This window comes from Heteronotia binoei, chromosome 1 (assembly GCF_032191835.1).
Source record: "Heteronotia binoei isolate CCM8104 ecotype False Entrance Well chromosome 1, APGP_CSIRO_Hbin_v1, whole genome shotgun sequence".
NCBI classification, from domain to species: Eukaryota; Metazoa; Chordata; class Lepidosauria; order Squamata; family Gekkonidae; genus Heteronotia; species Heteronotia binoei.
The window spans coordinates 225,500,987-225,620,556 of NC_083223.1; the positions used below are offsets into that span (position 1 = coordinate 225,500,987).

At 42.7% G+C, this 119,570-nt stretch overlaps 4 protein-coding genes and 2 non-coding genes across 9 annotated transcripts; 3 read left to right on the forward strand and 3 right to left on the reverse strand.

Annotated features, from left to right (window-relative positions):
* Nucleotides 1–10,282: 10,282 nt before the first annotated feature.
* MORN2 (MORN repeat containing 2) lies at nt 10,283–23,187 on the reverse strand. The gene is made up of 5 exons (XM_060248585.1): nt 23,042–23,187; nt 21,702–21,752; nt 15,048–15,154; nt 14,655–14,791; nt 10,283–10,828 (listed from the first exon to the last, which is right to left on the reverse strand). Exons 1-5 carry the CDS (start codon nt 23,052–23,054, stop codon nt 10,726–10,728), a joined length of 411 nt encoding a protein of 136 aa, XP_060104568.1. The 5' UTR covers nt 23,055–23,187; the 3' UTR covers nt 10,283–10,725.
* Nucleotides 23,188–23,252: 65 nt separating this feature from the next.
* DHX57 (DExH-box helicase 57) lies at nt 23,253–85,592 on the forward strand. Of its 3 annotated transcripts, none has more exons than XM_060248606.1 (24): nt 23,253–23,341; nt 24,541–24,743; nt 25,518–25,673; nt 29,084–29,257; nt 29,875–30,686; nt 42,935–43,110; nt 44,674–44,795; nt 45,577–45,772; nt 49,406–49,530; nt 50,011–50,144; nt 51,225–51,279; nt 55,056–55,264; nt 63,741–63,857; nt 65,921–66,017; nt 67,263–67,436; nt 69,182–69,382; nt 69,781–70,057; nt 71,052–71,147; nt 71,269–71,352; nt 73,381–73,518; nt 78,558–78,632; nt 82,963–83,097; nt 83,521–83,721; nt 84,970–85,592. In XM_060248606.1, exons 2-24 carry the CDS (start codon nt 24,550–24,552, stop codon nt 85,111–85,113), a joined length of 4,092 nt encoding a protein of 1,363 aa, XP_060104589.1. In that variant the 5' UTR covers nt 23,253–23,341; nt 24,541–24,549; the 3' UTR covers nt 85,114–85,592. The 3 variants fall into 3 exon arrangements, with proteins under 3 accessions (XP_060104589.1, XP_060104581.1, XP_060104599.1); XM_060248598.1 differs by lacking the exon at nt 23,253–23,341 and adding an exon at nt 23,396–23,688; XM_060248616.1 differs by lacking the exons at nt 23,253–23,341; nt 24,541–24,743 and having other exon boundaries at nt 25,527–25,666.
* On the reverse strand, nt 54,005–54,076 carry TRNAL-GAG (transfer RNA leucine (anticodon GAG)). Its single transcript has one exon. It is a non-coding gene; the product is annotated as a tRNA-Leu (tRNA).
* A 1,626-nt stretch (nt 85,593–87,218) lies between the features above and the next one.
* On the reverse strand, nt 87,219–95,895 carry GEMIN6 (gem nuclear organelle associated protein 6). Its single transcript, XM_060248630.1, has 3 exons — nt 95,478–95,895; nt 92,381–92,520; nt 87,219–89,432 (listed from the first exon to the last, which is right to left on the reverse strand). The coding sequence occupies exons 2-3, from the start codon at nt 92,506–92,508 to the stop codon at nt 89,048–89,050; spliced, it is 513 nt and encodes a 170-aa protein (XP_060104613.1). The 5' UTR covers nt 92,509–92,520; nt 95,478–95,895; the 3' UTR covers nt 87,219–89,047.
* A 9,405-nt stretch (nt 95,896–105,300) lies between these two features.
* TRNAS-GGA (transfer RNA serine (anticodon GGA)) lies at nt 105,301–105,367 on the forward strand. Its single transcript has one exon. It is a non-coding gene; the product is annotated as a tRNA-Ser (tRNA).
* A 3,252-nt stretch (nt 105,368–108,619) lies between these two features.
* Nucleotides 108,620–113,536, forward strand: SRSF7 (serine and arginine rich splicing factor 7). 2 transcript variants are annotated; one of them, XM_060248642.1, is made up of 9 exons: nt 108,620–108,757; nt 110,075–110,255; nt 110,370–110,546; nt 111,403–111,477; nt 111,556–111,657; nt 112,018–112,071; nt 112,264–112,299; nt 112,903–112,944; nt 113,236–113,536. In XM_060248642.1, the coding sequence occupies exons 1-9, from the start codon at nt 108,640–108,642 to the stop codon at nt 113,288–113,290; spliced, it is 840 nt and encodes a 279-aa protein (XP_060104625.1). In that variant the 5' UTR covers nt 108,620–108,639; the 3' UTR covers nt 113,291–113,536. The 2 variants fall into 2 exon arrangements, with proteins under 2 accessions (XP_060104625.1, XP_060104634.1); XM_060248651.1 differs by lacking the exon at nt 112,903–112,944.
* The last annotated feature ends 6,034 nt before the right edge of the window (nt 113,537–119,570 follow it).

The window sequence follows — 119,570 nt, forward strand, 5'->3', positions numbered from 1 at the left end:
TTATTTTGCTTTGTTTGGTTTTACTTACTTCGTCCATTTGTACACCTGTAGCTTCATTCCAACATCCACAGATGCACTTGAAGCAGGATCTCTATTGAGTTGGATTGTTGCCATCTGATTTTTATTTTTTAAGTGTACTACATGGTTTTTTATGCTTAATTTATACTTAGTTATGAATTTATATTTATTGTTTTAATGTTGTTATATTATTGATGTTATCTGCCCTGAGCCCTGCTATGCAGGGAAGGGCAGGCTAATAATAATAATAATATTTAATTTGTATCCAGTCCTCCCCGCCGAAGCAGGCTCAGGGAGGCTAACATAGCATAACATAATATAAGACACTTCAGCAATTAAAACAAACATCATAAATCATACATACATATTATAAATCATACATTTAAAAACCATATACATTAAAACCATTTTGGTGCTAAAATCTTGATGTTACACATCTTTCAGTTTTTTCCATGGCGGCGGTATTCCTTTTACAGTAGATTCCACATTAAGTAAAAGCCAGCTAGAAGAGAGTAGTCTTGCAGGCCCTGCGGAACTGGGCAAGGTTCCGCAAGGCCCGCACCTCTTCTTGTAATTGGTTCCACCAGTGGGCAGCTGTAATCAAGAAGGCCCTTTCTCTGGTGACTTTCAGTTTGGCCTCCTTCAGCCCAGGGATTACCAATAGGTTTTGAGAACCAGATCGTAGTACCCTCTGGGGAATATTTGGGGAGAGACAGTCCCTAAGGTAGGCAGGTCCTTGGCCATATAGGGTTTTAAAGGTAATAACCAGCATCTTATAATGAAACCGGTACACTATTGGCAGCCAGTGCAGTTTTCACAGCCCCGGCTGTATGTGCTCCCATCTAGGGAGCCCCAATAACAGCCTACCTGTTGCGTTCTGCACTAGCTGTAGTTTCTGGGTTCAGCACAGGGGCAGCCCCATGTAGAGGACATTACACTCTACATCTGGATCACTGTTGCCAGGTCGCCGCACTCCAGGAAGGGGATCAACAGCCTTGCCTGCCTAAGATGAAAAAAGGCAGATTTAGCAGTGGCTGCTATCTGGGTCTCCATTGGCAGGGCAGGCTCCAGCAGCACCCCCAAGCTCTTGACCTTGCGCGCCATTTTCAATGGTGCACCGTCAAATGCTGGTAGGGGGATTTCCCCTCCCAGACCGCCCCGACTCAGGCAAAGGACCTCTGTCTTCGCTGGATTCAACTTCAACCTACTCAGCCTGAGCCATCCTGACACAGCTTGCAACGCCAGGTCCAGATTTTCTGGGGCACAGTCAGACCGGCCGTCCATCAGTAGATAGAGTTGGGTGCCATCAGCATATTGGTGACAAGCCAACCCATACCTCCGGGCAATCTGGGCAAGGGGGCGCATGTAGATGTTAAATAACATCAGGGAGAGCACCACCCCCTGTGGCACCCCACAAATAAGCAGGTGCCTCTGGGACAGTTTACCCCCAATCGTCACCCTTTGTCCCCGACCATCAAGGAAAGAGGAAAACCACTGCAAGGCCAACCCTTGGATCCCTGAGTTGGCGAGGCAGCGGGTCAGTAGCTGATGGTCAACTATGTCGAACGCAGCCAATAGATCTAACAACATCAGCACCGCCGAGCTGCCTCGATCCAGTTGCTGCTGAAGGTCATCCACCAGGGCGACCAGCACTGTCTCCGTCCCATGTCCTGGGTGAAAGCCGGGCTGGTGAGGGGGGTCTAAAACGGAAGTGTTATCCAGAAAACTCTGTAGCTGTGATGCTACTGCCCTCTCAATAATTTTGACCAAAAAAGGTTAATTTGAGACCGGTCGATAATGTGCCAATTCAGCTGGATCTGATGTAGCTTTTTTCAAGAGAGGGCAGACCATGGCCTCATTGGAAAAAGCCCTTCCGAGGCATTGGAAAAAGCCCTTCCGAGAGGGATCCATTTACGATGTCCCATATAGGACATCTAAGCTCTCTCTGGCAAGCTTTAATTAGCCAGTAGGGACACGGGTCCAGATCACCAGTTGTTGGGCGTACAGTGGAGAGGATTCTGTCAACTTCCTCAAGGCTGAGCATGTTGAACCAATCCAAAACTGGTCCAGAAGACAGGCACGGGGCATCGAGTTCACATACTGTACCCAATGTGGCGGGAAGGTTGCGGCGGAGCGACGAAACCTTATCTGCAAAGAATTTCGCAAAAGCCTCACAGCTTGTCTCCAATTCCCTAGCATTTGGCCTGCCTTGCAGCAGTGTTGTAAGATTCCGAATTATCCTAAACCATTGTGCTGGGCGCAAATTTGCAGACGCAATCTTGGCCGCAAAGTAAGTCTTCTTTGTGGCTTTGAGTGCCATCTCATAGGACCTCATAAACTCTTTATAAGATGTTCTAGTCGCTTTGTCTCGAACACGCCACCATTGCTTCTCTAACCATCTGAGCTCTCGTTTCAGCTGCCGCAACTCTGGGGTATACCACGGAGCCAGCTTAACACGAAGGCGCAGAGGTGCGATCTCATCAATGGCTCTGGAAAGCTGGTCTTGCCAAAACTCCATCAGGTCATCTAGAGAATTGCCAGGGGGCCAGGGATCCTGTAGAGCTGTTTGGAACTGCTTAGGGTCCATCAGACTCTATGGGCGAGCCAAAATAAGCTCGCTGCCTAAACAGGCTTGGGGTGGGGCATCCACATGAGCCTTAAAGGCAAAGTGGTCTGACCATGGCACCGCCTCAGCAGTAATATCGTCCACCAAAACCCTGGCCACAAAGATGTTAACATGTGCCCCGCTTGGTGAGTGAGCAATGTAACAAATTGGGAGAGTCCCAGTGTCGCCATGGATGACACTAGGTCCATCACCTGACTGTAGGCCGCGTCATCAGCATGGACATTGAAGTCACCCAGGATCACAAGCCTTGGGTACTCCAATGCCCAGCCTGCTACGGCCTCCATCAGGGATGGTAAGGCGCTGGCTGGTGCGTTAGGCCAGCGGTCCCCAACCACCGGGCCCCAGGCTGGTACCGCCAGCCAAGCTGCCCCCCCCACAGCCTCTCGCCCCCCTGTGCTGCCTCCTCCCCCTCCCGCATCACCTCCTCCTCCCTCTGTATTTATTAGGTTAAGCCATGGAAAGCGCCTTCCCGGCTCTTTAAAAGCTCACCTCTCTCCCCCGCGGCTGCTGCCGTGGGAGGGGGAGGTGATGTGAACTTTTAAAGAGCTGGGAAGACGCTTCCCCTGGCTTAACATAATAAACACGGAGGGAGAAGGAGGCAACGCGGGAGAAGGAGGAGGGGGTGGGGGCGGCGAGGCTGCCCGGCGCGGGGGGGGAGGCCAAATTCAGTTCTCCCACCCTGCATTTCCTCCACCCTGCTGGTCCCTGGTGCCAAAAGGATTGGGGAATCACTGCGTTAGGCGGACGGTACACCAGCCATATCGCCAACCCCTCCCCAACATCCCACGCCAGACCGGCACACTCAATACCATTGATCTCCAGAGCCAGGGGAGCCCAAAAGGAGTAAGCCTCTCATATGAATATAGCCACCCCTCCCCGCCCTGCCCGCTAATCCATGATTGATGAAAGACCGAGTATCCTGGGAGAGCTGTTTGGGAGAGAGCTACGGTCTCTCCATCTCGCACCCAGGTCTCGGTCACGCAAGCAGGTCCACATCCTGCTCAAGCAAAAACTCTCGGAGGACTGTGGTCTTATTATTTATGGACCTGGCGTTGAATAACACCAATGACGGAGGCAAGTAATTCAATCTGACCCCACTACCTGTCACCGTCGGGATGGGACACAGACTGGAAGGAGGCTGAGCACCACCATGTCTCAGCCTCCTTCCCTTATATTGATGTCTGTTCCCACCTTCCCCTCCCCAGGAGTATTGGAATCCCCAGGCTGGTCATCTCTCACTGATCTCCGCTTCAACCTCAGTCCAAATGTAGAAAAGCACAGCACAGCACCCTGCAATTTAATTAACTCCCCAACCCTCTCTGTCCCTGCCAATCCAATTCCCTTAATTTATCAGTATCTGTCTAATTCCAATAGTTAACTAACCAATTAAGCCCAACCCACAGTCTTCCCTTTAAGTGAATTAGCTAAAAATACTTACGTTAATTCTAATGGCATTTCAAAACAAATATAATAAACAAACTTCTTGTGGGTAAAAATCTCTAACAACTGAGCAAAGGCTAAAATTAAACAGGTGCAATCCCTGTCTAAAACATTTCCAAACAATTTTAATTGAGGAAGGTCAGGAAGTCCTAAGGTAACCTTCCTTCTTGGATGGGGCCAGCTATTTATAAATGAGCATTTTGAGCTGACCCTAAAACCTCCTGGGGTCTTCTAAAGCACCTCCTGCTCCAGTAAGGTGAAGAAAGCCAGGATTAGAAGAATCATCCTATTCCAAATTGGTGAAATGATATAATGCTGTCATTGGTTTGGGCTTCCAACATGCAAGACTGAAATTTAGCTCTGAGGTAATGATACGTAATGATAATCCAAAGAGGGAGGGTGTGGCACATCAACATTCAGGTTACATTGCTTGTAACACATGGTTAAGCAATATGAAGGATTAGGAGAAGACATTTACAAGGTTCATAAGTTTCTACAGGGCTTTTTTTGTAGAAAAAACCCAACAGGAACTCATTTGCATATCAGGCCACACCCCCAACACCAAGTCAGCCAGATCTGTGTTCCTGTGCATTCCTGCTGTTAGAAAAACCCTGCGTTTCTAGAAGGCAAGTTGTTTGAGGAAAAACTGGAAGAAATTAAGATGTTTAGCTTAAAGAAACAAAGTTTAAAGAGGGACTATGGTCAGTTTTCAAGTGGGTCTGCACAACTATTCATTAAATCTTTATCTCATCCTTTCTACAAGAAGCTCATGGCAATATGCATGCTTCTCCCTTCCTACATTATATACACGTGAAGGACATGGCAGAATTAATAATGTGCTTACTTTTTTATGACTGAAATTTCTTATATTGACTTAGAGATTATCATTTAGTGGTACTCAATTTCCAGTCTTGATTGCTAATTTCTCTCAGGTAGACTTGAAAATAATCTTATCATAAATTTAGTAAATAACTTTCCTTCATTACTTCCTAAAAATTTTTTATATATATATATATAAAAACAAACTTATCATTCTGTTATATTCAAAGGGATTTTTTAGAGGAAACCCACAGGAGCCTTCTGTTTGATTTAATATGGAACAGGAAAAGCCCAGTTTAATATGAGGTGTGAGAAGGGAAACACTCATTTTGTAGCATTATTGCATACCTAAAGACCAGGTAATTCCCAGTTATTTAAATTATATAACATCCTCAGGTGAGTCTCTTTGTTTGCTGACAAGTATTCCCCATCTCTAGTGTCTACATTTAGGCTGCAGTATCAAGCAACTATTCTGGGAGTAAGCCCCATTGAACAAGATTTGATTTACATCTGGGTAGACCTGTTTAGTATTGCTCCCTTATTATACTTCATAATATACCATTCCAACAACTGTTGAAGAAGTCTCCCTCATCTAATGATCAGTAAAATGGATCCCTGGTACTCATGTAATGGATTGAATCCAGCTAGATTTTTCAGTCAATTTCCATCAATTTCCTTTCTTACCACAGTCTTTATCCAACATGGCTTTTGTCTGTGCTGATCCCACCATTCCCAACATAGCCAATTTGGTAGTCAAAGAGGAATCCTTCCTCTCTCTTTCATCAATGGTAAAACTGGCTAGATTCAACCTAATATCTTCCTGCTTAGCAGTAATTAATCACCTGGAAGATATACATCCTGAGCTTCATATGATTATAAAAGCTTAAATAAGGTATATGAAATGGAAGTACAGCTTAAACTTACCCCAGGCAGCTATATTAATCTTGCAGCTTCTGTACTAATCTATAGCAGTTTCAGGGACTCGTCTGAGCTGGAAACTCTAGTGCTTCCTGAAGTGGGTCTGTCACATGCTAATCACTGATTTCAAATCCAAGCATATCTAACCTAAAACTTTCTAATTATGCAATTCTCAGGTTACATTCTTGAGTCCCTGCTGGTTAACACAGCTGTGAGTTTAATATTATGATGAACTGATAAAGCAGCGGTGGTATTTATTAAACTGAATATTGTGCTTAGGGATTTTTGCTAGCTATGTAGAACTATAAGCTTAGCTGTAACTTTGAACCAATGTCCTTGGCTTTTTATTTCTATGAAGAGCAGGGGAGGCAGCAGGAGGCACAACTTACATTGCACCAGTCTCTGCTGCGGAAAAGGATGTGACCCCCCCCACACTCATTTCAACCTACTTTCTACTGCAGAAGAACAGCAAGCCTGGATAGTTGACAAGACTGGCCAAGGGCATAATGGCCCAATAACTACCACCACATTCTCACTTTGCAAAGGTTATGCAGGAAGGTCAGAGGCAGGGGTTCAGCCATCTCATTTTCTGCATCCCACCTCTTTTTTTTTTTTAGTTTAAGAGCCAGTCTGGTGTAGTGGTTAAGTGCACAGATGCTTATCTTGGAGAACTGGGTTTGATTCACTGCTCCTCCACTTGTAGCTATTGATGTGACCTTGAGTCAGTCACAAGTTCTCACCGTGTTGTTCTGCTCAACAGCAGTTCTGGGAGAGCTCTCTCAGCTCCACCCACCTCACAGAGTGTCTGTTGTGGGGAGGGGAAGGGAAAGGAGATTGTAAGGCACTCGGAGACATTGATGAACACGGGTTATTGAGGAAGACTCAGCATGGGTTCTGCAAGGGAAGATCTTGCCTCACTAACCTGTTACATTTCTTTGAGGGGGTGAACAAACATGTGGACAAAGGAGACCCAATAGATGTTGTTTACCTTGACTTCCAGAAAGCTTTTGATAAAGTTCCTCATCAAAGGCTCCTTAGAAAGCTTGAGAGTCATGGAGTAAAAGGACAGGTCCTCTTGTGGATGAAAAACTGGCTGAGTAATAGGAAGCAGAGAGCGAGTATAAATGGGCAGTCTTCGCAGTGGAGGACGGTAAGCAGTGGGGTGCCGCAGGGCTCGGTACTGGGTCCCATGCTCTTTAACTTGTTCATAAATGATTTAGAGTTGGGAGTGAGCAGTGAAGTGGCCAAGTTTGCGGATGACACTAAATTGTTCAGGGTGGTGAGAACCAGAGAGGATTGTGAGGAACTCCAAAGGGATCTGTTGAGGCTGGGTGCGTGGGCGTCAACGTGGCAGATGCGGTTCAATGTGGCCAAGTGCAAAGTAATGCACATTGGGGCCAAGAATCCCAGCTACAAATACAAGTTGATGGGGTGTGAACTGGCAGAGACTGACCAAGAGAGAGATCTTGGGGTCATTGTAGATAACTCACTGAAAATGTCAAGACAGTGTGCGTTTGCAATAAAAAAGGCCAACGCCATGCTGGGAATTATTAGGAAGGGAATTGAAAACAAATCAGCCAGTATCATAATGCCCCTGTATAAATCGATGGTGCGGTCTCATTTGGAGTACTGTGTGCAGTTCTGGTCACCGCACCTCAAAAAGGATATTATAGCATTGGAGAAAGTCCAGAGAAGGGCAACTAGAATGATTAAAGGGCTGGAGCACTTTCCCTATGAAGAAAGGTTGAAACGCTTGGGACTCTTTAGCTTGGAGAAACGTCGACTGCAGGGTGACATGATAGAGGTTTACAAGATAATGCATGGGATGGAGAAAGTAGAGAAAGGAGTACTTTTCTCCCTTTCTCACAATACAACAACTCGTGGGCATTCGATGAAATTGCTGAGCAGACAGGTTAAAACGGATAAAAGGAAGTACTTCTTCACCCAAAGGGTGATTAACATGTGGAATTCACTGCCACAGGAGGTGGTGGTGGCCACAAGTATAGCCACCTTCAAGAAGGGTTTAGATAAAAATATGGAGCACAGGTCCATCAGTGGCTATTAGCCACAGTGTATGTGTGTATATAAATTTTTTTGCCACTGCGTGACACAGAGTGTTGGACTTGATGGGCCGTTGGCCTGATCCAACATGGCTTCTCTTATGTTCTTATGAGACTCCTTTGGGTAGTGAAGGGCAGAGTTTAAATCCAATCTCCTCCTCCTTTGCCTCCAGCATCCCAGAGTTAGCATTGACTGGAATGTCTCTACTGGGTTTGAAAGCTAAATGCCCCTACAGCTGACATTTCTAAAATTAAATGTTGGGACTGAATCTTCTATTAGTACTTCAACATTAAAATACCTTCAATCATGGCATTTTACTTTTATTTACTTACTTACAGTCCACCTTTCTCAGTAAAACTCAAGGCAGGTTACAAAATTGGAAAAACAATGCAACAAAGAAAAATAGTACCTAAACATACCAAAAACAGTGCAACAACTGATCACAAAACTTAGAAAACAATGTGCTACAAACAAGATAAGGCATGCAATATAGTGCTACTCTATTTCTTTTGTGAATGTGCCCTTCTGGCCAACTCAATTTATTACAACCCTATTCCCTTCATAAAAATGTTCTCCTGAACAATTATGTTTTACACATGCTGAGGAATGAGAGTAGCACAGGAGCCTTCATGACTTCTTCAAAATAGGAGACACAAAAGAGCAGGGTTGCCAGCACTGGCTTGGGAAATTCTTAGGAGATTTGAGGGCAGATCCTGGAGAAGGCAGAATTTGGGGCGTCGAAGAAGCTCAGTGGGAATATGATTCCATAGAGTCCACCATCCAAAACTGCCATTTCCTCCAGGGGAACTGATCTCTTTTGTGTGTAGATCAATTGTAATTCTGGGAGATCTCCAGACTACAACCTGGAGGTTGGCAACCCTACAAGAGAGAATGCTTGAGTGCATGCAGCTGTTGGTTTTAGTGAGGATTACCAGATGTCCTCTTTTGGGGCTTCTTTTAAAAAACGGATGAAAATGTCCTCTTTTGAGGTTGGAAAGTCAGGAATATTCCTAGTTAGTAAGCAATTATCACAGCTTAAATAGTAGGGGTATTTAAAATAAAATTTGGCATCATGATCACTCCTTTGAAGTAGTCAGGAAATATGTTTTCTTTTTTGCTTTTCAAAATATGCTAACTCTATTTTACCCATTTGCACCTTTGGAAAACTGTGCTCAGAGGAATCAACATGGTGTAACAGGAGACAGTGAGTATATTTTAATTTTAAGAATGTAGCCAAACTGTGTGTGTGTTTATATCAGCTACTAACTTTCCAATAAGGAAAAAATGCAATCTGTACTGCATTTCACATGCTACTTATTTTCCTTCTTAGTATCTTTAAGATAATTGTTAACATTTACGTGACAGTACCTAATGTCTATACTTTCTGGAGCAGAGTCCCCAAAGGAAAAAGCTTGATAGGACTGCCTTCTCAGGCTGCATCCCCAAATCTCTAGGAGTTTCCCAACCTGGATATGACAACTCTACCCCGCCCCCCCCCCCCCCATTTCCTGCTGATGATCTGGAAGGACCTGGAAACTCTATTAAAAATCCTTATGCTGTTGCTCAATAATACACAGTCTTTGGAAGGTGAATATTGACTTTGAAGATTGCTAGTGCCAGCTTCTGCCCATTTAGTTGCCCAACTTCCCTTCTTCGAGACCCAGCATGGTGTAGTAGTTAAGAGTGGAGGACTCTAATCTGGAGAACCAGGTTTGATTCCCTCATCCTCCACATGAAGCCTGTTGGGTGACCTTGGGGCAATCACAGTTCTCTCAAACTCCCTCAACCCCACCTACCTCACAAGGTGCATGTTGTGGGGAGGGGAAGGAAAGGTGATTGTAAGCCATGTTGAGACTCTTTGAGGTAAATAAATGTGGGGTATGAAAACCAATTCTTCTTCTTTGGGTATCAGTGTTCCACTGTGTGACTTCACTTGGCTTCCTTGGGATGTCAAGCACCCCAAAAAGCCTCCTCAGTCCTGTGAGAATTGAATAAAACATTGGGGTCCATTCTCTTATCTCTCTGAAATCTATGATCTTTCAGGCAAGGAGTACAAGCCCTAAGAATTTAATCTAAACTGGATAAAAACCAAAGACTTACAGCTAGAAATATGTTTTGCTTCAGAGGCAGAATTGAAACTGTGATCTTTCCTCCTATTTCCCTGATGTTTGACAGGAAAGATCCTATAGGTGATCTTGGATGGAAAACAAAGACTTTACAGACTAAAAGTACATTTCCCATCAAAACAATGAAAGTGAAAAATAAACAAAAACAAATGAAGTATGAAATAATGGAAATGTTCAAACAAAAACAAAATGCATTTTTTTTGCAAGCCTCTAGAATCCAAGACATCAGAGACTGGTAGTACTGGAGATAATAAGAACAATCCAGAAGCATTAATGGAAGGTGAGTTCTCATTTATTAATTAAGTTGATGATGGTGCCACCCGCAGGCAGATAATCAAAATATCATTTATTGATCCAATTACCTCCTATCTTGATGTCCACCTTTTTTTCCTAGTACATGTCAAGAATTGATCATAATCTTTGTTTTCAAGTACAAATTACTATAACAGGAAATAAAAGCCTTTTTTTGCACATACTTTTTGAATTAGCATTACATTGCAGCTTTTGTGTGTTGTGCTGTGAATTTTAGAAGTAAAATTAAGATGAGGAAATCATGCTCTGTAACACGCTGAATGTAACACCAATTCAAAATGAGCCAGTGCTTAGTTTATATGGTAACTTGATTAAAGAACAAGAATATTTAAGAAATTATTTGTTTTAGAAAAACTTCACTAGGTAAAACAACAATTTCATGTCTTTTCTCTGGTATAAAATATCCTATATTTCCAGCTTGAGCTTCAGCCCCGGTGCTGCTGTGTAATGAAATCTACCATCCCATTCCAGGCCTTGTGTGTCAGTAAATTCTCCCAGCCCTTCCAACCTGAAACAGGGCAAAAACAGCATGTTTAGTCAATAACTACAACCATTGTCCTATTATTAATGAAGAGAGCTAGTGCAGTGCAGAGGCTAAAGTGTTGGACATTGACTGGAGAGTTCGATGTTCAAATCTCCCCACAAGCCTTGAAGCTTTACTAGTCAGCCACTACCAGCCACAAACTCTCACCTCAATCTTTATCTCACAGAGTTGATGTAGGGTGAAACCCTATGTATGCCAGCCAGAGCTCATTGGAGGGTGAGATAAAAGTGAAACAGATAGGTTAGATTCTAATTGCATGTCAGCTTCCCAATAAGGTAACAGTGATCAGGAAGTACCTTATAAAGGAGATTCCTGTTGCAGCTTTTATTATTTATTTAAAACATTTCTACACCTCCTTTCCACCCACTTCAGGGTCCCCAAGGTGGTAAGTATTAAAACATTTCAAACATTAAAAGAGGGTTTAAAATACAAATATAAGGTTTTAGACAATTAAATCATATAAACATACAAACAAGGAAGAGGGCTAATAAGAGTTAGTGAGGAAATGCCAAGGAAACAGAAAAGTTATTACCTGCTGGTAGAAGACAACAATAGAGGATGACAAACAAATCTCCATGGGAAAGGAGTTCTAAAGTTTCAGTGCCACCTATCTAGCTTCATATGGAGGAGGCACCTGAAGCAGGATCACCAAGGATGACCAGAGTGGCTGGGTAGGCTTACTTGAGACTAGGTAGTCCTTAAAATATGCTGTCCTCAAATTTTATAAGATTTTAAAAGGTCAATACCAGCACCTTGAATAGTGCTTAGAAGATGTGGTCCCTACAATCCTTTGCAGTCAACATTCTGGCCACTTCATTCTGTAACAATTGTAGCTTCCAGACAGTCTTGAAAGGCAGCCCTATATAGAGCACATTGTAGTAAACTAATCTAGGGCATGTACCACAGTGGCAAAATCTTTCCTGCCATGAAGGGGAAAGCTGATAAAAGTTGCCCCTGGACACAAATGCCACCCATTTATCCAACAGGAGGCCAAGGTCCAGCAACACCCCCAAGCTTACAAATCAGCACTCTTAGGGGAAGAGTGCTGGGGCAAACCTTCCTGGGTCAATTCCTGGGTCAAACCTTCCTCCTACCAGTAGCACCTGCATTTTGTTTTCAGTGACTATTGCTATGTTTGAGTAACTGAAACTTTTCTACTCTACTGTTCTACTCATTCTAATTTATTAATCTTAGCAATAACAAACACTGGCATCAGTACAGCTGGCATCTAGCTTGCATAGAAAAGCACCATAGTTCCTGGTGAATGTTAATGTTGTGAAGTCCCTTATTAGCAATAAGTGGATGAACAAAGACAGTTTTAGACTACAAGGGAAGTTAGAGCAGCTTAAGTGTGCACGAACACCTCCTCAGACAATTAAATGAAAGTAGAAATAGCAGTTGTTCATATGGAGGGTGGATAGTAAATTAGCATACAAAATAGTGTTTTTAACAGATTAAAATAATAATATTTGGTTTATGGTTATTATCTGTTTGAGTTCCAACTGGTGGGGAGAAATAACATAGGTAATCAATATGTCAGAATTGGAGGTTGATGTACCCTTAATGGTCAGAGTCTGTCATTAGGTTCCATCCATCTCCTCTCAAGGATGGAAACAAACTTTACAGAATCCTTTTTCTTTGGAGTGGGGCACTGGTTGTGTCGGGTATTTTTCTTGCTCCCAGAACAGAGAATTACATGTAAATAGAATCATCTACATACTCAATTATACTCTTAATTGTTAAGAGTAGTAAACTAAGATTCTGTTGTTACATAACATTCTGCTTATCTTAAGCATGAATTAACAGAATAGCATGGCTTTTTTGTAGAAAAAAACCGGCAGGAACTCATTTGCATATTAGTCCACACCCCTGATGCCAAGTCAGCCAGAACTGCACTCCTGTGTGTTCCTGCTCAAAAGAAGCCCTGGAGAACAGCAATATATTGCATTGTATTACATTAACTATTACAATATACTATTTCAAAAAAGATAAACATTAAAATACAGAGGATGTATAGCCCTTTTTGGTGAGAATACACATGTGGGGACTGAATTAGTTAGCATATGTAATGAGATAATAAACCAATATCCCCTTTTAAGTCCTGGGGGTGTGTTTGTTCTGAGTGTTCTAATAACTTGTAATTCAGCAATTTCCCATTCCATTCTGTTTCTGATTTTTTTTTTTTTGCAATAAAACAGCTACTTTGAGGTCACCTATTGAATGTCCTGGAAGGCTAAAGTGTTCCATTACAGATTTCTCAGCTGTGATTCTTGATATCAGATCTGTGTCCATTTATCCTATGTGCACATTATGGGCCTATGTTGGTTTGCCAAATTTTAGAAATGTGTTCCTGCCTGACTCTCCCTATTGTGGATCTGTTCTTTTTGACCTCTGATCTAGTAATATTATCTTAGTCAAGGGTTGGTGCCACACTATCTCTCAGGGAAGAGTTCCAGGGTTTGTTTTTCTTTTTGGAATATGGAATGTATTCTGAACAGAGGTTAGATGAAAAGAGAATTATGTTTGAGAACAGAACTGATGAATTCTTTTTGAAATTCTTGACCATGACCTTTACCCCAGAAAAGAAGGGTTCTTACATGATCTGCTCTTGCAGGCATCAGGATGACCATCCTTTAAAAATACTATATGCTCTATTAGTCAAAAACTTTGAGTGAATTTCTGTCCCCTCGAGATGTTCTCGGAAGGAGAGGGGGAGTGCCTGTCTATTCTAGGCTCACCTATGACACAGCTTCTGGCTGATGAGACTGGGCTAGCCTAGGCCTTCCAGGTCAGGCATTTGAGACATACTAGATGTCTTTTGCAAGTTAACCGAAGATCTGCACATGTATGAAACGAAGATATAAAGTTTAGCCTGTGATCAATTTAGTGGTCAGCTACTTTCTTCAACTGCAGTAAATTTAGACAACAGATTTTAAATTCATTTGTTTTTTGTGAGTTTTCTTCAATACTAGTACTAAGCATCCTGACCTGAATAGCCCAAGCAAGCCCAATCTTGTCAGATCTTGGAAGCTAAGCAGAATCGACTCTGACAAGTACTTGGATGGGAGACTTCCTTGAAACACCAGCAGTTGGGAGGACAGGGGCAGGCTTTATTCACCTCTCGGAATATCCTCCAAGCCCCCCATAGGTGTCAGTCACCAACAGGGACGGATCTACATATTTTTTGAGGGGGCAAAACCAAAAAATGGTGCCCTCACTCAAAAAACACCAGCAGGGTGTTTAAATGGGGAGGAAAGCCGTGGGCCTGCCTTTGCTGCCTCCCTGCCTTGCAGAGGGTGGCAAAGGCAGGCAATCTGCCTCCCCCCCCCATTTAAAAATCCAGGGGGTGTTTAAATGGGGAGGGAAGCTGCAGGCCTGCCTTTGCCGCCTCCCCACCTCGCAGGGAGATGGCAAAGACAGGCAATCTGCCTCCCCCTCATTTAAAGACCCTACTGGCCAGCAAGATCTTTAAATGGAGGGGAGCCATGGGGCTGCTTTTGCTGCTTCTCCGCAAGGTGGAGAGGCGGAAAAACGACTGATCATTCTCCTTCTGCCCGCCCCAGGGGAGAGGTGCCCAATTCGGCAGCCCTTCCAGCAGCGCCTGGGGCTACCGCCCGCTCTGCCCCCCTTAGATCTGGCCCTGATCACCAGAAGTTGCCATGGCTTTCAGAAGCAATCACATACACACAAAATACAAAAAATATCCCCCAAAATTACTGATATTAAGCCAAAAGTATTAGTTAATATTGTTTACATCAAGGGAACAAACTTACAGATACTTTCAACTTACTTGTTTTCATTGAACTGACCGGTGTACTTTGCTCCATTAGGAAATATGTAGATTCCTATTCCATGCAACATGTTGTCTTTGAATTCACCTTCATAAACTGCACCTGATGGATGTTCCAGCCTTCCTAAACCATTCATCTGATTTAATAAGAAGTGAAGATACCAGATTAATACCAAGGCCAAAAATATACCCATAATGACTCTGGTTTGTCATTTCTATACATTTAGCACATTTAAGGCTGCAGTCCTAGGTACTCCTATTGGAAATAAGGTCCACTGAACATTGTAGGGCTTGCTACCAAATAACAATGAATAGGATCAGACAGCAAAAACACCCCAGCCCATTCATGCATAGGATACCTGAAAATTCATCAAAAAGAATGAGTAGGAATACCTTATCATTCTTCCAGTTTCCTCTGTATGTAATTCCACTGGGAGTGGTATGTACGCCATATCCATTTCTTTCAAGACTTCCCTCAAGCGTTCTTGTACATTCACCATCTAATGAAGGAAGAGAAAAAGTAAAGGAGAAAACTCAATAAAACCAATATCCATTTAATACATTTAATCATTTGACCAGATAGCATATTACCAGTTAACTAATTTTCTGGTCTGTATTTAGTTGCCTTCTCCTAACAGCATATTGTTTCATATCAAATATGTATTTTGTTTATAAGTTTTGCTAGGTTTCTTCTGGCTATTGGACAGTTTCCCACACTAGAATCACAGATCTTTTGAGAACTTGCATTATTATTCCATAATTCACAATATGTATAGCCAGAAACTAACACTGTATTTTGCTACACAAGCAATTTCCTACAATAGGGAAGCACAGGGGATATGTGCTACCTCCCTAAACTGAGTGTTCCTTTCGTTGTCACCCCCCCTTCTTAAAGAGTCATGTTACAGCTGGGAGCACTTCAAGATGTCAGCTTCCCAATGGGCAACAATAATTTTAAAGGTTCTCCAGTGTTCAATAACACTTTTTCCTCAGTCTGGCAGCACAGAGTTGGATTGCTGAACTCCAGGTGAGCCTTAGAGATCTCCAGGAATTACAACTTTACACTATTTTGCCATCTGATCCTAACTTTGTATCGGTTTACAACCCACCAGCTATATGTATTTCAGCTCACTGTACCTCATTCCCTCGTCTGAAGAAGTGTGCATGCATACGAAAGCTTACATTCTGAATAAAACTGTTGGTCTTAAAGGTGCTACTTGCATGCTTATACTTAGTGGTCAGCAGGTGGCAGTACAGCTTGATTTTAAAAGCCACTCCAAGATTTATTTAGGGAAGAGTTGCCGTCTGGGTGGGTTGATTTTTAGTGGCCTGCCCAAGAATCACAGAATTCTAAAAAATCTGTTATTGAATTATATTTAACTACAGTGTAGATCTGCTGAAAGAGTCCCAGCTCATTCAATAAAACAATCTGATCTTTTAAAATGATGTTGTTGATTCAATTTTGCTGCTAGAATATTTGAATGTTTTCATGAAGATTAACAGATCCAGTTCCCCAAAACTGTAAAAGCTCTTTCCACATGCAGTAATTGTGATCCACACTGCTTAAGGGTCAGTTACTGTAAGACTCAGGAGCAAATGCAAGTGCACAGATGATGTTTTCGGTTCATACAGTCCTAGGGAAAATTGAGATCTGAGTGGACAAGCTAGCACTTCACTCCCTCCTCATAGATTCAAATATTTTGTTTTGTGCAGACCAGTCCTGAGTAGGCTGCTTCAAAAGGAAGTCCTATTGGGTGATTTAATCTCAAGTTAATGTGAGTGGGAATACAACCAGAATCACTTTATTTGCTAGCTTAATGTGCTGGAAAACAAATTTAGGTTGAATTACAGTGCAAGCTTTTTATTTATCAGATTTATATCACGCCCTCCCCTAATGGGCTCAGGGCAGAGTAATTGTACTTTAAGCCCACCTTTGAAGTCAATGGGTTTAGCAAAGTGTAACTCTGTTTAGGATTGCACTATTGGATTTATACAATACTTTTTTGACACAGCAGTCTATAATTTGTTTTTAAAAACTACCATAACTGTGATACACCTGCTTCTTCAAACATTAACAGCTATTACTTAACTAAAATGTCATATGGGTTTATTTATCTGAACCCTTGAGATTGATCTGGAAAATGCAACTGGGCCAGAATGCAGCTGTGAGTCCTCTCAGGGACACCTTTTAGAGCGCATACCCCACCAGTGCTCTATCAGCTGCACTGTTGTAAGTCAGTCTGCAATTAGGGACAGAGAGTATTCCTTGGACAAGGAGCTGGCTATAGCCAGTCCTGAGCCAGCAGATGAGCAACAGGAGACTGAGCTACCGACTGATCAGAACTGACAGCCCACAGCTGCAGCTGAGCTAACAACCTGCAGGCCTGAATCAATAAATAAGCCTTCAGAGGCAACTCCCACCTCACCTGGCTCCCCCAAACCCATGCAGCACAAGCATTGTCAGTGGCATGCAGACTTGCAGGCAATGAGAAAGAGTGTGTGTCTCCTGGCCCATCATCAGCTGTCAACTGATGAGATAGATGTTTCTGGATGACTGCCAAGTAACTGGCTTTAAGTATGGCTCATTAAGACTTAGCTATAACATCAGCCAAGAGAAGCAGCTGTTTGTGGATGCAACTAGTATGCTTTGCTAGTGAGCCATTGATCTTTGGAACCTTGGACTCTGAACTGGATGTAGACTAGACTTGAACTTTCTGCCCAGACCCTTTATTTATTTATTTAATTTATATTCTGCCCTTTCCCAGACGGGCTCAGGATGGATAACAACATTTTAAAACAGTAAAACAGCAATTAAAACCAATACAATTTGGTGGCTCAGTTGGGCACATCATAATATACTGAACATCAGATAATATAAAATCAGTATTTTAGTAGAGGTGGTATCACAGCATAGGGTCAGCCGATGGGACAGGATGCCCGCTGCCTCAACCAAATGCCTGGTGGAATAGCTCTGTCTTACAGACCCTACGAAAAGGTAGCAATTTAGTAAGAGCCTGGATATCTGAGGGGACCTGATTCCACCAGGCTGGGACCAAGGCCAAAAAGGCCCTGGCCCTGGTCGAGGCTAGTCAGACGTCCTTTGGGTCAGGGATGGTCAACAGATCGTAGTGTTCTCCGGGGCATATATGGGGAGAGGTGGTCCTGTAGATATGACGGTCCCAGGCCATGTAAGGCTTTGAAACTTAAAACTAAAATCTTGAAACAGATCCGGTACTCAGTTGGTAGCCAGAGCAGTGCTGGCTGGATGTGTGCCTGGCTAGGCACTGTTATCAACAGCCGAGTTGCTGCATTCTGCACCAGCTGGAGTTTCTGGATTAGTTACAAGGGTAAGCTGTGTAGAGTGAGTTACAGTAATCTAACCTGGAAGTGACCATCGCATGGATCACTGTAGCTAGGTCCTGGGGGCATAGGTAGGGCGCTAGCTGCCTGGCCTGCCGAAGATGGTAAAAGGCAGACCAAACAACAGCTGTGACCTGTGCCCCCATTGAAAGTGAGGCATCCAGAGTCACTCCCAAGTTCTTCACCATCTGAGCCAGCACTAAAGACGTACCATACAGGGTTGGGAGCTGGATTCTTCACTGTCTGAGCCAGCACTAAAGACGTACCATACAGGGTTGGGAGCTGGTACGGGACCTCTGTTTCAGCTGGATTAAGTTTCAATAGACTTTGCCTCAACCATCCAGCCACAGCTTCTAAGGCCAAGGTCAGATGGCCCGGGGCAGAGTCTGGGTGGACATCCATCAACAGATAGAGCTGGGTGTCATCCACATATTGATGATAACCCAGCCCAAACCTCGGGCAATCTGGGCAAGGGGGTGCATGTAGGTATTAAATATCATTGGTGAGAGTATAACTCCCTGAGGTACACCACATTCCAGCAGGCATCGCATGGAGGTCTCCTCATCCAGCACCACCCTTTGTTCCCGACCACAGATAAAGGTGAACCACTTTAAGGCAATCCCCTGAACTCCAATGTTGGCAAGGTGATGGGCCATTAGATCACAGTCGACAGTGTCAAACGCTGCTGATAGGCCTATAAGTAACAGCAACGTTGACCTGCCTTGATCCAGATGCTTTCTGAGGTCGTCTGTGAGGGCGACCAAGATGGTCTCTGTCCTGTGACCAGGGCGGAAGCCAGACTGGAAGGGATCAAGGACTGATGTCTCCTCCAGGAAAGCTTGGAATTGCTCCACCACCATTTTCTCAATTACCTTGCCCAGAAACGGAAGGTTTGAAACTGGGCAGTAATTGGTTAGGATCAATGGCTCCAAGGATGGTTTTTTAAAAAGCAGACATACCACTGCCTCTTTAAGCTTGGATGGAAATACCAGAGGCTAGGGATAGATTGACAACATCTGCCAAGGGACTCCAGATACCAAACCCACATGCTTTTGCAAGCCAGGATGGACAGGGGTCCAGAGGACAAGTGGTCAGCTTCACTGCAGCCAAGATCCTGTCAACATCTTCCTGAGAAAGTTGATTGAAGTGGTCCAAAATAGGGCCAGAAGGCAGATGACAGGCTTCCAGTTCTTGTACCATATCAATCGTAGCCAGCAGGCTTTGGTGGAGAGTCAAGACTTTATCTGAGAAATAGGATGCAAAAGCCTCATAGCTTATATCTAATTCCTTATCTTTTTGATTGCCTGTTGGCAATACAGTAAGTGTTCGAATTATTCTAAATAACTGAGCTGGGCATGATTTCACAGATGCAATGGAGGTAGCATAGAAATCCTTAGCGACCTTCACTGCCTTCTCAAAGATCTTCAGAAATGTTCTATAAGAAGCTCGTCACTCCTCGTCAAAGGAACGCCGCCACACTTGTTCTAGTCATCTAAGTTGCTGTTTCATCCCTTGCAGCTCCAGGGTATACCATGGAGCCGCTTTGGGACAACAATGAAGAGGACACCGGGGGACAATGTCATCAATGGCCATGGAGAGCCGAGAATACCAGTCCTCAACAAGCTCATCTAACGACTTGCCAGGGGGCATCAGATCCTGCAGAGCTTCCTGAAGCCACTCAAGGTCCAGTTGGCTTCACGGGTGAGCATAAATCCGCTCGCAGCCTAAACAGGAGAAGGGTCACAAGTCCAGCTGGACTTTCAGGGCATAATGATCTGGCCATGAAACCACATCAGTGGCTATCAGATGTGCTGTTATACCAGCACCCAAACCCAAATCTAGCGTGTGACTAGCCTGGTGAGTGGGAACCGATACAATCTGGCTAAGTCCTAGTGTCTCTATGGATGACACTAGGTCCTGAGCCTGAAAGGATGCTGCATCATCAACATGGACACTGAAATCCCCCAGGACTAAAAGCCTGGGGAAGTTCAGTGCACAGGTTGATACAGCATCCAGCAGGGCAGGCAGGCAGTCTGGGGGTGTGTTAGGTGGTCGGTACACTAACCATACAGACAAACTCTCCTTGGCTTCCCACACCATGCCAACACATGCCACACCAGCTATATTTGGCGCAGGGTGTGCCCTGAAAGAAAAAGAATCATGGAGGAACATTGCGACTCCCCCCTGCCCCACCGCCCAATTGTCCGAGATTGATGATGGACCGAAAACAGAGGTGGGGCGAGTTGGTTCAGGGTGATAGTTTCACCCTACCACACCCAGGTTTCAGTCACACATGCCAGATATATCTGTTGATCCATGAGATAATCTCATAGAGCGTAGGTCTTATTGTTGATAGATATGTCATTGATCAACATCAATGTCGGAATTGGGTGAGAATTCCCAGCCTCAAAACTGACATGTCTAGGGATGGGATGTAGGTGGTAAGAGGTCTGAGCATTTCCATATCTCCAACCTCTTCCAATGGCTAGGACAAGAGAAAATGAATGAGACAAAATGACAGATGGAAAATGGCGGTGGTGTTCCGAATAGGAAAATTATTTAAAGAAAGTCTGGAAAAACAGTGAATTGTAATGAATTAAGGTACCACCAGATTACTACATTAAACATAAAAAAGGACAGTCCCAGAAGAAGGAGCACTCAGATCCGAAACGAGAACAGACCGTTTTTGGTATAATTGTTGGACTGTATCAAATGAATGTTGCATCACCTTATCCTGCCCAAAATAAGGCCTGCTTTTTACTATCCCTTTTACTACACAAACAGCTTCTGAAAGGAATGCAAAATGAATAGAGGGACTGAGCTTTCTAGCTTCCTCTCTCTCACACACACACAGGCTCTTCCTGCTCATCCCCCTGCTGCACCTTCAGTCTTACTGAGATTTAAAGGCACACACATACCTTCCAAAACAGAAGCAGTTGCAAGCTTCTGAACCTGCCTGAGATCTAAAGGCAAATCATGGCTGTTGGGGCAGGGCTTTCCCCTGTTGGCCAGCGGGCCTGCAATACTGGGGGATCCCCCGCCTGGACCTGGGGACCGGCAAGCCTAATTAGTACATGTACTGGCTCCAGACTGAGGACTGGATCAATTTAAAGGTTCTGGTTTTGACCTTTAAAGCTCTTAATGGTCACTGACCAGCATACCTTTGGGACCACCTTTCCTGGTATGACTCCTGTAGAACACTTCACTCGAGTGACCAAAATCTACTGGTGGTCCCAGGCCCAAAGAGTGTCTGATTGTCCTCAACCATGGCCAGGGCCTTTTCAGCCCTGGCTCTGGCAGAATACTTTTCCAGGAGAAATCAGGCCCCTGTGGGATCATGTACAATTCTGCAGGGCCTGCAAAACAGAGTTGTTCCGCTGGGTCTATGGTTGAGGGCAGCATTGGGTGCCTAGCTGATAGGTACAGCAAGTTTTGGCCTCTCCTTTCTTCCTTTTGCCCCTGTTTCCCCCATTTCTTCCTTTCTCCAGATGTTTTATATTGTCCCCCCCGTCTATGTCATCTTAAATTGTAAATGCACTAACTGTTTTACTAATTTTAATTACTTGCATTAATTACCTTATGTTGTATTTTATGAGGTTTTATTGTATAGTTATAAATTGTCACCTGCTTTGAACTGGTTTTGGAAGAGTAGATTAAAAATTAAATGAAATAAAATAAATATTTTACCATACTTATCTTGATTTGGAAATATAAATGATATTTTATAAACTTCAGCACCTGTTGAAAGAGAATATTAATGTCACTGATCTTTGAGAATACCATTAGCAACTCAAAAGTCTTGATATATAAAACATGAAATAAACAGTAACCAAATACATAGCACCAATTATGCCCAGAATATATGAACCTTAACAAGGGCTCTTTTTCTAGCAGGAGCTCCTCTGCATATTAGGCCACACCCCCATGATGTAGCCAATCCTCCTGGAGCTTACAGGAGGCCCTATACTAAGAGCCCTCTAAGCTCTTGGAGGATGGGCTACATCAGGGGGTCGTGGCCTAATATGCAGAGGAGCTCCTGTTAGAAAAAGAACCCTGACCTTAACTATAATGACCTATTTAAAATGTCTGAAGCTCCTGGGATGCTTTGGGGGAATTTTGGTAGAGAAATGTATGTATATACCAGCGAAGAAAAAATGAAGCATAACACAGTTTTTATTCCATTTGTATATTAGTTATTTCCGACCAGCTCATATGGAGTATATGTTCCAGGTTGTTCCATTTGTATATTAGTTATTTCCGACCAGCTCATATGGAGTATATGATTCATATGGAATATATGATTTTTTAATGTGCCATTATGAATCTCACATTGCCAACTGGACATTTCCTGTTTCTGCATGCTGTGCTGGAACCACTCCTGTCACAGTAATTGAAATGGATTGAGAATGTTAAAAAGTTGAAAGAAGATAAAGTAGCTGCTGCACTGGGAAACCAACTTGCCCTATCCTCAGCTGCAAAAACTGAAGGACATAATGAAAGTCTGAAGGTAGTGTGCATTATTTTACAAGTGCTGCTGAATCCAGACATCTTGGAGGGGGTGCTTGGTTGTGGCCTTCTCTCCCGCTGATGGTCTCTGCAATGGTAGTAGGAAGCTGGTGGGAGGGGGTCCTCACAGCTGGTGTATGGAGATGATTCACAACATGGATCAAGGTGTGCAGATCTGAGGGTTGTGTGGTGTAAGGGACTTTGGTTAGCATGCTCTTACCCCAGTGTGGATCTGTGATGATCACTGGGAAGGGAGACCTGATCAGTAGATATTTTTGATATGAAATTGTCCTCCACAGGTAGAAGAATGTACCTTTCTGGAACAAAAATAGCTTCCAACAGTTTTTTGTTTCCCGGGGGGAGGGGGTGTTTTCTGTACTTAGAAGGCTAAACAGGTACACACCCCATCCCAAAAGATCAATGTAAGCCAGCGCCTAAATACACACCTGCTCATCCTGACAACAGAATCATCTCTCAAACTGAGAAACAGAAAAGGGCTGCATCCTGCATTGTACTTGTACCTTTATTATTCATGGTATGGGTTGCAGTCAGTTTGCAGATCTATGGAAGTCCAGCTATCTGCGTACTGCTTCCCTTCGTTTTGAAAGGAAATGCCTTCTGCCGCACCACCTTCTAACAAACTCCCTAACAAAACTTCTCTCAGGATACGCTTTCTGTTGCCATGGGGACCGACTTCCCAGTGTCCCCGGAAGCAGACGATAAATGCTTTTCACTTCCGGGTGCCTGGTCGTGTTGAGGGGAGGGCCAAGCTGAACGCCGGCTCTGACAGGTGGCCGGGATCGCACTAATTGGGAGCGGCGGTATGTGCATGAGGTATCTTTAAGATTTATAAGGTGGGAAGCGGGGCGTAGGTTGCCAAAGGTGATGTGCCATTAGCGGTTTGTAAGGGTTTGGAGAGTTTTGGAGGAGGTATCATGTGATTGGGTATAGAAGTTGTTCAGTGGCAGAGTCCGCGCTATTCAGGAACCAAATACTCCCAGGTTGATTAATCCCTGGCATCTTCAATTTGCTGCTTTCCTACCCTCTTTTGTATCCCAGGTAGTAGAGCTGGAGAAGCTCAAGATTCTGGAGAATACCGTGACGTGAACCCTTAAATTCATTTTAGTATAGAGCAGCTTCATATGTTTATTGGAGAAATTACACCTATGTGAGTGGGCTGCTGAGGATTATGGTGTCAAGTTTGGATACAAAGAAAAACTGGTATTAAATCAGAATGTGATGTTGTGGCAGCATGAGCCTTTTTTCTTTTTAAAAAGCAGGGGGGGTTGTTTGTTTTCACTAAGTAGTGTGTTTTCTTCCATTGTAATTCTCCCCAGTTGTTTGTTGTAACTGTTATAATTGATTTTTCCATAATTGTTCTGTGTACTATCTATATCATAGCACTTTTAGCAACAATCTTATATGCTTGGCCAGTATCAGTACCCCTGTGTTCCAGCTATGGGCTGAGCCTGAATGACAGTGGCTTGGCTAAGCATAATTAAGTTTATATATGTGGGGAGACTTGAAAAGGGATTCCATTTCTTGTATTATTAACTGCTGTGCATGTGTGTGCATGCTTTAAACCAGCTTCACCATGCAACTGCTGAAGTAGGCTATTGCTGATAAAAACACATGCCACAGTAATATATTAAATATCACAGATCTCTGTCATTTTAGCTGCAACAGCAGACATAGTTTCTCTTGTAGAATGTCTCCCTAAGGTTAGAATGGGATAGTTGAAGTTTTATCTTGGCTTTTTCTGTTCTTATAGAGGGTTTTGAGATTGATGATGATGAAATGATGTTACTGAGTATAAAACATAAGTAATAGAGCACAGAGAGGGTGTCACTGGGACTGGTTAGTCAGGGAGGCAGAAGGTTGGTTGATGTCTTGCACTAATGCTTAATAACAAGTGTTTATCTTTACTTTTACTGTATTTTGGTTACATATAGCAGGATATTAATCTAATGCTGTACTTCACTGTTTGTAATTTATTTCTCTTTATTTGTATTCTCTTTAGTGGTAGAAAATGAGTTCGTCAGGAAAGAGAAGAGGAAAACCCAACAGAGGAGGTGGAAGACAAGGGAGAGGAGGAGGAGGAAGAGGTGGTGGTAGAGCTTCAAGTAAGCATCAAGCCAGTGGAAGCAAAAAAGGCTCAGACAAACTTTGGGATGATTATGGTGATGACTTTAGTGTTTGCAGTACAGCAAAAAATGCATACAGGTCAGTAAAATGCTACAATCTAATGTTTCTGAAATTATTTTTAAGAGTCAGATTCAACAAGTGGAATGACCTGAGTAAATGTTCAACTGCAACACCTTGTTTGTTTAGTAGAGATCTCATAAAGACATATGCTGAAGGGCTTATTGACAGCAGACTGCTCACTTAACTTGTTTGTTCTTATCTACTGAGTCTGGGATGGTGTCTTTCTTGGAGGGATGTGTTTGTCAGTAGCTACTTGCCACAATAGCCAACAATGCATCTCCACTTTTGGAGACAGTATGCTGAATACTAGATACTTTGGACAAAGAGTGATTTCTGCTAGTGAGAATCATACCAAGTATCTCATCACAGGTCAGAGTATCATAATATGTGCTAGTAGAATTTATTAACCAGACAGAAAACCCAATACATTATTAGGGAAAGAAAGATTTCCATTAATGAAAACTGATTTGAAAGGGAAAAAATGATCTTATCTCAAATATCCAAAAAACCCACTGTGGCTCTCATCTGTACTGATCTTTGGACTGATTATGATTGTTATGGGACTCTGCACAGCCTCTGTACAGATTGAGTCCTATTGATTCAGTGTCTTTCTGAAAATTTGGTAGCGAAAGAATATGTTTTTTTCCATTATAACCTTCTCATGAACATTCCTGATGCTGTTAAAAAGATGTATTGGTACGGTCCAGTGCTGCACTTCTTTTATGAATACATTTATTTACTGTTGCATTAATGCATTTGAAAGTATCATGTTTTGCTTTGATTTTTTTTTAGTGTGCCAAACTTTGTTAACAAAGGAAATGAACAGACCAGACCTGGATCCAAAGCCAAAATGCCTCTTCAGACTCTGCATATGACTTCAGAGAATCAAAAGAGAGTGAAAGAACTTCTTCGTGAGCTCCAAGGACAAGACCTCCCTTCTGGTTCAGAGTTGGTTTTTGAAAAAAACAAAACAAAATGCTGTACTTCCATAGAACAGATCTCATTACGTGTTTCAGATCTAGGCTATTAAACACAAAAAGTCCTTAACTTTGGTCATGAGTAGTAGTATGGTCTAAAAATGAAAACGCATAGTAAATTTATCTATTAAGTTGACTTTTATATCTGCTGTCCCATGTGGCCTTGCAGTGTTTCTGGAGAAAAACACATTGGGTTCTAGAAAGAGGCTCTGGGTAAGTGCCCCCCCCCACTTTTGCTGTCTTCCCACTCACCCAAGTGAAAGCATTCACTCCCCCCCCCCTACACACATACACACCTCAAGGGGAGATGATCTCTGCCATTGGGAAAGCAGTTGTAATTCTGATTTATCTCCAGCTCTCACCTGGAGATTGGCAACAGTGGGTGCCCAGGAGGAACTGGTATTATACCTGTCTGAGGTCCCACCCCTTAAATATCCAGGAATTTCCTAACCTGGAGTTGGCAACCCTATCTCCTTCCCTTTATCTGCCCCTCTTGACTTCAGCTTTCCATCGCCTTCCCCCTTCCTGCAGCCTCTACATAGGAAAAGGACAGTATTTCTCCAGAATGGGGAGGACCAAAGCAGCTTACATCATTCTCCTCTCCCCCCTTTGATCTGCACAACAACCTAGGTAGATAAGGTCAAAGTCTATGACTCGTCCAAAATCACGCAGTCAGCTTCCACAGCAAGAACCTGTGTCTGGCAGACCCTGCTCTGAAGCCCTAACTCTTCTGTCCTCCTCAAACTCCACCACAGAATCTCCACGAATTTCCCACCAACCTGGAACTGGCAGCCGTAGTCAGGACTGGCCCCACTGAGTTCTGCCTTGGGGGCCTTTAGTGATACTTTTCAGACTAACAGTCTGTCTCTGATAATGTTGTTGGTGTTAAGCACAGGATTTCAGTCTCTCTCTGTGTGTCACTTTCCTTCTGTATCTCTCTGTCTGTATCTGGTCTGTTGCCACCGGATGCCATTTTTTCCCCTTTCCAGAGGATGATAGGGAGGAGTCCTCAGCTAATCAAAGTAAACCTTTCTCGGGCTGTTTCTCTGTTCCTCTGTTTCTTTGCCAATCAAGGGAAGGGTTTCTTTCTCTTCTTTGTGAATCAGTGCAACAGGTAACTCAGCCAATGGAAGAGTAGGGAGAGCCAGAACTAAGGTTGGTTGCCTTTTACTGACAGAATCAGCTTTGCTGGCTAGCAACAGCCATTTGGGTGGGAGAGAGGGGCAGACTCAACCAGTGGTACATAAGTACTCTTGATTAATGGTTTGATGGGCCAAAGGTTGATGCACCACAGTCCCAACCAATGAGGGAGCTTGGATCTGCCACGATTAAAGGGGTTTTATTATAAAGGATGACCCCATACTGAGTGTGGCAAACATGGTTTCTGCAAATACTGCTACTACACAAATGTGTAAGATGTGGACTTTATGTGCACAACCCTGCCCCAACCAGGCCTCCAAAGCATATATAAATTGACACTTTAAAATATGTTTGTTGCCCACATTGATATGTGTATTGTGCAAGTAAAATTGGTACTTAATGTGTTATAGCACTTCCTTTGCTATGGCATAAGAAGGATAAATAATAAGTTGTTAAATAATAAATAAGTTGTTAAATAATGAGTTCATAAGGAACAAAGAAGTTTTTTGGATACCATAGTATATAAACAGGATACTAGCCATTTAGCAGTCAAAGTATTTCATAACCCTCTGATAGAAACTCCACTCTATATTTTTCCTCACATCATCCATACATCTGAAAATAGGGTTGTCCCTAGAGCAATTTATTAGGGTTAAGAGGAATTCTACAACTGAACAGGAATGCATCAAGGAATCTAAGGCTTTGGAAATTAAACTCAGGAATAGGACCTATCCCAATAATATAGTGCAAAAAGCCAAAAGGGAAGTGGAACACAGGGACAGAAGGTAGTTGTTACAATACAAACAAAAACTGAAGTCAAACAAAATTACACGTGCCTTCCAGTTTTCAGGACTTTCTTATGATATCAACAAAATAATAAGGAAACACTGGCACATTATTTCACATCTGCCAAGTGTAAAAATGGACCTGAAATAGGACTGAGGCGTGGGAAGAATTTAAAAAACATGTTAGTGAAGGCAGACATCTTAAGTCAAACAAAAGAGCAGATTACCAGAATAAAAGGGAACATCAGATGCGGACATTGCAAAGCAGGCAAATTTATGCTTGAGGGTGTTAGCTTTGCAGATCCAGCTAAAGGCATAAATCTTAAATGTTCTTTGCTAGCTACATGTGCAACCAAACAAGTTGTTTATTTGTTGGTCTGCCTTTGTGGATTCCTGTACACAGGGATTTCCACGTGTGCAATATGAACATGGGTGTTAGAACACCAATCTAGGGTTCGTAATCAAATTAAAGATGCCCCCATTGTGGAACATTATATGAGAGCTGGCCACACTACAGATGACATTAAATTCTGTGTGATATACACATATAAGACTTGACAATACAGTTGGAAAAATGACTCTAAGGTTTTACTGCAGAAAGAAACAGAATTTATTTTTAAATTAAGAACATTTTCCCCTCTGGGCTTGAATTAATGTTTGGACTTTTCACCATTCTTGTAAAAACAAAACTAACATTAAATAGATCAGTAGTGAATAGGCTGAGATTCAGTTAGTGTCACTTTAAATTGCTACACCTGCATGCAAAGGAAGGCAACCTTCAAAGAGAGAGAGTGATACAATGGTCCTTTGAGAACCCACTCTGTCCTTACAAAGAATGAGCTAGAGCCTTGTGAGGAAGACAGGATTTTTGGGGTAAGGAGTAATAATATGCAACCTTCATTAAAGGTGTATAACTTTTATTGCATTTTTTGTACTGTTCAATGTATGGCATCAGAAGGAAGCATCTGGATGAGGCATTGTTATAGGAAGTGTATTCCTAGTTTCTCTTCATCCAAATGCTATTGCAGAAGTATCAAAAGGGGCATCTGGATGAGTGGGACCTCTAATCCTTTCTAAGCTAGTAGCCAGTGCTGCACCTTCTGACAGTGCATTTCATTGTTATATTTACACAATGTAAAGAAATGCTTTCTTTTGTCTGCATATGAACTTGATTGGCTGAACCCTGAATTATGAGAGAAGGTGAAAAAGAGATGTCTCCACTATCTCATACTGCACCTAATCTATCACACCCACCCCACATTCATTTTTCTTCCAAATTAATCAAAATCTCAAATCTTCGGGCTTTTTCAGTAAAGTGGATGGTCCAACCTTGTGATTGTTTTGGCTTCCGTTTTCTGACTCATTAATTTAATTATGTAGAGTAAATAAATAGCGCCGATCCCAGATTTTAGCCATAGAACCATTAGTTTTAAATGATATTCTTTTTTTCTTTTAGGGTACCTGTATCAGGGGGAGATGTTTATGATGAACCAGATTACTTGGATGATGAGCAGTGCTATCCAGAAAATCAAATAGTTCCTAAAACTACCACAAGTGCTTCTTTTCAGCCAGCTGTGAACTACATTTCAGAGACTGAAGTGTCTTCTTTTGCTGTGAACAAACTTTCCAGGTGATAATTCTTCCGTAAATACAGTAGAATACAGTAGAATACACCAGAAAGTGAGGCTAAGGTGAGAGCTCTCAGTGTTAATTGCAATTATGCAGAATTTGCAGAAGTGTAGAATGTGACATAAAATTAACATCCAAAGCATTTTAGACTCCATGTTTTTAAAAGGTAAGTTTCTAACCCTCATGATTGTTTTAAAAAATCCAGTGTTAGTAGTGTCTTGGAGTGAGGCAAGAGGATAGAATACGTCCTCCTTTAATCCACTTGTCAGTCATTTCATAGAGCCTTCAGTCCATCTTTCCCTGCTTTTGAAAGCCTTTTATCTTTTCCAGGTATGCCAGTCCGTTTCCTTTCTCCTCAGAACACTCATGAAATGTAAAATTCCATGTCCTGAAACCAGCCCTCGGAAAAACCAGAACAATTATACAAATAGTGTCATCTGTAGATGGAAAGCAAATTTGTACAAATATGTCCAAGTTATGTGCATTATTTGAACTGCAGAAATCATGGTGTACTTTCTTATTTCTTGCCTCAGCTTAACTGAAAGCATCCTTAAAAATATAAGGTAGGTACTTACTGTTTTGGAATGTATGTCAATCTGTTTTTTCCCCTCCTTTTAGGTATGGCTTTGATAGTGAGCGATGCCGAGCAGTGCTGAAGTCCTATAATGGTAACATTGGGGCATCACTGGAACACTTGCTATTTCAGTGCTTTTTGGAAAAATTTGGGCTGAGGATGCAGATCACAGAAAGTGCTGCCCAGGCGAGTATTGAAAACTGTTTGGAACAAAGACAGGAAGAGGCTTTTGCCCTCTGTTCTATCTGTGGAGACAAATTTGTGGAAAGAATTCGAAACAGAGTTTGGACAGTTGCGTTAGACCTGGCGTACCTCACAGACATTCTTAGTGAGTCAAAGCAAAAGAATAGCAACAACGGGCTAAAACCACCTTCCTTGGGAGTTTGTAAACATTACCTCCGAGGAGACTGCAGGTTTGGATCAAAATGCAGATTCAAGCATGAAAGTTCTCATCAGCAACAAGGGCTTCTGGGCCTTAAAGAAGATTCTCATCTCAGACTGAACACTCCTGTGTATGAACTTGAAATAAGATTTCCCGAGGGTAACAAATATCCTTACCAGCCACCTCTTACGGCATTCTATTGTACCAATGAGAACTTGCCTTTGGCTTGTCGGCTGCACATTGCTGAATTCCTGTATGAAAAGGCCTTGATGGCATCCGAGTCTAATGAACCTGTTGTTTATGCTTTAATAACGTGCTTAGAGGATGAAGCTGAAGTAACAAAATTGCTTACAATGACTTCCCACAGATACAGTGTCCCTCCTCTGTTGGTGACATCAGCAGCAAGAATGCCAGTAGATGGTGATAAGCGAGCACTTTCAAATAGCTCGTGTGTTACATATCAGAATCCTGAAGGTATGTGGAATGTTGTAAAATCCTTACTGAAAGAGCTATCCATATGCAATTGGAGTGCCTGGGATCTGTTCCCAGATTCAGGGTCCTGCTTGTGCTCCAGCACATTTAGAGTATGCTTGTGTGAGCAGACAGTCCTCTTACAATGCAACTTAGTTAGGCATTGGAGAGGAAATAAGGAAATACCTGAATGCTATTGTATGTAGCAGTGTTGACTGGGCATTTACATACCTGTTCTTGGAGACTTACCAAATCCATGGAAGTTAGTCAAGATGCAAGGGTATGTGGTTTATAGAGCTGCCAAGCTAAGATTTCTCCCCTAATACAATCATAGTTGATTGAGCTCACATATATTATAGCCAGAGAGATAGCAGGTTTTAAAAATAAGGGTCAAGATATGTATATTATTATGTATTATTATGTAAAAGGATACCTTTTAGATACAAAATATCATGATTCACTTAATTCGGTTTAGATTGATGACTTGTCCTCAAGTAGATGTTAATTGCTGGATCATATAGAATCCTACAGGTTGCTTTAAGGAGGGTAAATGGCAAAACCTTCTGTCTAGAATTGTCTAATATCTGCACAGTTCCATCAAAGGTTTTTAAAAGTCAGCCTGTTTGAGGATATATAGGAGAGCATACAGGAAACAGGTGAATAAAAGTTGGATCCTGCCAGTTTTTCTGCTAGCACAAGAGGTAAGAGGGCCTAACAGAAGGTTTGTTTTCCTTTGAGTATGAGTGAAGTAAGTGAGTGAATATGGGAACAATCCAGAATAAAAGCGATTAGAAGGATAGAGCCAGAAAGGAGGTGAAGAATACTTGCAAAATAATGAATTGTATTATAAGATATAAGCCTTGGTTATGAGATTAAAGTAACTTTTCCTGTTGGCTTCTCTGGAGGAGACAGCTTCATGTGAGCATCCTTCTGCACATGAGTATCCCCTCCTTTCAAATTAATGGAAAACTATTGTGGAGTGGGGAGGGTTCATATCTGCATCCTTCTCCATCACTTGCAAAAAAAGTACTAAATCAGGGTGCTTCATTTTTACTCACTTGGATGCATACATTCACATCTTCCAGTTTATGGAAAGTTGACAGAGACTTCCAGGGTTGGATCATGGAGAACTGAGCCGCTTCTCAAAAGGGGAGCGGACCGGAGCATTTGTTCTGGGCAGAGAAGAAGATGATGATATTGGATTTATATCCCACCCTCCACTCCGAAGAGTCTCAGCGGCTCACAACCTCCTTTCCCTTCCTCCCCCACAACAGACACCCTGTGAGGTAGGTGGAGCTGGAGAGGGCTCTCACAGCAGCTGCCCTTTCAAGGACAACCTCTGCCAGAGCTATTGCTGACCCATAATATTTTTAAATATTAATATTAATTTTTGAAAAGGACGGTGTTAAGAAGGTTAAATTTGGCTGCAAGGTAAGGAGATCTTTATCTTTCATTCTGGGACTAAAATCAACTTCATTTGAGATAAAGATTGAAATTTGGACTTGGCTACAATATTCTAAAGTTATAAACAAGAGAAGGGGGCAATTTTGAGACTTTTTGGAGATTTAGAAGCAAAGTTAAAGGCTGAAAAACAACTTATGTTTGGAATACTTGCGGTTTCTGTAAAAAAACCCATTGTCACTGAGTTGCTGAGCTGGAAGACTGCACAGGAAATGACGCAAAAATTGTATCGCTAGATCTTTCAACCATTGAGAACGGGACTTCGTGGCAAGAAAAGCAGGAAGAGGCCATTGGAAGAAGGGAATTTAAAGACCTCCTGGTCTTCTCTAGGACTTGCAAATCTTAGAAAATTGCGACGGCCATTAAAAGAAGGTCAAAATAATTTAAAATTCTAAAGAAAAAAAATGGGACTTTAAAAGTTATTGGAGCCGGCAGATTTCATCACTACAGAGTGAAACATATTGGAATATATGAGTGGTATTAATTTTGGTGGCCTTTTGGAGAAAAAGAAAATTTTAAAAGGGCTAGAAAAATCACGGGTGCCATTTTGTCTATTTTAAAAATTTAAAAATTAACATCTTGGGCTAGGAAGCCCTGAGAACGGCGATTTTGGGTGCATTGAAAAGGGCATCTCCCAATCTTTAAGATCCCGTGGTTTATTTTTAATTTGGAGAGAGCAACCCGAAAGCTTATTTTGGCAGTGAGGGGAGTGGAATGTTGGAGCAGAGGCTGCCAAAACAGACACACGCAAGGACTGCTTCACTTGAGGAGAGAAAAATGCCAAAAATACAAGAACAACTAGATGCCATGGAGGCAAGACTGATCAAAGTGATGGAGCTAATAACAGAAAATAAAAAGCAAGTAGTCAAAGAACTAGAGATGATGAAGTCAGAAATAAAGAAAGAAATTGAAGATCTCAGAAAGGACTCACAAACAACGTTAAACAAAGTACATGTGTTTGAAAATAAGTTGAAAGATCAAGATTCCATGATTAATAAATTGCAGGAGAAAGCAGCTCTGCAAGATTGCAAGTTAATGGAAAACCAGATTCGTTTGAGAGGAGTGCCTGAAGATGAAGGATGAAGGATCTGATTTAAGGACATATATAATAAGAATCATTGCTGAGTTTTTAGAAATAGACTCTGATGAATCTGGTTATCTGTATGATTATATATATAGGGTTAATTCCCTGTATGCCAAGAAAAATAAATTACCAAGAGATGTGGTAGTCAAATTCATTACAAGAGATATGGTGGGAAAGATCTTAAAAAAGCAATTGGAAAAAACACTGGAAATTGAGGGAAGCAGAGTAAGAATTATGAAAGAGTTGCCAAGAAAAGTCATAAATGACAGAAGATTATACAAAAAGTTAATAGATAAGTTGTGGGATATGGACGTGAGATACAGATGGATACTGCCAGAAGGTCTAAGTTTTGAACATGGAGGAAAAAGGATTACAATCACAAATGTACTGGGACTGCAGAAGGTTTTTTTGAAGAAAATAGGGGATTTGGGGATACAGAATAAAGAGAAGAATCATTATGGATTACAAATTAATATCTTGGAATGTAAATGGACAAAATTAGCCGCAAAAAAAAAAGGGCTACATTTCAATGGATCAAAAAACAAAAATGTAATATAATTTGTCTACAAAAAGTACATATTAAACAATTGGATTACAAATTTTTATGGAATAAACAACTGGGAAAAGAATTTTTCTCCTTGGCTAAGGAGAAAAAAGGTGTGATTTTTTATGTTAAACAAGAATTAGATCCAAAATTGATTTTTAAGGACAGTGATGGCAGATATCTAGCTGTGGAAGTGACGAATGATAAAAAGACGTTGTTGTTGGGACTGTATGCCCCAAATGGGGCAAAAGACTCTTTTTTTAAAGATATCATGCAAAAATTAGACCAAGTGATCTATGATCAAATAATGATAATGGGAGACTTCAATGGAACAATTATAAATGATTTGGACAGATCAGGAAAAAGAAGTAAGGAGTGGAAATTACCAAAGTCATTTTTTGATTTAGTGAAGCAAGAAAATTTGGAATATATATGGTGGAAATTCAATCCCAAGGTGCGTGACTACTTTTTTCTCAGCAAGGCATAACTTTCTCAAGAATTGATATGTTATGGACTACAAAAGATCTTGGACTTATGACAAAAAAAATAGAGATTCTTCCTAAAGTTGGGGCTGATCACAACCCACTGATGTGGTCGGCAAAAAGTCTGCAAAAGACTAGGAGATGGAGAATAAATGAAGATTTGCTACAGAAAACAGAGATAGTGCTGTCTCTAGAAAAAGAAACTAAAGCTTTCTTTCAAATAAATGAAAATGAGGACATTCACTTCCAAACTGTGTGGGATGCGTATAAAGCTGTAACTAGAGGTTTTTAAATTACAATGAATAATAAAGACAAAAAAGAGAAAGAGAAACAATTGCTGGATATTCAAAAAGAGATTGGAAAAAAAGAAAAGGAACTTAAAAAAAGACCAGGGAAAAAGAAAATAATAAGGGAAATTACAATATTGCAGAATCAATTGAGACATTTGTTAAATAAAGAGGTGAAATGGAACCTTAAGAGATTACAACAGAAATCCTTTGAAGGAGCAAATAAACCTGGAAAATACCTGGCTTGGCAAATGAAAAAAATAGGGAAAGTAAATTTGTTACTAAAATTGTAATGGAAGGTAAAGAAATAGTTGACCAAGCAGGAATTAAAAGGGAATTTTTTAAATACTTTGCTAAGTTATTTCAAGGTCAAAAGGTGGATAAAAATAAAATAGATGCATATTTACAGAAAATTCAAGTAAGCCCCTTAACAGAAAATATGGAAAAGGTCTTAAATGAACCAATTGAAAAAACTGAAGTTGAAGCAGCAATAAATTCAATGAAATTGGGAAAGGCACCAGGTCCAGACGGTTTTACAGCAAAATTTTATAAAGTGCTTGCAGAAGTGTTAGTACCAAAACTTCAAAAATTGATGAATACTATAAGGATTGATGGGAAAATACCAAATACATGGAAGGAAGCAATAATTTTGTTGATACCAAAAGAAGATAGAGATACCACAAATGTAAAAAACTATAGACCAATTTCATTACTTAACAGTGATTACAAGATATATGCTAGGATACTAGCAGAATGACTCAAACAGCATTTGAACAATTTTGTTAAAGAGGAGCAAGCAGGATTTCTCCCCAGGAGGCAAATTAGAGATAATATCAGAACTGTTATAGAAATTATTGAATATTATGAGAAGCATCCTGAAAAAGAAGTGACATTATTCTTTGCAGATGCAGAGAAGGCCTTTGACAATGTGAATTGGGACTTTATGTTTGCAGTGATGGAGAAATTAGGACTTGGAGAAGCTTTTATAAGAATGGTTAAGGCAATATATACTGAGCAACAAGCAAGACTCTGTATAAATGCAGATTTGACATAGAAAATGATAATCAGCAAAGGTACAAGGCAAGGTTGCCCTCTATCTCCATTGATATTCATAATGACACTAGAAATATTGCTCATGCAGATACAAGAAGATAAAGGAATAGAGGGGCTGAAACTGAAGGTTTTTTCTTATAAATACAGAGCGTTTGCTGATGATGTAATGTTTTTTAATGAAAATCCCTTATCTGTGACACCATTGCTGCTTCATAAAATTCAAGACTATGGAGAATTGGCAGGTTTCTATATAAACAAAGAAAAATCAAAAATTTTGCGTAAAAATATGACAGAGTCAACAGGAAGAACTGCAAAGAGTAACATAGTGTGAAGTTGCTTCAAAAGTAAGATATTTAGGTGTGGAAATTACTATGAAAAATATAGATTTGTATAAAAACAATTATGAAAAGCTTTGGTGGAAAATTGATAAAGATTTGATAAAATGGAATAAACTGAACTTGTCTATGCTGGGCAGAATTGCTGCAATCAAAATGAATGTTCTACCAAGAATTATGTTTCTATTTCAAACAATTCCAATTGTGATGGACAATAAACAATTTAGTAAATGGCAATGAAAAGTCTCAGAATTTGTATGGGTGGGCAAGAAACCAAGAGTTAAAATGAAAATTTTAACTGATGCAAAAGAAAGAGGAGGTTTCCAACTGCCAGATTTAAAATTGTATCATGATGCAGTATGTTTGGTATGGATTAAAGAATGGATGACGTTATTAAATAAGAATCTGCTGGCGTTAGAAGGTCATGGAAATATTTTTGGTTGGCATGCATATTTGTTTTATGGGAAAAATAAGATGGATGGCTTTTTCTCGCATCATTATATAAAAAGAAACTTGCTAAGTACTTGGGTAAAATATAAAAAATATGGTGATGAGAGAAAGCTGCTGTGGATTGTGCCAACGGAAGTATTAAAATTATTTTCAGAAACTGATGCAGGGATGTGGTTAACGTACAATCATCTATTAAAAATACATGGAGGAAAGGTGGAACTAAAATCAGCTGAAGAATTACAATATAAATATAACTGGTTTCAACTACAACAAATTAAGAGCTTGGTGGAACAGGACATTAAAAATGAAGGTATAAGACAGGAGCAAACAGAATTGGAAAAAATGCTGTTGGGTGATAATGAAAAGTTGATTTCAAGGATTTATAAATTACTATTGAAGTGGTCAACAGAAGATGAAGTAGTTAAATCTCAAATGAGAAAATGGGCAATTAATTTTAACAAAGAAATACAAATGGAATCTTGGGAGTATTTATGGAAGAACTCTATGAATATTTCGACATGTTATAACATTAAAGAAAACTGTTTTAAAATGCTGTATAGATGGTACATGACACCTAAGAAACTGGCAAAAATAAATAATCAGGTGTCAGACAGATGTTGGAAATGTAAAAACATGAAGGATCTTTCTACAATATGTGGTGGACTTGTGAAAAAGCAAAACAATTTTGGCAAATGATTCAGGAAGAAATGTCAAAAAAATTAGGTTATGACATCAAGAGGTCTCCAGACACTTTTTTGTTGAGATTACAAATGGAAAGTTTTCCAAAACAAAATAGAACGATGGTGTGGTATCTACTTTCAGCTGCAAGGACATTGTATGCGCAGCTATGGAAGCAAGATAAAATACCAGAAAAATGGGACTGGATTCTAAAAGTTATGTCATGGAGTGAAATGGACAAACTTACAAGAATCTTAAAAGACTATGATATGGAGAAGTTTAGGAAGGGATGGGAGAAATTTCAAAAATATGTTGAAAAATAATGGAAAGTAAAGGGACATTTAGTGATTTTTGATAATAGATGAATTGAGTGGAACAATTGACTTAAGTTTACAAAGGGAAAAATTTTCCTTTGGAAAATGAAGATGAACTTATAGAGTTAACTTTTCTTATTTTATGTTTTTATTTATTCTGTATTGATATAAGCATGATGATATTAGCATGATGCTTCAAAGAGCCGCAGTAGATCTAGATGATGACGATGGTGTCTACATCCGCTATCGCACCGATGGCAGCCTGTTCAACCTGAGGCGACTAAAGGCTCACTCCAAGACAATGGAAAAACTTATCCGAGAGCTACTGTTTGCTGATGATGCTGCACTCGTCTCCCACTCGGTATTAGCTCTGCAGCATATGACGTCCTGCTTTGCAGAGGCTGCCAAGCTATTCGGCCTAGAAGTTAGTCTGAAGAAGACAGAAGTTCACCACCAGCCTGCACCCCAGGAAGATTATCACCCTCCCTGCATCACTGTGGGTGAATCAGTACTGAAGACTGTCCAGCAGTTCAGCTACCTGGGGTGCATCATCTCCTCAGATGCCAAGATCGACAAGGAGATTGACAACAGGCTGGCAAAGACAAACCGTGCATTTGGCCGACTGCACAAAAGAGTGTGGAGCAACAAGCATCTGAAAAAAGGCACAAAGTTCAATGTTTACAAAGCGGTTGTGATGACAACCCTCATCTACGGCTCCGAATCGTGGGTTTTATACCGTCATCACCTGCGACTCCTTGAGCGCTTTCATCAGCGCTGCCTTCGCACCATCCTCAACATCCACTGGAGTGACTTTGTGACCAACACTGAAGTCCTCAAGAGGGCGGAGGTTACAAGCATCGAGGCACTGCTGTTGAAGACGCAGCTGCGCTGGGCAGGGCATATTTCTAGATGGAAAACCACCGCCTTCCCAAGATTGCTCTGTATGGCGAACTTTCCACCGGCCATCGAAATAGAGGGGCACCAAAGAAGAGGTACAGGGACTCCTTGAAGAAATCCCTTGGCACCTGTCGCATCAACCATCACCAGTGGTCTGACCTAGCCTCAGATCGCAAAGCACGGAGGCACACCATCCACCAGGCTGTCTCTTCCTTTGAGAACGCACGCATAGCTGGTCTTGAGGACAAAAGGAGATTAAGGAAGAATCGCACTGCTACAGCACCAACCCCAAATCAGACTTTTCCCTGCAGCCACTGTGGCCGGATCTGCCTGTCCCGCATTGGTCTTGTCAGCCAGCAGCGAGCCTGCAGCAGACGTGGACTACTGCACCCTTCTTAAATCTTTGTTCGCGAAGTCAAGCCGAGAGAGATTGATATAAGGTTCTAAAATGGAGATTCTTGATTTGTTAAGTTACCTTGTTTCTTTTTTTAATTTTAAGTAAACACCGGCGGGGGGCAAGAAAAAGGTAGGGAGGAGAAGGGGGGGAAAGCGATGTATTGTTTTTATTTTGTATTTTTAAAATTTCTTATGGATTTCTATAACAATATATTGCAAATTAATAAAATTGTTTTAAAACCGGTTTATGGAAAGCTGAAATAAGCAAAATTTTTTCAAGATGATGGAATTTGCAGCTGAAATGAGATCCTTCAGAATGAATAGCAGAATTTTACCTTCCTAGACTGGGGAGGGCAATGGCAAACCACCCCATAACAAAAAGTCTGCCAAGAAAACATTGTGATGTGACATCACCCTGTGGATTGGTAATGACTTGGTGCTTGCACAGGGGACTACCTTTACCTTTAGACTTATTGAAGGAAGTGGGCTTAAAAGGGTGTAGCTCTGTTTGGGCTATACTGTAAATCCATTGCTTCGTCCTTTGACTGCAAAGGCTCTTTGTTCTGTTCCTAATTCTAATTGTTCACTATAGACAGATATTTTCAGATAATCTTTGTCATGGAAACTGCAAAAAAAATGCAGTAACTGAAATGGCTTGTGTATCATTCAATTGATCATTTAAATAGCAATGTCAGATTGGTGCATGATAAAAAGGAGAAAAAATAGGTATAATGAGAGTGCTAAAATCATCATGGCTTATACCTGCTGCTGTAGAGGAGCTCCCTTTTCTATGGAGAAATACAGAACCAAAAGCCTTACAACCTTATTAAACATTTGCTTGTGATGATGAAAGCTTGACTTTTTCCCCACATCATAATACTGATAAATCTGAGTTTTGTACTTGTGTGGTAGCTTTCTCTATCATTCCTACATCTTGGAAGCCTTTAACTAATAATGTTTATTAATGACTTAATAAGGTATTTACACCTCGCCTTTCTTCCCAATGGGGTCCCAAAGCAGCTTTTTTTCCTTTCCTCCATTTTCGCAATGTAGAAAGGTTAGGAGCAACTTCTTTCATTGAGGGCATTTTTTTCCTAACCTGGCATTTAACTGTGTTCTTAATCACTTTGGTACTGTAAACAATGTGAACCATAGGTCTTGACTAACATTGGACTGGACCCATCCTTTGTAGCCATGTGGTGTATATGCCGGTTTGCTGTAGGGGTTTGAGTGTTGGACTAGGATCTGGGAGACCTGCGTCTCTACTTTGCCATGGAAGAGAATTAGATTCACTTTTAGAAATGCTTTGGGTTGAAATAGAGGGCCCAAAAGGAAATTTAACTATGGGAGTTTGTTATCGCCCACCAAATCAAAAGAGAGAGGACGATTATAATATGATGGAAGGCTTAAAGATAGCGGCTAAACGTAAAAACTGTGTCGTAATAGGTGATTGTAACTACCCGCAGATTGATTGGGTCAATATGTGTTCTGGTCGAGAGAAAGAGATTGAGTTTCTTGATGCTCTCAATGACTGTGCTATGGAGCAGATGGTCTCAGAACCTACCAGGGGTGGGGCGATCCTGGATTTGGTACTAAGTAATGCCCAAGACTTGGTGAGAGATGTAAAAGTGATTGCGCCGCTTGGGAGCAGTGACCATAATGTTATTGATTTCACCGTTTGTATAAATAGGGAGTTGTCCAAAAGGACCGCCACAACCACGTTTAACTTTAAAAGGGGTAAATACACTGAGATGAGGAGGCATGTGAGGAGGAAACTGAAAGGAAAGGTAAATACAGTCAAAACCCTTGGGGAAGCTTGGAGGCTATTTAAAACCACAATCCTAGAAGCTCAGATAAAATATATACCACAAGTTAGGAAAGGCACAAACAGGTATAAGAAAAGGCCTTCATGGTTAACAAACAAAGTAATGGAAGCTGTAAAAGGTAAGAAGGACTCCTTTAAGCGGTGGAAAACCAGTCCAAGTGAGATTAGTAAAACGGAACACAGGCTGTGGCAAATCAAATGCAAGACTGTGATCAGGCAGGCAAAAAGGGACTATGAGGAGCATATTGCAAAAAACATAAAGACCAACAATAAAACTTTCTTCAGATATATTAGAAGTAGGAAACCAGCCAGGGAGGCAGTGGGGCCCTTGGATGACCATGGGGTAAAAGGATTACTGAAGGAGGATAGGGAAATGGCTGAGAAGCTAAATGAATTTTTTGCCTCCGTCTTCACTGTAGAAGACGAGAACTTTTTGCCCACCCCAGAACCACTAATTTTGGAAGGGGTGTTGAAAGACCTGAGTCAGATTGAGGTGACAAATGAGGAGGTCCTACAACTGATAGACAAATTAAAAACTAATAAGTCACTGGGTCTGGATGGCATACATCCGAGAGTTCTGAAAGAACTCAAAGTTGAACTTGTGGATCTTCTAACAAAAATCTGTAATCTTTCATTGAAATCTGCCTCCGTTCCTGAGGACTGGAAGGTAGCAAATGTCACCCCCATCTTTAAAAAAGGTTCCAGAGGAGATCCGGGAAATTACAGGCCAGTCAGTCTGACTTCAATACCGGGAAAGTTGGTAGAAACCATTATCAAGGACAGAATGAGTAGGCACATTGATGAACACGGGTTATTGAGGAAGACTCAGCATGGGTTCTGCAAGGGAAGATCTTGCCTCACTAACCTGTTGCATTTCTTTGAGGGGGTGAACAAACATGTGGACAAAGGAGACCCGATAGATGTTGTTTACCTTGACTTCCAGAAAGCTTTTGATAAAGTTCCTCATCAAAGGCTCCTTAGAAAGCTTGAGAGTCATGGAGTAAAAGGACAGGTCCTCTTGTGGATCAAAAACTGGCTGAGTAATAGGAAGCAGAGAGTGAGTATAAATGGGCAGTCTTCGCAGTGGAGGACGGTAAGCAGTGGGGTGCCGCAGGGCTCGGTACTGGGTCCCATGCTCTTTAACTTGTTCATAAATGATTTAGAGTTGGGAGTGAGCAGTGAAGTGGCCAAGTTTGCGGATGACACTAAATTGTTCAGGGTGGTGAGAACCAGAGAGGATTGTGAGGAACTCCAAAGGGATCTGTTGAGGCTGGGTGAGTGGGCGTCAACGTGGCAGATGCGGTTCAATGTGGCCAAGTGCAAAGTAATGCACATTGGGGCTAAGAATCCCAGCTACAAATACAAGTTGATGGGGTGTGAACTGGCAGAGACTGACCAAGAGAGAGATCTTGGGTTCATGATAGATAACTCACTGAAAGTGTCAAGACAGTGTGCGTTTGCAATAAAAAAGGCCAATGCCATGCTGGGAATTATTAGGAAGGGAATTGAAAACAAATCAGCCAGTATCATAATGCCCCTGTATAAATCGATGGTGCGGTCTCATTTGGAGTACTGTGTGCAGTTCTGGTCGCCGCACCTCAAAAAGGATATTATAGCATTAGAGAAGGTGCAGAGAAGGGCAACTAGAATGATTAAAGGGCTGGAGCACTTTCCCTATGAAGAAAGGTTGAAACGCTTGGGACTCTTTAGCTTGGAGAAACGTCGACTGCGGGGTGACATGATAGAGGTTTACAAGATAATGCATGGGATGGAGAAAGTAGAGAAAGAAGTACTTTCCCCCCTTTCTCACAATACAAGAACTCGTGGGCATTCGATGAAATTGCTGAGCAGACAGGTTAAAACGGATAAAAGGAAGTACTTCTTCACCCAAAGGGTGATTAACATGTGGAATTCACTGCCACAGGAGGTGGTGGCGGCCACAAGTATAGCCACCTTCAAGAGGGGTTTAGATAAAAATATGGAGCACAGGTCCATCAGTGGCTATTAGCCACAGTGTATGTGTGTATATAACATTTTTGCCACTGTGTGACACAGAGTGTTGGACTTGATGGGCCGTTGGCCTGATCCAGCATGGCTTCTCTTATGTTCTTATGTTCTAAGTTTCTGGGTGACCTTTTTGCCTGTTGTACACTCTCAGCTACCTCACAGGACTGTTGTGAGGCTAAAGCGATGGAAAATAGAACAATACAAGGTGTCTTGGGTCCCTACTGGAGGGGTAAGATGGGGTATAAATGAAGTAAGTAAATTAAAATATTCACTCACAACATTGTGTCCAAGTGAAGTAAATTTCATAACAGTTGGTGCAATGCAAAAAAAGAAACAAAATAGTTGCTTTGTTCCATTGTAAACTTTTGCAAGAAAGAGACAAATGCTGGGACATTTGGCTTATGTAGTAGAAGAATGAATTTCTTCTTCTATTTTAAGCTACAAAAGAATTAGTGTTGGAAGAAGAGGAAGAAGATGGCGAGGAACTACAGACCATTCATGTAGAGAGTGAGAGTTATGTGAACTTCAAAAAGGATCTGAGAAAGTACAGTACTCAAGCAGAACCTGCTAGCAAAGAGAATGTTAAAATTTGCAAACAATTCAGCTTGAAGAAGGTATGATGAAGTGAAAATACTATTCATGAAATTATTTCCAAATAAGGTTATCTATCAATATGAGTTGCTTGTATGTATATTAGAATCATAGAGTTGGAAAGGACCTCCAGGGTCATATAGTCCAATCCCCTGCACAATGCAGGAACTTCACAAATACCCCCTCCACCATACATCCCCAGTGACCCCTGCTCTATGTCCAGAAGATGGGAAAAAAAAACCCCAGGATCCCTTGCCAAACTGGCCTGGAGAAAAATTGCTGCCTGACCCCTAAGTGTCAATCAGCGTTCCCCTGGACATGTAAGAAAGGGCCACAAGAATTAAGCACTGAATAAATGTCTACTAGTGGAAATGGAGAGCCAAAACTGAGGTTCTACTAATAGAGATGAATCTCTTATATCTAATATTTTGCCTTTTATAAATCCCCAGTTAATTGTAGAGCTACTTCTCATATTTCAATTTAAGGCATTCGGGTTCTCTGTAAAAGTAATGTGGAATCAATACCACATACATCTATTTTCCAGTTTCCTAGACAGTAATCTTAAAGCCAGCCAAAGTGTGGGTCCTGGAGCAAAAGGACATACGTATATAGCTCTTCTTGTTAATCTGCAGGTGATATTTTTAAAAGGCTTGAATAGTATCACAAGTCACTGATATTTTATTTATAAGGTAGTGTCCCATGTTTTTGAACTCATATTTTACAACTGGCATGGTCAGATGCTGGCTGCATGTCTAAAGGTCTTTGGAGAAGATGACTGAAGCTCAAAAAAATTCTTGTGGTACTCTGTGGCTGGGCCATAGCTGTGCAGTATCTCTTCCTTGTGAGCTTGAGAAACAATGCGTACAAAGTGCTTCATAAACTATCTTTTTACTCCTTAGTTGCTTTTTTTCAAGTTGCAGCTGACTTATGGCAACCCTATAGGGTTTTCAAGGCAAGAGGTGGTTTAGAATCATAAGAACTGGAAGAGGCCATACAGGTCATCTAGTCCAGCCTCCTGCTCAATGCAGGATCAGCTTAAAGCATCGCTGACAAGTATTCATCCAGCCACTGCTTGAAGACTGCCAATGAGGGGGAAGTAACCACCTCCCTAGGCAGCCAATTCCATTGCTGAACTACTCTTACTGTTAAAAAAAGTCTTAATATCCAGCCAGTACCTTTCCACCCATAACCATTATTGGTATTGCCTGCCTCTGTATGGTGACACCAGAGTTCCTTGGTGGTCTCCCATCCAAATACTAACCCTGGGCCGATCCTGCTTAGAGCTTCTGAGATCTGACAACATTGGGCTAGTCTGGGCTATCCAGGTCAGGACTTGCTGCTTGTAGGACTGTACATTTTTGTTTACACTAAAAAACAACAACAAAAAACGTTGCTGGTGGGTCAGCTAAAAGTGGACTGTTGTATCAGCATGAGGAATGCCTGTCAGCAGAAGAGCCTCTGGCATTTGCAAAGTGCAACTAAGCTGACAGAAAGTGCAGCCTGTAGCTTAGCAGAGGAGTAGGATGCAACCCAATGAATTAAGAGCTGTGAGTGGCTGCTCTTGACCTTTTGTTTGTATTTACCAGTCTTCTAGGCACTACCAGGCCATGTTGCAAGAAAGGCAAAAACTTCCTGCATGGGAGGAGAAGAAAACTATTCTTGGCTTGCTGAACAAAAATCAAGTCTTGGTTGTTAGCGGTATGACTGGGTAAGAATGTTAGCTATATTCTAAGATCTGGGGAACTCATAGCACCAACAGTGTGAAAAGGAACCTCATTCTATATCATCTTCCTGATAGGCAAGAAAACTGGGAGAATCTTGCTCATGCTTACAGGAGAGGTTGGACAGCATTTTCTTTCTCTGTTATCCCTGATTCTTTCTTCTTAGCAAATCTACCCTAGCAGTTGGAAAGGGCAAGAGGTTGAGTCACCCGGATAGCACATCTAACTGGAGGTACAGAACAGCCCAGCCAGCACAGTGTTCTTTTGTTTCTGTGTGACTTCATGCCCCTCCCACATCAGAGTTCTGAGCTGGGCTGCTTTTGACAAGGTGACCCTAGCTTTGTACTATGCCTGCTAGATGATGTATGCTGTGTATCCACTTTATGAAACCTAATTGTGTGTCTGCTGCCAGAAAGATTCCTGAGTAATACTTTATATAGTCATGTGTCAAATTGCCCGCTGAGCACGTGAAAAGTGTCCTTTCACTTTAATAGAAATGGGCAGTTGAAGCTTTTCATGGCAGCAGTCTGATTATTGCTGCAGACCAAACTGATTGCAAAGGGATAATGAGAGCAGTGGTCCCCAGTCTTTCTGGTATGGTGAGCCACTTAAAAAAACAGAGGATTTGCAAATCAGTAAACCTTTGCGGGTTTGGGGAAGCCGGCTAATCTATAGCCATCTTTAGTTATGTTGCTTAGCACAAATTATAACTTGCTTTTTCAAATGTAGATGTAGAATTTTTAAAATATTTTAATTTTTTTCATGTAGATGTGGAAAGACCACTCAGATTCCTCAGTTTATCCTGGATTCCTCATTAGAAGGACCTGCCAATAAGGTAGCCAACATCATCTGCACCCAACCTCGGAGGATCTCTGCCATTTCTGTGGCTGAACGAGTAGCCAAGGAGCGAATGGAGAGAGTTGGGGTCACGGTTGGTTACCAGATCCGGCTAGAAAGCGTCAAGGTTGGTTCTTATTTAATGCTGTGTTTATATGTCAGTGGCATCATGGATGACAGCTAACGTTATTATGTTAACCCAATATTGACTAGCTCTCCAGCTGGCAAAGTATGATATTTCCTGTGGGATCTTTCACATTTCAGCTGTTATTTTTTTCTCCAGCCCCTTACAGCAGTTTATTTCCAAACAGGTCTCTCTTTTGAGTTTTAACTATGCCTTTCACTGTTCTTAGTATTGTTTTTTGTTGCTACCAGTTGCTGGAAAGATGAAAGCAAAAGAACAATGGCAGCACAATATATAGAATACAAAAATGTCAACAATATTGTGCAAAAACACACACTCTTGACTAGTATATACAAAATTAAGTAAATTATATTCTATCATATAATGAACAGCCTACAAAAGTAGGCATACATTCATACAGTAGAAATTAAAGACAAACAAGAGTCAGTATTACAGGGAGGACCCCACACAGACTCTTAATTTTCCAAACAGAGTACTAAGACTCAATAATAAAGTTCCACAGGAGTCCCTCAGTTGCTTGTTGACTTCTGAAGGAAAAATTCTTGCCTTCACGCAAACTCCGGCGTTGATTGCTTTAATGGATGGTACATCACAACAGAACGGACAACGCAGGCCGGGACCCGCTTTATATACACACAGCCCGGAACGGCCCCCCAACTGGCCCAGGCCAATCCTGGCCAGTCAAACTTCCCGCCACAGATCTTGATTGGCGGAGTCCTTTCGCGCGCTTTGACGAGTGACCAGGGGATTCCCCCTGGTTGCCTCTGCTGCATGGCCGCGCGGTGCTTTATTAAAGCACAATACACTACATTCCTCCCCCCCCTAGTTCAAATCACATAATCCTGCAAGTAGGCGGGGGCCCGGTGTTCCCGGGTTGTTCGCCTAGGGGTCGCTTGGGGCGTTGGGGCGGCCCCCACAGAGGGGCTCTCCTCTTGGCTATTCTCTTCCGGCGGCTGGCGGGCCACCTCCGGTGGCGGTTCTGGGTCGGCCGGTCTCGGGGAATCGTATGTTGGCAGGGTTGGCGCCGGCGGGGCCGCTTCAGGTGGTTCCGTTGTTGGCTCGCTCCCACTCGCTGCTTCCCCAGTCCCTGTTGGCTCCTCCTGCATGGTGCGGCGGCGCAGCTGGTCAATGTGTCTCCGGAGGATCTGGCCCCCCTCCGTCGACACCTCGTACGATCGGGACCCCGTCACCCGCAGTACCCACCCTGCTACCCACTCTGGTCCGCTTGCGAAGTTCTTCACAAAGACCGGGTCGCCCGGGAAGAACCCCTGCGCCGCTTCCCTGACTTCGGGGGAATTGCGGACGTTGGTAGCCCGGTCTGGGTGCAGCCTGTCCAGCCTGGTTATCAGTTTCCTCCCCATGAGTAGTTCCGCGGGGCTCGACCCTGTTGTGGGGTTGGGGGTAATCCTATTGTGGAACAGGAAGGCTGCCAGGCGGTGGTCCCAGTCCCCCTGCACTATGCGACCCAAGGCCTCTTTGGTGGTCCACACCATGCGTTCTGCCTGGCCGTTGGTGGCCGGATGGAAGGGGGCGGATCTAATGTGCTGGATGAGGTACCAACTGGTAAACTCCCGGAATTCCCGTGTGTACAAAAGACCCTCCGGAAAGCCCTGACGGCTGCTGCAGTGGAGGTGGATGCAACTGGGATCACCTCCAACCATTTAGTGTAGGCATCGACCAGGACGAAGAATATTTGGCCCTGGTATGGCCTGGCAAAATCTAAATGTAGGCGGGACCATGGCCGCCGGTTGGACTCCCAGCGGTGGACGGGGGCGCTTGGCGGATCGAGCCGGGATTCTTGGCAGGGTTGGCACCTTCTCACCCACCCCTCAATCTCCTCATCCATGCCTGGCCACCATACGTAACTGCGGGCCAGGGCTTTCATTCTCACAATCCCGGGGTGGGTTTCGTGTAGGGCGTCTAAAACCTGCTTGCGCATGGGGTGGGGGGGGAACCACCACCCTGCTGCCCCACAGTAAGCAACCCTTGTGAGAGGATAGTTCGTCCCTGCGTGACGCGAATGGCCTGAACTCACTGTCCACCTTGCCCGTAGGCCACCCCCTCCCCACCCAGTCCAGAACCCGTGCGAGGATGCGGTCCCTGCCTGTAGCCCAAGCCACCTCAGCGGCGTGGGGTGGCTGCTCGGGCAGAGACTCTATGAGCATCACCTGGTGGGCCGGGGCAGGATCTGGGTCTGTTGAGGGAAGCAGCAGGCTGCTGAGGGCGTCCGCATGTCCCATGGCTTTGCCTGGGCGGTGCACCAAGGTGTAGGAGTAAGAGTTGAGGAATTGGTTCCACCTCAGGACTCGCTGGGACAAGATTTGTGGGGTCTGCCTGTCGGGGGCGAGGAGGCCCAGGAGCAGCTTATGGTCCATGGCAATGGTTAAGCGCCTACCATATAGGTAGTCATTGAACTTGTGCACCCCCGCCACGATTGCCAGAGCCTCCTTGTTGATCTGAGCGTAGTTGCGCTCCGCGGGGGTTAGGGTTCTTGAATAGTACGCTACCGGGACCTCCCTCCCGTCCGGGAGTTGGTGCCCCAGGACTGCGCCCACCCCGTACGGGGAAGTGTCGCAAGCCAGGATCAGCGGCAGGGCTTCGTCGTAGTGGTGGAGCACAGCATTGGAGACAAGGAGGTCCTTGACTGCCTGAAACGCTTGGCGCTTCCCCCAAACCCACGGGGATTGTTTATCAAGCAGCCGGTGGAGTGGTTCTGCTATGGCCGCCTTGTGGGGCAGGAACGAATGGTAAAAGTTCAACAACCCCAAGAAACTTTGGAGCTCCGCCTTACATGTGGGGGCTGGGGCTTGGACAATAGCCCTGGTTTTGTCCTCCGTCGGGTGGATCCCCGATGCGTCCACGGCGAACCCCAGGAACTCCACCCGCGCTACCCCTAGCAAGCATTTTTCCTTTTTGACCTTTAGCCCCGCTGCCTGGAAGCGGCGGAGGACCTCCCTCAGGCGGCTGCTGAATTCCACTGCGGCCGGGACCCGCTTTATATACACACAGCCCGGAACGGCCCCCCAACTGGCCCAGGCCAATCCTGGCCAGTCAAACTTCCCGCCACAGATCTTGATTGGCGGAGTCCTTTCGCGTGCTTTGCCGAGTGACCAGGGGATTCCCCCTGGTCGCCTCTGCTGCATGGCCGCGCGGTGCTTTACTAAAGCACAATACACTACAATAGGCTTTCATGTTTATTTCTGTATCCGTCACATCTTGAAAAATTCTTTTAAAAAATGAAACTGAACTTCTTGGAGTACCGAACCAGACCATGAATATGCCGTGTATGTAACTCCCTGGCATTTAGCTGAATGGCAGCAAATGTTGAGGAGTGGAGCTGCTGCTGGAAATTCATTCTCATGCTATTCCTTTGAAAAGCAGATTTTTACTATTTTGTTTCATTTTGTAGAAGACTTGTGGGAAAGTAAGACAGTCCACTGAGTTAAAAGTTGTTTTGGATCTTTCTTGCTGAGAAACCGAAGAAAACCGTGGAAAGTGAATGAACAAAATCTCAGTTTGGGTGGATGAATCTAATAGACACCAGGTAATAATGTAATTAAAACTATTTTGGAAACAAAAATATATCATCCTCTCCTTTTTCTTTATTTCTTCAAGTCTTCAGCTACCCGGTTGCTGTACTGTACTACTGGAGTGCTTCTGAGAAGACTGGAAGGAGACTTGACTTTACAAGGAATCACACATGTTATAGTTGATGAGGTGCATGAGAGGACAGAGGAAAGGTAACAGGTGCTTGTAATCCTAAAGAGGGTCCCATGGAAAGATGTACCTCTGCTTAGGCTTGTGCAGCAAACCCTTTATTTTTGCTGTCATCATATGCCAAACTTGTTCATATGACAGTAATGAAAGGGTGGAACAGTAAACTGCTTGAATTGCTAGAGAATATCTTGGGCACTGAGATAGAGTGCCAGAAATGTTCTGCTTCTCTGTCCTTCCTGCTGTGACAAGTTCCCCTCAGTGCAGCAGGCAGGGCAGGCAATTGCAAGAAATGAGATTTCCCAAAATTATAACTGAATTAAGTAACAGGAAACAGAGAAATAATCTAAAAGTGTGGGTTTTTTTTCCAGTGACCAAAGATTCTGTATGGTTCCTTCTTGACATTATCAGTGGTGATGATATGGAACAGAAATAAAGAGGGTGTGGGGAGGGGGAGAGAGATCATAAGTCAGCAAACTCTGAGGTGTTCTGCCTGTTTCTTTTAGTGACTTCTTGTTGCTGGTTTTAAAAGATATAATGGTTCAGAGACCAGATCTCTGTATCATCCTAATGAGCGCAACTCTGAATGCAGAACTCTTCTCTCAGTACTTCAACTCCTGTCCAGTTGTTAACATACCAGGTAAAAAACCAATCTCTTTATTTCACTACCCATCTCTTGGCAGATTGCATTTTCTGCCAAGCTTAAGAAATTTGCCTTCATTGTAATAACAATAACGAATATGTGATAACATTGCAATGTAATATTTGCTGACAGAAGCTCCTAAACATGTCTGAGTTAAGAAAATCCAAATGCTTGTCAGTTGTAAAAAAATATGTGTACTTTCTGAGACCCCTGATGGATTTAGGCCAAGTCTGTCTAGTCCATCATTTTTTTCCAGCACTAGCTAGCCAGATGCCATTGGAAGTTCTATAACAGGACATGGAGGAGGCAGTTTTCCTTTGTTATTTTTTCCTGTCCATCTGCTTTCAAATGAATTTGGTAGTACTGCATTGGTGTTTGTGCGTGTGTGTATATGTTTTTTTTTTGGGGGGGGGGGGGTTGCAAAAGAGCTGGTGAAATTTTTCTTCCTAATCTATGCAGTGACCAAAGTGCCATTTGCCAGGTCAATTTTAGGTGCCAGCAGCTACTATGTGCCAGGATTTCTGGCACCCTGCTTTTAGCTTTCATCATTAATAACTGATGATAATCATATTTCTGTGAATTTGTCTGATCTCTTTTACAAGTGGTCTCAGGGCTCAAACACATGAGATTAAGATTGTTCATTTTAGTCCATCTACAAAATGCAAATTGCAGACTTGCAGAAGAGGGTGGAAGTTTAATCCTTCAACCTCCACTTCATTTTCTGCTAGAAGTTAGGTCTCTTGTTCTGTTATTAGCATTTTAAAGGAAAAGATGTATGTTTTTAAAAGATGTGTATATTGTCCTTCGAATGCTAGTAACAGAAAAGGAACTGGTTTTGAGTAGTAAATGGAGACTGAACTCTCTTCTCTACGCAGCTCTGAAGCAAATAGAAACTGCACAACCCTGTAATTTTCATTGATCCCTTTTGAGTGTTTGTGAGAATGCATTGCTAACCTTTGTCATTTAGTTAATAGAGGCAGAAATAGTATATAGATAGAGATATCAGTAATTTGAATACTGAAATAAAGACACCATCCTCTTGCTTCATTTTTGTTCACCTCTTCCTTTCACTTTTAGGTAGGACATTCCCTGTTGATCAGTATTTTTTGGAAGATGCAATTGCAGTGACTCGGTAAGAGATCTCAGAAGTAACTATGAACACAGTTTTTGTATGTTCATCTATTATCTCTTTGGATTCCTTGTTTATTTTAGGTCTCGAACGGTTACAGAATAATGCCCAAAATGGTAGCCTTGACCAATGTTAAGATGCGATAATAAACTATATGCACTATTATACCATTCTCAGTAGGGTTTACAATTAAGATTGCACCTGGAATAAATTTTGTGGTGGTCCCTGGCCAGAGAGAGATCCAGCTGTTCCCTTCAGCCCTACCCTCTGCCTGGTAGAACTCTCTGCCAGAGAACATTCATGCCCTTCAGGATCTCTTACCTTTCCACAGGGCTTCAAGGCAGAGATGTTCCACCAGCCCTTTGGCTGAGGACAGCAATGGGATAGTAAGCACTCTCATGTTTCCCACCCACCTCTTTACCTGCCCCTTAGAGGCCTTGGGGAGTTGCAATTTAAATTCAGTTATTCACCATCTGGAACTGCATTGTGTTTTAATGTTAATTTAATTCAATTGGATTTAGATTATTGTGCTTTTTTCTGTTGTGAGCTGCCCTGAACCCTGCTTGCAGGGAAGGATGGCCTAAAAGTCCAAACAATAAATCAGTAAACAAACAAACAGTGGCTTATATACAAATTTAACACAATTATCTATACGTGCTATGCCAAAGGGCAAATCCTGTCTATCTTTGTTCTCTAGAATTTTGCTTTGGGTATCAATGGACCCCCACCAATGTTCTCTCTAAGTTGCAGAGTCTTGTGAGCAAATATTCTACTTTGTGAGTACTGCATAAATTAGATTGCTCTGGGGTCATTTTTCCTGAGCTAGACAAAAATGTGGGAGCCGAAGGCTAAAAAATTGTGAGCTAGCTCACACTAACTCAGAGAGAACACTGACCCCCACCCTCCGCCCCTTATCAGCATAGGAGTGAACTGGGAGGGCCACAGCAGGAAAGGGGTGTCAGTTAAAGTCATACATTTTCTTTCTCCATGTGCAGATATCTCGGGTCATAGGAGTATCTAAGACGGGGTGTTGAACATGCGTCCCAGGGGCCAAATCAGGCCCCTAGAGGGCTCCTATCAGGCCCCCGAGCAACCTGCTGTCATCTGCTTTGTTCTCCCTCTCTCTTGCTTCCTTCTGCATAACAGCTTGCTTTGTCAGGCTTTTTCAGTTACACAGAAACTACAAACCGAAGCCTCTGTTTTCTCCATTGGCTGAGGCTCCTCCCTTGGGGAAGAAGGGGGGAAAGGCAGAGCTTGTTTTTCCAGGCTCTCTCAATTGCACAGCAGAGCTACTGAGCCAAGCCTCTCTTCCTTCCCCCTCCTGATCCCCTGGGGAAGGAAGGAAGGTAGAAGCCAGAGCTTCCTTTGCCCAGTTCCCTGGATCCCATAGGAGAGATACAAAGAAAACACCTTTAATGCCAACAAGTGCTAACATATTAAGCGTGTTTTAAGGGTTTTTTTTAAAAAAATAGTGTTTGTGTGTATCCTTTATAAAGTTTATATATCTGCTACCTAGTCTTAAATAGGTGTTCACATCGCCTGGCCCTATATGGCCTGGCCTAACCTGACATGGCCCAGCAAGGTCTCATTTATATCAGATCCGGCCCGCATAACAAATGAGTTCGACACCCCTGATCTAAGGCATAAGTTACATGTTTGATGGAACTTACCGCCATGGTTTTTGTGGGAGTGTGTGTGTAAAACACTCCCCCTCACTGGCAATCTTTAAACAGCAGCAGGACAAACACTTTCCAGGGATGCTCTCTAGGCTGATCCTGCATTGAGCAGGGGGTTGGGCTAATGGCCTGTATGACCCCTTCCAACTCTGTGATTCTAAATTCTATGGGTATTTTAACAGAAACTTTCCAGGCAACTTTCTCATTTTTGTGAGTGTTAAACATCTGGGGTTCAGTGAAGCGATACTGCAGTGCTAAAAGGGGAAACTTCTTACCCTGCAAACAGGCTTGTTCTGGCAAAAGAGACATTACTACTGCTAGAGGGCTCCTTGTGCAGAAGGTTGAACTTTGGATCCAACCTTTGATTTTTAAAAACAGATGTCTATGACTCTTCATCAGAAAACTATGTGTCTGGTAAAATACCCAGTACACTTGAGTTCTACTAGACAATATAGTTTATAAAGATCATTCATTATGTTTCTTATGGGAAGCCAGGAGTAGATTGGTCATTAAGGCTTCTGGGAACATCTTGAACTTTGGGCAGCACCACATAAGATGGACAGGTGCCAGAACCATCATGAGCTGGCATCTTTTCCTCACCTGAGTAGAACTGGCAACTCCCACCCTGCACTAGGTGTATGTGAGAGACACAGCAAGCTGCTCCTTCCATCCTCCCCTCCCCTCCACAACAGTGTTTCCTCTAAGATGAGTTAGTGTGAGCCGGTTTGGTGTAGTGGTTAAGTGCACTGACTCTTATCTGGAAGAACTGGGTTTGATTCCCCATTCCTCCACTTGCAGCTGCTGGAATGTCCTTGAGTCAGACATAGCTCTTGTAGGAGTTGTTCTTGAAAGGGCAGCTGCTGTAAGAGCTCTCTCAGTCCCACCTGCCTCACAAGGTATGAACATATATGAACATATATGAACATATGAAGCTGCCTTATACTGAATCAGACCCTTGGTCCATTAAAGTCAGTATTGTCTTCTCAGACTGGCAGCAGCTCTCCAGGGTCTCAAACTGAGGTTTTTCACACCTATTTGCCTGGACCCTTTTTTGGAGATGCCAGGGATTGAACCTGGGACCTTCTGCTTCTCAAGCAGATGCTCTACCACTGAGCCACTGTTCCTCCCCACTATCTGTTGGGGGGTGGGGAAGGTAAAGGAGATTGTGACTGCTCTGAGATTCAGAGTATAGGGTGGGATATAAATCCAATATCATCATCTTCTCACAGATTTTTAACCTCCAGCTCACACATTTTTGTCTTAGCTCAGGAAGGATGACCCCAGAGTGTAGTGGTTAAGTGTGGGGACTCTTATCTGGGAGAACTGGGTTTGATTCCCCACTCCTCCACTTGCACCTGCTAGCATGGCCTTGGGTCAGCCATAGCTCTAGCAGAGGTTGTTCTTGAAAGGGCAGCTGCTGTGAGAGCCCTCTCAGCCCCACCCACCTCACAGGGTGTTTGTTGTGGGGGAGGAAGGATAAGGAGATTGTAAGCCGCTCTGAGACTCTTCGGAGTGGAGGGTGGGATATAAATCCAATATCATCTTCTTCAGAGTGCATTAATTTATGCAGTAGTTCACAACTTTAATGCCAATAGCTCACAACTCTAATACCAGTAACTCATAACTCTAAAGCCAGTAACTCACAAAGTTTTGCTCACAAGACTTTGAAGCTTAGAGGGAACATTGCTCCCCAAGACCCTTTCCCAGGCCATTTTTGCCTCCCTGTCTGCTCCCATATGGAACTCAAAACAGTCTACATGGGGTTCTGTTCCTGGGTGTTTTGCAGAAAGAGGCTGGATAACCTATCTTGCAATTTTTTTCTATTTTGGATAACTTAATTTTTTTCCTAGGGAGGGTGAAGAACCTGTGCAGGGCATTAAATCTTGCCTCTGACTACTGGAAGTATATCCCAGCCACCTTTCTTGGTTCTGAGCGTTCAGCAGTCCTTACCACATATGCTTCTATGGCCAAAAGCTTTGCTCAAGTTTCCCAAGTTATGTGTGCATATAGTGCATGCATGATGGGACAGAGCAGTTCATTATTTCCGAAGACAGTGATTACACACAGCTTTCACCAGTGCTTTAATTTCCTGCTTTCCTTCAGGTATGTCTTGGAACATGGCAGTCCATACATGCGTAATGCAAAAAAAACTGGCAAGAAGCCCACAGCAAGGCATTTCAGGACTGCTGCAGAAGAGGTCGAGGAAGACCTGAGGCGTGCGGGCCTTCTGCAGGACACACACTCCTGCAAGGCCAAAGATTCAGTCCCAGATCAGCAATTAACGTTCCATCAGCTAATGATACGCTACAAAGGTAATCTCTCCAATGTGTGGTGTTGTCATTCATTTTTGTAAAGCTTCTTAAACTAAAAATACTGTGTGCAGAGAAAACAGCTTTCTTAAATTGTATGTGCATGATACAAGTTTGTGCATGTGGAGATGTTGAAAGGCCGTTATTTATAGCAGTGACCACCCCATAGTTTTCTTTATGACATGTGCATATTATACACAGATCTCAATGAGACTTTTATGCCTGATGGCCATTGCTCAACACCTTGATGTCAGGGTTGGCTCCTCTTTGCTGAGTGCCACTCTTTTAAGAGTCTAGGGAGAAATCTGGTATTTTATCCTTAGAGCAGGGTGAGCAGCATAAAACAACTGTCCTTCACTTGCTATCAGAAGTCACTGCAAATGGGAAGAAAATGCTTAAAATCCTGAATTCCCCACCCCCACCCCAGTTAGAAACATTTTCCAAGGATTTGTAGATTGCCCCTAAATGGGGATCATATAGCACATTTTAAGAATCACTATACTAGAGCCATTGTTATGGGATTGGATGTTACTGATTTAGTCCACCAGGGAAAGACAAGAGACTCTGCCATTAGAAGAAAACATCACTAGCAGATCTACCAAATCACAAAATAATTGTGCAGTCTACCTTCTTAACAATTGATCCAAATCAACTATTTATTTATATAACATTTTTGTAAGACTTTTCCATCTTTAAAATCTCACCCTTTTAAAACCGCGTATCAATTCTTAGTAAAAAAAAAATTCCGTATCTAATTGCCCACAGTGGAAACAACAATTCAAAAATCTTTCTTCCTCAAAGATTTCCACATCTTAGTTTTACTACTTAATTCAACCATATTCAAAATACGGATTAGCTTGTTAGTTTAACAATATCATCATTATAATAAGCATAAAAAACCAATATATTATCTATTAAAAGCAAATTTACCAGATTACAAAATAAGTATGTTGTTTGCCCTCTTAAAAGTTAATCTTAAATTAACTATTTTTACATATCATTTTTTTCAAAACTTTTCAGTCCTTTAGCTTTTAAGAACATAAGAGCAGCCATGTTGGATCAGGCCAGTGGCCCATCCAGTCCAACACTCTGTGTCACACAGTGGCAAATATGTGTGTGTATACACATACATATACACACATACATATACACACATACATATACACACACACGTGTATATATATATATATGTGTGTGTGTGTGTATATATATACACACACACACACACACTGTGGCTAAGTCACTGATGGACCTCTGCTCCATATTTTTATCTAACCCCCTCTTGAAGCTGGCTATGCTTGTAGCTGCCACCACTTCCTGTGGCAGTGAATTCCGCATGTTAATCACCCTTTGGGTGAAGAAGTACTTCCTTGTATCCGTTTTAACCTGACTGCTCAGCAATTTCATTGAACGCCCACGAGTTCTTCTATTGGGGGAAAGGGAGAAAAATACTTCTTTCTCTACTTTCTCCATTCCATGCATAATCTTGTAAACCTCTATCATGTCACCCCGCAGTCGACGTTTCTCCAAGCTAAAGAGCCCCAAGCGTTTTAACCTTTCTTCATAGGGAAAGTGTTCCAACCCTTGAATCATTCTAGTTGCCCTTTTCTGCACTTTTTCCAATGCTATAATATCCTTTTTGAGGTGCGGTGACCAGAATTGTACACAATATTCCAAATGAGACGGCACCATCGATTTATACAGGGGCATTATGATACTGGCTGATTTGTTTTCAATTCCCTTCCTAATAATTCCCAGCATGGCGTTGGCCTTTTTTATTGCAATCGCACACTGTCTTGACATTTTCAGTGAGTTATCTACAATGACCCCAAGATCTCTCTCTTGGTCAGTCTCTGTCAGTTCACACCCCATCAACTTGTATTTGTAGCTGGGATTCTTGGCCCCAATGTGCATTACTTTGCACTTGGCCACATTGAATCTCATTTGCCACGTTGACGCCCACTCACCCAGCCTCAACAGATTTCTTTGCAGTGCCTCACAATCCTCTCTGGTTCTCACCACCCTGAACAATTTAGTGTCATCTGCAAACTTGGCCACTTTACTGCTTACTCCCAACTCCAGATCATTAATGAACAAGTTAAAGAGCATGGAACCCAGTACTGAGCCCTGCGGCACCCCACTGCTTACTGTCCTCCACTGCAAAGACTGCCCATTTATACTCACTCTCTACTTCCTATTAATTAGCCAGTTTTTGATCCACAAGAGGATCTGTCCTTTTACTCCATGACTCTCGAGCTTACTAAGGAGCCTTTGATGAGGAACTTTATCAAAAGCTTTCTGGAAGTCAAGGTAGACAACATCTATTGGGTCCCCTTTGTCCACATGTTTGTTCACCCCCTCAAAGAACTGTAACAGGTTAGTGAGGCAAGATCTTCCCTTACAGAACCCATGCTGAGTATTCCTCAATAACTTGTGTTAATCAATGCGCCTACTCATTCTGTCCTTGATAATGGTTTCTACCAACTTTCCCGGTATTGAAGTCAGACTGACTGGTCTGTAATTTCCCGGATCTCCTCTGGAACCCTTTTTAAAGATGGGGGTGACATTTGCTACCTTCCAGTCCTCAGGAACGGAGACAGATTTCAATGAAAGATTACATATTTTTGTTAGGAGATCCACAAGTTCAACTTTGAGTTCTTTCAGAATTCTTGGATGTATGCCATCCGGACCTGGTGACTTATTAGTTTTTAATTCATCAATCAGTTGTAGGACCTCCTTTCTTATCACTCAATATGACTCAGGTCTTTCAACACCCCTTCCAAAATTAGTAGTTCTGGAGCGGGCAAACACTTCTCATCTTCCACAGTGAAGACGGAGGCAAAAAATAAATTCAGCTTCTCAGCCATTTCCCTATCCTCCTTCAGTAATCCTTTTACCCCTTGGTTATCCAAGGGCCCCACTGCCTCCCTGGCTGGTTTCCTGCTTCTAATATATTTGAAGAAATTTTTATTGTTGGTCTTTATGTTTTTTGCAATATGCTCCTCATAGTCCCTTTTTGCCTGCCTGATCACAATCTTGCATTTGATTTGCCACAGCCTGTGTTCCCTTTTATTAATCTCACTTGGACTAGCTTTCCACTGCTTAAAGGAGTCTTTCTTACCTTTTACAGCTTCCATTACTTTGTTTGTTAACCATGCAGGCCTTTTCTTATACCTGTTTGTGCCTTTCCTAACTTGTGGTATATACTTTATCTGAGTTTCTAGGATTGTAGTTTTAAATAGCCTCCAAGCTTCCCCAAGGGTTTTGACTGTATTTACCTTTCCTTTAAGTTTCTGCTTCACATGCCTCTTCATCTCAGAGAATTTACCCCTTTTAAAGTTAAACGTGGTTGTGCTGGTCTTTTTGGGCAACTTCCTATTTATACAAATGGTGAAATCAATAACGTTATGGTCACTGCTCCCAAGCAGTGTGATCACTTTTACATCTCTCACCAAGTCTTGGGCATTACTTAGGACCAAATCCAGGATCGCCCCACCCCTGGTAGGTTCTGTGACCATCTTGCTCCATAGCACAGTCATTGAGAGCATCTAGAAACTCAATCTCTTTCTCTCGACCTGAACACATATTGACCCAATCAATCTGCGGGTAGTTAAAATCACCTATTACGACACAGTTTTTATGTTTAGACGCTATCTTTAATCCTTCCATCATTATTATAATCATCCTGTATATTTTGATTTGGTGGGCGATAACAAACTCCCATAGCTAAATTTCCTTTTGGGCCAAAGCATTTCTAGAAGGGAATCTAATTCTTTGACCTCGGTCTTATTGGACTGTATACCCTCTCTGACATACAGAGCCACCCCACCTCCAACCCTTACCTCCCTATCCTTTCGATATATCTAGGAATCACCGTGTCCCACTGATTCTCCTCATTCCACCAAGTTTCTGAAATTCCCACAATGTCTTTGTTTTCCCCAAAAACTAAGCATTCCAACTCACCAGTTTTACTTCGAACACTTCTAGTATTTGTATACAAATATCTATAATTTCCCAGGCAAGTTAGGCCCGCAACTTTCCTCCTGCCACCTCGAGACTTTGGCAGACACTCCATACTGTTTGTCACCATCTCAGTGGACAACTCTGATCCATTACCCGGTAGAAAAGTAACAGCTAACCCTTCCTCTTTGAGATGAGTCCTCCTGAACCAGAGACATTTCATCTCCTGTCAGCTTTCCCCCAAGATTTAGTTTTAAAACTGCTGTGCCACCTTTTTGATTTTAAGCGCCAGCAGCTTGGTTCCATCTGGGAACAAGTGGAGACCGTCCCTTTTGTACAGCTTCCGCTTGTTCCAGAAAGCATCCCAGTGCCTAACAAACTTAAACCCGAGGGCGGAGCGTCGCGATAGTATGGCGGACGCAAAATAAGTGAGCTCCAGATGCCTCCTTCCCCGATCCACTCTAAAATCAACAACTTCGACTCCGATGTCAACAAAAACCAAACGCAAAGCCGTCCGACCTAAGAAAAAACAGGATCCTCAAAAGAAAAGCTCGGTAGCGGCGTTCTTTACGCCAGAAAGTGCAACGAAGGTTGGTGGCTCGTTTTCGCGCGCTCTAAACGACTCTAATATGGCGCCCAGCCCGACCTCCCCTCAATCTGCCGACGCTACCCAGATAAATAATGAAGAAGTGAGACCAATTACTACAAAAGACTTAGAGCTTCTAAAGCTAGATATTCATAAGTACTTCAATGAGGCGATTGTAGACCACATCAGACCTCTAAAAGAAAAGATCAACGAACTTGCAGAAGACTTTAACACAACAGCGAGCATGGCTGAGCGCTCAGCCGAGCTGAGCCTCTCGCTTAAAGGAGAAGTAGCCATTTTAAAAAATAATGAGAGCAAGTTGCAGAACAGATTGGCAATACTGGAAAATAAATGGCGTGCCCAGAACATTAAGCTCCGCGGAATGGAGGAGGGAGCTGAAGAGAAGAAAGACTTATTGATCTTTATTGCAGACTGGCTGAGAGAGACTTTTTCACTACCTGATAACATAGCAACCAACATAGTGAAAGTGCAGAGACTGGGCGCCATTTCTTCGCAGCGCCGTAACTACACCAGGGATATCCTGGTACAGTTCACCAATACCAGAATAAAAGACAGTATATTGCAAAAAGCAAGACAAAAAGATGGAGTCATGCACAATGGAAAAAAAATCCTGATTTTGTTAGATCTCGCTCCAGAAGCACTTGAAAAAAGAAAAAAGCTAAAAATCGTCTCCAGCAAACTCCATGCAAGTAATATAAGATTTCGTTGGAGCCCGACGTCAGACCTTTTGCTATATAAGAACGGTGCCTTCTTCAAAATCTGTGATGCGCAGTCGGGAATTGCGGCTATGAACTCTCTTGCAATAAAATATACAGAGGAAGAGGAGGAAGAACTGCAACGGAATTTTAAAGGCGTGGATGACGACTTGCCAACAGAAGAAACGTCTTAGGCAGGCATAATGATGCCCAAAAGTTACTGTAGATAGCAAAGGGGTGCCCATCGAAAGCAGCCCTATTGAGCTTGTGCCCTTTTTGAACTGTTGAAGACCTGTTAACTTATAGATAACTGTTTTTTGAAGAGTCTTAAAAATTGAGTTCATAGTTAAAAAACTAAGTTTACAAAATTAAGCCATTTCTATGGCTCTAATTTCATTACTTGATGTTATTCTGGATAACTAAAAAAATATTTCTGTTTAGAACAAACTTAAACCCTTCCTGCTTACACCATCATCTCATCCACACATAGAAAAATAACTTATTATAGCCTGAAAGTCTCACTTAGCCTTTTAAAATCACATCATTTCTTATTACAAGTTCCATATCAGACTATTCACAGAGAGAGAGCTAGATCAAAAACCCTTCTTCCTGAAAAATTTCCACATTTCCACATTTGGTTAAGATGCACCTTCTTTTTCCTTAATGCAGTCATCCCTCTCAATAAAAGTAGTAAGAATTACACAGCCTTCGTTCCTCTCGAGATAACTTCAATCAGTCTCCATTTCAGGTTTTTCTTTTTAAGTGCATCATAGGGTTCCATTTTGGTTTTCTTTTGTTCGTTTCCCAGCGGATCACTCTTTCTTTTCACTTTCGCAAACATCACCAGGTTCTCTTTAACACTCTGCTCGTGTAGATTTGAGATATCGCTAGCTTTCAGCACAAAAGCTCCCATTTGTTTCTTAATCAAGTCAGTCAATTAACCAAAATCCTGCTTCAGAGAATTTATACTGCTCAAAATGTCTTTTTTATAAAAGATTTCGCTTGGCAAAGCCATTTTTCTCTGTAAACAAACTCAGTCTATTAATCCAAGTTGAAAAGTAGCTCAGAGACCCAGATAGTCCGTCTTTCCAAATCTCCTCCGGCTGAGATTTTAAGTGTTAGCATTTCAATTTCAATCAAACGACAAAGAGAAATCTCTCTAAAATATATCTAATTTTTGTTCAGATCATATTGCAACCAAATAATAGCCTCTTTAACAGATATCCAATTATAGTGCGGGTGGATTTAAGTATCTATCTTCAGATTAATTCAGATTATTTCCAATGTTTAAAAATGTTCTTTAACTTTTCGAAGCCTCATTCACAGGGAAAGTGGAGCTGCAATCAACCTCTTTTCCTTCCTTTAAACTGCCATTTGTTGTTATGCTGTCCTTGAAAGGGCAGCTGCTGTGAGAGCCCTCTCCAGCCCCACCCACCTCACAGGGTGTCTGTTGTGGGGGAGGAAGGTAAAGGAGATTGTGAGCCGCTCTGAGACTCTTCGGAGTGGAGGGCGGGATATAAATCCAATATCATCATCTTCATCATCTTATGTAAAATGACCCATTAGCCAGTGGTATCAAAGGTAGTAAAGGCACACTTACTTGCCACGTAGAATTGTCATGCTTGAGGTAGAGAAATGATAGATCAGAAGCTTATTGAAAGAAAGAAAAAAAAGCAAGCGTTCAAGCGTTCACCTCTTTCTGCTGTATTGGCTGTCATGACAGGGGGAGCTTCAGGGCATACAGGAAGAACAGGAACAGTTGCCACTGCACCCCTGACTTGCTGTAAAAGTCCCATGCCGAAAGAAGACCCCTTCAGGGTCAGGGTCTGTGGCACCCCTCCACCCGCCTGACTCAGAGGGGCCACAGGCAAGACAACCCGCGGACCCTGCTGAGCTCAAGGAAGCCTCAGGTCTTGAGGGACATTGTCCTTTCCACTTTTGATGGGATTCAGCTGACTCTTGCTTATTTGGTTAAGAGCCTAGGAGTTTTATGCTAACTAGAACTCATTATGCCTGGAGAAGCAAGTTATTGCAAAGCAAAAAATGTTTTGTTCCAACTATGTCTAACCCAGAAGATGCCCCCCCCTCCCCTGCCTAGGCTCATTTGATCTAGCCCCCTGGATCAACACCATGGTAACTTTGAGATTAGACTACTGTAATGCACTCTACATAGATGTACCCTTGCAGTCAACTAGGAGGTTCCATTTGGTACAAAATACCTGTTAGCATCTAGGTGGAGCATGCGTATTACTCACAGTCTGCAGTTACCCTATTGGCTGCCCATCAGTTACAGGACTGAATTCAAGGAATTGTCTATTGATTAAAAGCCCTTCATATCTGCAGGACCACCCTCATATCTGCAGGACCACCTCTTTCCCTATTCCCTGCCATAACAGCTTTGTTCATTGGTAAAGAAATTATATCAACAACATACATATGCATTCTTTCTTGTGGCTTCCACATTGTGGAATGGCCTGCCTGAGACTGTCAAGAAGGCCCCGACACTTCTGGCGTACTACAGACTACATAAAACAGAATTGTTCAGAGGGCGTTTTATAAAGGCAATAGGATTATATTATCATACAGCGGTTCAAGAAAGGTAGTTTAATAAAGGGAGGAGGATTGTGGGTGACACAATAGTATAGTGTGTTTGCCATATGTTCAACCTTGTTCTCACTGCATTGTTATTTACCTATGTGATTCCACCTTTTGGCATTGTTATTGCATCATATCTAATGCATGTTTTGTTTTCAGATTTCTGTAATCTTGATCCTAGTAATTCACTTATCAGATGCCTTCTTCTATTGATTGTACTGACTTATATTGCAATAATCCACTTTGTGGCTCACTGGCAGAGCATCTGCCTGGCATGCAGAAGGTCCCAGGTTCAATCCCTTGCGTCTCCAGTTAAAAAGGTCAGGTAGAAGATGATGTGAAAGACTTCAGCCTGAGACACTGGAGAGCCACTGCCAGTTTGAATATGTAGTAGTGACTTTTATGGACCAAGGGTCTGCTTTTGTATAAAGCATCTTCAAGTGAGCCCCAATGAGAAAGACAAACTGGAAATAGCATAAATAAATAAAAATTATAAATTTCTGTTGAAAAAAATTCACTATTGTTGGAAGTTTGTTGGTGGTGGTAGTAGTTGGTCCTTTCCTGAAAGAACACTCTTTCCAGTTTTTCCCCCTCCTGATTTCAAGCTTATTTTATCTTTCAGGTCTCAGTACATCAGTGTTAAAAACAATGGCATCCATGGATTTGGACAAAGTGAATCTTGAATTAATTGAGGCCTTATTGGAGTGGATAGTCAGTGGCAAACATTCATACCCACCAGGTAGGCAAGGCAATTGTGGCCAGTTTTACTGGTTTATTTAACTGAGTAGATTGTGTCAGTGCACTCATTTCAAACCAACTAACCTTTTGAATCCTCCTCTGCTCTTTAAAAAAAAAGAACCCAACTTTTGATGTAAAAAAGAGTAAGAGTCCAGTAGCACCTGTCTGTTGTGGGGTAGAGAAGGGAAAGGAGATTGTAAACCACTCTGAATGAAGGGTGGGGTATATATCCAATCTCTTCTCTTCTTCTACTAACAAAATTTGTGGTAGGGTATGAACTTTTGTGAGTCTCTGCTTATTTCCTTAGATGCAACTAGAATGTGAATCTATCTGCCCTATGTATTGGAAAGTGAAGTGATTTCAGATGGGGGACACATGGGGGACATTTTAACCTTCCAGGACATTCAGTTGCTGACCTAAACTGCTGAATTGTAACTGATAATGAAGCTCAAGACAATGCATCCACCTGGATTGAATTGAGACCTAGGTTTTCTCATTACCTATACTGATTTCTCCATGCCTACTACCTCTCTGCATATCACATCTAATCCAATCACACCAGCTGTTGTCATTTGCCTGCTAATGTCATTTGGCATCTGAAATCACTCTGCTTTCCTATATATAGGACAGATGGACTCACAAAAGGAAGTGACTCATGAAAGCTCATGCCCTACCACGAATTTTGTTAGTCTTGAAGGTGCTACTGGACTTCCTCTTTTCTACTGCTACAGACAGACTGATGCAGCTCCCCATCTTAGTCCAACTTTTGATATATCTTAACATAGAATCATAGAGTTGGAAGGGACCTCCAGGGTCATCTAGTCCAATCCCCTGCTCAATGTAAGAAACTCACAAATACCTGCCCCCACACCCCCATTACCACCTGCTTCATGCCCAGAAGATGGCAAAAAACATTCCTCCTCCCCATCTTTGCAGTTGCCATCTGTTAGCTAAGTATCTTCTGTCCTGAGTAGTGGCCACACTCCCAGATCTCAGGCAGGAAAAAGTCTTTCCTAGCGCTGCCAGCTGAATCTTTTCAGTGCAGATGCTAGGAATGGAACTTGGAAACTTCATGCAAAGCAACATCATTGAACCAAGCAGTCAAAGACTAGCTTCCAAGTTGTGCGCTTCAGATTGGACCCTGGGTGGCTGAACATCCTTAGTTCCACCAAAATTGGGATCTCAGTTTGGTGTTATTATTTGAGCCTTGAGCTTGTCTATTTGCTTGTAAAAGAAGAAAAGATAAGAGATTGGATTTATACCCTATCCTTCACTACCTGAAGGAGTCTTAAAGTGGCTTACCATCTCCTTCCCTTCTTCTCCCCACAGCAGACACCTTGTGAGGTAGGTGAGGCTGAGAGAGCTCTTTCAAGAACTGATCTTGAGCAGTACAGCTCTGAGAGAGTTTTGACTGATCCAAGGTCACTCCAGTAGCAGCATGTGGAGAAGTAGGGAATCAAACCTGGTTCTCCCAGATAAGAGTCTGCTCACTTAACCACTACACCAAACTGGCTCTCACATACATACTGTTATGTATGTATGTATATGTATGGCACCTTTTCTGACAGGGATTTGGCATAATGGGATGAGGTTCCAGAGGTTTCCTTTATTGCCTCTTTGTGCTGGGAGTCACTTCCTGTGTTTGGATTTTTTTCTGTCACACAGTTGTTAAGTGCATAAGTACTCTGAACACCAGCTTTTTGTCTAGGAAAAGCTTTTTGTGTAGGAAAAATTAAGGCGACTTGTAGGTCTTTCTGAACTTGTGTACATACTGGGCTATCAGCACCAGGTGCATTGCATAACTTTTCCTACATGGTTGTGCTTTCTATGTTGGGAGGGTTAAATCTTGTTAATCAGCTTTTTTGTTAAAGTATTATTAGCAGCCCCCTCTTTCTCTCCTACACCAAAGAGGAGAAGGGAGCCTAGAGAGAATCTGCATTATGCAGTGAGTGCAACTGTAAGATCTGTATGTGTACATGTGCACTGTGAAGCACAAAAATGTAGAACAGCTCTTGACTTCACCAAGGACTTTTCCATTATTCTTTTTTACATGCCCACTTCTAGGTGCAGTGCTGATATTTTTGCCAGGCTTGGAAGAAATTAAAACTCTTTATAAGCAACTGCAATCAAATGCACTCTTTAATAATCGGCACAGCAAGCGGTAGGTCAAGAAATATGCTTCTTTTTAGCCCAAAATCTGTTAAGAATCACAAGTAAATTAACTTTAGAATATATTTTAGATGAACTGGAGACACCTTATGGAGGAGTAAGATGATTGTTCTTCTTTGCAGCTTCCTTGATTTTGGAAAGATGGAGTATAGCCATTCTCAGCCTAATGAATGGAGGTTGATACTCTGAGCTCACAAGTGGAATTTGGAAGACAGTCCAGCTGGCTAAACTGAAATATAGATTGTGCTACAGAAATACTGGGAGCTAAGCCTGTCTTAGAACCACTGATTTTTATGGATCTAAACTGGCTTATCCCATGATACTTGACTTGATTATATTATCTATCAGGTTGCTGTTAATCAAGGAAGCACTGACATTTGCGAATGACTCAAAAGGTTTCACTTGCATGCTGTCTCTCTTTTTACAAATATAAGTTGTATTGCTGAATTTATGATGTTCACCAAAATGCATTTTACATTTCGTATACCAGCCATTCTGGGCATTTCATGTAATCCTTTTATTACATTCTTTGTTCGTGAAGCAAACTTTGCATGGGTAAGCAGCAGGCAGGAAAGGAAGGTATCAGTTTGAAAGTAAAGTTGACCTACAATTGTCTAAGTCAGAACACACAGTAGGCTGTACTGTTTTAGCATGTTGGATATTGAAGGTGAAACATGCCATATACAGCCTTCTGGAAATTATTGACATAATGTATATTCACCTCCCTGGCCTGCTGCCCACATCGAATAGGTACTGGATATGCAAAACTACTACGGAAGATGTCAACAGCAGTGCCATCTGGAAGATGAAATGAGCTAGGAATAGTATCTGACACAAACAGATCTCTGGGTAAACCTGGCCAGCCTTTCAAGGAACAAGCAGGTCACTGACTACATTGTATATTCCTATACTTCAGATGTTTTTGAAGGATGTGAAAGTTACATTTTATGTACATTTGAGGCTGACTTTTGGGGTGGTTTGATTCTCAGCAATCTCCCAGTGCTTCCCATGGCATGGTAGGAGTTTTTCATCTAAAGCAAGATGTTAAATCCAAATGTGAACCCTAACTTATAAGTCTTAAAGAGCTTTTTCCTCTGACCTTGAACCTTAAAATCACTTGATTGTCTTGAACCTAAACTGAGCTGAATTTCTTTTCTTTTTTAAGTGCAGAGATGAAAACTCCATGCAAACAGACTAACACAAAACTCTCCTTTGTGCTCTGATATTTTCCTCTTAGCTGTGTGGTTTACCCACTCCACTCCTCACTTTCCAGTGAAGAGCAACAGTGTGTGTTCCTAAAGCCTCCCGTGGGGGTGACCAAGATCATCATATCTACAAACATTGCAGAAACATCCATTACCATTGATGATGTGGTCTATGTGATTGATTCAGGGAAGATGAAAGAAAAGAGGTATTTGAATTAAGCTCAGTAGGGAGGGGGGCACAGTAATGAAGGGATCTTGTCCCTAACTGCATAGAGATTCCTCATGTTGTCAATTTTGTCATTCCCTATATAATAATAGTAATACTTACATAGCATCATCATGATGCATGGGACTGGACAGAGTACAAGAAAACAGGTAAAGTCTAAACTCTGAGAGAAAGGAGACAACAAAGGCAAGGAGGGAGGGAATTAATACAGGAGGAATACAATTTACTCTCTAGAACCTCAAATGCAATGTCAGGAGTGTGAGAAATTCTGATTTATGTGGCTCCTCACCATATTTTATTTATTAGCTTTTAAATTATTTTATTTACTTAATTGCTACAGTGCCTTTTCTCCCAATTGGGACCCAAAGCAAATTACATTGTTCTTCTTTCTTCTTCTTTATCCACACAACAACCCTGTGAGAGAGTGGGTACTGGAAGTGTGTCACTTGCTGAAGGTCACCCAGTTGTTTTTCATGGCAGAGTTTGTATCTAAACCCAGGTCTTACAGGTCTTGACCGATGCTCTGAGCCCTATACCACTTGGATTTTTATTGCCATTGGATGTTTTAAATTATGTATTGTAAGCAGCCTTGAGCCAGAGAGTAACACAGGGCATAAACTGTTGATAAATAAACATTTATAACTTAACATCTGAGCCAGAACACCCTACGTCAGTTTGGTCATGGGATCTCCTGGGTCCTGGAAGTTAGACAGTGCTTGGAAGCTCTGGATTTTAAGCACAGAGAGATCCTTCTGGTTCAGGGATTATAGTGAGAGGGTGGAGAGAAAACATGTGGCAGCCCAAACCTTGCTTCTGATCTCATCAGGCATAGAAGTTCCAAAGTGGAATATTGTTCAAATAAGCCCACAGTATCAGAAATAGTGATCTCCATCTGAATTCTGTACTCAGTTCTTGATGACAGAAAACCAGATTCTTAATGTTCCATAATGGAAGCCATGCATGAATTCAAGTCCCAGATTGGTGACATATTTCCTAAATTTCAGCAAGTTATCTCTTAACCTAAATTTCCTTTTTTTAAATTCGTCTCTCATTTCTCTTGTGACTGGAATTATCTTTTCCTTTCTGTTTAACAATTTGTTCTTGGCTTCCTTTTAAAAGACTCTGTTAAGCTCATGTTTTCAATGTATTTCCACCTTTCCTGTTTTCCTGCTTCTGGAGATTAAAAAAGGAAACTTTAATTGGCTTGTGCCAATGTTTGTCTATGGTATTTTAACCAAGCACTATTGCTTTATAAACTATACAAGGTGTTTTAAAATAAAAATTTGATGCTTATTCTTAGGGATGAAATTCTAGCAGGAGCTCCTTTGCATATTAGGCCACACACTCCTGATGTTGTCAATCTTCCAAGAGCTTACAGGGTTCTTATTACAGGGCCTACTGTAAGCTCTTGGAGGATTGGCTACATCAGGGTGTGTGGCCTAATATGCAAAGGAGCTCCTGCTAGAATTCCACCCCTGTTTTATTCTTATCTTGTTTTCTTCCATCTTGACTCTCCCTCCCTTCTGTGTTATCAAAACTTAAACTTTAAGACTTCAAGAAGGGATATGAGGAATTAGGTTGTGTATTTTGTTTCTGAATAAGAATTGCAAAACAATGTGTACATGTAATTTTAAACTGTTAAATAGTGATCCAGAAGCATCTGGCATCCTAGCACATATATTTCCTATATTCCAAACACTGTTATATACTTTCCTGCTCTTGCAGATATGATCCAAGTAAAGGCATGGAAAGCCTGGAGGATACATTTGTGTCCAAAGCCAATGCCTTGCAGAGGAAAGGGCGAGCAGGTCGCGTTGCCTCTGGAGTTTGCTTTCATCTCTTCACCAGCCATCATTATAACCACCACCTTTTAAAGCAGCCACTACCCGAAATCCAAAGAGTGCCTTTGGAACAGCTCTGTCTTCGGTAAATGATTCTTCCATCAGCAGCCACAGCATCCCCCCCAGCATACCCTGGCGGCACATTTTGTAGATTTATATCAGAAATTGTCTGAGCTAAGTTTCACTGATGCTATAATGGCAGTTTATTTTATTTAAATTAAGGCAGCCTTATTGCACTGATATGTTTGGTCCTGCTCTTGTCTCTTTAAGAAAATGTCAATGGAGATGTTCATCATTCTAATGAGCCCATAAGGTGTATTTCCTATATCCTCTGAAATATAGATTTCATGGAGTTACCAGATTCTGCCATTATATATCAAGAAAGCGGGACAGGAACAGAATGTACTTAGGGGAGGGCAGCCAGCTCTTTGGCAGGCGAAATGTAAATAAAGGCATCTCTCTCTCTCTCCTGCTCTCTTTCAGAATTAAGGTTTTGGAAATGTTGTCCACACAAAGCCTTTACTCTGTTTTATCCCGATTGATTGAACCACCAACATCAGAATCTCTACGTGCCTCAAAACTGCGGCTGCAGGATATAGGAGCCTTAACCTCAGATGAAAAGCTTACTCCCTTAGGGTATCATCTGGCTTCCTTGCCTGTGGATGTAAGGATTGGGAAGCTAATGCTGTTTGGCACCATCTTCCGCTGCCTGGATCCTGCACTGACTATAGCAGCAAGCCGGACCTATAGGACCCCTTTTGTAAGTGCTGGGCTAAGCTATGCCAAAACATTCATAGAGATGCTTCCTGAGCTGCTGACAAGAATGAATCCACCCAAGGAACTCAAGCTGGAGACACTTTTAAAGTGGGATTACAAGTGTATTTCATGAGATTTTTTTTGTCCCACTGTACCCTCCAATGAAACCAGCTTTGCAGTTTGGGAGTGGGTGGTAGGCTAACAATACCATACCAGAAAAAAGTGGGATGAATATACACAGCACAAGCAACTATCTGTCTTTCAAAGTGTCTCCAATTCTGTAGTTACTATCACTTGCCTTCTGTCTAAAAGAATAGGAGTCCACTTGTCAGTTCTCTCAAAAAATAAGAATTACCTTCTTTCATCAGATATTGTGGAGACATCTAATTCATTGTCTCCAACAGTGTTCAACCAGATGTTCTTGGGAAGCTCTCAGGTAAGGCATTATAGTCTAGCCTTCCTTTGTTCTTTTCTCCCACTCTTGGTAATCAGATTTATTCTACACTTGGTCACAGAGGTTCTCTGGATTATTGTTAAACTGTCAAAGGTATTTCATAAACGGACAATGCATTAAGCCTTATGTACATCTTCAGTAGTACCAGACCCAAGAGTAAGAGTGATACAGCAAGTAGAAGTCTTGGGCCAAAGAAAACTGGGTTGAAATTTATTTATTTTTGCACTTCATTTATACAGTCCTCTAACAAACCACAGTCTCTCAAAGTCCCTCGCTTACAGGATAAATAAATTGTATTTTGCATGCAATAGAAGGATGGAATACAAATGTAACTAATAATGCTGATTATATTTCTGTGTAAACCTGTTTCTGTTCCTAAATTACCAGTGGAAATGTGATGCTGGTTTGTGTCTCTTGGATGCATTTTGTAGAGTGAAATTTTCAGGATTTTCAATTTGGGGGGCAGAATTTATTGTAGAACGCTGACAAACCATGTTTTAGTTTTAATTATGCTTCCTGTGTAACCAGTTATCTACTTTTTAAGGTCTCTCCGTGGGACAAAAGAGAAGAGGCATTCAAGAAAAAGCTGGAATTTGCAATAGGAAACAGCGATTATCTAGCTCTTCTCCAAGCATATAAGGTGAGGAATGAGAACCCTTCTGTGAGATTCAGATCTAAAGCAGTTTTTATTTTGAACATATTCACTAACAAGATGGAACAGTAAATAACGTGGCACAGTAAATGTAATATTTTTGTTGTAGGGATGGCGTCTAGCTTCAAAAGAAGGTGCTCAATCAAGTTATAACTTTTGCAGAGAAAACTTCTTATCAGAAAATGTTCTTCAGGTAAATTAACATTTTTGTTCATGGTTGAATGTAACAGTCTTGATCGATGGACTTATTTATATACCCTCCTTTCTCTACACAACAGGACCTGAGGTACGTAACAAGAAACACTGTATACAAACAAATCATTGGTTAAAATAATTAAAATATTGCCCCACAAGCCGTTACAATGCCATCCTAATCACAGCTAGATTTGAGTGTGGTAGCTCCTTAGAAACTACAAGATTTGGGGGGTATGTACTTTTGAGAGTCAAAGCTCCCTGTGTCATTTACCAAGCCTAGTTACACCCTTCTAAGCCCACTGACTTCCTCGGACTTTAAAGTGTGTGTAACTCTGCTTAGGTTTCCACTGCCAAATTGGTACTGCAGCCTCACTGTTTCCACAGTAGTGTTTCCACAGCAGTGGAGCAGCAACAGAAGAAACCTGGTTCTGAGTTGTAACAACACTCTCAAGAGTGAGGGGACTGCTTGGAGACCCTGTTTTGAGGAACGCAACAGCCACATGGTTTCATATTGAGAGAAATCATATGCAATGGTTCTTTCAATTGTACCACTCTCTCTTGCCAGATTCAACCTGAACTAGGCATTGGTGAAATTCGGTACAAGGTCTAAACATGCAATTACAAGAAAAGTGTTTGCTCACAAAATGTTCTGAACCAGTTGTCTCTTAGACAAGCCTCTTAGGCCACTGGAAAATGGATCTCTCTCATAGCCTTGAGCAGGCAGGAAATGCAAGAGGTTAAGGAGAGTATAAAGGTAACGAGTCCAAAAATAGCTTCAGAGAAGTGGAGTGGGGGTTCTTCAGGTAGCTAACAGAATGAAGGTGCAGTGTGTTTCATCTACTCATTTATTGTATAGACAGTCCTAGAGGCAGAGGCTAAATAAGATAGATAGGTTAGCACAGTGGCTCTCAACTGGTGGCATATGTGTGCCACTGGTGGCACAGGTGGCACACAGGGTTTCCATAGCAATTACAAATAAGTCTCACTCCTTCAGTCCCCATTTCCATCTACAAGTATGATTTGCCATCTCCTGCCCACCTTACCTGCCACAGATTATCCATCAGTGATCTTTTGGTATGCTACTAGTAATACTTGAATGGCTGTAAATGTATAAATAAATAAATAAATAAATAAATAAAGGGGGAAAAAGTGGGCTTTTTTGTTATCAGAGTGGGACCCAGATTCTTTGACAAAGAGATTGGTGGAAGATAGGGAAGGTTGAGAACCACTGTATTAGCATACATGATTACCATCCATTGAAGTGGATTAGCTCACCTGAAGAGTGGGAAAATATCAGGTGAAGAAGTTGTAGTTTCATACTACTCCTGTCCTCCCATTTCTACTCTACCTAGTCAGCAAAGAATATACAAGTGTCTATGGAGTGCTTTTCAAGTTTCTGCCTTGCAAGAATGCTTCAAGTGTTCGTTTGTCTTCCTAAATATGCAGGATATCTGCCAATGAACCTTTGCACAGTCCAAAGATTTTGGAGTGTGTACCAGGGCAGGCACATGGCTCTCATTGTCACGCCTTATGATATGAGAATAGATAAACCAGTACAGTAGGATCTTGTAGAGGAAGGTTAGTAAGGTTGAGTTAGGGTCAAGCTACATGGTTGGGTTTTTAATAAGCTGGGTCCAGATTCACCACAGCCAACTAGCAGCTGTGGATGATGGCTTTTTAATAATAAAGGAAAGCCTGTTTGAGCTCAGAACACCGTTGTCGGGGAGGAAGGGCTCCTGCCTCCTCTCCATGTCATTTTCTCATGCAGAAAGAGCACTCCCCCAGTGGCAGTGTTCTCCTTTGTTTTTAAAAAGCCTTTCCTTGAAGCAGGGAACCTGGACACAACCGTTAAAAACTCAAGCATGTATTTTGACCCTAAGATGACCATTAAAAGAAGTATGACTTCTGTAATTGATCTTCTGGCCACTAGAGGATATCACTGGATGCAGTTCAGAAATCTTCTTTGAAAAAGCTATTTATATTTCTGTCTCCCCACCTCTGCCCCACTCCTCTTTCCTCCCTGTAGGAAATGGCAAGTTTAAAAAGGCAATTCACTGAACTACTGTCTGATATTGGATTTGTGAAAGAGGGACTCAGAGCCAAAGATATTGAGAGGAAGTGGTCTCAGGGAGGTGATGGAGTTCTGTATGCTACAGGAGAAGAGGTAACTGCTGATGGAGAGCAGTATGAATTTACAACCTTTTGTAGAAATGACTGGCTTTCTCTCTCTTGTTCTCTAAAGGGCTTCTTTCCCTTGTTTTATGTTTCATCTATTCAAAAAGAGTACAAGTAATATTTTTTTTTCTTCTCACCTTCTGACCTCTGTTTACTCTCCTTTTTCCAGGACTTTGAAGATACTCCTTTACTTTTGCACTTAGAGGAAAACATTATTAATCTCTCAGGCTATGGAATGCTGCCCTTGCTTGACCTAATTGAGGGCCAGATGAAGCAAATATTATTCCAAAGCAACCATGTGCCTTATTTACGATGTGCCTTATGTTCTAATAGTGATATCATTCGATCCTTGGATACTTAAATCCAGTGACTGGGACTGTGAATGAGCAAGGCAGATCTTTCTATAAACCTGAAAAGGGCCCCAGGTTTGCAGAAAAATTTGAAATCTGGAAAAAAAAAAAGCTTGGGGAGATTAAAAAGTCAAGGATGATAAAAGGTGAACCTGTAGCTTTAAGCAACAGGTTCCATCAGTGGCTGTTTCTAGGCAACCACACTATGGGGAAGAGGAGAGATCTTATGCCAAGGAGTCCACCCTCCAAAGCAGTAGAAAAGATTAAGAGTAGCACCTTAAAAACTAACAAAATTTGTAGTGGGGTGTGAGCTTCCATGAGTCACTACTCACTCTTTCAGATCCATCTGTCCTGTGGCAATCTTTAAGCAGCAGCTGGACAAACACTTGTCAGGAATGCTCTAGGGCAGGACTTCCCAAACCCCGGGCCATGGACAGCTACCGGTCCATGACCAGTTAGCAACCGGGCTGTCACTCCTGGCTCTCTGCCCCCCCCTGCTGCTGCTGCCCCCCACCTTCCCTTCACAGTGCCGCAACATGGTGCATGCTCCGTCGCCAGCTCCCTGCCATGGCCCGTCACCTCACTTCCCTTCCCCAGCACCATACTCTACCCCCCCTCCCTCACAATCAGAGGAGCGACGAGACTCAGAGTCAGCCCTACCCACTTCGACAGGGCCTGGGCCAATTCTAAGTTGTTTGAAGAGCAGGTTGAAGGAGGAGGAGTTTCGCCCCTCCCTCACTTCACCTCCTTTGGCACGCTCTTCAAATAACTTAGAATCAGCCCGGGCCCTGTTGAAGCTGGAGCCTAGTGAGTATTCTAATGTGGGAACCCATGGCCAAAGGGAGATTACACTGGAGAGCCATTGTCAATCTGAGTAGACCCGGGGTGGGGGGAAGAAGCTTGAAATGCCCAGCCATTTCATGTTTTCCTAGATTGAGAGCATTTTATATTTTTAGTTTCTGCTGATAACCCTTGTGCTTTTTCTTGATGTTTTATTTTAAAAATTGCATTGCCAAATCCCACTATTCCCCCCCACCTTTTCATTTTAAACAAAATATCACAAGAGTTTTAAGCATGTTTATATTTTAAGTTAAAAATCATATCTTTAATTGTGTTTATTTGTATCGTTTATAAAATTTCTATCTCTGCTACCTTGCATTACATTTTATGGCACACATGGCTTGGCACCACAAAGTCCCATTTGTGTCAAACCTGGCCTGCATAAAAAAAATGAGTTTGACACCCCTGGTCTACCCCGATGGCTTAGGCGCAAAAGGGCAAGTCTTCCAGCCTTTCAGGGAAATTAGCAAGAAAGTCAACCCTACAGGGTGGACCTGCAGAACAAGTTTCAATACACGAGAAGTACCTGGTAGGTGTGTGCTGGGTCAAAACACTGGAATTAGGTTTGAGGACAATTGAAAGCAAAACTCACAACAAATAAAATTTAATTATTTTATTAAGGTGCAAATAATATTTTTAAAAGAACAGAAAAACAAGAAATCAAAGAATTAAAACACTAGCTAATACAGTGATATAAAGTTTCCAAGTCACCGGATATTACTCCATCTCAGGCTGAAAGTTCTCAGCATCAAGTGGCTCTCTTTCCAGAGTTAGCCAGGGCCAGCAAGCTGTTTGACCGTCCTGAGCAAAGTAATCAAGATGGCTACCCAAAGCAGCTTCATGCTATGTAGCACACAGTCACTATTGAACACAAGCAACCTCGCTGGACTGAAAAACTAACTATTTTTATGGGTAAGGGTCTGACATGGTCCCAGGCTTGGAGAACCAATGAAAACCCTTAAAGGTGATGTAACTCCCTGTTGCTGGGCAAATGACCTATAGGGTAGCTTCATTAGGGTTGCCAAGTCCAATTAAAGAAAAATCTGGGGACTTTGGGGGCGGAGCCAGGAGACTGGGGGTGGAGCCAGGAGACATTGGGGGTGGAGACAGGAACAAGGGTGTGACAAGCATAATTGAATTCCAAGGGAGTTCTGGCCATCACATTTAAAGGGACAGCACGCCTTTTTAAATGCCTTTCTTCCATAGGAAATAATTAAGGATAGGGGCACCATCTTTTGGGGCTCATAGAATTGGACCCTCTGGTCCAATCGTTTTGAAACTTGGGGGGTATTTTGGGGAGAGGCACTAGATGCTATACTAAAAATCTGATGCCTCTACCTCAAAAAATAGCCCCCCCCAGAGCCCCCAATACCCACGGATCAATTCCCTATTATTCTCTATGGGAATTGTTCTCCATAGGGAATAATAGAGTGCCTAGTAGACATTTCCCTCCCCCCACACACACTATCTAAAGGGGGGGAGGGCCTCCATACCAGGGAATCCCCCTCCCTCTCTCACACACACAAATACTTACTTGGTCTTCTTCCAGCAGAACTTTGCTTACTGTGAAAACGAAAGCAAGGCTGCACAGGAAAAGAAAGGGAGGGGCCGTTCTCCATGGAAACTGTTACTGACCCTTTCCCATGAAGCCCTTCCTGTTTCCTGTGCAGCCTTAAAGGGGCACACATTTTAAAAACGGATCAGAAGCTCTACAACAACATGATGCCTACAGATATGTTCTCTCTCCCCCCCACCCCCCCTCCTGCTTCCAGATTTTTTGAGAGCAGGGAGGAGGCTGCAAATTCGGGGGTCCCCTGCCAGGGCGGGGGGGGGGGCGGTTGGGAAGCCTAAGCTTGATCAGGACAAAAGAAATGAAACTTACTGCAGATTTGTCTCAGCCCCTTTCTCACAGGTGAAATCCATAGACCTCAGTTGATCCAAATGTGTTAATTGGAAGCTGGAGCTAGGCACTCACTCCCCTACACAGCTGTGTGTTATCAAAAAAATAACAAGGTCTTGTTTTGCTAGCTATGTCTTTTCTAACTCTGACAACTCTCACCAGGCCGCATTTAAAATCTGACCCAAAGTCTTTAAAATGACCAAAGTTTTTAAGGAACCATTTTCTTCAAAGTAATTTTACAGGAAACCTAGGTCTCAATTCAGTCCAGGTGGATGCATTGTCTTGAGCTTTGTTATCAGTTGCAATTCAAGCTCAAGACAATACATCCATCTGAATTGAATCGAGACCTAGGTTTCCTGTCTCATTACTAATACTGATTTCTCCATGCCTACTACCATGCCCTGTGACACAGAGTGGTAAGCTGCAGTACTGCAGTCCAAGCTCTGCTCACAACCTGAGTTCGATCCTGGCGGAAGCTGTGTTCAGATAACTGGCTCAAGGCTGACTCAGCCTTTCATCCTTCCGAGGTCAGTAAAATGAGTACCTAGCTTGCTGGAGGTAAAATGTAGATGACTGGGGACAGCAATGGCGAACCACTTTGTAAAAAGTCTGTGAAAACGTTGTGATGCAACGTCACCCCAGAGTCGGAAACGACTGGTGCTTGCACAGGGAACTGCCTTTACCTTTACCTTTTTACTGCATCTCTGCATATCACACCTAAACCAGTTATTGTTGCTATTTAACATCTGAAAGAGATCAGTTCCCCTAGAGAAAATGGTTGCTTTGGGGGATTGACTCTATGGTATTATACCCTACTGAGGTCTCTTCCCTCTCCAAAACTCACCCTCCCAAGGCTCGACCCCCAAATCTCCAGGAATTTTCCAATGGGGAAAACTAATTTCTGTAGTTGGGAGATCTGTTATGATTCTTGGATATCTTCAGGTCCTACCTGGAGGTTGGCAACCCTAGAAGGAGTTGAGGAAGCAAGAAAAGGGGACAAGCTCTGGGGCTTTCAGGAAAAGGAATGAGGAAATAGTGGGGTAGGAGGAAATGAGATGCTGCCCACTTACTGTGTTATAATCTTGATGGCATACTCCTCTGCATACAAACAATTTGTTATAACTGTAAATGTTTAAGGTAGTTTACAGCAAAATCTTAAGCAAAGCAACACCATTCATCAGTGTGGTGCAGTGATTAGAATGTCAGTCTAAGATCTGGGAGACCCAGGTTCAAATTCTTACTTTGCCACACAAGCTAGCTGGGTGACCTTGGGCTAGTCTCACTCTCCTTCAGCCTCACAGGGATGTTGTGAGGATCAAATGTAGAAAGGGAAATTATTAAGGAGAAAAATGAGGTATAAATTAAACATTCTGAGACCATTGACTTCAATGTTCTTATAAGCAGAGCCGGTGCTAAGCATTCTGCCGCCCCAGGCAGGAACTCCTGACACTGCCCCCTGCGCGGCCACACACATGTCACTGCAGTGCTGCCTCTTTTCCCAGCCAGAGTCCTGGGCAGGTGAAAGGAGTGGTGGGGTGCCTCTGCACTGCTCAGAGGCTGTCTTCCTAAAGGAAGGCAGCCACTGAGTAGTGTGCACATTGCCACCATGCTGCCCCTTTTGCCTGCCTGGGTCCCTTTGCCTACTGTGCCATTTTCTGAAGGGGAAATTTTTAAAACAGAGATAGAGACAGGATGATCGATTTTAGAGGAGTGCTGGTTAAATCGGTCTGTATCTTCAGACTTGTCATTTCAAAATATTACAAATAGTTTCCACTTCTCAATACATTTATTAACTTGATTAGTAACACATTTTGTTTCCAAACCTATATTTAAGGACACAGTGGGTAGAAATCCTGAAAACTGGGTTTTTGTTCTGTGTTGCATGCCTTGTTAATGTACCTCTGCAAACCTGACTCTAGCGTTTTCTTTACGTTGCAGGCAAATCTCAACTCAGAAAATGTCAAGTTGATATCTGCCATATTATGTGCTGCTTTGTATCCCAATGTAGTTCAGGTAAGAGAGTAGTTCGTTCTCACAGTGTATGCACACCGGTATTCCCTCTAAACTGCAGAGCCTTGTGAGCAAAAATTCTACTTTGTGAGCTACTGGCACTAAAGTAGCTACTGGCATTAAAATTGAGAGCTATTGCATAAATCAGTGTGCTCTGGAGTCATCCTTCCTGAGCTGAAACAGAAATCTGTGAGCTGGAGGCTAAAAATCTGCGCGCTAGCTCATGCTAACTCAGCTTAGAGGGAACACTGATGCACACATGTGCATTACACTGGGTACCCCTCTCCCCTTTCAGGTTACTTGTTTTATGCCGAGTGCCTGTAGGCGTAAATGCATGTTCTTTCCCAAAGGAGGAGGTAGTTTTCTCTGGGGAGGCAGTTTGCCAGTTCTGCACAATAGAAACAGCCAAACAGCAGTTCAAGGTCAAAGGTCAGATTCCAAACACAGTTCTAGAAACAAACCAGAAGTGAAGTGAAGAAATCTCAGGTGTACTTCTGCATTAGGGGACTTGCAGCACAATCTTAAAACATGCAACTCTGCTTAGGTTTGCCCCGCAAGAGGCTTTTCACCAAGTACTTAACATGGAACCTAAGGGGGGGGGGGGACCAATGGATCAAGCTACTTGAGAGACTCTTGTGATCTCAGAATTTTAAGCATTTATCCCTTCTCTTTTCTGTCCCTTTTCCAAAATAAGTGAAAAGACAGAGGGAGACAGTGGAGTTTGTATGCTGCTTTAAAAAATAACTTTTGGTAACACTCCCCAGCTAAGCTTTGCTACCATAAGTCTGTCTACATGCTGCCTTTAGTTTCCTCCTAAGTCAGATCAGTTTATGGACCACTGTGTGAGGGGTGGGTGGGTGGCATGTATTTTGGCCTATTTAATGGAGCCCTCTGCACCTATTTTTTCTTCTGACACATTTCAGCCAATGTTCCTACCTTCTGCTTGAGGGACACTGGCTGCTGGTCTTTTTTATTGTGGTTAATCATCTTTAAGTATTGAAAATATTGATTGTCTGCAATTAATTTATTTTGAAATAATAGTTTAAAAATAGATAACACTCACCAAACTTTGATAAGAAGGACTGAAGCTGGTTTGCAAAAACCATGCTTCGGAGTGGCAGTGTTAACTCTGCTGAGTGATTGTGATCTGGATTTCTCAGGAGATTGATAGAGGAGGGCAGTGGTAGGAGTGCTGGCTGTTCTTGCTTTGCAGAGCAAGAGGGACACACAAGTCTGAGGTGGCAGGAACTATTGGAGGGAAACTGCTTAAGAAGAATATCACACGGTGTGCTTCATATAATCAGGTTATTGTAGTACTTCTTACACCAATTCTATGAAACTGACCGATATTGTTGTCCCTATGTTGTGTATGGGACTCAGAGGTTTAGTGTGATTTATTTAAAATATTTCTATACTGTCTTTCCACACAAAGTGCCAAACATCAAAATGTTAAAACAACATTCAAAATAAAGTATATATACATAATAATTTAAATTAAAAACATTTAAATATACATTTTTAATTTGATTTTTAGCTCACCTTCCCGTAGAACAGGCTCAGGGCAGGCTAAACAAGGCTCCCAACCAAGGATGAAGGCCAATGGCAATTATTGGGAGGGGGGGGGGGGTTAATGCCTAATAAAACACAAAAGTCTTCATCCACTGCCAGAAGACAACAATAGAGGAAGCCACATGTAACTCCATAGGGAGGGAGTTCAAATGTTTTGGCATCATGACCAAGAGGGCCCTTTCTTGGGTTGCCACCTGTTTAGTCTCAGATAATGTAGGCACCCAAAGCAGGTCCTCTGAAAATGACTAGAGGGGATAGGTAGTTTGATATAGAGAAGGCTGTCCTTGAGGTATGCTGGCCCCAAGCCATATAGGATTTCAAATGTCTATACCAGTACCTTGAATTGGGCTCAAAAGAAAATTGGGAACCAGTTTAGGTGGAACTAGACTAGAGTGATATGGTCCCCAGTTCAGTCAACATTTTGGCTGCATCATTCTGTGCCAATTGTAGCTTCTGGATAGTCTTCAGTGGTAGCCCCACTTTGAGTGCATGTCCAAAGGAGGCCACCCTGGACTTGGCAGCTCTCAATCTCTGGCTCCAGCAACTCCTAACTCACTTCCACTGATGGAGCCCAGCATCCCAATGGTGCTGGGGAAAACCACGCTGGCAGGGATGCAGTCTTCCCCCAGGTGGGTGGGGAAGTGGGGGTGAGAGAGCCAGCCCTGGGATGAAGGTGGGTGCCAGGGTGAGAAGCGACAGAAGCATGGGAACGAACTCAGGGCGAGAGTGGAGACCCTAAGCCAGGGGTAGGGAACGTTGGCTCTCCAGATGTATTTTGCCTACAACTCCATCAGCCCCAGCCATTGGCCATGCTGGCTGGGGCTGATGGGAGTTGTAGGCAAAAAACATCTGGAGAGCCAGTGTTCCCTACCCCTGCCCTAAGCAAAGCAACTTTGGGGTGGAGCCTGGTGACCAAGAGAAAGGTGAGCTGGGGGAATGAGTAGGGGCAGAGCAACCAGAGGCGGCGGTCCAGTGTCCTGACATGGCTTGGCAGACAGTTTTAGATGGTGGGCCTGGAGGACAGTCTCAGAATGGCGGAAAAGCCAGGCAGTCAGTTCACCCCACCCAACACCGAGGATATAGGGGGAAGTGGAGCCCATGGGCATGTCTTTCATTGGGCACAGACCCAACCACCCTCCCATTCTCATTTGAAGGGATGTGGGGATTGGTGGATTCTGGGTGACAGCGGGACCTGGAGGCTCGGACTAAGGTGTAGTGAACCTCCCTTCTCCTGGCACATCTGAGGTCTTGCTGTTCATCTTGAACCAGCTAGAAACCAAGCCCTGGAGGAGCCCACCTCCCAAAAGACATACCTAGGGATACCAGGGCCTGACAGTGCATTGCTATAATCTCATCTAGATGTTATCCGGGTGTGCAGCACAGTGGCAAGATACTTCCAGCCTAGGAAGGGCTGCAGCTGGCTACCCCTGCCACCACCTGTTTATCATTCACATTTCATAATATATATCCATAATAGGTAAGTCCATATCCCAGTAGGGTAAACAATAATTTCAGTGGTCAACCAATGTTTAATGAAACCCAAATGTTTTGTGCTGTAGAAAATCTTCTTCTTGTAGTGTAATGCTTAAAACATTTTTATATCCAATGAGACATGGCTGTATGAATTCATAGAATCATAGAGTTGCAAGGGATATCCAGGGTCATCTAGTCCAGCCCCTTGCACAATGCATGAAATTCACAAGCACCTCCCCACCACACCCAGCGACATCTGCTCCATGCCCAGAATATGAGGTGGGGGGAACCCTCCAGCATCCCTGGCCAAACTAACCTGGAGAAAAATTGGTGCCTGACTCCAGAATGGTGAACAGCATTTCCCTGGGCATGTAAGAAAGGGGCATTGATGCAACCCTTCCTGTCCTCCTGCCTAAGTTCACAGAATCAGTATTGCTGGCAGATGGCCATCTAGCCCATTGTAAGATGGACAGTAGACTAATTTAAGGACACCCCTTTTCTGTCTTAATGGAGCCTGCCAGCCTGTTATTTTGTTTCCTTCATAAACTTTTTCAAAGCTGGAACAGAATATTGTCCCATAAGTCAGTTTTTCTACACATATTCCAGACAGCCATTTAGAATTCTCACAAGCACAAATTTCAGTTGTATGTCTCTAGATGACTCTCCCAGCAACTTTACATAGATGTTGAAAAGCATAGGGGACAACATAGACCCTTGCAGGACCCCATAATACGAGGGACTTTGTATTTCTCCTTGTTCATTTTACTATACTCATATAAAGCATTTCCTAAAGGCTTTTCCAAGTCCTGCTGCCTGGCCATGCTAGGCTGGCACAACACCACACTCTGAGGTTGGACTAAAGCTACTGCAAAATGGTGCCTCCTGCTCCCGGTCCTCAAAATGTGGTTCAGATGGATACCGTGATTGATGATATCAAAAGCTGCCAAGAGAATTAACACTCCCATCCATCTCCTGGCTTGGAAAACTGACTTTTAAAAGGCTAATTTGTGAGTGAGCTAAGCTTTGAACTGTAGTGCATTGGTGAATGGTTTCTTGCATCTCTCTCATACTTTTAATTACAGTACCACAGTGTCTCTGGAGTAGAGGTCCTCAGGCTGCAACTAACACTAAGGCAGTGTGATGTAGTTAACAAAGTGTTGGAACTGGGAAGCTTGCTGGATGACCTTGGACCAGTCTCTGTCTCTCTTTCGCGGTCTCTTTCACAACCTACATTGAGGAAATTGCTAATGAGTAGTTCTATAATAACCCTTTTCTACTTTAACAATTTTAGGTGAAAATTCCAGATGGGAAATATCAGAAGACCAGTGCGGGAGCTGTTAAAATGAAACCAAAACCTGGGGAGTTGAAATTTGTTACAAAAAATGAGGGCTATGTTCACATTCATCCATCCTCTGTAAACTATCAGGTGATTTTCCACCCTGTCGATAGAACACAGTACTGAAATAATTGCATACATACAGAATTCATTGTGTAAACACATAATTGCATACGTACATAATTCATTGTGTAATCTGTGTACAGACCACCTCCTAGTGCAATTTCATGTAGCTATAAATCTGCAAGCCCCATTGTGATTGGCAGATGTCCATATGAGCTGTCTCCTCTTTCCTGTTCATTTTACTACATCCATCTAAAGCTTTTACTAAAGGCTTTTCCCAGTTCCCCCTGCCTGGCCATTCTAAACTGGCACAGCATGATCTGTGGAGTGAAATGTGTGCATTGTGTAATTTTTAAAAATGTCTGGTACAATGGTTACCATTTTAATTGTACCGTTTTAATTTTTTGTTTTTATATTTCACATTAAATAATTTGGGATCCAACGTTTCAGACCAGGCACTTTGAGAGTCCCTACTTGGTGTATCATGAGAAGATAAAAACCAGCCGGGTATTCATTCGAGACTGCAGCATGGTGTCAGTCTACCCCCTGATCTTGTTTGGAGGAGGCCGTGTGAACGTGCAGCTCCAGAAAGGCGAGTTTGTGGTTTCCCTGGATGATGGGTGGATTCGGTTCGTTGCCACTTCACACCAGGTATGGAAACTAGCCACTCAGAATACAGAAGGCTTCATGTTCTTGCAGAGCTTGTGGTGAGGAAATGAGTCAGCAAAAGGGGGGGGGGGGCTCATTCAACCTTGTACAGCCATGAAGAAAAGATATTGCAAGGAGGAGTCCACTGCATACACTTCCTGCACATGCAGGTAGAGTTCTGATGAACTGGAAAGTCCTGTGGAAGGGTTCTGTGCATAGTGCTAACCACATCACACAGTTGGGTTGTGGGCTGTGAATAACTGAAAACACAAGTCACAAATCCACAAATGGTGATAGTTGATTGTATTGACTTCCAAAATTAAAAAAAACTAAATTAATTTTTATGACAGGGTAACCTGACTATGGCAAGCTCGTTTAAGAACTCAGCCCATGTCCATCAGAAATGTATCTAACTGCCTTCATCACTTGGGTACCATTCTCTACACAGGGTATTGCCATATTATGATTCAGCATAACTTGGATGCTGTGACATCTTAACACAATGTGGGTCCTCAGTGACAACATCCACCACCACCATTCCTTGTGCCTGCTAAGTGTTTTCAGGAAGTAGGTGGGGCTTTTGCCCAGCAAAGCTACTGATTGGTCACTGGAGATCTAATTGGCTGTGCGGATTTTTAAAAATATTCCTTCAGTAGCAACTACCACTATAGCACAAGGATCTTCACTGTGAGACTGAAGATGTGGGTATGCAAGAAAATGCTTTTAAAATGGCATCCTGTCAACCAGAGCTGTTGCCTGAAATACTGGGCAGTTACTATTAGAGTTATGCATAGCCTCACTCCCTGACACTTGGTGGTTGGCTCTGTCTCCTGTGGCAGCCGTTTGGTGGCTGCACCCACCACCTTGTCCTAGAATTCCAGAGGTGCCCACAGGCTCAAAAAAGTTGGGAACCCCTATTATAGACCAACACATTCACTGAAAAATAAGCCTGCTTCATCTCGGTCAAGGTAGAGTCATCCTTCATATGATTGCTAAATGCACATATAAAGTATTTTTGTCAGTTGTGCTGGGTCCAGTAATAACCCTAGACTTCCAAGTCACACAGGATTGGCTGAACCTTACTAATTTGCACCACTAACATGCTGTCAAGATTCAGTTTCACCTTGTTCAATTTCACTACGGTGGGCAGGTATTGGCTGAGAACAGCTATGGCAGTGCTAGGCAAAGAAATATAGAGCAGGGTAGCCCATGACTCATGTGGCCCACTTCTCTGTGTTATTGTGTTTTCAGGTGGCAGAACTAGTAAAAGAGCTTCGCTGTGAGCTTGACCAGCTACTCCAGGATAAAATCAAAAACCCCAGCATGGATTTATTTACCTGCCCCCGTGGATCTCGTATCATTAGTATGATTGTAAAACTTGTGACAACACAATAGTCAACTACAGAGGATTTGTTACAAAGATCCACCAGCAGCACTTGCTTCGAAGCAGAATAATGGGAACATGGACAGAAGCACTGCTGATGGCTGTGCTGATAAGGCACTCCATTGTAGGGCTGTGACAAAGAGCCTAAGGAGCAGCTTTGGGATCAGCTAAGGAGCAGATCCCAAAGCTGCTCTCTTTGAAACATTCCCTATAGAGTTGAGACTAGAGAAGAAAATACTTGATCGGTGGAAATTGATACATATGTATATACGGAGAAGCTTTCATATTTTAATGGAAAGAGAAGTGTTTCTTTTTTAAAAGTTCCAGTTTCAAGACAACAGAAAGAATAATGAAGATGATTCTCAATAATATGCCTTCTAATGAAGCACATCAATTCTCTTCTTGTGAAGGAAACTGTTGATATATTCGTCTAAAATCTATTTTGCTGTGCCAAAATTTCTGTCAATAAACCCCTAAGTATGCAAACAAGTGTAAAGTGATATACAGTTAATCAAACATAATGGTTGTCTCTATTAAAAGGGAGTAAGGTTCAGTCTAAATTGTCTGTGAATAGTGGCAGCTCCTCTCTCCCTTTTCCTTTGAAGAGTGAATTGCAGTTTGCCCATGGCATAGAATGAAGCAGAGATTTTTTTTTATGCTCCTCTGTGGTAAAAAAATCCCCAACAGCACCTCACTACAAGTATTCCTATTACATCGGGAAGGGAAATTCTAGCTGGTGCGGCAGGGTTTTTTGTTTTCTTTTGCATGGACACAAGGCTTGTTTGTGACAGTACTGACCACCGGCACCTTTTTTCAGGTGCTGAGGAGAGAATTGGTGCAACCTTAAAAGTACTGGTACTTTTTTGACAAATAAAGCACTGGGCTTGTTTGGTGGAAGGTGTTACCCAAACAAGTCCACAATGACAGGCCCACAGTATGCAAAGAAGAAGATGATGATGATATTGGATTTATATCCTGCCCTCCACTCCGAAGAGTCTCAGAGCGGCTTACAATCTCCTATACCTTCCTCCCCCACAACAGACACCCTGTGAGGTGGGTGGGGCTGAGAGGGCTCTCACAGCAGCTGCCCTTTCAAGGACAACCTCTGCCAGAGCTCTGGCTGACCCAAGGCCATTCCAGCAGGTGCAAGTGGAGGAGTGGGGAATCAAACCCGGTGCTCCCAGATAAGAGTCCGCACACTTAACCACTACACCAAAGCATCCTCTACATGTGTAGAGTAAAACTGTTACCCAATTCAGTTATCTAGGACCAAAAATTTAGTACATACTTGGCTTCCAGTATGGCACATCGTTAGAAAGTTAGAAAGGAAAAATGAGCCAGAGGCTCTCAAATGAAAAGCTCCTTTACTCTGCTAGCAAATAAAAATCTTCAGGTTTGCAATCTTTTTATAAGACTTGTAGTAGTTAGACTGGTGATTATTGGCCCAAACTTGTGCATAGTTTGGGATTTGCAGCAGGATTATGTCAATGTTTGTAAAGTCTGGTTTCCCATCAATGAATCTGAATTTTGGGCAAGTTGAAGTGCAAAATTACACCTTGATGGAGTAGGTATGGGGACTGAGCTACTTGAGAGCTGGTCAGCTCAGCCCTCTTGGATGAAGACTGAGCAGTGGCTTGATGGCCTTCCCTGGGCCCATGATTAAATTAGTATAGGAGGTTTTATTTTGAAGGAGGCTCTGGGCCTTCAGGTTATTGTCCAGCAAGCTTGATTCAATTACTCACAGCCACAGATGTGAAAGAGCTGTAGAGGCTTAGACAAAAGGACCCACTCCTAGCTGGGAACATCCAAGAGAATTCCTTCCAGTTTCAGGACACTCTCTCTTGTATCAAAACTGGCAATGAAGTCAGAGGATCTTTGAGTGATCAAATGCAGAAATCTCTGGGGAGTACATGCTCATAGGTAACAAAGAAGCCCTGGGAAAAAGGTGTCTCCACTTGCTCTCAGACATGGTGCAGAACACCCTTCTCTGTTAGTCTGCTGCCTGCATGTGTAGATCCAGCCTAAGATTACAGAACCCAGGCAAACCATGTGAGAGTACCTGCTGGCTTATCCTGAGCCCATGAACTCTGAACAAGAACCAGGCTACACAGGGTTATTTTTTTTTTTCATTTTTAAAAATTTATTATTCCAAACATAACATACATACATTACCATGTAATTCATACACAGGGTTGTTTAGGGGAAAAAATGGTTGAGGAATTTCAGAGCAAGGAGCTTACTCTGATAGTTCGTTATGCTTTTAGCCTTGGGCAGCTTTTTATACAATAGTATGAAAATAAATTTGTACCTTGTAATTGTGTAACAGACATGTTTTGGGGAGGAAAATCCCTAAATGAGTATACAGGTATATCTGGTGATAAAAATTGATCAGTATGTTGTTAGAAAACTTACTGTGATTTTATATCACTTGGACTGTTCATTGATCGAAAATGCAAATAATGAGCTCTACAAATAAATGTTGATCACTAAAACCAATTTTTTTTTTACTCCTGTATTTTGCTTGAAGTGTGACACTTGCACATTGTGAATCAAAGAAAAATTCAGCACTCTTCAGTCACTATTGTAAGTCCTGGGAAAACAATGGCCTCTGGCTCTTATCACTTGGGTAGATTTGCACAGGATGAGCTTTTCTTCTTTTTAGTTGACACGGCAGCCAGTGTTCAGAAGCCTGGAGGCATATTACAGTGATGCTCAACCCTTACAGGGGGTTTTTAGGGGGGAGGTTTGCGCATGAGTGTAGGCACAAGACTAATTTACCCAATCAAAGGTAAGCATTTGACATCTGTTGATGAGGGCTCAGTAGCTAGAAATACCTGAGGCATTGAAGAAACAAGCTATGGTCAAGTGAGAAAGTGACAAGTAAATAGAAATAAGCTTGAAAGGCAAGAGAATAACTGAATGGATTTTTTTATTTTTACCCAGCATATTGTTTTGTTGGTGTTCAAAATGGTTCATGCTGCCCGTGAGGGTAAGGGGTTAGAGTTTAGAGGCCCAACAGATATATGATAGCTATCCCAATGTATTTTTTTAAATCAAAAATAACTCTGCCCTGTTTTGATAGAAAAATGGCTACCCTGAACTTATACTAGCTTTTGTTTCTTTTGCCTTCTGGTGCCAACAGGAATTCAGCAGGCCTAATTTCTGTCAGTAGACAAGTATAAGGTCAAAGTATTAAAGCAACCCTCAGAGATTACCTCACCTCCAAAGCACTGATCTCTCCCCCACCACACACACACCCTTTTTAACATTAAAACTACATCAGACGATCCAATAACAGATATGTAACGTGTTCCTCTCAATGATTGTTCTACTTTGTCACTTTAACAAATAAAACGTCCCACCCTGAAAAATTATTTGGATAACCTTTGGCTTCCCAACAGAACTTCAAGGTTCCTCATACCCAACAGATGCTGTTATATCTTTAAACATACCACTAACTGGTAAATACAAAGCCAATTTCAGAGGGGGAAGGCAGAATGTACAGTTGCAGGCCATCTCTCATCCACAAACACTACTTGAACAAGACACTATAAAGAAAACTGTCCTATATGGTGTGCTTTTGATATTTCATGAAAGGGCAGTGTCTGGACTATTTCAATACAGATATTCATAAATATTTTATAGCTGGATGACAAGAGGAAGTCCTAGTAGCTGTGATACTTTCGTTGGGACATTTTTACATAGGAGTCTGCAAAATGTTCTGGAGAAGGATCAGTTCCAGGATTCCAAAACAAAGTCAGATGACTTTTAAATGTACCACACACATTGCTTTCAATTAAGCTGGTTATTCTGTGAACAAAGGTAGCCAGAAGATCTTTGCTTCAATGGTAAATATCTTGACACCAATTAACAGACAGACCTTGGAGAGAAAAGGCAGTCCATTGACCCTACAAGTACATTAAACTTCTTCCCACTACTTGAGAACTATATCTGACATTGCTGAAGTGCAAGATAACCCTGTATCAATCCTTGGACTCTGGACAAAATTATTTCATTGGAACTACTGCAGTCTTCTGGCCGATAAGGTGAATCAATAGTTAACACTCCTGCAACACACAGCATTGTTTGTGACTCTCCTTGCTCTTTCACAGGAATATGGTTTGTCTCCAGCCAATCCTTCAGACTGGTTTTCTTTTTCTCCAGCTCTTCTTGACTATACCTTTGCCTCTGTTCAGGCATGAAGAGGTGTGCAAGTTTCTCTTTTATCTCATCATCTGCTTCGGCCAATATTTCAACATCTTGCACTGCATGGCCCAGGACTGCTGAAATGGACATTTTTCCATTCTCAAGAGGATGTGCCAGAAGAATGCTGCCAAGAATAGGGATACAAAGTCTGATAAGCAGCAAGATCTCTTTCCCCTCTCAAAAAAAAAAAAGTGCCTCATGTTAAATACAATATGGGTATCCCATTCAAACACACAAGCCCCAGTGACTCACTCCTTTAAGTAGCAGCACTAGTAAGTATTGAGATCAAGATGCTGCAGCCATTCCCTCAATTAAAAATCACAAGCTGTAAGCATGTAATAGTGTTATAGGCTGAGCCTAGGACCTCCTGTCAACAGGGCAATTATTTTTCCAGCAGCACTTGCTATATACAGAAGCATTGTATAGGACAGGATGGATTGAGAAGACAACTCAACAAAGGTAAGGTCAGAGACAGCTCTCCCAACACACATCCTAAAACTTTCCACAGACTGCGCAGTCAGCCACATCACCTTCATTCTATATGACTCATATGAAATAAGAATGGCGTCAGCTGCCCTTTTTTATTATGACTTCCTCTTTCAGGTGCTCCAATGCTAAAGTGGCATAGGATTTGATCATATGGAGGTGGGCCCTTTCCCCTGCAGTCTCTTGTAATCTCTGATAAGTTGAAGGGGAATCTCATGGACAAATTTGTATCCAACACTGGAAGAGGGGGATTTAACAAGGAGTGATAATTAGGCAAAAATCACTGCTGATAGGAAGCAGGGACTTTAATCTGATTCTTCCTTCTAAAGCCCCACATGTCCTGTTGAATGCACTCTGTCCACAAGGCTCCCCAGGATCAGCTTATCTGGGGATGAATTACAAGGGGGTACTGGAATGAAGGTGGGAAAGATCCATGTCTGTAAACACCTTCTACTTGCATTTCATAAGATCCAACCCATTAAGGAAAAGTCAATGCCACTGATTTACTGAGAGCAATTCTAAGTGCCATCTTTTAGTAAATTCTAATGCTGTGTACTTTGGTAGCATTTTTATGCACAGATCTATTCTTTTTCCTCCCCAAGCCAAAATGAGCAACTGGTCCCTTTCAAGAATTAGGGAGGTAGAGGAGGATGAATAGAGGATATGCCAATCACTTCAGTTCTGAAGAACAGAAGTAGTTGTTCAGGATGTTAAAACCACACACATACATTCTCTTGCTAAGCAGTGGTGGACTGGGTCTAAAAATATTGGTTACCAGGAGATAAAGAACTTCTATTATATTGAAACTTCTATTATACTTTCAAGCTACTAAAAGGTCATTAAAATTGTAAACATATTGTCTAATGTTTAAGGGGGCCCACTTCACCAGAGGCCCACAGGGCCCACTTGCCATCAGGCAAGCTGACACTCTGGCCAGTCCGTCACTGTTGCTAAGTAATAGATGCTGCTCGCCCAGTAATAGATTCTGGTTAATGAACTGGGATGATCCCTAATTTTTTAAAATTATTATTATATGGTAAGTATAAAACTTTACCATTGGAAGATGCATTCTTTTTTGGTGTTATATAAAACTGATGCAGCATAAACAACGGTGAAAATAAAATCCTTCGAAGGAAACTCTTGATAGCTCCACCTATTGGCTTGGGCCCATATGCCTCCAGGGCAACACTGAAGAACATTGATCACACACAGGTGGAAGTGCTAATAACAGAGGAAGCAAGCACCACAGCAGAAGAGAAGTAAGCACATCTGGAGAGAAGCACAAGGGGAACAGTCATAGGATCCAAACCTTTATCTTTAACCAGTGTTGTGAGTACAGTGTCGTGGTTAGAATGTTGGACCCAGGATCTAGGTGGCTTAGGTTCAAATCCTTACTCTTCTTAGGTTAACCCATGAGACAGGGTTGTTATAAGAAGAAGATGATGATATTGGATTTATATCCCGCCCTCCACTCCGAAGAGTCTCAGAGTGGCTCACAATCTCCTTTACCTTCCTCCCCCACAACAGACACCCTGTGAGGTGGGTGGGGCTGTGAGAGCTGTCACAGCAGCTGTCCTTTCAAGGACAACCTCTGCCAGAGCTATGGCTGACCCAAGGCCATTTCAGCAGGTGCAAGTGGAGGAGTGAGGAATCAAACCCGGTTCTCCCAGATAAGAGTCCGCACACTTAACCACTACACCAAATTGGCTCTCCAAGAAGAGAACAATGTAATCTGCTTTAAGTCCCCACTGAGGAGAAAGGCAGGAGACAATAAGTAAGTCACATCCATTTACCACCACCTCTTGGACATGTCCTTTCTTAAGATACAAACTATAGATTCTACTTTATTCTTATATGAATCAGTGACACCATAACAGTTACCATTGCTTTTTAAAATAGTCTTATTCATTGTAACTCAGTCTTCTTTTCCTGTGACCTGCCTTTGAGGCCTGTTGTCAAGCAGCAAGGTGGTATATAACTGTTTTCTAATGGAAGAAAAGAAAGAGTGCCAATGAACACAGTGTGGTCCAAAACTTGCACCAACGAGCAACTGCATTCCATCTCACCATATAGAACTAAAACACAGGGCTTCTTTCAAGAGCTCCTTGATGGATCTGCCACATAGAGCTGAGGCCTGGAAGGTTTTTTTGTTTTTAAACTAGGCCATGTTCCACCTCCTTTGGCAATATTATGAGAAACCATCAGAGATTATAGCAGCACTCTCATACTGAGGCTAACCCTGACATTTTCCAGTGGATAAATCCCACAGTGCCTTGAATTAACATCACCCTCACCACTACCGTGTTTAGCTGTCCTAACTTACAAAAAGCTCAGAGCAAAGAACTCAGCTCCTGTATTCTGTTGGTTGCTGGCTAGTCAGTTACTTGAAGTCTGTGGCCATACTGCATCAAACATCTTTTCACAGTAGAGATACACTGCTATCATTCCAGTAGCAATAGGTTAGATCAGTTTTGCATAAGATGTTCAAATATGTTTTTCTGGCAATAGTTCTTTCTATTCTGTCGAAAATAACTTCTAAGTGATGGTGTTTTCATACTTGCTCACACAAGCCAGGCTCTTACTTACTTGGCTGATACAGGGTCAACTGTTAAGACCCACCCTTGATATTTGTGTTTCTCAGCAGCCAGAACATTGACTTCTTTATTCACATATGTCAGCCATTCCAGAGGGGTCTTCTTCTGCCACTTGGTCATGTTCCCTACTTGCTGAAACTAAAGGGGGGGGGGGGGGGAGAAAGGTTAATAATTAAAAGAAAAATGAACTCTGCTGCACTAAGTCAGAGCCATGGTTAGGCAACTGGGCGAGAAGAAGGCTGGAACAAGAATATCACCCCACTTAGTGTTTCCAAACTTTTGGAAGCTGAAGTATACTTTTTTATTGATTTAAGTTAGTAGCACACGTATACTTCTCAAATAGTTTGCTTTTATAGTGTTAAATAATAAAAATGACCCATGGCCAGTGTTCCCTCTAAGTGTGAGCTAGCTCAGAGATTTTTAGCCTCCAACTCACATATTTTTGTTTTAGCTCAGGAAGGATGATCCTAGAGTACACTAATTTATGTAGTAGCTCACAACTTTAATGCCAGTAGCTCACAAGACTCTGCAGCTTAGAGGGAACATCGCCCATGGTTAGAGGAATCTCCTCATTAAGACTCTGTAGAAATCACTGTTCTGCTTCCAGATTAGAAGGGAGTGAGCCCATAGCGGTGATTTATATAGCTATGTATCAAGTAAGCAATTCTTTCTGAGAACACCTAATTGAACAAATGCCAGGTTGGTAATGGATAAAGTACTGTGGCCTACTCTAGTAGCAAGTGCTTTGGGCTTACAGCCACTTTAAGTGGTACCTTGAAACATTAATAACTGTTCAAAGTCTGACTCCAGTCCATCTTCAAGACAAAGTGTTATTCCACCTCTGTACACACAGAGAAAGATGGGACATTCACAGTTTAAAAAAAAATACAAGCAAGACCTTTATTTAAAAGTAGTAAATGGTGGGTCCTGGTTCAGGTAAGGCTTAAATGCTACTTAAAAATATGATCCTGTGCAGGGGTTGTTTTGTAGAAAAATAGGTGGTGGAGCTCATCCAGGGATGCAGCTGCACATACTACTCAATGGACAAGGAGGTAGAACTCTCAGAAAGGTTCAGGAGCTGTGCTCCTGTGAGCTGTCACTGAATCTGAGGCCTGATTCTGTGTATAATATATAAAGGAGTAACTCTTATTGAACTCAGTGAGGTTCCCCTCAGAATAAATAATCTTATTTTTAATATAAATAAGACGAAGGAAATTATAGTGGATTACAGGAAGAATAGTTTGGACATCCAGCCGTTGTTTATTGATGGTGTTATGGTAGAACAGGTGACAGAATGGAAGTTTCTGGGAATTACCATGAAACAGGATCTAACATGGGGGGCAAATACTTTAGCTCTAGAGAAAAAGGCCCAGCAACGACTATACTACTTAAGACTCTTAAGATCACTACAACTGTCAGGGAGTCTGCTGGTTGCCTTTTATCGTAGTTCCATTGAGAGCATTTTATCTTATTGCCTCTGCGCGTGGTTTGGGAGCTGCACGGAAGCAGAGAGAAGGGTGCTCCAAAGAGTGACAAGAAGAGCACAAAAGATTTGTGGATGTTCTCTCCCCTCATTGGTGGATCTGTATAATATGGGATGTAAAAGGAAGATACAAATGATCCTAAGGGACCCTTCACATCTGGGCCATTGCTATTTGAGATCTTACCGTCAGGTAGACGATATAGAGTGTTGAAGGCTAGGACAAACAGATTTAAGGACAGTTTCTATCCAAGTGCTGTGGTTAGGCTAAATGCAGGGTTATGAAGGATTGTCTGTTTTAGATATATTTAAATGGTTTTAATGGTTTTATGAATGTTTATCTGTTTTAGATGTATTTAAATGGTTTGAATGGTTTAAATGGTTTTAGATGTATTTAAATGGTATGAATATGAATATGTGTGTTTGATGTGTTGGTAAGTTTTGTGGAAGAGCACCTCATTTCGTTGCTCTCTTTTTGTTGAGAACAATGACAATAAATCTATCTATCTATCTATCTATCTATCTATCTATCTATCTATCTATACAGAGTCCTACTGCACGAACCACATGTAAAAGCAATCTCCAAGTCCTTTCACACTGAAAAGAGCACCTTCAAATACTGGTGCCAAATGTGTGAACATCCTTTAAGAAATGCAGAAACAGAAGCATGATTTTATATATATATATATATATAATGTATATGATATAATGTACATGATTTTATATATATGTAAACACACACATGATTATATATATATGTACATGATTATATATATATGTAAACACACACACACATATATTCTTTAAAGAACTGCTATGTATTAGCAAAATCAGAAAATGCCTTGGAAAAAGACTAAATACTCTTATATACTTAGGCAACGAAGAATACTGATCTCCCAAGGCTTATTTTGTATGGTTAAAAACCGGTGTCCATGGTCCTAGAACTAGGTTATACCGTTAGATTTGTAAGAATATAATCATGTAGCTACACCTCAACAAAAAAACATGTAGTAGTTAACACCTCATTGCTGTTACACTTGTGAAATAAAATCAAAACTTTTTTTCTAACCACAGCATTAAACAGCCTGGTATTTCCACTCTACCCATTCCAGATTCTAATACAAAGAAAAATAAAGTGGCTAGAGCAGAGGTGGCCAAACTGCGGCTCGGGAGCCACATGTGGGACTTTCACACATATTGTGTGGCTCTTGAACCCCCCACTGCCCTGTCAGCTGGCTTGGAGAAGGCATTTGTGTCTCTAAATCACTTTGCCAAGCCAAGCCAGTCAGTGGCTTGGAGAATGCATTTAAGGTTAAAGTTGCTTTCTTTCCCCCTCTATCTTTCCATATATTTTCCTTCCTTATTCCTCCCTCCTTTCCTCCAACATCTGACGTTCATGTCTTGTGGCTCTCAAACATCTCACATGAATGTGGCTCTTGTTAAGCGAGTTTGGCCACCCCGGGACGAGAGACAGCGTTCTTCTTTCTACCACTTTCTTTCCTCTCCCCTATTTATATCAATGCAACAAGGTGGCACCTTATTAAAGACCATATGCCTAACTGCACAAAACCTTAGTTCCCACTGCTCAAGCTCGCCCGAGTACACGTACCGAGAACCAGACAACCAGGCTAAATCCACAGCTCTTCCTAACTCCAAAGGACCAAAAACACACAATTTAAAGAATTTTTTAAAAACTCAACCAGTTGCACTTTAGCCACGCATCCACTTGCACCGGAATGGAATTTAACAAATGCGTAAAGCTGTAAATAGATCGTTAATTTCTTGCACCCAGAATGCACTGAGGCTTCAATATCTATTTCCTCTCGTTCCCAGCGATACCCGGAAGCAGCTCTCCGATCGCATTGCTGTTGATTTCTGTGCCGCTGTTATATTCACCCCAGTGTCCCGTCGGATTTTCTTTTTGATATTTTGTTTTGGAGTATTTACTCCTCCTCGAATGCGGGAAAAAGTAACATATGTAGACCTCACCCCCACCCGGACCATTTAACTCCGCCCATCACCCTCCTGCTCGACCTCCTCCTTACTTTCCTTTTTTAAACCCAGCACCAGGAGGTGTCGCTCGCTCGAACGCTCCCCCACTGCTCGGTCAGCTCTGCGGTAGCCTCTATTTGCTTGGGATGCGTTGTGTCCTTGCCCTTTTTCGCCCCTCCCCGTCGCCTAGAGTGGGCCAAGATGCAACCCCTGTCTTTTGGGGTGGTTGAATCTTTGTTCTGTGAGTAGGGCTGTAATGGGAGAATCCACTGGAAGAAACATCCTTGGAATGTATGTGCTCATGATATATATATATACACACACACACACACACTGTGGCTAATAGCCACTGATGGACCTCTGCTCCATATTTTTATCTAACCCCCTCTTGAAGGTGGCCATGCTTGTGGCCGCCACCACCTCCTGTGGCAGTGAATTCCACATGTTAATCACCCTTTGGGTGAAGAAGTACTTCCTTTTATCCGTTTTAACCTGTCTGCTCAGCAATTTCATCGAATGCCCACGAGTTCTCGTATTGTGAGAAAGGGAGAAAAGTACTTCTTTCTCTACTTTCTCCATCCCATGCATTATCTTGTAAACCTCTATCACGTCACCCCTCAGTCGACGTTTCTCCAAGCTAAAGAGCCCTAAGCGTTTCAACCTTTCTTCATAAGGAAGGTGTTCCAGCCCTTTAATCATTCTAGTTGCCCTTTTCTGAACTTTCTCCAATGCTATAATATCCTTTTTGAGGTGCGGCGACCAGAACTGCACACAGTACTCCAAATGAGACCGCACCATCGATTTATACAGGGGCATTATGATACTGGCTGATTTGTTTTCAATTCCCTTCCTAATAATTCCCAGCATGGCGTTGGCCTTTTTTATTGCAAACGCACACTGCCTTGACATTTTCAGTGAATTATCTACCACGACCCCAAGATCACTGGTGAGGTACAGGGGTTACTATGCAAGACTTTTGTTCTTTTTTTGCAGGATCTTATGGTCTACCATGGTAAATTAGTGAGGTGTTTTAAGTAACAATAATTTAAAAAAAAGAATTGTAGGCAGAGTGCAATGCTAAGCCGGATATTACCGTGTCGTTTTACTATTCACATTTATGAAAATTGTACTGCTATTATTAAATAGATTTGGCTCGCTACCCTGTGCTTTTGAACAAGACAGACAAGCATCAGTCTTGAGAAATAAATTGCACCATTCTTTACCTTGTTTTTCAAGTGGGCAGCAGTGTTGGTCTGAAGCAGTTGAACAAAGCAGGAGTCAAATGGCACCTTTAAAACCAACAAAGTTTTATTCAGAACGTAAGCTTTCGTGTGCTAAAAGCACACTTCTTCAGATGAGGCGATCAGGTACCAAAACTAAAACGAATGACAAGATGGTCCATAGGAAACAATAGCAGAGTCTGAATGGTCCATAGCAGTGTTTCCCATATGCAGGGTCATGACCTGGTACCGGGCCACAGAAGCTTCACTACCGGGTCACAAGAAAAGGCAAAGCTAGCCCTGCCCCCAGCAAAGCATAACCTCTGCTCTGCTTCCTTCCTTCCTTCCTCCGTCTCTCTATTGTGTAGAGAAAAGCTAGCCTTGAAGACTGATGCAGGCTGCAAAGCCTGTGCTCCATTTGGCTTCCTTCCTTCCCGTCTTTCTGTTGTGCAGAAAAAAGCTAGCTTTGAAGCCTGACACAGGCTGCAAAGCCTGAGCTCTGTTTGGCTTCCTTCCTTCCCCCGTCTCTGTGTTGTGCAGAGAGGAGCTGGGCTGCCTCTCCTTCCTTCTCCCCCCCTTCCACAGTGTTTAAGAGAAAAGCTAGAATCCACTGGCACTTTTGACCCATGAAATGTTCTTCAAGGTACGAGCTTTCATGTGCCTTGCAATATGCTCTTTTGGGGAGCTTTCTCCGGGAGGCCTGGGCAGCAAAGAAGGGTGTGTGTGTTTTTTTCAGCTGGGAGTAGCTGTTTTTTTTTTTTAACCAAACAACCCCTGGGCAGAATTTTTGCTGGCTGGGGTCATCTGATGGTGAGAAAGGCCTTTCTTTCTTTCTTTCTTTCTTTCTTTCTTTCTTTCTTTCTTTCTTTCTTTCTTTCTTTCTTTCTTTCTTTCTTTCTTTCTGTATTCTTGGTGTTGAGATGGGGGGAAGCAACAGTGGGAGGGCTTCTAGTGCCCTGGCCACACTGGTGGACATTCTGGTGCTTTTGGGGCATTGTATGAGAGAATTTTGGACTGGATAATGCATTGGCCTGCTCCAACGTAGCTCCTCTTATGTTCTTTCTTTCCATGTCTTCTTTTCCTCTCCTATTTCATAAGAACATAAGAGAAGCCAGCCACTGGTGGACCTCTGCTCCATATTTTTATCTCACCCCCTCTTAAAGCTGGCTATGCTTGTAGCTGCCACCACCTCCTGTGGCAGTGAATTCCACATGTTAATCACCCTTTGGGTGAAGAAGTATTTCATTCCTTCCCTTTCTTTCTTTCCTTCCATTTTTACTGGATGAAACTTTTCTGTTCATCATGCTGTTGTTGCAGACATAGGAGCTCTGTCAATGAAAAGTTGGCACCCCCAGTTGTAGCCAGGTGGCCTTTCTATGAGATTTCTGTGTGAGTGAGTGAGAGTGAGAGGTGTGGGGCAGAAAGAGATTATTGGAGATTACTGCAGTATATCTCAACAGCACTGGAAGTGATGGTACTATGAACTTGGCACCATTTTACTGGTCCTGCTTTTAACAGCTGTCTGACCCCAAAATTAAACTCCTCCTGTAGATATTAAAAAGGATGAAAGAAGTTCACTGGCTAAATATCTGCAAAACAGGTTGCTTTTAAAGGCATGGGAAACACAGCCAGTAAAAAGCTGCAGGCCCCTCATAAATATCTTTTTTGGGATAACTACAGAAAAGCTTGTATGAACTTCATATAACTGGAAATTAATTCATTAATTGCAGTACAATTCTCTGCTACCTTTCACAGCAATTTCCCAATGTTTCAGCCAAAGAAGTATGAAAAATAGCTGTCAAAAGATTTTCTTGAAACCAAGCAAGTTTGGTTATAGCTTGAGTCAGGGTTCCAGTAGTAGCAGCTGAAGGAAGGGCCTCCTAACTGTTTCAGCATATTTTGAGGTAGAGCAGCTGCCAGGGCCCAGTGTGGGTGATACACAGTGCTGTCATTCTTGATGTAAATGGCAGCAGCACTCCCAACTTCATACACTGGCCAGTGCTGTTGTGGAAGGGGTGTGTAGGTGGTTCAGGCAATTGAACATGGGCATTAGGAGTGCTTGCAAGCTGGAGAAGAACACACAAACAGATAGGTGCATGCAAGTCTGGGAGTGGAAAGAGAGGACTGCCCACCTTCCTTCCCCATTTTGGCTCAGCATGAGTTTCAGAGAGATTTTTCTGAAAATGAAGATATTTCAGAAGAAGAGGCAGGTTTGGGGGAGTGCCCTGGAAGTGACATCACAGGAAAAGGTGGAGTTTTGGTTCAGTGTGCCCCGGAAGTGACATCACTTGCCCGTTGACACCACAGGAAATGACATAATTCCTGTCTTCTGGCTCCACCCCCAAAGTCTCTTGGCTCCACCCCCAAATTTTAAGTGGGCCACAAAGGAGAAGTGTAAAAATAACCGGGCCGCAGAAAAAAAAAGTTTGGGAAACCCTGGTCCATAGAATATAATGGGAGAGAAGATTGTCAATTGACTTGCACACGCTTCATTGAAATACATTGAAGCACAGAAACGGCTGCAACAAAAACATGGAACGGATAATCTTGTCTCCCATTATATCCTATGGACCATCCAGGCTCTGCTATTGTTTCCTATGGACAATTGTCTGCCAACCTCCAGGACTGGATTGACAGGGAAATGTACTTTGCCAGCCTCCAGGACTGGATTGACAGGCCAAAATGTACTTTGCCAATCTCCAGACTGGATTGACGGGGGAAAGGTACTCTGCTAACCTCCAGGACAGGATTGACAGGGGAAAATGTACTTTGTCAAACTCCAGGACTGGATTGACAGGCAAAAATGTACTTTACCAACCTCCAGGACTGGATTGACATGAGAAAAGGTAGTCTGCCAGCCTCCAGGATTGGATTGACAGGCGAAAATATATATTTCCAACATCCAGGACTGGATTGACAGGCGAAAAGGTACTCTGTCATTCTCCAGGACTGGATTGACAGGGTAAAAGGTAATCTGCCAGCCTCCAGAACTGGAATAACAGGGGAAAATGTACCTTGCCAACCTCCAGGACTGGATTGACGGGGAAATGTACTTTGCCAACCTCCAGAACTGGATTAACGGGAAAATGTACCTTGCCAACCTTCAGGACTGAATTGACACGGGAAAATGTACTTTGCCAATCTCCAGACTGGATTGACAGGGGAAAAGGTACTCTGCTAAACTCCAGGACCGGATTGACAGGGGGAAATGTACTTTGCCAAAATCCAGGACTGCATTGACGGGGTAAAAGGTACTCTGCCAGCCTCCAGGACTGAATTGACAGGGGAAAAGGTAGTCTGCCAGCCTCCAGGACTGGATTGACAGGGGGAAATGTACTTTGCCAAAATCCAGGACTGGAATGGCAGGGGAAAAGGCACCCTGCCAACCTCCAGGACTGGATTGACAGGAGAAAAGGTAGTCTGCCAGCCTCTAGGACTGGATTGACAGGCGAAAATATATTTTGCCAACCTCCAGGACTGGATTGAAAGGCAAAAAGGTTCTCTGCCAACCTCCAGGACTGGATTGACAGGGTAAAAGGTAGTCTGCCAGCCTCTAGGACTGGATTGACAGGCGAAAAGCTACTCTGACAAAATCCAGGACTGCATTGACAGGTTAAAAGGCACTCTGCCAACCTCCTGGACTGGATTGACAGGCGAAAATGTACTTTGCCAAAATCCAGGACTGCATTCACAGGGTAAAAGGTACTCTGCTAACCTCCAGGACTGGATTGACACGGGAAAATGTACCATGCCAAGCTCCAGGACTGGATTGACAGAGAAAAATGTACCTTGCCAAGCTCCAGGACTGGATTAGCAGGGGAAAATGTACTTTGCCAACCTCTAGGACTGAATTGACAGGTGAAAAGGTACTCTGCATTTTCGCCTGTCAATCCAGACCTGGAGGCTGGAAAGGTACATTTTTCCCTGTCAATCCACTCCAGGAAGGTTGGCAAAGTACTTCTTTGCCGGTCAATCCAGTCCTGGAGGCTGACAGACTACCTTTTCCCCTGTCAATCCAGTTGTGGAGGTTGGCAGAGTACCTTTTCACTTGTTAATCCCATCCTGGAGGTTGGCAGATTAGGTTTTTCCCTGTCAATCCAGTCCTGGAGGTTGGCAAAGTAACTTTTTCCCTGTCAATCCAGTCCTGGAGGTTGGCAGAGTACCTTTTCGCCTGTCAATTCAGTCCTGGAGGCTGGCAAAGTACATTTTCCCCTGTCAATCCAGTCCTGGATGTTGGCAAGGTACCTTTTCTTCTGTCAATCCAGTTCTGGAGGTTGGTAAAGTACCTTTTCTCCAGTCAATTCAGTCCTGGAGGTTGGCAAAGTACATTTTCTCCTGTCAATCAAGTTCTGGAGGTTGGCAAGGTACATTTTACCCTGTCAATCCAGTCATGGAGGTTGGAAGACTACCTTTTACCCTATTGATTCAGTCCTGGAGGTTGGCAGAGTACCTATTCCCCGGTCAATTCAGTTCTGGAGGTTGGCAAAGTACCTTTTCCCCTGTCAATCCAGTCCTAGAGGTTCGCAAGGTACATTTTCCCCTGTCAATCCAGTCCTGGAGGTTGGCAAAGTACATTTTACCCTTTCAATCCAGTCCTCGAGGTTGGCAAGGTACATTTTCGCCTGTCAATCCAGTCCTGGAGGTTGGCAAAGTACATTTTACCCTTTCAATCCAGTCCTCGAGGTTGGCAAGGTACATTTTCACCTGTCAATCCAGTCCTGGAGGTTGGCAAAGTACATTTTACCCTTTCAATCCAGTCCTCGAGGTTGGCAAGGTACATTTTCCCCTGTCAATCCACTCCTGGAGGTTGGCAAAGTACATTTTACCCTTTCAATCCATTTCTGGAGGTTGGCAAGGTACATTTTCATCTATCAATCCAGTCCTGGAGGTTGGCAAGGTACCTTTTCCCCTGTCAATCCAGTCCTGGATGTTGGCAGAGTACCTTTTCCCCTGTCAATCCAGTCCTGGATGTTGGCAAGGTACCTTTTCCCCTGTCAATCCAGTCCTGGATGTTGGCAGAGTACATTTTCACCTGTCAGTCCAGTCCTGGAGGTTGGCAAGGTACATTTTTTCCTGTCAATCCAATCCTAGAGGTTGGCAAGGTACATTTTCGCCTGTTTATCCAGTCCTGGAGGTTGGCAGACTACCTTTTCCCCTGTCAATCCAGTCCTGGAGGTTGGCAAAGTACATTTTCGCCTGTCAATGCAGGCCTGGAGGTTGGCAAGGTACATTTTTCCCTGTCAGTCCAGTCCTGGAGGTTGGCAAGGTACATTTTCCCCTGTCAACGCAGGCCTGGAGGTTGGCAAAGTACATTTTCCCCTGTAAATCCAGTCCTGCAGGTTGGCAAAGTACATTTCCCCCTATCAATTCAGTCCTGGAGGTTAGCAGAATACCATTTCACCTGTCAATCCAGTCCTGGAGGTTGGCAAGGACATTTTCCCCTGTCAATCCAGTCCTGTAGGTTGGCAAGGCACATTTTCGCCTCTCAATCCAGTCCTGTAGGTTGGCAAAGTACATTTTCCCCTGTCAATCCAGTCCTGGAGGTTGGCAAGGTAAATTTTCCTGTCAATCCAGTCCTGGAGGTTTGCAGACTATTGTCCATAGGAAACAATAGCAGAGCATGGATGCTTCTTAGGATATAATGGGAGAGAGGATTGTCCATTCCAGGTTTTTGTTGCAGCCATTTCTGTGCTTCAATGTATTTCAATGAAACCCATGCAAGTCAATGGACAATCTTCTCTCTCATTATATCCTATGGACCATCCAGGCTCTGCTAGTGTTTCCTATGGATTGTCATTCGTTTTAGTACATCCACCAATCGGGAGCTGGAAACCCTACTTCAGGCTGTCCTGGGAGACAAAATCATGTCTGTGGTATTATTTAGGCCTCTGCTGTAATTAGAGATACCAGTTTTTATCTCTAATTATTTCCTTTCCCCCCCACAAGAGGTAATACCAGCCAGTCTTATTTCAATTCACTCTCTGTCCAGAGTGCAGACTTGAAATTAATACAATTATAGGGTTATGAACTCCAGCCTGTGAAATTCCTAGATGTTCGGGGCACTACAGGGTAAGGACAGAGGACTGGGAAGGGGAGGGAACCATAGAGTCCACCCTTCGAAGCAGCCATTTTCTCCTGTTAAGCTACCTGTAATGTTTGTAGCAAAGGTATCCTATGCAAAGTTGTTTTAATATGTGCCCATTGGTTTGACTGGGCGTTTGTTGTTGTTCAGTCGCACAGTCGAGTCCGACTCTTTGCAACCCCATGGACAAAGTCACGCCAGGCCCTCCTGTCTTCCACCATCCTCCAAAGTCTGCTCAAATTCATGTTTGTTACATCAGTAACACTGTCCAGCCATCTCAACTTTTGCCGTCCCCTTCTTCTTTTGCCTTCTGTCTTTCCCAGCATCAGGATCTTCTCCAGGGAGTGCTCCCTTCTCATTTGGTGGCCAAAGTATTTGAGCTTCAGCTTCAGCATCTGACCTTCCAGGGAACAGTCTGGGTTGATTATCCTTAGGACTGACTGATTTGATCTTCTTGCAGTCCAAGGGACTCTCAAGAGTCTTCTCCAGCACCACAGCTCAAAAGCATCTATTCTTCTGCGCTCGGCCTTCCTTATGGTCCAGCTCTCACAGCCATACCTTACTACTGGGAATACCATTGCTTTGACTATACGGACTTTCGTTGACAGGTTGATGTCTCTACTTTTTATTATACTGCCCAGGTTCGTCATAGCTGTCCTCCCAAGGAGCAAACGTCTTTTAATTTCATGGCTACAGTCACCATCTGCAGTGATCTTGGATCCCAGAAATGTAAAGTCTGTCACTACTTCCATGTCTTTCCCTTCTATTTGCCATGGTGTGATGGGGCCAGATGCCATGATCTTAGGTTTTTTGATGTTGAGTTTCAAGCCTACTTTTGTGCTCTCCTCTTTCACCCTCAACAAGAGGTTCTTTAGGTCACTTTCTGCCATTAGAGTAGTGTCATCTGCATATCTGAGGTTGTTGATGTTTTTCCCGGCAATCTTAATTCCGGTTTGTGCTTCATCCAGCCCAGCATTAGGCATGATGTAATTTGCATATAAATTAAATAAGCAGAGTGACAATATACATCCTTGTTGAACTCCTTTTCTTATTTTAAACCAATCTGTTGTTCCATATCTCGTTCTGACAGTTGCTTCTTGACCCTTATACAGGTTTCTCAGGAGACATGTGACGTGGTCTAGTACTCCCATCTCTTTAAGGACTTGCCACAGTTTGTTGTGATCCACACAATCAAAGGTTTTAGCAGTCAATGAAGCAGAAATAGACATTTTTCTGATACTCCCGTGCTTTCTCCATAATCCATTGAATGTTGGCAATTTGATCTCTAGTTCCTCTACCTCTCCGAAACCCAGCTTGAACTTCTGGTAGTTCATGATCTACATACTGCTGAAGCCTAGCTTGTAGGATCTTTAACATGACCTTGCTGGCATGCGAAATGAGTGCAATGGTGCGATAGTTTGAACATTCCATGGCATTACCCTTCTTTGGGATTGGAATATAAACTGATCTTTTCCAATCCTGTGGCCACTGTTGAGTTTTCCAAATTTGTTGACATAATGCGTGCATCACTTTAACAGCATCAACTTTTAGGACTTTGAATAGCTCAACTGGGATATCATCATCTCCACTCACTTTGTTGTTAGTAATGCTTTCTAAAGCCCATTTGACTTCACACTCCAGGATGTCTGGCTCAAGGGCAGTGATTTCACTGTCATGGTTGTCCGGGACATTGAGATCCTTCTTGTATAATTCTTCTGTATATTCTTGCCACCTCTTCCTGATTTCGTCTGCTTCTGTTAGGTCCCTACCATTTTTGTCCTTTATCATGGCCATCTTTGCACGAAATGTTCTCTTGATTTCTCCAATTTTCTCGAAGAGATCTCTTGTCCTTCCCATTCTATTATTTTCCTCTATTGCTTTGCATTGTTCCTTCAGGAAGGCCTCCTTATCTCTCCTTGCTGTTCTCTGGAAATCTGCATTCAGTTGGGTGAATCTTTCCTTTGCACCTTTGCCTTTCGCTTTCCTTCTTTCCTCAGCTATTTGTAAAGCCTCATCAGACAGCTACTTTGCATTCTTGCATTTCTTTTTCTTTGGGATGGTGCTGATTGCTGCCTTCTGTACAATGTCACGAACCTCCATCCATAGTTCTTCAGGCACTCTGTCTAACAACTCTAGACGGTGGCTCAGTGGTAGAGCATCTGCTTGGAAAGCAGAAGGTCCCAGGTTCAATCCCTGGCATCTCCAAAAAAGGGTCCAGGCAAATAAGTGTGAAAAACTTCAGCTTGAAACCCTGGAGAGCCGCTGCCAGTCTGAGTAGACAATACTGACTTAGATGGACCAAAGGTCTGATTCAGTATAAGGCAGCTTCATATGTTCACTTCTTCACCTTCACTGTATATTCATAAGGGATGTGATCAAGGTCAAACCTGAATGGTCTAATGGCGTCCCCAGTTTTCTTTAGTTTAAGCCTGAATTTTGCTATGAGTAGCTCATGATCTGAGCCGCAGTCAACTCCAGGTCTTGTTTTTGCTGACTGTAAGGAGCTTCTCCATCTTTGACTGCAGAGTATATAATCAATCTGATTTCTGTGATGCCTATCAGGTGATGTCCACATGTAGATTCACCTGTTAGGTTGTTGGAAGAGGGTGTTCACTATGACCAGCTTGTTCTCTTGGCAAAACGCTATTAGCCTTTGCCCGGCTTCATTTTGTTCTCCAAGGCCAAACTTGTCAGTTGCTCCAGTTACCTTTTGACTTCCTACTTTGGCATTCCAGTCCCCTATGATGAGGAGGACATCTTTTTTTGGTGTTAATTCTAGAAGGTGTTGTAGATCTTCATAGAAACTGGTCCACTTCAGCCTCTTTTGCATCAGTGGTTGGGGCATAGATTTGGATTACTGTTTTATTGAATGGTTTGCCTTGGATACGAACCAATATCATTCTGTCATTTTTGAGGTCGTATCCCATTACTGCCTTCCCCACTCTCTTGTTAACTATAAAGGCCACACCATTTCTTCTCCAGGACTCTTGACCACAATAATAGATGTAGTGATCCTCTGAGTTAATTTCACCCATTCCTGTCCATTTTAGTTCACTGATTCCCAAGATGTCGATGTTCATTCGTGCCATCTCTTGTTTGACCACATCTAGCTTACCTTGATTCATAGATCTTACATTCCACGTTCCAATGCAGTATTGTTCTTTGCAGCATCGGACTGTTCTTTCACCATCAGACACATACACAGTTGAGTGTCCTTTCGGCTTTGGCCCAGCCACTTCACTCTTTCTGTGGTTACTTGAACACTCTTCCCCAGTAGCATATTGGGCACTTTCTGACCTGAGGGGCTCATTTTCCAGCGCCATATCTTTTAGCCTTTTGTTACTGTTCATGGGGTTTTCTTGGCAAGGATACTGGAGTAGTTTGCCATTTCCTTCTCCAGTGGATCACATTTTGTCTGGGTTCTCAGCTGTGGCCTGTCCATCTTTGGTGGCCCTGTGTGACATAGCCCACAGCATCATTGACACAACATCATTGACATCTCCCCACGACAAGGCAGCAATCCACGAGAGGGTGTAGGCTGGTTTAATTCTGCTCTGGATTTCAACGTTAGTCAATTTTACACCCTAATAATACTATACCTAGCAGGCTTATAGGTTGACTTCGTTTTAAGAGACAAGCTCAGAAGTTTTTGCAATCACTAAATTCTACCCTACATTTTGAATTTTATTTTCTATAAAGCTGCCTGGATGATAATTACATCTTTAAAAGTATGCAGTTGTACTAATGTGAATACTTTAAAAAATAGACAAGGACTTGCATGGATATAAAGGTTTTTCATTTTGCTTCTGGAGGTCTTAATAACATTTCTGAAGCGCATTTAAAGTGTTCAAAACTCATTGTGTGATTTCCCTTAGACAAGCCAATTGTTTTGTAAGCTGGTTTAGTATGCTTGGCTCCATCTTGTAGGATGGGATGGAAAAAGTGTTGAAGATTTCCTGGCACCTGTTCTGTAAACCAGACTCTATGCATGTTTTCTCAGCCCTATCTGCTGCTTGGTTCAATGGAACTCATGAGGGCAGATTTAAACCTCTTCCCACGGCATAGTTTTTCAGACCTGAAACTTCTGAGTAAGATACCTATGTAAACTTCCAGGTCAAATAGCGGTTTCTCCAGACTATTTTAGGTGGGCAAAACATAGCAGGGGAGAAGGAAGCAATCCTAAACAGTTCCACTCAGAAGTAAATCCTTTGTAATTCCAGAAAAGTGTCCTTAAGTTTTGAAATTGCAGTTGTAATAACCCTCCTGCTGCCATGGTCTCTATTTGGGTAGTTAAGCGGTTGGGATCTCCTAGGTAATCTTTTCTTTTGCCCTTCAGAATCTATTGTCCAGACTATAGACAAGCAAAAACTTTCTTCTCTACCAATATAAAAGCATAAAACATAATTCCTGTAAATCAAGACTAGGAAAATTAGTGAAAAAGCACACTTAAACACTTGGCCATTGTTCTCAGTATTTGTCATTCGTAGTAGAAAAATGATGTACGAGTGATCCTAGAGCAATGTTCAGGAGAAATACTGCTACCTCATGATGGGCCTTCTATGCTCAGAGAACCCTTCCCGCATTTAATAAAAGTTTCTATCAGTGAGGAGTTCATAGCAGCAGGCTAAGCATGTCTACTCAGAAGTAAGCCCCATGTTATTCAATAGGGCTTACTCCCAGGGAAGCGCTTTTAAGATTGAAGCTGTGTCATACATTACCAGCCATAGATAACTCGGGGGTCATTCTGAATATTCATGCGTGCCATCCAATTTCTGCTTTTGTTATAGCGGCTACTAAGTTTTTAAAAGTTACACGAGGGGTTTCTGAGCTGGGCTACTGGTGGCCTGATTAGGTGCCATATTAACAGAGGAGAGACTGGTGGGCATGGAGAACAGGGCTTTTTCTTCTGCGGAAAAGTCTCTGGAACGTTCTGTTCCAGGGGATCTGTTTGCTACCTCACTTTGGCCCTCTGGAGATCTGCAAAGTTAATTAACTTGAGGTTTTTCTTTTACTGTGCTTTTTTGACTCAGGTAGCTAGCCATGTTGGACTCAAACTTTGTTGTTTTTATTATTGTTTGGTTATTTATATTTTACTGCCGTTTTTATGACCTATTATTGTGCGATCGCCGTTGGAAATATTTTTGTTGTTTCGACTTTCTTTCATTATATTGCGGTTGTTTATTGTGTTTATAGTAAGCTTTCAGTGATACTTCGGTAGAAATATAGGACACAAATTCCGTAATCATCATAACTTTCGGATGTGGTTGCATGCTTTATTAATTGTTGCCCGATATATTCTTACCGTTTAGAAAAGATGCACATTTATAAAACAAGCCGCCTCTAAACGCTCTCCTGCAGAAAGCGCGTTTAATGGAGCCCCGCTGTTCCTCCCCGCCCAATTTTCAGATTTCCGTTTCTATGGAAATAAAAGCGCAACGCTTCCCGCCTACCTAACCCGCGGCGACTAATGGGATATCATGCGCATGCGTCACAACGGCGCGTTCTATATAAACCACGTATCCCGCATGCGCGTGGAGAGACGGTGTTTTTTTTGGTGCTGTGAGAAGATGTCGCGGTATGGCCGTTATGGCGGAGGTGAGTGGCGTGGGGAGCGCTTAGGAACAGGGAGAGGAGTGTTGCCGCAGTTATTACGCAATTCGGTGTAATTGGGCTAATTTATCGTAAGTGCTTGGATGTGCTTGCCAGCGACCTGGCCCTACTGTATGATAAGAGAGGCGGCTGCCGGTGTCGCCGCCATTTTGCACATGTATAGTTGCCTGTGGCCTTGTGGAGAAGTGGTCTCTTAAGGTGAGGCGGCTGTCTGGCGATATTGAGTAACGTCGCTCAGCTGGTCAAATGGGCTTGTCCGGCCAAAGCCAAAAAGTCTGTTAGGAGCGGACGAGGTTGTTTTTTTCCGTCTCCTTGTAGTTGTGTGCGTTACGCTACGCGGGCAAAATGGAGATGGCGCCAAAGATGGCGGCGCCCAGGGTTGCTCCGCGCGCTGGGTCGTGGTCTTGGGGGCCTCAAGCGGATGCGCACGCGGTGAGATTTCCTAGTGTGGGGTGAGGAGGTAAGGAAACGTAAAGCGCACGCGCGGTACAGGACATGGGAGGCTTTATGGCTGGCTCGCAGCCCCGAATCCGATCGCGGCTCTGGGCGAAGTGGGTGGAGTGTTGGGGCGGCGGCCCACTGGGCTTTAGCGCGTTTTCTGGCTGCGTGGGTCTGATTCTTCTATAGCGCTTTTTTGTAGTGTCAAGCGTAGCAACGCGTGCGTTTTCTTGCCGCTGGAGACTTCTGAAGCACAGTTCCGTGGGCGGTTGTCGCAGTTCCTACTGACATACTCCGTATCACAGATATGCCTGGATAGTTTGGAGGAGGGGGGGAATAAAATCATTTGCGTTTGCAGCGGCTTTGCCTGTACCTTAGTGTAAGAGTCTTGGGGGTTTTTGTTAGTTTAGTTTTTTTGCTTTTTTATTTTCAGAAATAATAAAGCTTGTTTCTCTTGAGTCTGTGAAAAAGCGAAACTTTTTAGTTGGGTGTGCACTCTTATTTGGAGAGTATTATAATTGTGCTGGGTACTAGATTAAATTTTTGAATGATACTGGTAAATATCCCAAGATCTGAAATGTGATGCAGGATGTAGATATGATCTAATGTTAATACATTAGGAAATCTCTGAACTATTCCCCGTGGATAACATACACTTCAAAATATGTTGATTTTGGGGATCATATTTCCTTGTATTAATAGATTTTACCACAATTCTGAGTTTATGTTTATTTTGCAACTATGAAGTCAAAGATAACCAGTGAACTTTTGGTTGCCCTTATGGGCAGTCTTAAAGAAAAAAGAAGCTTGGGTATTAGCGTTGGAATTATGGTTAAGTTTACTCATTTTTTTTTCTCTTTGCAGAAACCAAAGTGTACGTTGGCAATCTAGGTACTGGTGCTGGTAAAGGAGAGCTTGAGAGAGCTTTCAGCTACTATGGACCATTACGTACAGTGTGGATTGCACGGAATCCTCCAGGATTTGCATTTGTTGAATTTGAGGACCCAAGAGATGCTGAAGATGCAGTTCGTGGACTAGATGGGAAGTATGTACAAGTTCTCCTTAGTTTTTGTGGAGAGTACCAATTTAGTTCTGTACTTATTTACATACAGTTGGATGATTGCATGCTTATATTTCTTTCCATTGCCTTCTACTGTAGGGTTATTTGTGGATCCAGGGTGAGAGTGGAGCTATCAACTGGTATGCCTCGTCGGTCTCGCTATGACCGGCCCCCAGCACGGCGACCATTTGATCCTAATGATAGATGCTATGAATGTGGTGAGAAAGGTCATTATGCTTATGACTGTCATCGCTACAGTCGTCGGAGAAGAAGCAGGTATATTTGTGAATAGAAGTAATTTTTTCAACAGTAAATCATAGATTTTGTTAGCAAAGAAAAAAATGATACACTATTTTTTAAATAAATGTTGTAATTATATGGGTGCATTACAATTGTTTATATTTTGTTTTTAAATGTTACTATATTAATAATCAACCTGGTCAAAACCTTTCAGGTTTCTTCGTTTGAGTCAGTCGCCTTGATTCAGAATGTCACGAGCCTTAAGATTTCATGCTGAGGCGCCTTGCAAATCCGACAATTAAGATCCTCCTAGACCTTGAGGTGATCAGCATAAGAGGCCAGATCCCCTTGAGCCATCTACACCTAGCTTCACCTTATTCTTTAAAGGGCAGAAAATTTGAGACGGTGACCGCCGTAACAGTAAATTTGGCTTTCAATTGGGGCCCCCCTCCGGTTTAAAAAGAGGAACACCAGATTGACCACATTCCCACCTAGAAAAATCTTCTTGCGTCAATCAAGCCTCACCTGGCTCATTTGGCTGTCAGTTTGATCGTCGTTAGATTGAAGAGAACACCTAGATGCAGCGATCGGCTATAGATACTTCTAGATCGTCTAGATCTGCTAGACCTTGGGCCAAAGAGGGTCGACCTGCAAACTTGCAAGGTTTATTTTAAATACACATTACAGTGTTTTATATTATGATGTAATTCTAAAATGTAATTCAATTTAACATCTTTTTTAGGTAGTAAAAATACTCAAGAAATATAGGCCCTGAATTTTTCCAACTGACAGATACTAATTTTAGTTATCTGATATTTTGGCTTCGGCAAAGGCTCACTTGTTAATGGTTAAGTTTGTAGTCTAATACTTGTCTTCTCAAACCTAAAACTAGGTCACGGTCTCGATCTCATTCAAGGTCCAGAGGAAGGCGATATTCACGCTCACGCAGCCGAAGTCGTGGCAGGAGGTGAGCATTTAAGTCAAAGTAGGATTGCTTTACTCTAAGAAGCAGAGAATGGTATAACATTCACCAACTGTTCTTTAGATCCAGGTCTATCTCAGCTCGCAGATCTAGATCACTATCTCCTCGTAGATCCAGGTCTATCTCGCCACGCAGATCCCGATCAGGTTCTTTAAAGAGATCAAGGTAACTATCTTAATACATCTAAAGCACATTGTTCATAAAGGATAATGGACCGGTGAAAAACTATCGTCTTGCACTGCTGTGTATATAATTTCAAAAATTGTGAGTTGTTTGACTTGTCGGTCCAAGGAACTATTGAGTGTCAGTACTTGCAAGTCAGAGTTTATTCTGAAGATTTCTCTAGACTGGATGGAATTACAAACTTTGTATTATTGTGATTGCATGTCTACGATCTCATATCAAGTATTGACATGTTACATGTCTAATTCAGGCAACAACAATGTTGAAGTATATTTGAATTGCATAAACATGTTGCCTCTTTAGAGCATTACAGAATTAAGTGCGTTCTTTTTCTTGATGTAGGTCTCGGTCCAGATCAAGATCAAGATCCCGGTCTATTTCAAGACCCAGAAGCAGGTAAGCCTTGAGTGTTTTCTTTATTACAGTAATTCATTAACTTGATTACATACAATAATGGCGTGTAGTTAGGGCTTTAAAATACTACGATTCATATTTAAACTCCTTTTTAAAAGCTTTCGCGTAAAATGGCTTGACTTATAATAATAGGTAGTATTTTTGTAGCATAATTTAATTGATACTGTTTTACAGCCGCTCCAAATCGAGATCACCATCTCTAAAGAGAAGGTAAGTTGAACCTCTGATTCAGGCCACAGTTTAGTACAGTGTATCCAGATAACTGAAATTTGTATGTTTAATATACATACCGGAGTGTTTAATGCTCTCCCCCCTCTCTCCCCCCCCAAAAAAAGGATGTTGAATGTCTGTTGGGTGGGTTAAACATACAGAAACCTGACAAGTTGGGAAGAATTTGTTAACTGCTTATCTGCCCTCTTGACGGCTGAGGAAGTGTGATCTATATATAGCATTATGAGTAGTTATAGGGGGTTAAGTAAACCCCAAATTTAACCTATTTATAGAACTTACTGGGTGTGGAGGGGGGCAGGTTGAGGTGTATACAAAATGAAATCAGTGCCTGGCTATGTTAATGGATAATAAATGTAAATGGCTCAAAGTTAAACTGAGAAGATCCATAGTTATGACTGAAGCCTTCTTTAAATCTTGGGAAGAATTCTGCCTCACAGCAGAAACATGTATTTAATATGTTGAGAAGCAGCCAGCTGGTACATTAATAGTAGCAGAATAAGTCTGAATTTAGTTTGTTACTCAGATAAGTAAATGTATTACAACATCTTTTACATGATTTAATCTTCAGTCTTGCTTTTTCAGTTTTGATATGAGCCATTTATATCCATTCTCCATTAACTCGGGGTAAGTATTATTGAGAGAAGTTTGGTAAATATTGTGGGAAAGGGGGTGCATGCAAACTGTTCAGTTTGCTTCAGTATTAACAGTATTAACATTTTAAATTAAAAGCTTTTAGCTTGTACTTCACCTAACAGTTCTTAAAGCAGCATTCAAACGTTAAATAAATTTAAATTACTAATGGTGCTCTATTTAAAACATAGCATGGGTCTTCTAATAATGCTAGTTTACTAGTTTTGTCAGTGTGTTTTGCTAATGTTGGAATGACCTGCAATTACTTTCTTCTTTTATTTCTAGTCGTTCACCATCAGGAAGTCCTCGAAGGAGTGTGAGTCCAGAAAGAATGGATTAGAATTACGAAGAAATTGTTAGGAAGAGTTTTGTTTACGTTATTTTAAGGGATTTCTTTGGTGTTATTGACGAAATGTAAGGATTAGTTGATCAAAAACCTTTCTAGGACTAACGCAGCAAGGATCTTGATCTTGTAGTAAAAACTGCTTGCTGTAGACTAGTGCACAATTTCTTGTTATGTAATAACATCCTGTGATCTGAAAGTGGTCTTTTTATTGGCACCTGAAATAAAAATGTGTATTTCTAACTTTGCTGTAATGCTATTTGTTTAATATTTCAAGCAAATGTAAAAGCAATTTACAAACAGCTTATCTCGGTATTGTATGCAACTACTGTACAAGGATGTCAGCTTAAAGTAATTGTGGCTACCACTGGCCTGCATCAAGCTTGTATGATTTATTTTTAAGATGGTACTCTGGACTTTCTGGGGTGATACAATCTGCACAGCTGTGTTAAGGAATCTGCTTGTCTTTTGTTCTGCAATAGCATAAAATGTCTTGAGTTTGGTTGACCATCTATAATTAAATGGCTTGCTGGGATGTTCTCATGTTATGTCACTTCAGGCATAATTTGAATGTCAGAATCCTTAAGACCTGTAATGATGCTAAATGCATCTGTCTTTAATGAACACAGTGTGAAAGCTTCAGCCCCAGAATGAGATGAGTGGGATATGTGTACTTTCTCACTCACTGCCTCACATGTAAAGGAGAAGATGTCTGCATTGAGCATGGGGTTAAAGAGGTAATGGTATATCTAATTTCTCCTGTACCAATTCAAGGGCCACTAGATTTTGTCTTGCCATTCATTTGTACACAATACAAAAGGTGCATACTTCAGATGATAGAAGATGGTGTAAGCTATTATCAGGTATTTTCCTTCACCTAGGAATTTAAACTATAAACCAACAGGCAGTTAATATACTATTAAGTCTGAGTTAACATTAACTTCATTTATACCGTTTTTCTCTAATGGGGACCCAAAGTAGCTTACACATCTTTCCGTTTGATCCTTACAACAATCCTGAGATAGATTTTATTCCAGTGAAGTGGGCCAAAGATAACTGAGTACATTACTAATGTCAAACCTCAGTTCCTGTTTTTAACCTGTATTGGCATCTAAATATATTTGAGACTCATTGATTGTGCTTCTACTTCCAGTAAATAAACACACTATTTCTGCAGCAAAGATAAATGCCTTAATTGGCAGTCGCGTCTAGTCACTATCTTTTCATAAACTGCATGAGGAAGACAGTAATTATGTAGTTTTATCCAGGTACTGTTGTGTAGAACAGCTTTCCATAATACAACATATTGAAGGAGATAAAAATATTCCCCTTAAGTTATAACTGTTTTCATCAGAATAGGTGGTGTTCTGGTCCCCTTATATGCAAAAAATTGCTTGGGGACCTAGCTGCTATGTTACAACACTCATGGGTCCAATATTAAAGCCTACATCTTAACAGAGAACACTGGTATCCTTTTATAGTCCTATAATCTCACTAGCTGGATAACCTAAAGTTTCAGTCTTACAGGTGGGATTATTTTTATTTGAATATTTATATACTGCTTTCCTACTTAGTCTCAAAACAATCAGTTTTAGATAAATTTTTAGCCTGGCTAGTCTCAAGGCAGCATTGTGCACTACCCAAAATGCATTATTTGCACATGTGAAAGTGTCATGAGTTCACACAGAGCCGGAGTGTCGAACTCAGTTATGACGGCCGGCTTTGACATAAATAAGGACCTTGTTGGACCGGGCCATGTGTGTCATAAGATGCAATGCCAGGTAGCAGACATATAAACTGTATAAAGGGGGCACAGACAAACAATTTTTTTTTACTTAAAACAGCACTCTTGCAATATTTTGTTTTACAGTCCGATAAATGTCATCTCTTGCTATGAATTATTGCATTAAAAACTGCAGACAATGTCTGCTGTACCAATCTTGAATATGTTCAAGTGTTCACATCTATAAATTGTAAACCTACTTTTGATTTATTGACATTCATTAGAGATCTCATAGTCAGTGCTTTGAGCCTCAGACCTAAAGGAAAACATGAAGCGTCTGGGCATTGTGAGCTTTTGTACATAAGTTGCTTCATGTGCTGGTCAAGATTATGTGAAGGCACCATGACAGACTGAGGACTATGTGCTTGTCTGCAAAACTATAGTCTTCTACAGAAAAATAACTACAACTGCTATGTGGCAATGTAAGGACAGAGACAGCCATGTACAATGATTAGTATCAGCCTACTATCTGGGAAGTCGAAATTCAAGATCCCCAATCAAGGGAAAATGTGAAAGGAAAAACCAGTGGAAATTTCCTGGGTAAACCTGGACTAGACACACACACACGCAGCCTAATGTTAGAAGAACCGAGTGAGGAGAGCTTGCTCGGGAGACGCTGGGGGCGGAAGGCGAAGGCAGCCGAGAGCGCTGTGAGCGAGTCGCGGGGGCTGGAGAACAGCGGAGCGGCGCGTGGGGAACGCGCGGGGAGCAGTGACCAAACAGCGGGTCACCCCGAGACGGAAACGAGACGGAGATTAGGAGGGCGTTCTCTAGCCTCTACCTCCGACCCCCCACTGGCCCCCCCTCTTCTTTATCAACCGCCCTGCCCTCCCCCCCTCCCTTCGACTGAACATCAAAACCGCCACATAATACAACTGGCTGGCGACCTGGGCAGCCCCAACAGAGAAGCCCTACACGGGGCTCAGGGGAGCTCAGTTGCACACAACTTCCTGAAGGAGTTAAGAGCAACGGATCAATGTGGAAGACCATAGAAGAGCCTGTCTCCCCCATCTCCCCCCTAGACTGTAACATCTGCATTTGCACTTTAAAAACAACTAAGCCTAATAACATCTGCATCTGCACTTTAAAAACAACTAAGCCTAATAACATCTGCATTTGCACTTTAAAAACAACTAAGCCTAATAAATTAGGTGAAGAACGGACAATGTGCAATCTATACCCAATGACTGACCAACGGCTTGATCACTAGTAGAAATTGATATAATTCACTGTTAATTAATTTATTAAGGAATTTAGTTCAATCAATTGTAATTTAGATTTATAATATATATTTATTTATATTGGAAAGTAGTTATTGACGCTCAGCGCATTAACAGTGAGGGGATGAGAGGGAGGATATTTTACTGATGCTGGGAAGAATAAATTTATAGAAGATTTCATAACAATTGATGAATAGATTGGGGGAGGACAATTAAATTAATTAATTTAAGATATAGGAAGTGGGTCTTGCGGTTGGAGTCAGAGGGGTTAGTAAGAGGACAGCTAAAACGACAGACCGGGGACAATCGGTGAGGAGGATCTGAGAATTCTACTTAGTGCAGCCGCAATGTCCGGCCAAGGGATTCCAGTGCTCCTGGGGAGGGGAAGGTATGACGGTGGGAGTAGACAGTTATATAAAGGAAGGAGACAGAGACAAAAAGGGGCTCGGTCGCCTTCCAGTCTACTTCCCATCCCAACGGTGGCAGGTAGTGGGACCAAGAGGAATTGCTCGCCTCTGTCATTGGTGTTATGCAACGCCAGGTCCATAAACAAGACCGCGATCCTGAGGGAGTTTTTGCTCCAGCAGGATGTGGACCTGGCTTGCGTGACCGAGACCTGGGTGAGGGATGGGGAGACAGTAGCACTCTCCCAAGTGTCCCCCCCGGGATACTCGGTCTTCCACCAATCACGGATTAGCGGGCGGGGGGGAGGAGTGGCGCTACTCATACGGGAGGATTACTCCTTTCGGGCCCTCCCGGACCCAAGGATTGATGGTATTGAATGTGCCGGTTTGGCGTGGGATGCCGGAGAGGGGTTGGCAGTCTGGTTGGTGTACCGTCCGCCTAACGCACCAACCAGCGCCTTACCATCACTATTGGAGGCAGTGGCGGGCTGGGCGTTGAGGTTCCCGAGGCTTATGGTCCTGGGTGACTTCAACGTCCACGCCGATGACACGGCCTCCACTCAGGCGATGGACCTAGTGTCTTCCATGGCGACACTGGGGCTCTCTCAACTTGTTACGACTTCCACGCATCAAGCTGGTCACACACTAGACCTGATCTTTGCGTCCGGGATTTCGGTGAGCGATATCGCGGTAGAAGCGGTACCATGGTCGGATCACCTAGCCCTTAAGGCTCGTGTGGGGACGCCACACCAACCCTGTATGGGCGGAGAGCCTATTTTGGCTCGCCTCCGGGGCCTGATGGACCCGGAACGGTTCCAAACGGCCCTGGGGGATCCTTGGCCCACTAGCAATTCCCTCGATGGCCTTGTGGAAATCTGGCAAGACCGACTAACCAGGGCCATCGACGAAATAGCACCCCGGCGCCCTCTGCGCCCTCGTACGAGACTGGCGCCATGGTACACCTCAGAACTGCGCCAGCTCAAACAAGGGCTCAGACGACTAGAGAGGCAGTGGAGACATAGTCGGGACGAAGCAATGAGAACATCCTACAGAACGTTTATGAAGTCTTATGAGATGGCAGTCAAGGTTGCAAAGAAAAACTACTTTGCAACCAAGATTGCATCCGCAGATTCGCGCCCAGCACAATTGTTTAGAATAATTGGGGATCTTATAACATTGCCACAAGGCAAACCAAACATTAGAGAATTGGAGATCGGCTGTGAGGCATTTGCGAAATATTTTGCGGATAAAATCTCACTGCTCCGCCAAGACCTGCCTACCACCTTGGAAACAGTGAGTGAAATTGAGGCTCCGTGCCTGTCTTCGGGCTTGGCCCTGGATCACTTCGATCCACTCAACCTGGAGGAAGTCGATGGGATCCTCCCCGCTGCTCGCCCAACAACATGCAATTTGGATCCTTGCCCCTCTTGGCTGATTAAATCTTGCCAGAGGGAGCTTAGATGTCCTTTACGGGACATCATAAATAGATCCCTCGTAGAGGGGCACTTCCCAACGCCTTTGAAAGAGGCGTTGGTTCGCCCTCTCTTAAAAAAAAGTACAGCAGACCCGGCCGAATTGGCAAACTACCGCCCGGTGTCTAACTTACCATTTCTAGGTAAAATTATTGAGAGGGCAGTGGCGTTGCAGCTACAGAGGTTCCTAGATGACGCTTCCGTTCTTGACCCGTGCCAGTCTGGGTTCCGACCGGGCCATGGGACGGAGACAGTGCTGGTCGCCTTGGTAGATGACCTCCAGCGGCATCTGGATCGGGGCGGCGCTGCGGTACTGATGTTATTAGACCTGTCGGCGGCATTTGATACAGTCGACCACCAGTTGCTAAAGCGCCGCCTCGCCGACATAGGGGTTGGGGGGTTGGCCTTACAATGGCTTTCCTCCTTCCTCTCTGATCGGGGACAAAGGGTGGCCATTGGGGGTGAGCGATCCCAGAGGCGCACACTTGATTGTGGGGTGCCTCAGGGAGCAGTTCTCTCCCCAATGTTGTTCAACATCTACATGCGCCCCCTTGCCCAGATTGTCCGGAGGTTTGGGCTGGGTTGCCATCAATATGCGGATGACACCCAGCTCTATCTGCTAATGGATGGCCGGCCTGGCTCCGCCCCGGGAAACCTGGATCGGGCCTTACAGGCTGTGGCGACGTGGCTCAGATTGAGTGGGTTGAAGTTGAATCCAGCGAAGACAGAGGTCCTTTGTGTGGGTCGTGGCGCTCGGGGAGGGGAAATAGCTCTCCCAACTTTCGATGGCGCACCATTGGAACCAGCGCGCCAGGTAAAAAGTCTGGGTGTTTTACTGGAGCCTTCATTATCAATGGAGGCCCAGATAGCAGCCACTGCCAAGTCAGCATTCTTCCATCTGAAGCGGGCAAGGCAGTTGGCCCCCTTCCTGGAGCGCCGGGACCTCGCAACAGTGATCCATGCAACGGTCACCTCAAGATTGGACTACTGTAATGCCCTCTACTTGGGGCTACCTCTGTGCCGGACTCGGAAGTTACAGCTGGTGCAGAACGCGTCGGCCAGGCTACTGTTAGGGCTCTCGAAATGGGAGCACATACGGCCGGGGCTGCGCGGACTGCACTGGCTACCAATTATCTACCGAGTCCAGTACAAAGTGTTGGTTATCACCTTTAAAGCCCTATATGGCCGAGGACCAGCCTACCTAAGGGACCGTCTCTCCCCATATGAACCCCAGAGGGCACTGAGGTCAGTGGGTAAAAACAAAATGACCATCCCTGGGCCGAGAGAGGTCAAACTCCAACATACTAGAGTACGGGCCTTTTCAGCGGCTGCACCGGCATTGTGGAACCAGCTTCCGGAGGAGGTGCGGGACCTCGGCCAGTTCCGCAGGGCCTGCAA

Bases quoted from the DNA above. Each gene is read 5' to 3' on its own strand.
- DHX57 (XM_060248606.1), top strand. From the start codon at position 24,550: ATGAGTTCGTCAGGAAAGAGAAGAGGAAAACCCAACAGAGGAGGTGGA. The intron at 43,111-44,673 runs GTATGATGAAGT...TGTATTTACCAG, and splicing joins AACAATTCAGCTTGAAGAAG to TCTTCTAGGCACTACCAGGC. The intron at 78,633-82,962 runs GTAAGAGAGTAG...TAACAATTTTAG, and splicing joins TGTATCCCAATGTAGTTCAG to GTGAAAATTCCAGATGGGAA.
- GEMIN6 (XM_060248630.1), bottom strand. From the start codon at position 92,508: ATGACCAAGTGGCAGAAGAAGACCCCTCTGGAATGGCTGACATATGTG. The intron at 89,433-92,380 runs GTAAGTAAGAGC...TATTCTTGGCAG, and splicing joins GTTGACCCTGTATCAGCCAA to CATTCTTCTGGCACATCCTC.
- SRSF7 (XM_060248642.1), top strand. From the start codon at position 108,640: ATGCGCATGCGTCACAACGGCGCGTTCTATATAAACCACGTATCCCGC. The intron at 112,300-112,902 runs GTAAGTTGAACC...TTGCTTTTTCAG, and splicing joins TCACCATCTCTAAAGAGAAG to TTTTGATATGAGCCATTTAT. The intron at 112,945-113,235 runs GTAAGTATTATT...TTTTATTTCTAG, and splicing joins CCATTCTCCATTAACTCGGG to TCGTTCACCATCAGGAAGTC.
- MORN2 (XM_060248585.1), bottom strand. The intron at 15,155-21,701 runs GTAAAATATTTA...TTCCTTCATTAG, and splicing joins TCCAAATCAAGATAAGTATG to ATGGTGAATGTACAAGAACG. The intron at 14,792-15,047 runs GTATTCCTACTC...TTATTAAATCAG, and splicing joins GAAACTGGAAGAATGATAAG to ATGAATGGTTTAGGAAGGCT.